The 107,700-nt window shown below is 45.8% G+C and overlaps 1 protein-coding gene across 10 annotated transcripts; it reads right to left on the reverse strand.

The window, feature by feature from the left end:
• Window positions 1-39,917: 39,917 nt before the first annotated feature.
• Window positions 39,918-96,263, reverse strand: MAGI3 (membrane associated guanylate kinase, WW and PDZ domain containing 3). 10 transcript variants are annotated; one of them, XR_010082899.1, is made up of 23 exons: window positions 95,828-96,263; window positions 70,888-71,004; window positions 69,316-69,435; window positions 67,595-67,804; window positions 66,139-66,313; window positions 65,233-65,312; window positions 63,777-63,834; window positions 62,621-62,715; window positions 61,830-62,018; window positions 59,854-60,453; window positions 58,806-58,837; window positions 56,825-56,969; window positions 56,225-56,316; window positions 53,934-54,126; window positions 53,047-53,232; window positions 51,130-51,315; window positions 47,640-47,733; window positions 47,435-47,555; window positions 46,251-46,394; window positions 45,451-45,589; window positions 42,873-43,855; window positions 40,423-40,558; window positions 39,998-40,162 (listed from the first exon to the last, which is right to left on the reverse strand). XR_010082899.1 is itself a non-coding variant. In XM_063418152.1 (22 exons), the coding sequence occupies exons 1-22, from the start codon at window positions 96,147-96,149 to the stop codon at window positions 40,056-40,058; spliced, it is 3,990 nt and encodes a 1,329-aa protein (XP_063274222.1). In that variant the 5' UTR covers window positions 96,150-96,263; the 3' UTR covers window positions 39,918-40,055. The 10 variants fall into 10 exon arrangements, 5 of the variants coding, with proteins under 5 accessions (XP_063274222.1, XP_063274219.1, XP_063274221.1 ...); XM_063418152.1 differs by lacking the exon at window positions 40,423-40,558 and having other exon boundaries at window positions 39,918-40,162; window positions 43,271-43,855; XR_010082898.1 differs by lacking the exon at window positions 40,423-40,558 and having other exon boundaries at window positions 41,619-43,855.
• Between the last annotated feature and the right edge of the window lie 11,437 nt (window positions 96,264-107,700).

Here is a 107,700-nt window from a genome sequence, read left to right on the forward strand (position 1 = left end):
CCATGGGAAACTAAACTCACCTGGCCATGTTCCTGGTGTCAGATTGTGGGAGACATTTGGCACTCCAAAAGCAGCCCGAGTTCCAAAATGTGGCATCTTGCATCTGGGAGAAATCTTGAATGTCACGGCATTTTTGCAGGGAAAAGCCGAAAGGGCAGGATGAGGGTGGTGGACACGAACGGTGGCCCTTTTCCATGGGAAACTAAACTCACCTGGCCATGTTCCTGGTGTCAGATTGTGGGAGACATTTGGCACTCCAAAAGCAGCCCAAGTTCCAAAATGTGGCATCTTGCATCTGGGAGAAATCTTGAATGCCACGGCATTTTTGCAGGCCGAAGCCGATAGGGCAGGATGGGGCAGGATGAGGGTGGTGGACACGAACGGTGGCCCTTTTCCATGGGAAACTAAACTCACCTGGCCATGTTCCTGGTGTCAGATTGTGGGAGACATTTGGCACTCCAAAAGCAGCCCGAGTTCCAAAATGTGGCATCTTACATCTGGGAGAAATCTTGAATGCCACGGCATTTTTGCAGCAAAAGCCGATAGGGCAGGATGAGGGTGGTGGACACGACCGGTGGCCCTTTTCCATGGGAAACTAAACTCACGTGGCCATGTTCCTGGTGTCAGATTGTGGGAGACATTTGGCACTCCAAAAGCAGCCCGAGTTCCAAAATGTGGCATCTTGCATGTGGGAGAAAATTTTGAATGTCACGGCATTTTTGCAGGCAGAAGCCGATAGGCAGGATGGGGCAGGATGAGGGTGGTGGACACGAACGGTGGCCCTTTTCCATGGGAAACTAAACTCACTTGGCCATGTTCCTGATGTCAGATTGTGGGAGACATTTGGCACTCCAAAAGCAGCCTGAGTTCGAAAATGTGGCATCTTGCATCTGGGAGAAATCTTGAATGTCACGGCATTTTTGCAGGCCGAAGCCGATAGGGCAGGATGGGGCAGGATGAGGGTGGTGGACATGAACGGTGGCCCTTTTCCATGGGAAACTAAACTCACCTGGTCATGTTCCTGGTGTCAGATTGTGGGAGACATTTGGCACTCCAAAAGCAGCCCGAGTTCCAAAATGTGGCATCTTGCATCTGGAGAAATCTTGAATGCCACGGCATTTTTGCAGGCCAAAGCCGATAGGGCAGGATGAGGGTGGTGGACACGAACGGTGGCCCTTTTCCATGGGAAACTAAACTCACTTGGCCATGTTCCTAATGTCAGATTGTGGGAGACATTTGGCACTCCAAAAGCAGCCCGAGTTCCAAAATGTGGCATCTTGCATCTGGGAGAAATCTTGAATGTCACGGCATTTTTGCAGGCCGAAGCCGATAGGGCAGGATGAGGGTGGTGGACACGAACGGTGGCCCTTTTCCATGGGAAACTAAACTCACTTGGCCATGTTCCTGGTGTCAGATTGTGGGAGACATTTGGCACTCCAAAAGCAGCCCGAGTTCCAAAATGTGGCATCTTGCATCTGGGAGAAATCTTGAATGTCACGGCATTTTTGCAGGCCGAAGCCGATAGGGCAGGATGGGGTAGGATGAGGGTGGTGAACATGAACAGTGGCCCTTTTCCATGGGAAACTAAACTCACCTGGCCATGTTCCTGGTGTCAGATTGTGGGAGACATTTGGCACTCCAAAAGCAGCCCGAGTTCCAAAATGTGGCATCTTGCATCTGGGAGAAATCTTGAATGTCACGGCATTTTTGCAGGCCGAAGCCGATGTGGCCGGATGAGGGTGGTGGACACGAACGGTGGCCCTTTTCCATGGGAAACTAAACTCACCTGGCCATGTTCCTGGTGTCAGATTGTGGGAGACATTTGGCACTCCAAAAGCAGCCCGAGTTCCAAAATGTGGCATCTTGCATCTGGGAGAAATCTTGAATGTCACGGCATTTTTGCAGGGAAAAGCCGAAAGGGCAGGATGAGGGTGGTGGACACGAACGGTGGCCCTTTTCCATGGGAAACTAAACTCACCTGGCCATGTTCCTGGTGTCAGATTGTGGGAGACATTTGGCACTCCAAAAGCAGCCCAAGTTCCAAAATGTGGCATCTTGCATCTGGGAGAAATCTTGGAATGCCACGGCATTTTTGCAGGCCGAAGCCGATAGGGGCAGGATGGGGCAGGATGAGGGTGGTGGACACGAACGGTGGCCCTTTTCCATGGGAAACTAAACTCACCTGGCCATGTTCCTGGTGTCAGATTGTGGGAGACATTTGGCACTCCAAAAGCAGCCCGAGTTCCAAAATGTGGCATCTTACATCTGGGAGAAATCTTGAATGCCACGGCATTTTTGCAGGCAAAAGCCGATAGGGCAGGATGAGGGTGGTGGACACGAACGGTGGCCCTTTTCCATGGGAAACTAAACTCACTTGGCCATGTTCCTAATGTCAGATAGTGGGAGACATTTGGCACTCCAAAAGCAGCCTGAGTTCCAAAATGTGGCATCTTGCATCTGGGAGAATACTTGAATGTCACGGCATTTTTGCAGGCCGAAGCCGATAGGGCAGGATGGGGCAGGATGAGGGTGGTGAACATGAACAGTGGCCCTTTTCCATGGGAAACTAAACTCACCTGGCCATGTTCCTGGTGTCACATTGTGGGAGACATTTGGCACTCTAAAAGCAGCCCGAGTTCCAAAATGTGGCATCTTGCATGTGGGAGAAATCTTGAATGTCACGGCATTTTTGCAGGCCGAAGCCGATGTGGCCGGATGAGGGTGGTGGACACGACCGGTGGCCCTTTTCCATGGGAAACTAAACTCACGTGGCCATGTTCCTGGTGTCAGATTGTGGGAGACATTTGGCACTCCAAAAGCAGCCCGAGTTCCAAAATGTGGCATCTTGCATGTGGGAGAAATTTTGAATGTCACGGCATTTTTGCAGGCAGAAGCCGATAGGGCAGGATGGGGCAGGGATGAGGGTGGTGGACACGAACGGTGGCCCTTTTCCATGGGAAACTAAACTCACTTGGCCATGTTCCTGATGTCAGATTGTGGGAGACATTTGGCACTCCAAAAGCAGCCTGAGTTCGAAAATGTGGCATCTTGCATCTGGGAGAAATCTTGAATGTCACGGCATTTTTGCAGGCCGAAGCCGATAGGGCAGGATGGGGCAGGATGAGGGTGGTGGACATGAACGGTGGCCCTTTTCCATGGGAAACTAAACTCACCTGGTCATGTTCCTGGTGTCAGATTGTGGGAGACATTTGGCACTCCAAAAGCAGCCCGAGTTCCAAAATGTGGCATCTTGCATCTGGGAGAAATCTTGAATGCCACGGCATTTTTGCAGGCCAAAGCCGATAGGGCAGGATGAGGGTGGTGGACACGAACGGTGGCCCTTTTCCATGGGAAACTAAACTCACTTGGCCATGTTCCTAATGTCAGATTGTGGGAGACATTTGGCACTCCAAAAGCAGCCCGAGTTCCAAAATGTGGCATCTTGCATCTGGGAGAAATCTTGAATGTCACGGCATTTTTGCAGGCCGAAGCCGATAGGGCAGGATGAGGGTGGTGGACACGAACGGTGGCCCTTTTCCATGGGAAACTAAACTCACTTGGCCATGTTCCTGGTGTCAGATTGTGGGAGACATTTGGCACTCCAAAAGCAGCCCGAGTTCCAAAATGTGGCATCTTGCATCTGGGAGAAATCTTGAATGTCACGGCATTTTTGCAGGCCGAAGCCGATAGGGCAGGATGGGGTAGGATGAGGGTGGTGAAAATGAAACAGTGGCCCTTTTCCATGGGAAACTAAACTCACCTGGCCATGTTCCTGGTGTCAGATTGTGGGAGACATTTGGCACTCCAAAAGCAGCCCGAGTTCCAAAATGTGGCATCTTGCATCTGGGAGAAATCTTGAATGTCACGGCATTTTGCAGGCCGAAGCCGATGTGGCCGGATGAGGGTGGTGGACACGAACGGTGGCCCTTTTCCATGGGAAACTAAACTCACTTGGCCATGTTCCTGATGTCAGATTGTGGGAGACATTTGGCACTCCAGAAGCAGCCTGAGTTCCAAAATGTGGCATCTTGCATCATGGAGAAATCTTGAATGTCACGGCATTTTTGCAGGCCGAAGCCGATAGGGCAGGATGGGGCAGGATGAGGGTGGTGGACATGAACAGTGGCCCTTTTCCATGGGAAACTAAACTCACCTGGCCATGTTCCTGATGTCAGATTGTGGGAGACATTTGGCACTCCAAAAGCAGCCCGAGTTCCAAAATGTGGCATCTTGCATCTGGGAGAAATCTTGAATGCCACGGCATTTTTGCAGGCAAAAGCTGATAGGGCAGGATGAGGGTGGTGGACACAAACGGTGGCCCTTTTCCATGGGAAACTAAACTCACTTGGCCATGTTCCTGATGTCAGATTGTGGGAGACATTTGGCACTCCAAAAGCAGCCCGAGTTTCCAAAATGTGGCATCTTGCATCTGGGAGAAATCTTGAATGTCACGGCATTTTTGCAGGCAGAAGCCGATAGGGCAGGATGAGGGTGGTGGACACGAACGGTGGCCCTTTTCCATGGGAAACTAAACTCACTTGGCCATGTTCCTAATGTCAGATTGTGGGAGACATTTGGCACTCCAAAAGCAGCCCGAGTTCCAAAATGTTGCATCTTGCATCTGGGAGAAATCTTGAATGTCACGGCATTTTTGCAGGCCGAAGCCGATAGGGCAGGATGGGGCAGGATGAGGGTGGTGGACATGAACAGTGTCCCTTTTCCATGGGAAACTGAACTCACCTGGCCATGTTCCTGGTGTCAGATTGTGGGAGACATTTGGCACTCCAAAAGCAGCCCGAGTTCCAAAATGTGGCATCTTGTATCTGGGACAAATCTTGAATGCCACGGCATTTTTGCAGGCCGAGCCGATAGGGGCAGGATGGGGCAGGATGAGGGTGGTGGACATGAACAGTGGCCCTTTTCCATGAAAAACTAAACTCACTTGGCCATGTTCCTGATGTCAGATTGTGGGAGACATTTGGCACTCCAAAAGCAGCCTGAGTTCCAAAATGTGGCATCTTGCATCTGGGAGAAATCTTGAATGTCACGGCATTTTTGCAGGCCGAAGCCGATAGGGCAGGATGGGGCAGGATGAGGGTGGTGGACATGAACAGTGTCCCTTTTCCATGGGAAACTAAACTCACCTGGCCATGTTCCTGATGTCAGATTGTGGGAGACATTTGGCACTCCAAAAGCAGCCCGAGTTCCAAAATGTGGCATCTTGCATCTGGGAGAAATCTTGAATGTCACGGCATTTTTGCAGGCCGAAGCCGATAGGGCAGGATGGGGTAGGATGAGGGTGGTGAACATGAACAGTGGCCCTTTTCCATGGGAAACGAAACTCACGTGGCCATGTTCCTGATGTCAGATTGTGGGAGACATTTGGCACTCCAAAAGCAGCCCGAGTTCAAAATGTGGCATCTTGCATGTGGGAGAAATCTTGATGTCACGGCTTTTTTGCAGGCCGAAGCCGATGTGGCCGGATGAGGGTGGTTGACACGAACAGTGGCTCTTTTCCATGGGAAACTAAACTCACCTGGCCATGTTCCTGATGTCAGATTGTGGGAGACATTTGGCACTCCAAAAGCAGCTTGAGTTCCAAAATGTGGCATCTTGCATGTGGGAGAAATCTTGAATGTCACGGCATTTTTGCAGGCCGAAGCCGATGTGGCCAGATGAGGGTGGTGGACACGAACGGTGGCCCTTTTCCATGGGAAACTAAACTCACCTGGCCATGTTCCTGATGTCAGATTGTGGGAGACATTTGGCACTCCAAAATCAGCCCGAGTTCCAAAATGTGGCATCTTGCATCTGGGAGAAATCTTGAATGCCACGGCATTTTTGCAGGCCGAAGCCGATAGGGCAGGATGGGGCAGGATGAGGGTGGTGGACATGAACAGTGGCCCTTTTCCATGGGAAACTAAACTCACCTGGCCATGTTCCTGGTGTCAGATTGTGGGAGACATTTGGCACTCCAAAAGCAGCCGAGTTCCAAAATGTGGCATCTTGCATCTGGGAGAAATCTTGAATGTCACGGCATTTTTGCAGGCAGAAGCCGATAGGGCAGGATGAGGGTGGTGGACACGAACGGTGGCCCTTTTCCATGGGAAACTAAACTCACCTGGCCATGTTCCTGGTGTCAGATTGTGGGAGACATTTGGCACTCCAAAAGCAGCCCGAGTTCCAAAATGTGGCATCTTGCATCTGGGAGAAATCTTGAATGCCACGGCATTTTTGCAGGCAAAAGCCGATAGGGCAGGATGAGGGTGGTGGACACGAACGGTGGCCCTTTTCCATGGGAAACTAAACTCACTTGGCCATGTTCCTGATGTCAGATTGTGGGAGACATTTGGCACTCCAAAAGCAGCCTGAGTTCCAAAATGTGGCATCTTGCATCTGGGAGAAATCTTGAATGTCACGGCATTTTTGGAGGCAAAAGCCGATAGGGCAGGATGAGTCAGGATGAGGGTGGTGGACACGAACGGTGGCCCTTTTCCATGGGAAACTAAACTCACCTGGCCATGTTCCTGGTGTCAGATTGTGGGAGACATTTGGCACTCCAAAAGCAGCCCGAGTTCCAAAATGTGGCATCTTGCATCTGGGAGAAATCTTGAATGTCACAGCATTTTTGCAGGCCGAAGCCGATAGGGCAGGATGGGGCAGGATGAGGGTGGTGAACATGAACAGTGGCCCTTTTCCATGGGAAACTAAACTCACCTGGCCATGTTCCTGGTGTCAGATTGTGGGAGACATTTGGCACTCCAAAAGCAGCCCGAGTTCCAAAATGTGGAATCTTGCATCTGGGAGAAATCTTGAATGTCACGGCATTTTTGCAGGCCGAAGCCGATGTGGCCGGATGAGGGTGGTGGACACGAACGATGGCCCTTTTCCATGGTAAACTAAACTCACTTGACCATGTTCCTGATGTCAGATTGTGGGAGACATTTGGCACTCCAAAAGCAGCCCGAGTTCCAAAATGTGGCATCTTGTATCTGGGAGAAATCTTGAATGCCATGGCATTTTTGCAGGCCGAAGCCGATAGGGCAGGATGGGGCAGGATGAGGGTGGTGGACACGAACGGTGGCCCTTTTCCATGGGAAACTAAACTCACCTGGCCATGTTCCTGGTGTCAGATTGTGGGAGACATTTGGCACTCCAAAAGCAGCCCGAGTTCCAAAATGTGGCATCTTGCATCTGGGAGAAATCTTGAATGCCACGGCATTTTTGCAGGCAAAAGCCGATAGGGCAGGATGAGGGTGGTGGACACGAACGGTGGCCCTTTTCCATGGGAAACTAAACTCACCTGGCCATGTTCCTGGTGTCAGATTGTGGGAGACATTTGGCACTCCAAAAGCAGCCCGAGTTCCAAAATGTGGCATCTTGCATCTGGGAGAAATCTTGAATGTCACGGCATTTTTGCAGGCCGAAGCCGATGTGGCCTGATGAGGGTGGTGGACACGAACGGTGGCCCTTTTCCATGGGAAACTAAACTCACCTGGCCATGTTCCTGGTGTCAGATTGTGGGAGACATTTGGCACTCCAAAAGCAGCCCGAGTTCCAAAATGTGGCATCTTGCATCTGGGAGAAATCTTGAATGTCACGGCATTTTTGCAGGCCGAAGCCGATAGGGCAGGATGGGGCAGGATGAGGGTGGTGGACATGAACAGTGTCCCTTTTCCATGGGAAACTGAACTCACCTGGCCATGTTCCTGGTGTCAGATTGTGGGAGACATTTGGCACTCCAAAAGCAGCCCGAGTTCCAAAATGTGGCATCTTGCATCTGGGAGAAATCTTGAATGTCACGGCATTTTTGCAGGCCGAAGCCGATAGGGCAGGATGGGGTAGGATGAGGGTGGTGAACATGAACAGTGGCCCTTTTCCATGGGAAACTAAACTCACCTGGCCATGTTCCTGGTGTCAGATTGTGGGAGACATTTGGCACTCCAAAAGCAGCCCGAGTTCCAAAATGTGGAATCTTGCATCTGGGAGAAATCTTGAATGCCACGGCATTTTTGCAGGCAAAAGCCGATGTGGCCGGATGAGGGTGGTGAACACGAACGGTGGCCCTTTTCCATGGGAAACTAAACTCACTTGGCCATGTTCCTAATGTCAGATTGTGGGAGACATTTGGCACTCCAAAAGCAGCCCGAGTTCCAAAATGTGGCATCTTGCATCTGGGAGAAATCTTGAATGTCACGGCATTTTTGCAGGCCGAAGCCGATAGGGCAGGATGGGGCAGGATGAGGGTGGTGGACACGAACGGTGGCCCTTTTCCATGGGAAACTAAACTCACCTGGCCATGTTCCTGGTGTCAGATTGTGGGAGACATTTGGCACTCCAAAAGCAGCCTGAGTTCCAAAATGTGGCATCTTGCATCTGGGAGAAATCTTGAATGTCACGGCATTTTTGCAGGCCGAAGCCGATAGGGCCGGATGAGAGTGGTGGACACGAACGGTGGACCTTTTCCATGGGAAACTAAACTCACCTGGCCATGTTCCTGATGTCAGATTGTGGGAGACATTTGGCACTCCAGAAGCAGCCTGAGTTCCAAAATGTGGCATCTTGCATGTGGGAGAGATCTTGAATGTCACGGCATTTTTGCAGGCCGAAGCCGATAGGGCAGGATGGGGCAGGATGAGGGTGGTGGACACGAACGGTGGCCCTTTTCCATGGGAAACTAAACTCACCTGGCCATGTTCCTGGTGTCAGATTGTGGGAGACATTTGGCACTCCAAAAGCAGCCCGAGTTCCAAAATGTGGCATCTTGCATCTGGGAGAAATCTTGAATGTCACGGCATTTTTGCAGGCCGAAGCCGATGTGGCCGGATGAGGGTGGTGGACACGAACGGTGGCCCTTTTCCATGGGAAACTAAACTCACTTGGCCATGTTCCTAATGTCAGATTGTGGGAGACATTTGGCACTCCAAAAGCAGCCTGAGTTCCAAAATGTGGCATCTTGCATCTGGGAGAAATCTTGAATGTCACGGCATTTTTGCAGGCCGAAGCCGATAGGGCAGGATGGGGCAGGATGAGGGTGGTGGACATGAACAGTGGCCCTTTTCCATGGGAAACTGAACTCACCTGGCCATGTTCCTGGTGTCAGATTGTGGGAGACATTTGGCACTCCAAAAGCAGCCCGAGTTCCAAAATGTGGCATCTTGCATCTGGGAGAAATCTTGAATGTCACGGCATTTTTGCAGGCCGAAGCCGATAGGGCAGGATGGGGTAGGATGAGGGTGGTGAACATGAACAGTGGCCCTTTTCCATGGGAAACTAAACTCACCTGGCCATGTTCCTGGTGTCCGATTGTGGGAGACATTTGGCACTCCAAAAGCAGCCCGAGTTCCAAAATGTGGAATCTTGCATCTGGGAGAAATCTTGAATGTCACGGCATTTTTGCAGGCCGAAGCCGATAGGGCCGGATGAGAGTGGTGGACACGAACGGTGGACCTTTTCCATGGGAAACTAAACTCACCTGGCCATGTTCCTGATGTCAGATTGTGGGAGACATTTGGCACTCCAAAAGCAGCCCGAGTTCCAAAATGTGGCATCTTGCATCTGGGAGAAATCTTGAATGTCACGGCATTTTTGCAGGCCGAAGCCGATAGGGCAGGATGGGGCAGGATGAGGGTGGTGGACACGAACGGTGGCCCTTTTCCATGGGAAACTAAACTCACCTGGCCATGTTCCTGGTGTCAGATTGTGGGAGACATTTGGCACTCCAAAAGCAGCCCCAGTTCCAAAATGTGGCATCTTGCATCTGGGAGAAATCTTGAATGTCACGGCATTTTTGCAGGCCGAAGCCGATGTAGCCGGATGAGGGTGGTGGACACGAACGGTGGCCCTTTTCCATGGGAAACTAAACTCACTTGGCCATGTTCCTGATATCAGATTGTGGGAGACATTTGGCACTCCAAAAGCAGCCTGAGTTCGAAAATGTGGCATCTTGCATCTGGGAGAAATCTTGAATGTCACGGCATTTTTGCAGGCCGAAGCCGATAGGGCAGGATGGGGCAGGATGAGGGTGGTGGACATGAACAGTGTCCCTTTTCCATGGGAAACTGAACTCACCTGGCCATGTTCCTGGTGTCAGATTGTGGGAGACATTTGGCACTCCAAAAGCAGCCTGAGTTCCAAAATGTGGCATCTTGCATCTGGGAGAAATCTTGAATGTCACGGCATTTTTGCAGGCCGAAGCCGATAGGGCAGGATGGGGTAGGATGAGGGTGGTGAACATGAACAGTGGCCCTTTTCCATGGGAAACTAAACTCACCTGGCCATGTTCCTGGTGTCAGATTGTGGGAGACATTTGGCACTCCAAAAGCAGCCCGAGTTCCAAAATGTGGAATCTTGCATCTGGGAGAAATCTTGAATGTCACGGCATTTTTGCAGGCCGAAGCCGATGTGGCCGGATGAGGGTGGTGGACACGAACGGTGGACCTTTTCCATGGGAAACTAAACTCACCTGGCCATGTTCCTGATGTCAGATTGTGGGAGACATTTGGCACTCCAGAAGCAGCCTGAGTTCCAAAATGTGGCATCTTGCATGTGGGAGAGATCTTGAATGTCACGGCATTTTTGCAGGCCGAAGCCGATAGGGCAGGATGGGGCAGGATGAGGGTGGTGGACACGAACGGTGGCCCTTTTCCATGGGAAACTAAACTCACCTGGCCATGTTCCTGGTGTCAGATTGTGGGAGACATTTGGCACTCCAAAAGCAGCCCGAGTTCCAAAATGTGGCATCTTGCATCTGGGAGAAATCTTGAATGTCACGGCATTTTTGCAGGCCGAAGCCGATGTGGCCGGATGAGGGTGGTGGACACGAACGGTGGCCCTTTTCCATGGGAAACTAAACTCACTTGGCCATGTTCCTAATGTCAGATTGTGGGAGACATTTGGCACTCCAAAAGCAGCCTGAGTTCCAAAATGTGGCATCTTGCATCTGGGAGAAATCTTGAATGTCACGGCATTTTTGCAGGCCGAAGCCGATAGGGCAGGATGGGGCAGGATGAGGGTGGTGGACATGAACAGTGGCCCTTTTCCATGGGAAACTGAACTCACCTGGCCATGTTCCTGGTGTCAGATTGTGGGAGACATTTGGCACTCCAAAAGCAGCCCGAGTTCCAAAATGTGGCATCTTGCATCTGGGAGAAATCTTGAATGTCACGGCATTTTTGCAGGCCGAAGCCGATAGGGCAGGATGGGGTAGGATGAGGGTGGTGAACATGAACAGTGGCCCTTTTCCATGGGAAACTAAACTCACCTGGCCATGTTCCTGGTGTCCGATTGTGGGAGACATTTGGCACTCCAAAAGCAGCCCGAGTTCCAAAATGTGGCATCTTGCATCTGGGAGAAATCTTGAATGTCACGGCATTTTTGCAGGCCGAAGCCGATGTGGCCGGATGAGGGTGGTGGACACGAAGAGTGGCCCTTTTCCATGGGAAACTAAACTCACCTGGCCATGTTCCTAATGTCAGATTGTGGGAGACATTTGGCACTCCAAAAGCAGCCCGAGTTCCAAAATGTGGCATCTTGCATCTGGGAGAAATCTTGAATGTCACGGCATTTTTGCAGGCCGAAGCCGATAGGGCAGGATGGGGTAGGGTGAGGGTGGTGGACATGAACAGTGGCCCTTTTCCATGGGAAACTAAACTCACCTGGCCATGTTCCTGGTGTCAGATTGTGGGAGACATTTGGCACTCCAAAAGCAGCCCGAGTTCCAAAATGTGGCATCTTGCATGTGGGAGAAATCTTGAATGTCACGGCATTTTTGCAGGCCGAAGCCGATGTGGCCGGATGAGGGTGGTGGACACGAACGGTGGCCCTTTTCCATGGGAAACTAAACTCACCTGGCCATGTTCCTGATGTCAGATTGTGGGAGACATTTGGCACTCCAAAAGCAGCCCGAGTTCCAAAATGTGGCATCTTGTATCTGGGAGAAATCTTGAATGCCACGGCATTTTTGCAGGCCGAAGCCGATAGGGCAGGATGGGGCAGGATGAGGGTGGTGGACACGAACGGTGGCCCTTTTCCATGGGAAACTAAACTCACGTGGCCATGTTCCTGGTGTCAGATTGTGGGAGACATTTGGCACTCCAAAAGCAGCCCGAGTTCCAAAATGTGGCATCTTGCATGTGGGAGAAATCTTGAATGTCACGGCATTTGTGCAGGCAAAAGCCGATAGGGCAGGATGAGGGTGGTGGACACGAACGGTGGCCCTTTTCCATGGGAAACTAAACTCACTTGGCCATGTTCCTGATGTCAGATTGTGGGAGACATTTGGCACTCCAAAAGCAGCCTGAGTTCCAAAATGTGGCATCTTGCATCTGGGAGAAATCTTGAATGTCACGGCATTTTTGCAGGCCGAAGCCGATAGGGCAGGATGTGGCCGGATGAGGGTGGTGGACATGAACAGTGGCCCTTTTCCATGGGAAACTAAACTCACCTGGCCATGTTCCTGGTGTCAGATTGTGGGAGACATTTGGCACTCTAAAAGCAGCCCGAGTTCCAAAATGTGGCATCTTGCATCTGGGAGAAATCTTGAATGTCACGGCATTTTTGCAGGCCGAAGCCAATGTGGCCGGATGGGGCAGGATGAGGGTGGTGGACATGAACAGTGGCCCTTTTCCATGGGAAACTAAACTCACCTGGCCATGTTCCTGGTGTCAGATTGTGGGAGACATTTGGCACTCCAAAAGCAGCCCGAGTTCCAAAATGTGGCATCTTGCATGTGGGAGAAATCTTGAATGTCACGGCATTTTTGCAGGCAGAAGACGATAGGGCAGGATGGGGCAGGATGAGGGTGGTAAACATAAACGGTGGCCCTTTTCCATGGGAAACTAAACTCACTTGGCCATGTTCCTGATGTCAGATTGTGGGAGACATTTGGCACTCCAAAAGCAGCCCGAGTTCCAAAATGTGGCATCTTGCATCTGGGAGAAATCTTGAATGTCACGGCCTTTTTGCAGGCCGAAGCCGATAGGGCAGGATGAGGGTGGTGGACATGAACAGTGGCCCTTTTCCATGGGAAACTAAACTCACCTGGCCATGTTCCTGGTGTCAGATTGTGGGAGACATTTGGCACTCTAAAAGCAGCCCGAGTTCCAAAATGTGGAATCTTGCATGTGGGAGAAATCTTGAATGTCACGGCATTTTTGCAGGCCGAAGCCGATGTGGCCGGATGAGGGTGGTGGACACGAACGGTGGCCCTTTTCCATGGGAAACTAAACTCACTTGGCCATGTTCCTAATGTCAGATTGTGGGAGACATTTGGCACTCCAAACGCAGCCCGAGTTCCAAAATGTGGCATCTTGCATCTGGGAGAAATCTTGAATGTCACGGCATTTTTGCAGGCCGAAGCCGATAGGGCAGGATGGGGTAGGATGAGGGTGGTGAACATGAACAGTGGCCCTTTTCCATGGGAAACTAAACTCACCTGGCCATGTTCCTGGTGTCAGATTGTGGGAGACATTTGGCACTCTAAAAGCAGCCCGAGTTCCAAAAAGTGGAATCTTGCATCTGGGAGAAATCTTGAATGTCACGGCATTTTTGCAGGCCGAAGCCGATGTGGCCGGATGAGGGTGGTGGACACGAACGGTGGCCCTTTTCCATGGGAAACTAAACTCACCTGGCCATGTTCCTGGTGTCAGATTGTGGGAGACATTTGGCACTCCAAAAGCAGCCCGAGTTCCAAAATGTGGCATCTTGCATGTGGGAGAAATCTTGAATGTCACGGCATTTTTGCAGGCCGAAGCCGATAGGGCAGGATGGGGCAGGATGAGGGTGGTGGACACGAACGGTGGCCCTTTTCCATGGGAAACTAAACTCACCTGGCCATGTTCCTGGTGTCAGATTGTGGGAGACATTTGGCACTCCAAAAGCAGCCCGAGTTCCAAAACGTGGCATCTTGCATCTGGGAGAAATCTTGAATGTCACGGCATTTTTGCAGGCAAAAGCCGATAGGGCAGGATGAGGGTGGTGGACACGAACGGTGGCCCTTTTCCATGGGAAACTAAACTCACTTGGCCATGTTCCTGATGTCAGATTGTGGGAGACATTTGGCACTCCAAAAGCAGCCCGAGTTCCAAAATGTGGCATCTTGCATCTGGGAGAAATCTTGAATGTCACGGCATTTTTGCAGGCAGAAGCCGATAGGGCAGGATGGGGCAGGATGAGGGTGGTGGACATGAACAGTGGCCCTTTTCCATGGGAAACTAAACTCACCTGGCCATGTTCCTGGTGTCAGATTGTGGGAGACATTTGGCACTCCAAAAGCAGCCCGAGTTCCAAAATGTGGCATCTTGCATCTGGGAGAAATCTTGAATGTCACGGCATTTTTGCAGGCCGAAGCCGATGTGGCCGGATGAGGGTGGTGGACACGAACGGTGGCCCTTTTCCATGGGAAACTAAACTCACTTGGCCATGTTCCTGGTGTCAGATTGTGGGAGACATTTGGCACTCCAAAAGCAGCCCGAGTTCCAAAATGTGGCATCTTGCATGTGGGAGAAATCTTGAATGTCACGGCATTTTTGCAGGCCGAAGCCGATAGGGCAGGATGGGGCAGGATGAGGGTGGTGGACACGAACGGTGGCCCTTTTCCATGGGAAACTAAACTCACTTGGCCATGTTCCTGATGTCAGATTGTGGGAGACATTTGGCACTCCAAAAGCAGCCTGAGTTCGAAAATGTGGCATCTTGCATCTGGGAGAAATCTTGAATGTCACGGCATTTTTGCAGGCCGAAGCCGATAGGGCAGGATGGGGCAGGATGAGGGTGGTGGACATGAACAGTGTCCCTTTTCCATGGGAAACTAAACTCACCTGGCCATGTTCCTGGTGTCAGATTGTGGGAGACATTTGGCACTCCAAAAGCAGCCCGAGTTCCAAAATGTGGCATCTTGCATCTGGGAGAAATCTTGAATGTCACGGCATTTTTGCAGGCCGAAGCCGATGTGGCCGGATGAGGGTGGTGGACACGAACGGTGGCACTTTTCCATGGGAAACAAAACTCATCTGGTCATTTTCCTGGTGTCAGATTGTGGGAGACATTTGGCACTCTAAAAGCAGCCCGAGTTCCAAAATGTGGCATCTTGCATCTGGGAGAAATCTTGAATGTCACGGCATTTTTGCAGGCCGAAGCCGATAGGGCAGGATGGGGCAGGATGAGGGTGGTGGACATGAACAGTGTCCCTTTTCCATGGGAAACTGAAGTCACCTGGCCATGTTCCTGGTGTCAGATTGTGGGAGACATTTGGCACTCCAAAAGCAGCCCGAGTTCCAAAATGTGGCATCTTGCATGTGGGAGAAATCTTGAATGTCACGGCATTTTTGCAGGCTGAAGCCGATAGGGCAGGATGGGGCAGGATGAGGGTGGTGGACACGAACGGTGGCCCTTTTCCATGGGAAACTAAACTCACCTGGCCATGTTCCTGGTGTCAGATTGTGGGAGACATTTGGCACTCCAAAAGCAGCCCGAGTTCTAAAATGTGGCATCTTACATCTGGGAGAAATCTTGAATGCCACGGCATTTTTGCAGGCCGAAGCCGATAGGGCAGGATGAGGGTGGTGGACACGAACGGTGGCCCTTTTCCATGGGAAACTAAACTCACCTTGCCATGTTCCTGGTGTCAGATTGTGGGAGACATTTGGCACTCCAAAAGCAGCCCGAGTTCCAAAATGTGGCATCTTGCATCTGGGAGAAATCTTGAATGTCACGGCATTTTTGCAGGCCGAAGCCGATAGGGCAGGATGGGGCAGGATGAGGGTGGTGGACATGAACAGTGGCCCTTTTCCATGGGAAACTAAACTCACCTGGCCATGTTCCTGATGTCAGATTGTGGGAGACATTTGGCACTCTAAAAGCAGCCCGAGTTCCAAAATGTGGCATCTTGCATCTGGGAGAAATCTTGAATGTCACGGCATTTTTGCAGGCCGAAGCCGATAGGGCAGGATGGGGCAGGATGAGGGTGGTGAACATGAACAGTGGCCCTTTTCCATGGGAAACTAAACTCACCTGGCCATGTTCCTGATGTCAGATTGTGGGAGACATTTGGCACTCCAAAAGCAGCCCGAGTTCCAAAATGTGGCATCTTGCATCTGGGAGAAATCTTGAATGTCACGGCATTTTTGCAGGCCGAAGCCGATGTGGCCGGATGAGGGTGGTGGACACGAACGGTGGCCCTTTTCCATGGGAAACTAAACTCACCTGGCCATGTTCCTGGTGTCAGATTGTGGGAGACATTTGGCACTCCAAAAGCAGCCCGAGTTCCAAAATGTGGCATCTTGCATGTGGGAGAAATCTTGAATGTCACGGCATTTTTGCAGGCCGAAGCCGATAGGGCAGGATGGGGCAGGATGAGGGTGGTGGACACGAACGGTGGCCCTTTTCCATGGGAAACTAAACTCACCTGGCCATGTTCCTGGTGTCAGATTGTGGGAGACATTTGGCACTCCAAAAGCAGCCCGAGTTCCAAAACGTGGCATCTTACATCTGGGAGAAATCTTGAATGCCACGGCATTTTTGCAGGCAAAAGCCGATGTGGCTGGATGAGGGTGGTGGACACGAACGGTGGCCCTTTTCCATGGGAAACTAAACTCACTTGGCCATGTTCCTGATGTCAGATTGTGGGAGACATTTGGCACTCCAAAAGCAGCCCGAGTTCCAAAATGTGGCATCTTGCATCTGGGAGAAATCTTGAATGTCACGGCATTTTTGCAGGCAGAAGCCGATAGGGCAGGATGGGGCAGGATGAGGGTGGTGGACATGAACAGTGGCCCTTTTCCATGGGAAACTAAACTCACCTGGCCATGTTCCTGGTGTCAGATTGTGGGAGACATTTGGCACTCTAAAAGCAGCCCGAGTTCCAAAATGTGGCATCTTGCATCTGGGAGAAATCTTGAATGTCACGGCATTTTTGCAGGCCGAAGCCGATGTGGCCGGATGAGGGTGGTGGACACGAACGGTGGCCCTTTTCCATGGGAAACTAAACTCACCTGGCCATGTTCCTGGTGTCAGATTGTGGGAGACATTTGGCACTCCAAAAGCAGCCCGAGTTCCAAAATGTGGCATCTTGCATGTGGGAGAAATCTTGAATGTCACGGCATTTTTGCAGGCCGAAGCCGATAGGGCAGGATGGGGCAGGATGAGGGTGGTGGACACGAACGGTGGCCCTTTTCCATGGGAAACTAAACTCACTTGGCCATGTTCCTGATGTCAGATTGTGGGAGACATTTGGCACTCCAAAAGCAGCCTGAGTTCGAAAATGTGGCATCTTGCATCTTGGAGAAATCTTGAATGTCACGGCATTTTTGCAGGCCGAAGCCTATAGGGCAGGATGGGGCAGGATGAGGGTGGTGGACATGAACAGTGTCCCTTTTCCATGGGAAACTAAACTCACCTGGCCATGTTCCTGGTGTCAGATTGTGGGAGACATTTGGCACTCCAAAAGCAGCCCGAGTTCCAAAATGTGGCATCTTGCATCTGGGAGAAATCTTGAATGTCACGGCATTTTTGCAGGCCGAAGCCGATGTGGCCGGATGAGGGTGGTGGACACGAACGGTGGCCCTTTTCCATGGGAAACAAAACTCATCTGGTCATTTTCCTGGTGTCAGATTGTGGGAGACATTTGGCACTCTAAAAGCAGCCCGAGTTCCAAAATGTGGCATCTTGCATCTGGGAGAAATCTTGAATGTCACGGCATTTTTGCAGGCCGAAGCCGATAGGGCAGGATGGGGCAGGATGAGGGTGGTGGACATGAACAGTGTCCCTTTTCCATGGGAAAGTGAACTCACCTGGCCATGTTCCTGGTGTCAGATTGTGGGAGACATTTGGCACTCCAAAAGCAGCCCGAGTTCCAAAATGTGGCATCTTGCATGTGGGAGAAATCTTGAATGTCACGGCATTTTTGCAGGCTGAAGCCGATAGGGCAGGATGGGGCAGGATGAGGGTGGTGGACACGAACGGTGGCCCTTTTCCATGGGAAACTAAACTCACCTGGCCATGTTCCTGGTGTCAGATTGTGGGAGACATTTGGCACTCCAAAAGCAGCCCGAGTTCTAAAATGTGGCATCTTACATCTGGGAGAAATCTTGAATGTCACGGCATTTTTGCAGGCCGAAGCCGATAGGGCAGGATGAGGGTGGTGGACACGAACGGTGGCCCTTTTCCATGGGAAACTAAACTCACGTGGCCATGTTCCTGGTGTCAGATTGTGGGAGACATTTGGCACTCCAAAAGCAGCCCGAGTTCCAAAATGTGGCATCTTGCATCTGGGAGAAATCTTGAATGTCACGGCATTTTTGCAGGCCGAAGCCGATAGGGCAGGATGGGGCAGGATGAGGGTGGTGGACATGAACAGTGTCCCTTTTCCATGGGAAACTAAACTCACCTGGCCATGTTCCTGGTGTCAGATTGTGGGAGACATTTGGCACTCCAAAAGCAGCCCGAGTTCCAAAATGTGGCATCTTGCATCTGGGAGAAATCTTGAATGTCACGGCATTTTTGCAGGCCGAAGCCGATGTGGCCGGATGAGGGTGGTGGACACGAACGGTGGCACTTTTCCATGGGAAACAAAACTCATCTGGTCATTTTCCTGGTGTCAGATTGTGGGAGACATTTGGCACTCTAAAAGCAGCCCGAGTTCCAAAATGTGGCATCTTGCATCTGGGAGAAATCTTGAATGTCACGGCATTTTTGCAGGCCGAAGCCGATAGGGCAGGATGGGGCAGGATGAGGGTGGTGGACATGAACAGTGTCCCTTTTCCATGGGAAACTGAAGTCACCTGGCCATGTTCCTGGTGTCAGATTGTGGGAGACATTTGGCACTCCAAAAGCAGCCCGAGTTCCAAAATGTGGCATCTTGCATGTGGGAGAAATCTTGAATGTCACGGCATTTTTGCAGGCTGAAGCCGATAGGGCAGGATGGGGCAGGATGAGGGTGGTGGACACGAACGGTGGCCCTTTTCCATGGGAAACTAAACTCACCTGGCCATGTTCCTGGTGTCAGATTGTGGGAGACATTTGGCACTCCAAAAGCAGCCCGAGTTCTAAAATGTGGCATCTTACATCTGGGAGAAATCTTGAATGCCACGGCATTTTTGCAGGCCGAAGCCGATAGGGCAGGATGAGGGTGGTGGACACGAACGGTGGCCCTTTTCCATGGGAAACTAAACTCACCTTGCCATGTTCCTGGTGTCAGATTGTGGGAGACATTTGGCACTCCAAAAGCAGCCCGAGTTCCAAAATGTGGCATCTTGCATCTGGGAGAAATCTTGAATGTCACGGCATTTTTGCAGGCCGAAGCCGATAGGGCAGGATGGGGCAGGATGAGGGTGGTGGACATGAACAGTGGCCCTTTTCCATGGGAAACTAAACTCACCTGGCCATGTTCCTGATGTCAGATTGTGGGAGACATTTGGCACTCTAAAAGCAGCCCGAGGTTCCAAAATGTGGCATCTTGCATCTGGGAGAAATCTTGAATGTCACGGCATTTTGCAGGCCGAAGCCGATAGGGCAGGATGGGGCAGGATGAGGGTGGTGAACATGAACAGTGGCCCTTTTCCATGGGAAACTAAACTCACCTGGCCATGTTCCTGATGTCAGATTGTGGGAGACATTTGGCACTCCAAAGCAGCCCGAGTTCCAAAATGTGGCATCTTGCATCTGGGAGAAATCTTGAATGTCACGGCATTTTTGCAGGCCGAAGCCGATGTGGCCGGATGAGGGTGGTGGACACGAACGGTGGCCCTTTTCCATGGGAAACTAAACTCACCTGGCCATGTTCCTGGTGTCAGATTGTGGGAGACATTTGGCACTCCAAAAGCAGCCTGAGTTCCAAAATGTGGCATCTTGCATGTGGGAGAAATCTTGAATGTCACGGCATTTTTGCAGGCCGAAGCCGATAGGGCAGGATGGGGCAGGATGAGGGTGGTGGACACGAACGGTGGCCCTTTTCCATGGGAAACTAAACTCACCTGGCCATGTTCCTGGTGTCAGATTGTGGGAGACATTTGGCACTCCAAAAGCAGCCCGAGTTCCAAAACGTGGCATCTTACATCTGGGAGAAATCTTGAATGCCACGGCATTTTTGCAGGCAAAAGCCGATGTGGCTGGATGAGGGTGGTGGACACGAACGGTGGCCCTTTTCCATGGGAAACTAAACTCACTTGGCCATGTTCCTGATGTCAGATTGTGGGGAGACATTTGGCACTCCAAAAGCAGCCCGAGTTCCAAAATGTGGCATCTTGCATCTGGGAGAAATCTTGAATGTCACGGCATTTTTGCAGGCAGAAGCCGATAGGGCAGGATGGGGCAGGATGAGGGTGGTGGACATGAACAGTGGCCCTTTTCCATGGGAAACTAAACTCACCTGGCCATGTTCCTGGTGTCAGATTGTGGGAGACATTTGGCACTCTAAAAGCAGCCCGAGTTCCAAAATGTGGCATCTTGCATCTGGGAGAAATCTTGAATGTCACGGCATTTTTGCAGGCCGAAGCCGATGTGGCCGGATGAGGGTGGTGGACACGAACGGTGGCCCTTTTCCATGGGAAACTAAACTCACCTGGCCATGTTCCTGGTGTCAGATTGTGGGAGACATTTGGCACTCCAAAAGCAGCCCGAGTTCCAAAATGTGGCATCTTGCATGTGGGAGAAATCTTGAATGTCACGGCATTTTTGCAGGCCGAAGCCGATAGGGCAGGATGGGGCAGGATGAGGGTGGTGGACACGAACGGTGGCCCTTTTCCATGGGAAACTAAACTCACTTGGCCATGTTCCTGATGTCAGATTGTGGGAGACATTTGGCACTCCAAAAGCAGCCTGAGTTCGAAAATGTGGCATCTTGCATCTGGGAGAAATCTTGAATGTCACGGCATTTTTGCAGGCCGAAGCCTATAGGGCAGGATGGGGCAGGATGAGGGTGGTGGACATGAACAGTGTCCCTTTTCCATGGGAAACTGAAGTCACCTGGCCATGTTCCTGGTGTCAGATTGTGGGAGACATTTGGCACTCCAAAAGCAGCCCGAGTTCCAAAATGTGGCATCTTGCATCTGGGAGAAATCTTGAATGTCACGGCATTTTGCAGGCCGAAGCCGATGTGGCCGGATGAGGGTGGTGGACACGAACGGTGGCCCTTTTCCATGGGAAACAAACTCATCTGGTCATTTTCCTGGTGTCAGATTGTGGGAGACATTTGGCACTCTAAAAGCAGCCCGAGTTCCAAAATGTGGCATCTTGCATCTGGGAGAAATCTTGAATGTCACGGCATTTTTGCAGGCCGAAGCCGATAGGGCAGGATGGGGCAGGATGAGGGTGGTGGACATGAACAGTGTCCCTTTTCCATGGGAAGTGAACTCACCTGGCCATGTTCCTGGTGTCAGATTGTGGGAGACATTTGGCACTCCAAAAGCAGCCCGAGTTCCAAAATGTGGCATCTTGCATGTGGGAGAAATCTTGAATGTCACGGCATTTTTGCAGGCTGAAGCCGATAGGGCAGGATGGGGCAGGATGAGGGTGGTGGACACGAACGGTGGCCCTTTTCCATGGGAAACTAAACTCACCTGGCCATGTTCCTGGTGTCAGATTGTGGGAGACATTTGGCACTCCAAAAGCAGCCCGAGTTCTAAAATGTGGCATCTTACATCTGGGAGAAATCTTGAATGTCACGGCATTTTTGCAGGCCGAAGCCGATAGGGCAGGATGAGGGTGGTGGACACGAACGGTGGCCCTTTTCCATGGGAAACTAAACTCACGTGGCCATGTTCCTGGTGTCAGATTGTGGGAGACATTTGGCACTCCAAAAGCAGCCCGAGTTCCAAAATGTGGCATCTTGCATCTGGGAGAAATCTTGAATGTCACGGCATTTTTGCAGGCCGAAGCCGATAGGGCAGGATGGGGCAGGATGAGGGTGGTGGACATGAACAGTGGCCCTTTTCCATGGGAAACTAAACTCACCTGGCCATGTTCCTGGTGTCAGATTGTGGGAGACATTTGGCACTCTAAAGCAGCCCGAGTTCCAAAATGTGGCATCTTGCATCTGGGAGAAATCTTGAATGTCACGGCATTTTTGCAGGCCGAAGCCGATAGGGCAGGATGGGGCAGGATGAGGGTGGTGAACATGAACAGTGGCCCTTTTCCATGGGAAACTAAACTCACCTGGCCATGTTCCTGATGTCAGATTGTGGGAGACATTTGGCACTCCAAAAGCAGCCCGAGTTCCAAAATGTGGCATCTTGCATCTGGGAGAAATCTTGAATGTCACGGCATTTTTGCAGGCCGAAGCCGATGTGGCCGGATGAGGGTGGTGGACACGAACGGTGGCCCTTTTCCATGGGAAACTAAACTCACCTGGCCATGTTCCTGGTGTCAGATTGTGGGAGACATTTGGCACTCCAAAAGCAGCCCGAGTTCCAAAATGTGGCATCTTGCATGTGGGAGAAATCTTGAATGCCACGGCATTTTTGCAGGCAAAAGCCGATAGGGCAGGATGAGGGTGGTGGACACGAACGGTGGCCCTTTTCCATGGGAAACTAAACTCACCTGGCCATGTTCCTGATGTCAGATTGTGGGAGACATTTGGCACTCCAAAAGCAGCACGAGTTCCAAAATGTGGCATCTTGCATCTGGGAGAAATCTTGAATGTCACGGCATTTTTGCAGGCCGAAGCCGATAGGGCAGGATGGGGCAGGATGAGGGTGGTGGACACGAACGGTGGCCCTTTTCCATGGGAAACTAAACTCACTTGGCCATGTTCCTGATGTCAGATTGTGGGAGACATTTGGCACTCCAAAAGCAGCCTGAGTTCGAAAATGTGGCATCTTGCATCTGGGAGAAATCTTGAATGTCACGGCATTTTTGCAGGCCGAAGCCGATGTGGCCGGATGAGGGTGGTGGACACGAACGGTGGTCCTTTTCCATGGGAAACAAAACTCATCTGGTCATTTTCCTGGTGTCAGATTGTGGGAGACATTTGGCACTCTAAAAGCAGCCCGAGTTCCAAAATGTGGCATCTTGCATCTGGGAGAAATCTTGAATGTCACGGCATTTTTGCAGGCCGAAGCCGATAGGGCAGGATGGGGCAGGATGAGGGTGGTGGACATGAACAGTGTCCCTTTTCCATGGGAAACTGAACTCACCTGGCCATGTTCCTGGTGTCAGATTGTGGGAGACATTTGGCACTCCAAAAGCAGCCCGAGTTCCAAAATGTGGCATCTTGCATGTGGGAGAAATCTTGAATGCCACGGCATTTTTGCAGGCAAAAGCCGATAGGGCAGGATGAGGGTGGTGGACACGAACGGTGGCCCTTTTCCATGGGAAACTAAACTCACCTGGCCATGTTCCTGATATCAGATTGTGGAGACATTTGGCACTCCAAAAGCAGCCCGAGCTCCAAAATGTGGCATCTTGCATCTGGGAGAAATCTTGAATGTCACGGCATTTTTGCAGGCCGAAGCCGATAGGGCAGGATGGGGCAGGATGAGGGTGGTGGACACGAACGGTGGCCCTTTTCCATGGGAAACTAAACTCACTTGGCCATGTTCCTGATGTCAGATGTGGGAGACATTTGGCACTCCAAAAGCAGCCTGAGTTCGAAAATGTGGCATCTTGCATCTGGGAGAAATCTTGAATGTCACGGCTTTTTGCAGGCCGAAGCCGATGTTGCCGGATGAGGGTGGTGGACACGAACGGTGGCCCTTTTCCATGGGAAACTAAACTCACCTGGCCATGTTCCTGGTGTCAGATTGTGGGAGACATTTGGCACTCCAAAAGCAGCCCGAGTTCCAAAATGTGGCATCTTGCATGTGGGAGAAATCTTGAATGTCACGGCATTTTTGCAGGCCGATGCCGATAGGGCAGGATGGGGCAGGATGAGGGTGGTGGACACGAACGGTGGCCCTTTTCCATGGGAAACTAAACTCACTTGGCCATGTTCCTGGTGTCAGATTGTGGGAGACATTTGGCACTCCAAAAGCAGCCTGAGTTCGAAAATGTGGCATCTTGCATCTGGGAGAAATCTTGAATGTCACGGCATTTTTGCAGGCCGAAGCCGATAGGGCAGGATGGGGCAGGATGAGGGTGGTGGACATGAACAGTGGCCCTTTTCCATGGGAAACTAAACTCACCTGGCCATGTTCCTGGTGTCAGATTGTGGGAGACATTTGGCACTCCAAAAGCAGCCCGAGTTCCAAAATGTGGCATCTTGCATCTGGGAGAAATCTTGAATGTCACGGCATTTTTGCAGGCCGAAGCCGATGAGGCCGGATGAGGGTGGTGGACACGACCGGTGGCCCTTTTCCATGGGAAACTAAACTCACCTGGCCATGTTCCTGGTGTCAGATTGTGGGAGACATTTGGCACTCTAAAAGCAGCCCGAGTTCCAAAATGTGGCATCTTGCATCTGGGAGAAATCTTGAATGTCACGGCATTTTTGCAGGCCGAAGCCGATAGGGCAGGATGGGCAGGATGAGGGTGGTGGACATGAACAGTGTCCCTTTTCCATGGGAAACTGAACTCACCTGGCCATGTTCCTGGTGTCAGATTGTGGGAGACATTTGGCACTCCAAAAGCAGCCCGAGTTCCAAAATGTGGCATCTTGCATGTGGGAGAAATCTTGAATGCCACGGCATTTTTGCAGGCAAAAGCCGATAGGGCAGGATGAGGGTGGTGGACACGAACGGTGGCCCTTTTCCATGGGAAACTAACTCACCTGGCCATGTTCCTGATGTCAGATTGTGGGAGACATTTGGCACTCCAAAAGCAGCCCGAGCTCCAAAATGTGGCATCTTGCATCTGGGAGAAATCTTGAATGTCACGGCATTTTGCAGGCCGACGCCGATAGGGCAGGATGAGGGTGGTGGACATGAACAGTGGCCCTTTTCCATGGGAAACTAAACTCACCTGGCCATGTTCCTGGTGTCAGATTGTGGGAGACATTTGGCACTCCAAAAGCAGCCCGAGTTCCAAAATGTGGCATCTTGCATCTGGAGAAATCTTGAATGTCACAGCATTTTTGCAGGCCGAAGCCGATGTGGCCGGATGAGGGTGGTGGACACGAACGGTGGACCTTTTCCATGGGAAACTAAACTCACTTGGCCATGTTCCTAATGTCAGATTGTGGAGACATTTGGCACTCCAAAAGCAGCCCGAGTTCCAAATGTGGCATCTTGCATCTGGGAGAAATCTTGAATGTCACGGCATTTTGGCCGAAGCCGATAGGGCAGGATGGGGCAGGATGAGGGTGGTGGACACGAACGGTGGCCCTTTTCCATGGGAAACTAAACTCACGTGGCCATGTTCCTGGTGTCAGATTGTGGGAGACATTTGGCACTCCAAAAGCAGCCCGAGTTCCAAAATGTGGCATCTTGCATCTGGGAGAAATCTTGAATGTCACGGCATTTTTGCAGGCCGAAGCCGATAGGGCAGGATGGGGTAGGATGAGGGTGGTGAACATGAACAGTGGCCCTTTTCCATGGGAAACTAAACTCACCTGGCCATGTTCCTGGTGTCAGATTGTGGGAGACATTTGGCACTCCAAAAGCAGCCCGAGTTCCAAAATGTGGCATCTTGCATGTGGGAGAAATCTTGAATGTCACGGCATTTTTGCAGGCCGAAGCCGATGTGGCCGGATGAGGGTGGTGGACACGAACGGTGGCCCTTTTCCATGGGAAACTAAACTCACCTGGCCATGTTCCTGATGTCAGATTGTGGGAGACATTTGGCACTCCAAAAGCAGCCCGAGTTCCAAAATGTGGCATCTTGCATGTATGAGAAATCTTGAATGTCACGGCATTTTTGCAGGCCAAAGCCGATAGGGCAGGATGAGGGTGGTGGACACGAACGGTGGCCCTTTTCCATGGGAAACTAAACTCACCTGGCCATGTTCCTGGTGTCAGATTGTGGGAGACATTTGGCACTCCAAAAGCAGCCCGAGTTCCAAAATGTGGCATCTTGCATCTGGGAGAAATCTTGAATGCCACGGCATTTTTGCAGGCCGAAGCCGATAGGGCAGGATGGGGCAGGATGAGGGTGGTGGACACGAACGGTGGCCCTTTTCCATGGGAAACTAAACTCACCTGGCCATGTTCCTGGTGTCAGATTGTGGGAGACATTTGGCACTCCAAAAGCAGCCCGAGTTCCAAAATGTGGCATCTTGCATCTGGGAGAAATCTTGAATGTCACGGCATTTTTGCAGGCAAAAGCCGATAGGGCAGGATGAGGGTGGTGGACACGAACGGTGGACCTTTTCCATGGGAAACTAAACTCACCTGGCCATGTTCCTGGTGTCAGATTGTGGGAGACATTTGGCACTCCAAAAGCAGCCCGAGTTCCAAAATGTGGCATCTTGCATCTGGGAGAAATCTTGAATGTCACGGCATTTTTGCAGGCTGAAGCCGATAGGGCAGGATGGGGCAGGATGAGGGTGGTGAACATGAACAGTGGCCCTTTTCCATGGGAAACTAAACTCACCTGGCCATGTTCCTGGTGTCAGATTGTGGGGGACATTTGGCACTCCAAAAGCAGCCCGAGTTCCAAAATGTGGCATCTTGCATCTGGGAGAAATCTTGAATGTCACGGCATGTTTGCAGGCCGAAGCCGATGTGGCCGGATGAGGGTGGTGGACACGAACGGTGGCCCTTTTCCATGGGAAACTAAACTCACCTGGCCATGTTCCTGATGTCAGATTGTGGGAGACATTTGGCACTCCAAAAGCAGCCCGAGTTCCAAAATGTGGCATCTTGCATCTGGGAGAAATCTTGAATGTCACGGCATTTTTGCAGGCCGAAGCCGATGTGGCCGGATGAGGGTGGTGGACACGAACGGTGGCCCTTTTCCATGGGAAACTAAACTCACCTGGCCATGTTCCTGATGTCAGATTGTGGGAGACATTTGGCACTCCAAAAGCAGCCCGAGTTCCAAAATGTGGCATCTTGTATCTGGGAGAAATCTTGAATGCCACGGCATTTTTGCAGGCAGAAGCCGATAGGGCAGGATGGGGCAGGATGAGGGTGGTGGACATGAACGGTGGCCCTTTTCCATGGGAAACTAAACTCACGTGGCCATGTTCCTGGTGTCAGATTGTGGGAGACATTTGGCACTCCAAAAGCAGCCCGAGTTCCAAAATGTGGCATCTTGCATCTGGGAGAAATCTTGAATGTCACGGCATTTTTGCAGGCCGAAGCCGATAGGGCAGGATGAGGGTGGTGGACACGAACGGTGGCCCTTTTCCATGGGAAACTAAACTCACTTGGCCATGTTCCTGATGTCAGATTGTGGGAGACATTTGGCACTCCAAAAGCAGCCTGAGTTCCAAATGTGGCATCTTGCATCTGGGAGAAATCTTGAATGTCACGGCATTTTTGCAGGCCGAAGCCGATAAGGCAGGATGGGGCAGGATGAGGGTGGTGGACACGAACGGTGGCCCTTTTCCATGGGAAACTAAACTCACCTGGCCATGTTCCTGGTGTCAGATTGTGGGAGACATTTGGCACTCTAAAAGCAGCCCGAGTTCCAAAATGTGGAATCTTGCATCTGGGAGAAATCTTGAATGTCACGGCATTTTTGCAGGCCGAAGCCGATGTGGCCGGATGAGGGTGGTGGACACGAACGGTGGTCCTTTTCCATGGGAAACTAAACTCACCTGGCCATGTTCCTGGTGTCAGATTGTGGGAGACATTTGGCACTCCAAAAGCAGCCCGAGTTCCAAAATGTGGCATCTTGCATCTGGGAGAAATCTTGAATGTCACGGCATTTTTGCAGGCAGAAGCCGATAGGGCAGGATGGGGCAGGATGAGGGTGGTGGACACGAACGGTGGCCCTTTTCCATGGGAAACTAAACTCACCTGGCCATGTTCCTGGTGTCAGATTGTGGGAGACATTTGGCACTCCAAAAGCAGCCCGAGTTCCAAAATGTGGCATCTTGCATCTGGGAGAAATCTTGAATGCCACGGCATTTTTGCAGGCAAAAGCCGATAGAGCAGGATGAGGGTGGTGGACACGAACGGTGGCCCTTTTCCATGGGAAACTAAACTCACTTGGCCATGTTCCTGATGTCAGATTGTGGGAGACATTTGGCACTCCAAAAGCAGCCTGAGTTCCAAAATGTGGCATCTTGCATCTGGGAGAAATCTTGAATGTCACGGCATTTTTGCAGGCCGAAGCCGATGTGGCCGGATGAGGGTGGTGGACACGAACGGTGGCCCTTTTCCATGGGAAACTAAACTCACCTGGCCATGTTCCTGATGTCAGATTGTGGGAGACATTTGGCACTCCAAAAGCAGCCCGAGTTCCAAAATGTGGCATCTTGCATCTGGGAGAAATCTTGAATGTCACGGCATTTTTGCAGGCCGAAGCCGATGTGGCCGGATGAGGGTGGTGGACACGAACGGTGGCCCTTTTCCATGGGAAACTAAACTCACCTGGCCATGTTCCTGGTGTCAGATTGTGGGAGACATTTGGCACTCCAAAAGCAGCCCGAGTTCCAAAATGTGGCATCTTGCATCTGGGAGAAATCTTGAATGTCACGGCATTTTTGCAGGCCGAAGCCGATAGGGCAGGATGGGGCAGGATGAGGGTGGTGGACACGAACGGTGGCCCTTTTCCATGGGAAACTAAACTCACCTTGCCATGTTCCTGGTGTCAGATTGTGGGAGACATTTGGCACTCCAAAAGCAGCCCGAGTTCCAAAATGTGGCATCTTGCATCTGGGAGAAATCTTGAATGCCACGGCATTTTTGCAGGCAAAAGCCGATAGAGCAGGATGAGGGTGGTGGACACGAACGGTGGCCCTTTTCCATGGGAAACTAAACTCACTTGGCCATGTTCCTGATGTCAGATTGTGGGAGACATTTGGCACTCCAAAAGCAGCCCGAGTTCCAAAATGTGGCATCTTGCATCTGGGAGAAATCTTGAATGTCACGGCATTTTTGCAGGCCGAAGCCGATGTGGCCGGATGAGGGTGGTGGACACGAACGGTGGCCCTTTTCCATGGGAAACTAAACTCACCTGGCCATGTTCCTGGTGTCAGATTGTGGGAGACATTTGGCACTCTAAAAGCAGCCCGAGTTCGAAAAGGTGGCATCTTGCATCTGGGAGAAATCTTGAATGTCACGGCATTTTTGCAGGCCGAAGCCGATAGGGCAGGATGGGGCAGGATGAGGGTGGTGGACATGAACGGTGGCCCTTTTCCATGGGAAACTAAACTCACCTGGCCATGTTCCTGGTGTCAGATTGTGAGAGACATTTGGCACTCTAAAAGCAGCCCGAGTTCCAAAATGTGGAATCTTGCATCTGGGAGAAATCTTGAATGTCACGGCATTTTTGCAGGCCGAAGCCGATGTGGCCGGATGAGGGTGGTGGACACGAACGGTGGACCTTTTCCATGGGAAACTAAACTCACCTGGCCATGTTCCTGGTGTCAGATTGTGAGAGACATTTGGCACTCCAAAAGCAGCCCGAGTTCCAAAATGTGGCATCTTGCATCTGGGAGAAATCTTGAATGTCACGGCATTTTTGCAGGCCGAAGCCGATGTGGCCGGATGAGGGTGGTGGACACAAACGGTGGCGCTTTTCCATGGGAAACTAAACTCACCTGGCCATGTTCCTGGTGTCAGATTGTGGGAGACATTTGGCACTCCAAAAGCAGCCCGAGTTCCAAAATGTGGCATCTTGCATCTGGGAGAAATCTTGAATGTCACGGCATTTTTGCAGGCAGAAGCCGATAGGGCAGGATGGGGCAGGATGAGGGTGGTGGACACGAACGGTGGCCCTTTTCCATGGGAAACTAAACTCACCTGGCCATGTTCCTGGTGTCAGATTGTGGGAGACATTTGGCACTCCAAAAGCAGCCCGAGTTCCAAAATGTGGCATCTTGCATCTGGGAGAAATCTTGAATGTCACGGCATTTTTGCAGGCAAAAGCCGATAGGGCAGGATGAGGGTGGTGGACACGAACGGTGGACCTTTTCCATGGGAAACTAAACTCACGTGGCCATGTTCCTGATGTCAGATTGTGGGAGACATTTGGCACTCCAAAAGCAGCCCGAGTTCCAAAATGTGGCATCTTGCATGTGGGAGAAATCTTGAATGTCACGGCATTTTTGCAGGCCGAAGCCGATAGTGCAGGATGGGGCAGGATGAGGGTGGTGGACATGAACAGTGGCCCTTTTCCATGGGAAACTGAACTCACCTGGCCATGTTCCTGGTGTCAGATTGTGGGAGACATTTGGCACTCTAAAAGCAGCCCGAGTTCCAAAATGTGGCATCTTGCATCTGGGAGAAATCTTGAATGTCACGGCATTTTTGCAGGCCGAAGCCGATGTGGCCGGATGAGGGTGGTGGACACGAACGGTGGCCCTTTTCCATGGGAAACTAAACTCACCTGGCCATGTTCCTGGTGTCAGATTGTGGGAGACATTTGACACTCCAAAAGCAGCCCGAGTTCCAAAATGTGGCATCTTGCATCTGGGAGAAATCTTGAATGTCACGGCATTTTTGCAGGCTGAAGCCGATAGGGCAGGATGGGGCAGGATGAGGGTGGTGAACATGAACAGTGGCCCTTTTCCATGGGAAACTAAACTCACCTGGCCATGTTCCTGGTGTCAGATTGTGGGGGACATTTGGCACTCCAAAAGCAGCCCGAGTTCCAAAATGTGGCATCTTGCATCTGGGAGAAATCTTGAATGTCACGGCATGTTTGCAGGCCGAAGCCGAGGTGGCCGGATGAGGGTGGTGGACACGAACGGTGGCCCTTTTCCATGGGAAACTAAACTCACCTGGCCATGTTCCTGATGTCAGATTGTGGGAGACATTTGGCACTCCAAAAGCAGCCCGAGTTCCAAAATGTGGCATCTTGCATCTGGGAGAAATCTTGAATGTCACGGCATTTTTGCAGGCCGAAGCCGATGTGGCCGGATGAGGGTGGTGGACACGAACGGTGGCCCTTTTCCATGGGAAACTAAACTCACCTGGCCATGTTCCTGATGTCAGATTGTGGGAGACATTTGGCACTCCAAAAGCAGCCCGAGTTCCAAAATGTGGCATCTTGTATCTGGGAGAAATCTTGAATGCCACGGCATTTTTGCAGGCAGAAGCCGATAGGGCAGGATGGGGCAGGATGAGGGTGGTGGACATGAACGGTGGCCCTTTTCCATGGGAAACTAAACTCACGTGGCCATGTTCCTGGTGTCAGATTGTGGGAGACATTTGGCACTCCAAAAGCAGCCCGAGTTCCAAAATGTGGCATCTTGCATCTGGGAGAAATCTTGAATGTCACGGCATTTTGCAGGCCGAAGCCGATAGGGCAGGATGAGGGTGGTGGACACGAACGGTGGCCCTTTTCCATGGGAAACTAAACTCACTTGGCCATGTTCCTGATGTCAGATTGTGGGAGACATTTGGCACTCCAAAAGCAGCCTGAGTTCCAAAATGTGGCATCTTGCATCTGGGAGAAATCTTGAATGTCACGGCATTTTTGCAGGCCGAAGCCGATAAGGCAGGATGGGGCAGGATGAGGGTGGTGGACACGAACGGTGGCCCTTTTCCATGGGAAACTAAACTCACCTGGCCATGTTCCTGGTGTCAGATTGTGGGAGACATTTGGCACTCTAAAAGCAGCCCGAGTTCCAAAATGTGGAATCTTGCATCTGGGAGAAATCTTGAATGTCACGGCATTTTTGCAGGCCGAAGCCGATGTGGCCGGATGAGGGTGGTGGACACGAACGGTGGTCCTTTTCCATGGGAAACTAAACTCACCTGGCCATGTTCCTGGTGTCAGATTGTGGGAGACATTTGGCACTCCAAAAGCAGCCCGAGTTCCAAAATGTGGCATCTTGCATCTGGGAGAAATCTTGAATGTCACGGCATTTTTGCAGGCCGAAGCCGATGTGGCCGGATGAGGGTGGTGGACACAAACGGTGGCGCTTTTCCATGGGAAACTAAACTCACCTGGCCATGTTCCTGGTGTCAGATTGTGGGAGACATTGGCACTCCAAAAGCAGCCCGAGTTCCAAAATGTGGCATCTTGCATCTGGGAGAAATCTTGAATGTCACGGCATTTTTGCAGGCAGAAGCCGATAGGGCAGGATGGGGCAGGATGAGGGTGGTGGACACGAACGGTGGCCCTTTTCCATGGGAAACTAAACTCACCTGGCCATGTTCCTGGTGTCAGATTGTGGGAGACATTTGGCACTCCAAAAGCAGCCCGAGTTCCAAAATGTGGCATCTTGCATCTGGGAGAAATCTTGAATGTCACGGCATTTTTGCAGGCAAAAGCCGATAGGGCAGGATGAGGGTGGTGGACACGAACGGTGGACCTTTTCCATGGGAAACTAAACTCACGTGGCCATGTTCCTGATGTCAGATTGTGGGAGACATTTGGCACTCCAAAAGCAGCCCGAGTTCCAAAATGTGGCATCTTGCATGTGGGAGAAATCTTGAATGTCACGGCATTTTTGCAGGCCGAAGCCGATAGTGCAGGATGGGCAGGATGAGGGTGGTGGACATGAACAGTGGCCCTTTTCCATGGGAAACTGAACTCACCTGGCCATGTTCCTGGTGTCAGATTGTGGGAGACATTTGGCACTCTAAAAGCAGCCCGAGTTCCAAAATGTGGCATCTTGCATCTGGGAGAAATCTTGAATGTCACGGCATTTTTGCAGGCCGAAGCCGATGTGGCCGGATGAGGGTGGTGGACACGAACGGTGGCCCTTTTCCATGGGAAACTAAACTCACCTGGCCATGTTCCTGGTGTCAGATTGTGGGAGACATTTGACACTCCAAAAGCAGCCCGAGTTCCAAAATGTGGCATCTTGCATCTGGGAGAAATCTTGAATGTCACGGCATTTTTGCAGGCTGAAGCCGATAGGGCAGGATGGGGCAGGATGAGGGTGGTGAACATGAACAGTGGCCCTTTTCCATGGGAAACTAAACTCACCTGGCCATGTTCCTGGTGTCAGATTGTGGGGGACATTTGGCACTCCAAAAGCAGCCCGAGTTCCAAAATGTGGCATCTTGCATCTGGGAGAAATCTTGAATGTCACGGCATGTTTGCAGGCCGAAGCCGAGGTGGCCGGATGAGGGTGGTGGACACGAACGGTGGCCCTTTTCCATGGGAAACTAAACTCACCTGGCCATGTTCCTGATGTCAGATTGTGGGAGACATTTGGCACTCCAAAAGCAGCCCGAGTTCCAAAATGTGGCATCTTGCATCTGGGAGAATCTTGAATGTCACGGCATTTTTGCAGGCCGAAGCCGATGTGGCCGGATGAGGGTGGTGGACACGAACGGTGGCCCTTTTCCATGGGAAACTAAACTCACCTGGCCATGTTCCTGATGTCAGATTGTGGGAGACATTTGGCACTCCAAAAGCAGCCCGAGTTCCAAAATGTGGCATCTTGTATCTGGGAGAAATCTTGAATGCCACGGCATTTTTGCAGGCAGAAGCCGATAGGGCAGGATGGGGCAGGATGAGGGTGGTGGACATGAACGGTGGCCCTTTTCCATGGGAAACTAAACTCACGTGGCCATGTTCCTGGTGTCAGATTGTGGGAGACATTTGGCACTCCAAAAGCAGCCCGAGTTCCAAAATGTGGCATCTTGCATCTGGGAGAAATCTTGAATGTCACGGCATTTTTGCAGGCCGAAGCCGATAGGGCAGGATGAGGGTGGTGGACACGAACGGTGGCCCTTTTCCATGGGAAACTAAACTCACTTGGCCATGTTCCTGATGTCAGATTGTGGGAGACATTTGGCACTCCAAAAGCAGCCTGAGTTCCAAAATGTGGCATCTTGCATCTGGGAGAAATCTTGAATGTCACGGCATTTTTGCAGGCCGAAGCCGATAAGGCAGGATGGGGCAGGATGAGGGTGGTGGACACGAACGGTGGCCCTTTTCCATGGGAAACTAAACTCACCTGGCCATGTTCCTGGTGTCAGATTGTGGGAGACATTTGGCACTCTAAAAGCAGCCCGAGTTCCAAAATGTGGAATCTTGCATCTGGGAGAAATCTTGAATGTCACGGCATTTTTGCAGGCCGAAGCCGATGTGGCCGGATGAGGGTGGTGGACACGAACGGTGGTCCTTTTCCATGGGAAACTAAACTCACCTGGCCATGTTCCTGGTGTCAGATTGTGGGAGACATTTGGCACTCCAAAAGCAGCCCGAGTTCCAAAATGTGGCATCTTGCATCTGGGAGAAATCTTGAATGTCACGGCATTTTTGCAGGCAGAAGCCGATAGGGCAGGATGGGGCAGGATGAGGGTGGTGGACACGAACGGTGGCCCTTTTCCATGGGAAACTAAACTCACCTGGCCATGTTCCTGGTGTCAGATTGTGGGAGACATTTGGCACTCCAAAAGCAGCCCGAGTTCCAAAATGTGGCATCTTGCATCTGGGAGAAATCTTGAATGCCACGGCATTTTTGCAGGCAAAAGCCGATAGAGCAGGATGAGGGTGGTGGACACGAACGGTGGCCCTTTTCCATGGGAAACTAAACTCACTTGGCCATGTTCCTGATGTCAGATTGTGGGAGACATTTGGCACTCCAAAAGCAGCCTGAGTTCCAAAATGTGGCATCTTGCATCTGGGAGAAATCTTGAATGTCACGGCATTTTTGCAGGCCGAAGCCGATGTGGCCGGATGAGGGTGGTGGACACGAACGGTGGCCCTTTTCCATGGGAAACTAAACTCACCTGGCCATGTTCCTGATGTCAGATTGTGGGAGACATTTGGCACTCCAAAAGCAGCCCGAGTTCCAAAATGTGGCATCTTGCATCTGGGAGAAATCTTGAATGTCACGGCATTTTTGCAGGCCGAAGCCGATGTGGCCGGATGAGGGTGGTGGACACGAACGGTGGCCCTTTTCCATGGGAAACTAAACTCACCTGGCCATGTTCCTGGTGTCAGATTGTGGGAGACATTTGGCACTCCAAAAGCAGCCCGAGTTCCAAAATGTGGCATCTTGCATCTGGGAGAAATCTTGAATGTCACGGCATTTTTGCAGGCCGAAGCCGATAGGGCAGGATGGGGCAGGATGAGGGTGGTGGACACGAACGGTGGCCCTTTTCCATGGGAAACTAAACTCACCTTGCCATGTTCCTGGTGTCAGATTGTGGGAGACATTTGGCACTCCAAAAGCAGCCCGAGTTCCAAAATGTGGCATCTTGCATCTGGGAGAAATCTTGAATGCCACGGCATTTTTGCAGGCAAAAGCCGATAGAGCAGGATGAGGGTGGTGGACACGAACGGTGGCCCTTTTCCATGGGAAACTAAACTCACTTGGCCATGTTCCTGATGTCAGATTGTGGGAGACATTTGGCACTCCAAAAGCAGCCCGAGTTCCAAAATGTGGCATCTTGCATCTGGAGAAATCTTGAATGTCACGGCATTTTTGCAGGCCGAAGCCGATGTGGCCGGATGAGGGTGGTGGACACGAACGGTGGCCCTTTTCCATGGGAAACTAAACTCACCTGGCCATGTTCCTGATGTCAGATTGTGGGAGACATTTGGCACTCCAAAAGCAGCCCGAGTTCCAAAATGTGGCATCTTGCATCTGGGAGAAATCTTGAATGTCACGGCATTTTTGCAGGCAGAAGCCGATAGGGCAGGATGGGGCAGGATGAGGGTGGTGGACACGAACGGTGGCCCTTTTCCATGGGAAACTAAACTCACCTGGCCATGTTCCTGGTGTCAGATTGTGAGAGACATTTGGCACTCCAAAAGCAGCCCGAGTTCCAAAATGTGGCATCTTGCATCTGGGAGAAATCTTGAATGTCACGGCATTTTTGCAGGCCGAAGCCGATGTGGCCGGATGAGGGTGGTGGACACAAACGGTGGCGCTTTTCCATGGGAAACTAAACTCACCTGGCCATGTTCCTGGTGTCAGATTGTGGGAGACATTTGGCACTCCAAAAGCAGCCCGAGTTCCAAAATGTGGCATCTTGCATCTGGGAGAAATCTTGAATGTCACGGCATTTTTGCAGGCAGAAGCCGATAGGGCAGGATGGGGGCAGGATGAGGGTGGTGGACACGAACGTGGCCCTTTTCCATGGGAAACTAAACTCACCTGCCATGTTCCTGATGTCAGATTGTGGGAGACATTTGGCACTCCAAAAGCAGCCCGAGTTCCAAAATGTGGAATCTTGCATCTGGGAGAAATCTTGAATGTCACGGCATTTTTGCAGGCCGATGCCGATAGGGCAGGATGGGGCAGGATGAGGGTGGTGGACATGAACAGTGGCCCTTTTCCATGGGAAACTAAACTCACCTGGCCATGTTCCTGGTGTCAGATTGTGGGAGACATTTGGCACTCCAAAAGCAGCCCGAGTTCCAAAATGTGGCATCTTGCATCTGGGAGAAATCTTGAATGTCACGGCATTTTTGCAGGCCGAAGCCGATGTGGCCGGATGAGGGTGGTGGACACAAACGGTGGCCCTTTTCCATGGGAAACTAAACTCACCTGGCCATGTTCCTGGTGTCAGATTGTGGGAGACATTTGGCACTCCAAAAGCAGCCCGAGTTCCAAAATGTGGCATCTTGCATCTGGGAGAAATCTTGAATGTCACGGCATTTTTGCAGGCAGAAGCCGATAGGGCAGGATGGGGCAGGATGAGGGTGGTGGACACGAACGGTGGCCCTTTTCCATGGGAAACTAAACTCACCTGGCCATGTTCCTGGTGTCAGATTGTGGGAGACCTTTGGCACTCCAAAAGCAGCCCGAGTTCCAAAATGTGGCATCTTGCATCTGGGAGAAATCTTGAATGTCACGGCATTTTTGCAGGCCGATGCCGATAGGGCAGGATGGGGCAGGATGAGGGTGGTGGACATGAACAGTGGCCCTTTTCCATGGGAAACTAAACTCACCTGGCCATGTTCCTGGTGTCAGATTGTGGGAGACATTTGGCACTCCAAAAGCAGCCCGAGTTCCAAAATGTGGCATCTTGCATGTATGAGAAATCTTGAATGTCACGGCATTTTTGCAGGCCGAAGCCGATAGGGCAGGATGAGGGTGGTGGACACGAACGGTGGCCCTTTTCCATGGGAAACTAAACTCACTTGGCCATGTTCCTGATGTCAGATTGTGGGAGACATTTGGCACTCCAAAAGCAGCCTGAGTTCCAAAATGTGGCATCTTGCATCTGGGAGAAATCTTGAATGTCACGGCATTTTTGCAGGCCGAAGCCGATAGGGCAGGATGGGGCAGGATGAGGGTGGTGGACATGAACAGTGTCCCTTTTCCATGGGAAACTAAACTCACCTGGCCATGTTCCTGGCCAGGGGGATGGATTTTAAGTTCAGTGGTCATAGGGGAGGAATGTCTTTGGCGTGAAGGAAAAAAGTTCCTTCATGAAGTAGGACAAAACCCCCTGTAAAAGATATAAGGTTAGTAATGGAACCTCTGTATGGTGGATCCCAGAAGAACCTACCATGTACTGGACCCAGAAAAAAGAAAAAAAAGGAAATTGTTAATATAATAATAAAATCAGGCTTTTTCAATGTAATGGTACAGGAAAAAATCCTTATGTTGGCATCCCAGAAATTTCTAAATTTTGGGAGAATATGAATGAGCAAAAATTAGACTATTGGAAAGCTCCAGACGGTTTGTTCTGGATATGTGGGAAGAAGGCGTATCCAAAACTCCCTCCCAAGTGGAAAGGGAGCTGTACTCTGGGTGTCATACAACCAGGATTTTTTCTTTTGCCCGGACCTGAAGGGGATCACTTAGGGATACCAGTTTATGAGGATCTAAAAAGAAGCAAGAGAAATGTAATTGGAGGATTCCAAAAATGGGGAGATGATGAGTGGCCCCCTGAACGCATACTGGCAACATATGGGCCAGCCACCTGGGCACAAGATGGGAGTTGGGGATATCGAACTCCTATTTATATGTTAAATCGTATCATAAGGCTTCAGGCAGTCGTAGAGATAATAACAAACAAAACTGGTAGGGCAATGGAATTAATATCCAGGCAACAAACTCAAATCAGAGCCGCTGTGTACCAAAATAGGTTGGCACTAGATTACCTGTTAGCTGAAGAAGGGGGCGTTTGTGGAAAATTCAATACATCAGATTGTTGTTTAAAAATAGATGATAATGGAGAAGCTGTCCTGGATATAGTCAATGATATTAGAAAAATCGCCCATGTACCAGTTCAGAAGTGGGAATCCATGTTAAGTACCAGCTGGTGGGATAATGTACTAGGAATAGAATTGTGGAAGAAACTAGGTTTTTTCCTCTTATGTGCCACAGCTGGTTTAATATTCCTCCCTTGTTTGATCCCTTGTTTCATTCGACTCATCACTAGTGTAGTTCAAGGAATGCAATTAGTGACCATGGATCAAAGGATGGATACAACAAAAACGGTGCAAAGGATTATGGTATTAAAGAAACAAGATAGAGTAGAAGATCCCCTCCAGGAAGCTAGACTGATTTATGAAGAAAATGAATGTAGAATGGATGCAGAAAAGCAGTAAATACTGCTCGAGCCAAAATTATTATAAAAAGTAAGAGGGGGGATTGTGAAAAAGGCTTGTTGTGTGTGTGGCTCTATGCAGATATTTACTATATACAATAATGCTAGGTAGAAAAGTTATGCTGTATTGACATTTGAATAATATAGTAAATGTAGTTTTTAGCATTAAGTTTTAGTAATAAAAGAATTGTGTGTAAGATATTTTCTTTAGCTCAAGAAGGAAAAAAAAAAAAAAAAAAAGGGAGAGGCCCAGAGGTGTTTCTCAACAGAGATAACAGTTACAACAAGGAGAACCCCCCCTTAGGACTTTCAGAAGACAAGAGGCATATCTCCCTGCATCCACAGAAGCCACCTGGTCAACCCAGACTGAATCCACACGAACCACCTGGTCAAGCCCAACTCCTGGACGCCCAGGATTAGAAGGGGGACTCTGGGCAAACGGGTCTGTCTTAAGATAAAGATTGCGTAATTTTGAAATTTTGGTCTTCAAAAAGGGGACATTCCTCCCGAAGGGGGCCCTTCTCCTTCACAGCCTTTGTCTGAGAGGGAGGGGGGACGGTAGACCCGGGCTACCTTCTTTGCTGTTATTTGTCTCATTATTTGTCCTGTCTCTGAAAACCTTTTTAAACTTTTATTATTGTATTATTTTCTTGTAACCAATTTTTATTCTTTATTAAATTCTCATAAATTTCAAAAAGCGAGTGATTGGCGTTTATCACAAAAGACAACCCCTGCCACCAAGCAAATTCAAACCAAAAAACCCTCTGTTTTAAGCTCTGTTCCATTATTTCTTTACATTTATTATTTTTATACTGATCATTACTATGTCTTTTTTCTATTCATATCTATGGATATAATATATAGAATATTGTAATAATATAAGTAACGAGTAATATTATAGACTGTATTTATGTATATTCATATTATTTTTCATATTTATAGTTCTATTTTTATTTTATATAAATTTTTTTATTTTTGTACTTATTTTTTAAAATTCATGTCTATTTCTGTATGTTTTAAACTCTATTAATTCATTAACCTAACACGTCAGCACCACAATTAAGCAGAATTACATTAGCCTGGTTTTCTAAGGGGGAAAGTGGTTTTAAATTAAAACAATATTGGTATATTTTCTCCTTCTGTTCTTTTGGGTGTTTTTTTTTTAATGTTGTTTGTTTTGTTTTAGATTTCTTTGTTACTAAACAATGAGGGTTACAAAATTAAAAGTCCACTTTGCTTTATTGCTACCTCTGAAATACTTCAAGTTACTGCTCCTGATCCTGCAAGTGGCTACAATGAGAACTGTCAGGGGGTAAAAAGGAAAAAAAAAAAGGCACCTTAGTCTTTAGAGCAATCCAAAGAAACTCGAGTCTTACTTGTGTTTGACATCTGAAACTCTCGGCAGAGTTGGAAAGTTTCAATGCAACAAAAGAGCCACAATTCCTGGAATAACAAAAGTCAACTTGGTAAAAGGAACTTTATTTACAAATCCACAGAGGAGGAGGAGGAGGAGGAAGACAACAGGAACACATTCCAGCTGAAAGTAACCATTTATTGGAAAAGGCAAGAAATCAAATGGACAGTCTCTGGTTCTGGTCAAGGAATTATCCAGGAGTCGGAGAGAAAAGTGGCAACCTTGAACCAGGATAGGGCCTTCCAGTGGCTTTTGCTTCCCAATGGCTCTCTCCATTTTTGCCAACTACCTGGAAAAGGAAAAACAACAGGAATTAAATGTCAAACCGAGGACATCTTTGGTACATGCCCCTTCCAGAGAGCGAGTCCAAGCTGGGCATTGGGGAGCTCCAGGAATCTGGGACTGCCCGTGGCATGAAAGGCCTGGAAAAGCAGCCCCAGCTGCCTGAGTTTGGTGCTGGGACACAGCAAGGTCTGGGCACAGGGACAGCAGTTGGAGCTGGGACTGCAGGAGAACAGCCCAAACCCAGGTTCAACACCCAGCTCTTACAGGCAGCAGTACAGGCAGCACGCCCCAGGAGAAACTCAGGGGGGAGAACCCCCTTGGATGCTCCCTGCATGCTCCATGTTCCTTGCCTTTGCCAGCTTTGCGAGGGCCTCACTCAGGACACCTCATCATGCAGCTCCTACAAAATAGGAGAACCTATGGAAATCATCCAGAAATCCATGGATTTCCAGTTATTAAGAACCAAAGCAGCAGCAAAATGTACAAATAAACTTAAAGGACGAGTAGTTCATCACTATACTGTTTCAACAGGACTATGATTTTTATACCATCTTTGCTAAACATTTGTTTTTTGAACAGGAGATCAAGGACTTCCAATAATAAATTGCATTTATTTTCCAGAAGAGCAGGATGTTTGTGGGTAAAATCCTGGATCACACCCCTGAAAGCCAACCAAGAACCTGGTTTAGATAGTGCAGAACCAACAGGCCATGAACTGGAGTTTGTTTTTAATATCTTTATAAAAAATAATGAACAATTTACAGGTCTCTCTCTCTAGTCAGAACCTCAGAAGTCTGTATAAAGGTGCTGTACAATATATAAACATTTACACCCAGTACATCCATACATTGCGTAGCATTCCAAGGCCACATGGCTAAGTCTGATACAGGAAGTACAGATACAAGATCTATGGAAGGAGAAATCACACACAGGTAGGACACTGTCAGGTCACATGAACATATAGAAAAATAGAGAGGAGTTGATGGCAGGGAGATCATTTCTGTGGGGCTAATTAATCTGAAATTAAAGGACTGAATTTGTCACTCTACTCGGTGGTCAGGCTGGGTGCACATAGCTCAACATAAAACAACCTCTAGGGAACAACACAGGGCAATATCTACACCGGCTACTTCAGAGTATTAAATATTTCACAGTCATATTCCACACAGGGAGTATTCATAAGTGTTATGCTACACAGCAGACCCGGTGTCAGTGGCTCACCTGGTGTTGAGCAGGTGAGTACAGTTCAGAGCTGCTTTAAAGCCTTCTGAATTCCCAAAGTCTTTGTTTAAAAGCTGTTTGAGCAGTCAGATGTACTTGTGAAGAATTCCATTCAGAACTGCCTCACCGTGCTTTGTTAGACTTTAAAAACATTTAACATTTCACAGCGAAAATGAGATATTCACTTGCAAAGAGTAAATCATGTTTGTACTTTAAATAAGTAAAGCTCAATCACTTACTCTTCTTTCTCCAGCAAACTGGATCAAGGACCTCCTTTTACCACTGTTCTGCAGTCATTGAAAATCTCAGATGTTGGGAAATAATCACTGAAACTGTGAATAAAGTAACACCCTTCCGTTTCTGTTGCTCTTACAGCCGTAGGAGTGATGTGTCAGTAGGTTCCAGTAGTAACATCCCTCTTTAAAGTATCTCTGCCAGCCCAAACCATAGAAGGTCTGTCTCCTGTATCCTGTTTGTCATCAATAGTCCATGATCATGTGTTCATCTAACTAGGGGAGAGTTCTAAATATACAGGCAAGAACTTCACTGAAAAACCTGCTATAGCAGTTGAGTCCATCCTACGGGCAGTTCTTAACACAGGAGAAAAGACCCGATTCCTAATAAGCATTAAATAATTAAAGATGGGACTTCAGTATCAGCTTCACACCGAGGCTGAGGGTGCCATGGAGTGAAACCAAAGGAATTGTGTTATTTAACAGAACCCACAATTTTCTTTCCTCTCATGGATGTTTGCAACCCAAAGCCCTGTGAATCAAGGAACTAAAGTGATTTTTGTTGTGTCAGAAAAAGCAAGCTTACAAAATTATGTCAAATATCACATTTAGCTACAGGGTTTTGTGTATGAACTGAGCAGCATCAGCAGCTCATTTGCTGCCCTGGAACTGACAGAACCACCTCGCCCGTGTTCACCCTGACCCAGAAAGAACGTGTGGGTTTCCTGATGTAAACATGCAACCTGCTCTAGAGAAAACACCCACCTCAGCTCAAACCTGCCTTATCTGTGACTGGAATCCATGTGGGAAGGGTTAGATTGACTGGCTACAGTGGATAGCTTGGCACAAGAACAGGAAGTGAGTGAGGATCACATTGGCAATAGAGGCATTAAATAACGTGCAACACTGGGAGCAGCAGACATGGCCTGCAAAGGGACACAGGGGGGAGAGCAGCTCATGGAAGGGTTTCACTGAAGCAATCTGAAAGGTCCTTCATGGAGCTTAGATAATTTAAAAACAGATCAAATACATCCCCCCCTCTAACCAGTTTCTGAGGAGGGAAAAAAAAAAGAAAAAAAAAAAAGACAACTGTCTGACCCAATGCTTTAAATTACCCTTACTGGAAAATTGATCAAACATGTTCTAAAAACAATGTCTGTCAGTCAGTCACACCCGTTTTCCAGGCACCCCTTCTGCTGGGGTGCCCTTACAGCCACTGGGGACCCTCCACGGCCCGGGAGTTATCAGTGTTTTCCTTACTGGAGAATTTCTCTCAGGTTGGGAAGTTCCATCTTTGGTTTCATTGAGCAGCTGTCTCTCTCCATGGTGTCTGTTCAGCGTAAGAGCTTCCTGTGTTTCCACCCTCCTTTGTTTCTCCATGGAAGGCAGAGGGATATTGGAAAGGCTGGAGGCTTTGAATCTGCTGAAAGCTGTGTCTCCAGAGCTGGACTTGGTTAATAAATCATCCTCAGAGGCATTTCTTCTGGAGTCCCTGAAGGGAAGGTTATGCCCACTAAACGCTGGGTAATGTGGGTCTGCAGAACACCCTTCTGTCTTTCCTGGGGTCTTCTGCTTTATCTCTTTCCTGGTGACTTCTGGTTTACCATTCCCACCTTTCAACTGCTCAACAGTTGCCTTATCACCATAGGCTGTCCTACCTTGGATCCTTCCCAGCGTTTCTGCGCTTCCTGGCTTGCCAAGATGCCTTTGGGGACTTGCTGACCTTCCTCGATTACCACTGGAAGACTCCTTCTTGTTACTATTTTTTATCCCTATTTCTGTGGTCTTACTCTCACTCCTGAAACTGTCAGATTTATGTGAGAAATTCTTTTTGTCAGGATCCTCTTTCCTGGGGCTGTGGAATCCCATGTGAGGGTATCCTTCAGCAGCCCCTGACTTTGCTGGACTGGTAGATCTGCCCCTTCTGGTCTCTGCTTCTGAACTACCTTTAGTGATTCCAAACCCAGGACTCGAGGGACATTCCCATCTGTTCTTTGTTCTCTGGGGAGAAGACTGAGGCTTCCTCTCACACCGCTTTTCAGTTAAAGTGCTTATCTTGTCAGGCACAGTGTTCTCTGCTTGTTCCAGTTCCTCAGACAGCTGAACTCTGGTTAAAGCTTCTCCTGGTACTGCTAAATAACACACTTCAGATGGGGAAGCAGAATAGGAAGATGAAGATGATAATGGTGACTGTTCTTCATATATTACATTTGATGAAGCAGGATTGCATCTATCCCAATCACCTGGAAGCAAATGGCAAGGGATTTGATTAAATACATAAAAAGTAATAATCAGCAAACTACTGAGTTCAATTCAAAAAACATTATGGAGTGGCATATTTTCAAAGCTTTATTTAGCCATATTTCTGTATTGTGTTGTTCTACAACAACCCTGAGGACGTGACTTTGGAAAAAAAAAATCTAGTGCTCAGAATGCTGGATCCCTGCAGGACTGACATGGTCTTGGATCAAAACAATTTTAGAGCCTACACAGCAAAATTTCAAATTAAGAAGTCCCTGACCTACACTAATTAATAAAACCAAACGAACTAGAACTGCTATGCCTAAAGAAATCTGAAACAGTGAAAAGTTGGGGTTATTCCTAGCTTTGCACTTTAAAAATAGGAAGAGATGAAACAAGACATGCAGATTTACCAAGTCTTTAAGGAAAAACCAAGAAAAGCACTGAAAGCCCTTAATGTTGCTCAGGTTTCACGTAGGGACACAGACTGGAAGGAGCCAAACCTGAAGGAGGAAGAGAAAAAGCCCAGAAGTACATACAAAAAAAAATTTACAGAGTACAGCAAGCAAGACTTCAATCAGAAATGTGGGATTAACAGCAAGGCAAGAAGCAATAAACCCACTCCCACTCCACCACTTTCTTCACCTCATCCCACGCCCCACTAGACAGTGGGCTGGCCTGGACATGCTCCAGAAGTTCTCCTCTGTCTGATTCTCTTTATCCCTCAAGCTCAGGGAAATTGTGGCCAGCAGGGCCAGGAGTGATGCTCAGGACCCTTTTCTAGCTCTTGGAAGGAAAGAAATTGAGACAGTTCTGAGCAGATTTTACCCACTGAGTGAATGCCAGTAAGTGACTGAACACACAAAGTATTTGCTAGCTCAAACTGTGTGTTTGGGATTTTGAAAGGATAAACTTGGGGTTGGTCACTGTGACTGAAAAACTCCTCATCAGAAGAAGTGACCCTACAATTTACAACAGCACCTTGGTGTCAGCATCAGGGGTTACAAAGACTATTATATATTTAGGAAATGAAATGTTCTTTGCTTTAAAATGCTGCCACTGCCACAAGTCTCTGATTTGAAGTCTTGGGACTGAGTCAGACCCAAAGTCATCAGTTCTGAACTCTGTGGCTCCTGCAAACAATTTCTCTGCTGTCCTTCCTGGTTTTGGTGGGGTTTATTTGGTTTTTTTGCTTTGGTTTTTTGGGTGTTTTTTTTTCCATCAAAGTTGTAGTTTCCTTTTGTAGATGCAGAAATCACCTTGAATCAAACTGAATCCCTTTGGAGAGTAAAGTTGTCCCTTTCCAGCTTTCTGAAGTTTTGGCTTTCAAGAATAAAGGATTTCATAATTTAGAAGGCTAAAACCAGAAGTAAATATGTACAGAAACAAAATTTTAACAATACTGTAGCACAGAGAAATTTCATTTAAATTAAAAGTCAATCAAGGTTAATCAGCATATTTTTATAAAAAAACTTGATTAGCTTGGACAGAGCTGAAAAACTGATTAGACATATGGAATAATTTCAAATTCTGCAATACTCCTACATACTTCTCTGCCTTGTGCCCTAAACACCAAACAGCTCTTGAGACAACGTACTGTGATCTGGTATCAATCCAGTCCCTGGTCTCAGCAGCAGCAAAACTTTATTCCCTCCAGCCTGAATCAGCTCAATGGCTCGTGTGTGAGTGATTCCTTGGGTAGGTTCTCCATTAATTTCCACAATTTGGTCACCAACCTGAGGAAAAAAGAGCAGCAGATTAGTCTTTGGAAATCTCTGACACTGTGAACTGGTTTTTAATTTAGAAAGAAAAAAATAATAGAGGCAGAGTTTCTGTTTTCCTTCTCGTGCTAAAATCCAGTGGGCATTAGTGATGCCATTCCATGGATTACAAACAGAATATGACCCCAGGGTCTGGGGGTTCAGAGATGCACAGAGGTTGGCTGCTCAGGAAAAGATTCCAGAGACCTTAACCACATCTTCTATTTATTTACAAGTGATGAGGCAGATACAGGATGTGCTGTAAAGAAAGGAGTTATTATTTCAGGTTGGAGAGATCAGTGATGAGGTCTTGGAGCTAGTAAATAAATCTCACAGGTACCAGGCAGGTAATTTCAGCTCATGCTAACTTCCCCAGCTGCTGGAAAGGCGCTGGAATAGCATATCCCAAAAAGAGTTCTCTATTAGGGGAAATTGGGAAGGGAAATTGGAAAAAAAGGGAGCAGAAGCCTATTTGGCACTGCACACAGCAGCCAACAGATGTCACTGGTGTGTAACATCAGCAGCTTAAAGAGGCTTCCTGGGTTTTGTTGAAGATACTGTGTCAAAGGAGGTCACCACTCTGGGTAAATTAATGTATCAACTGCATCAACAAATTGATTAGAAAAGACAAACTTACATGGACTCTCCCATCCTTGACTGCCGGCCCATCCTCAGCTAGACGGAGGATGAATAAGCCCATGTTGTATTCTTTTCCTCCCCGGAGGCTGAATCCAAACCCTCGAGGGCCCCTTTCCAACTCCACTGGGAAACAGCCAGGATTCTGTGCAGGAAGTCAGAGGGAAAGAGAGAAAAAAAAAAGAGGGAGGGAGAGGGAGGGGGAGGGAGGGGGAGGGAGGGGGAGGGAGGGGGAGGGAGGGGGAGGGAGGGGGAGGGAGGGGGAGGGAGGGGGAGGGAGGGGGAGGGAGGGGGAGGGAGGGGGAGGGAGGGGGAGGGAGGGGGAGGGAGGGGGAGGGAGGGGGAGGGAGGGGGAGGGAGGGGGAGGGAGGGAGAGGGAGGGAGAGGGAGGGAGAGGGAGGGAGAGGGAGGGAGAGGGAGGGAGAGGGAGGGAGAGGGAGGGAGGGAGAGGGAGGGAGGGAGAGGGAGGGAGGGAGAGGGAGGGAGAGGGAGGGAGAGGGAGGGAGAGGGAGGGAGAGGGAGGGAGAGGGAGGGAGAGGGAGGGAGAGGGAGGGAGAGGGAGGGAGAGGGAGGGAGAGGGAGGGAGAGGGAGGGAGAGGGAGGGAGAGGGAGGGAGAGGGAGGGAGAGGGAGGGAGAGGGAGGGAGAGGGAGGGAGAGGGAGGGAGAGGGAGGGAGAGGGAGGGAGAGGGAGGGAGAGGGAGGGAGAGGGAGGGAGATGAGGACCTGTAAGCAGATTTAACCTTCTGTTTTTCTAGAAAAACATTTCAATATTTCTGTATTTTGAGCATTTAAACAGCATTCATCTCAACTCTGGGGTAACTCAGGGTAATGGTTTTAATTGAAGTCTAAACATTCAGAACATCTTTCAAGTCCTTCCTTCTAAGGCACACAATTCTTGACGAAACTTTGCCAAAGGGTCTGTAGTCGCCCCGTTACAATTACTTTGTGTTTCTTTCATAACTATAATGACTGTTCAACTACCCTAAGGAGATAATCACAATTAAATCAAGAGCAAAATATTCTGTGAGACATTTAAGTATGTTTTTATACACAACTGTTGTACCCTTATCCGACGGGAAATGTTATAACGTTCTGCTTGTGAGAACTCTGTGACAACGCCACTGGAGTGCCCTAACAGATGAATACTCCTTATGTCTTCATACCTTCTGGACGGATTTTTGTACCTGGGAATGATGGCTGCCAACCCCTGAAGCAGCATCCAACTGCGCCATGTGCTTGTGCTCGGGCCAGGACAGCCGGTAACTACTAGAAACTTCTTTTCCAGCTTCACCTTCTGTAGCTCCCCTACGGTGAAAGGATGAGGATGTTACCTTCATGTTAATCCCTCTGGCCACGCTTTTCCCACCATTCCCAGCCCCTTTTCCCAACCTGTCGGAGTTGATTGGTGCCAATCCCAGTGGTCGGTGCTGTGGGGCCGGGCTCTGCCTGGCTGAGTTTGTTCCTGATGGAGGACCACGTTGCTCTAAAATCCAAACAAAATCAACAGTCACAACTTCACAAATCCACTGCCAGGACAGTGGTCACCACCGGTGTTGGGGCTACTGCTTCCAAGGAACCGCAGCTGTGACACCTTGGGCTGGGCTGGGCTGAGCCGAGCTCATGTGGACATAACAGAGAGAGGATTTTTCACGCCAGGAACACAAGTACAGCTCCTTAGTTCCATAGAATAAATTCTTAGGAATTTTACTCTTTTATTCTGCTTTTCCTCAGGAAATACCAACACAATTGTATGGATCCTGACATGAACAGAAGGGTTTTAGCCTGTTTGTAACTTGATAAATGCCAGAGAGGATCAGGGTTGATCAGATCTATGAAATTAGTTCAGAGACTCAGTATCATAATATTTTATAAAGAGATGAAGAACAGTGTCCTTTTGAGAAAAACCCCTCTGTAAAGGTAAGGGAATGAGGATCTGCAGGAGAAATGGGGATTTGGAGGTGAAGGCCCTATCAAATAAAGAGAAATTGCACAACAGAGTTTTCCACTGCCCAACTCCAGGCAAGGTGAGGAACTGGTCCCACAGCCACACTGGGGGGAGGAGTTCACTGGCAGGCAATCAAGAGGAATTTTAAAGTGTTTTGCCTTCTCCCTAAGTCAAAAATAAGGTTTTAATAAAACTATTTTAAATAACTTCCTATTATTTTCCCCTCCATGGAAAATACTGTTAGTGTGCATTTTACAATAAATCCAGTGCATTTCTGGAAAAAGCACCATGCTTCAGGATAAAAAAATTACACTCTCACTTAAGAATAAAGAACCACAGTCTATGCAAAAAGCTGCCTCTTAGCCAGAACCTGAATGGCAAGCAGTGGCTTGCCCAAGATGTCCCAAGAAGGACTTTTGTGCTCAAATATAAACTAATAAGTCCGTTTCCCTGAAATGGTTAAAAAAAAATATTCCCAGCACCAAAAACTAGAGATGTTCCAGCTCCATTAGCTGCAGCACATTACTGCATTTCTTAATTAAGAACAAACAAATTCCACTAAAATACAAAAAGGGCTCAAGAATGTTAAGGGAAGGGAATACACTGAATTTCTTAGGCATATGAGACCTCCCGAGCCCTCCACAGAACTGCTTGGTGCTGTTCCCATGATATGCCTTAAAGAGGTTTTTCTCTAGAGACAAAATGTCAACTTTTACTCCTGGTTTATCCTCAGATTTTTAATTTAGAAGCATAGGCGAGAAAAGTGCCATCTGTTTGTACAAATCCTGCAGCCCCCTCTGCAGCCTCTTCTTGTGTGTTCCCAGCTAATACATGACACAAGCTGACAGGCTCTTGCTTTTGTGAAAAATGTTTAAGAATCTCTTCTGGTGCATGAAGGGAATTCATTTATTCTCATGAAACACAAAGATCACAGATCTCTGAAAGCCAGAGGGGAGGGAAGGGGACCAGGCAGAGGTTTTGTTGCCACTCTCAAGAGGACAAAGCTGGGGAACAGTAAACTCTGTCAGGGTTCCTGCCTTGTAAGGCTCAACAGCTTCCAGCAAAAAGGGCACTTTGTGTCTTTGGAGCTGTATCCTGGGTGTGAACCAGTCCTGTGAGGCTCAGCTCTCCCCGAGTGCCTGAAGCCCTGACTTGCCCACATCCATGCTGGATTCCCCCACTACACAGGGTTCTACCGTGAGCTAAACTCTATTTCTTCAGCTACATCAAGGGGAATTCTAAAGTGGAGATATATTCCCATTCCAGTGGAACCAGTTCTGCTTCTTTCTCCTTCATTGTCACAAAATTCTTTACATCTGAAACACACCAACTCCAGCTCCTCTGAGCCACAGATTTTTTTCTGATCTTCACTCTGGTTTTACCACTTGCTACTAAGGGGTTCTTTCCTCTCTTTGTTGAGTATCCCCATGTTCTGGTTTTATCTCGGTATTTTGCACCAAGTCTGTAATCGAGACAGTGGGAAACGTTTTTACACTGAGTCCATGTAAGGTCATGCATAAATAATGGTTAGAAATACGACATTCAGAAAACTTATTTTGAAAACAAGTGGAAGGTGTCCACGGCAGGGAGTAGAATGAAATAAATGGGCTTTCAGGTCCTTCCAATCCAAACCAGTCTGGACTAAAAGCTGCAGAGAAAACAGATCTAATTCAACCAGCTCAAACTTCAATTCCTTTATAAACATCACGCACGGCAACTGCTTTGGAGTGTGTCCCTTCAAACTGTAATGAACTAGATTTGATAAAAAAAATCTTAACAGAAAAACAGCTTACAGAAGTCTCCCCACTTCAAGCATTAACAAAAAGGAACATTAAGTCTTTGAAATTCTGTGTTACAGGCCAAGCTGGCATGTTAAATATTTGCAATGAGCATGAAATTAGAGAATAATCTACTGGCTTTATTTACAGCCTGGCTCTAGGTATTTCTTATTTAAAAGATCAAGAAAGCCAACTTTCTGACAAAATAATGATAGGGAGTTAATTTACACCCATAAGCAGCATTCAAGAAAAACACAGGATGGGAAAACAGCTTTTCTCTCCAAATTCCTGGATTTTTGTTTAGAAACAATACCACAGTGCATGCAGTGTTATATGGGAGCTGTCATTAAGTTACAGTCTCTGAAGATGGGACTTTGCAGTCCCTAGGACTCACCTTGCTGCTCAGGTGACACAGCAGGTTTTGCAGGTGCAAGATTGGCAGAAAAACCCTGTCAAGGTTTTTTTTCCCATGTGGTGGGATGTGCCCCTTTTTCAACGCGAGCTTTGGCAGACAGAACTGCAGCATGTTTCTGCTCCAGGGATGTGGCATTAGGAAATTTGCGTGTTTTAACATGGGAGAAAGCAAAAACTCAGGGTTTAAATGGAGAGATTTGAAAAGCTGGAGTCCCTGTGGCATTAGAGCAGGGACAGAGCATCCTGGCAGCACCAGCCTCATTGAGAACAGAGCTCTGGCAGCACCTACAGCGTCAAGAGCCAGGCCCTGAGCCGGGGTGATAAGATTTTCTCACTAAGCATCCTTCTGTGGCTGCTGTAGCTCCTGAGGAGGGGTTACTTCTCTCTGGCTGGTGAATACAAGGTTTGGACAGGATGTTTCCATGTCAGCAGCACTTTCTCATACGTGAGTATTTCTGTCTTCATTGGATTGTTAATACTTCTAGCTTCTTCTTGGGTACAACCACCTTGTCGTGGCAGCTCCCTCTGTCCCACCTGCCTTCAGCTCTTCCAGAACAAACACATGAGGTTTGAACTTATTCAACTTCCAGGAGCTGATGATCCCCATGGGTCCCACACAGCTCAGAATATTCTAAGATTCACTCTCCTTAATTTCAAAACATCTTCAAATACTCCATTTAAGCCAATAGACTTCAGCAGTGATAAATACCCAACTTTGATAGTGTGGTAGCACCTTCCTTACCTTCCTCAGCCACCACCGTGAGGGTCACCACACTGCCTGCATCCTTGATGAGCTGCACGATGCTGTCATGAGAAAGCTCCACGATGGACTGGCTGTTCACCGCTGAGATTCTATCGCCCACCTTCAGCCTCCCACACTGGTCAGCCGGGCTTCCCTCGATTACCCGCCCAATCTTGTGAGGAATCACTAGGAAACAAGAACAGACACAGCAACACCGTAAGTATTCACAGAATTACGGAATATTCAGAGTGGGAAAGGATCCACAGGGATCAGAGTCCAACTCCTGGCCCTGCACAGGGCAACCTCAAGAATCCTACCATGTGCACATCAGATAAGCATCACATAGACTCAGAACTGCCAGTCACAGAATCAAAAAATATGCTGAGTTGGAGGGACCCATAAGCATCATCACCTCCTGGCACTGCAGATGACATCCCAAAATCCAAACAAATGCCACCCTGTGCCTGAAGAGCATTTTCCAAACACTCCTTAAGTTCTGGCAGCCTTGGACCTGTGACTACTTCGCTGAGAAGCCTGTTCAGTGTCCCACCACCTTGCGGGGGAAGAAGCTTTTCCTAATATTCAACCTAATTCTCCCCTGGCACAGCTCCAGCCATTCCCTTGGTCCTGTCACTGGCCATTACAGTGCAGAGATCAGTGTTCGTCCCTCCTCTCCTGCTCCAAAGCGTAGCATTGGTTGGACAGGACCAACCTGCAAATAATGAGGAATGCTTCACTGCGAGTGAATGGAGATGCCAACCCAACAGCATGGCCTTGTCACGTACAGGATGTTGTGCCTGAAGGAAAACATGGGAAGGAAATGGGTCACATCTGCAAAGGGATGAGTGAGAACATGTGGCCCTAGAGCGCAACAGAACAGTTGTTTTTACCGTGTATAATGTAGTTTTCTATTTCATGCATTGATCCTGACTAACAGTGTGGGCTCAGAGAGAGTTATGGCCATCCACTGTAACGCAGAGATTTGGATGCATAGGAAAACTCTTCCTACTTGCAAACAAAGATTAACCCTCAAACACACCTAAAAAATACATCAAACTTCTTCTGTCAGGGACTGATTCAGTCAGGTGAGGAGGACCTGAGCAAGGAGCCTGTGCAAGGCCAGTAAGGTGGTAGATCAGCTCTGACCACTTTTCCTGGTCTCTGAGATGAACATGCACTTGTAATAATTGTCTCAAATTTCTTCCAGCTCTCCTGGCTTGGCTCTCTCAGTTCACCCCAGAGTGACACCATGCCCTGCACAGACTCTTCTAGAAGCCAGAGCTATGGGGCCAGAACAGCCAGAATGGAGAAAAGAAGAAATGTTATGAGAAGTAAAAGGAAAAAAGACTGATTTCCATTCCTTTCCCAGAGATGAGCACAGACGCAGAACTAGAGACAACTATGCCTGAGCCATGTCCATATTTCACAACTGCCATACAGACCAGGCTACTTTTTCGTTTTGATGTTCTTTCTGGACAAACATACTCAATGATGGTAACAACTTCATTGCTTTCCACCAAATACTGTAGACTGTACTTCTTCAGATCCCCAAAATAAGAAATTGTACTGGATTAGGTAATATGAAGCCAAGGTTGAAACTATACTTCCACTGAAATGCCAGTGAATTAATGCAACATCACTATGGCCTCACAAATATCTACATCCCAAAAATGCTGCCCTGTGATAAGTGCTGGGTATGGGTTGTGCGGGATATAAATTCCCTGTTCCCCACTTATGTCACAGTTGGGTGAACAAGAGCATAAATATGAAGCAAGACAGACCAAGACTCAGCTGGGCAGTGCCAGTGTGACTGAAAGCTGACTATGAGGGAAGCACTAGCACTGCACGGAAGAGATATCCCTGGAGAAGCCCCAACGAGGCCAGGCCAGGGCAGAGCCACCAGGACATGGCACTCACCCCCAGGAGGAGGTTTGTTCTTGGAGGTAAGGATGACGAAGCCAAATCCTTCGTTCTCCTTCCGCTGCAGACGGACGTCGTAGACCTCCGGGCAAGGTTGGTTGGCAAAGCTGACACGGTTCAGCCGGGGAGAGCTGTTCTGTGTCAGGACAGGCTGTGGCTCCTCCACCTCCACCTGCTTTTCCCCTTGCAGGGAATGGACAAACAACAAATAAGGAACAACCACACCAAGCAACTTCAGCACAACCATGAAGCTCAGTTTTCAGTGCCAGCATGAGGTGGCACCAGCAGTTGCTAATCAGAGCAGAGAACCCTTGTAAGCTGTAAATCCCACCCCAGCTTTGTCATTCATGGAGTCATAGACTAATCTTCTCTAAACTGTTGATCTGGACACTGATCTAAAACTGCAGTATCTCAAGATCCTACCCTGAAACAGCTCTTGTTTGAATACTGTTAATCTTGCTACATACTGATACCAAAAGACTTGAGAATACAGCAGAAGGTGCCCCTGCCCATGGCAGGGCATGGGACAAGAAGAGCTTAGAGGCCCCTTCCAACCCAAACCATTCTGGGATGTCGAGAAAACAGACTGCATTATTATGCAATTTCTATTGCACTAATGGCTGTTCTAACCACTACCTGCAAAAAGGGTTGAAGAAATCACCCCTGCATCATAATTTTCAGAGCCTTACCTGTGCGAACAGTGCAAGCTAGTGAGCAACAGAATCCAAGCTTATTAAATTCTGCTTTTCTCCATTTAAGAGTTATAGCTGACCTTCCTCAATCTCAGCCCTGCTCAGCCCCAGTGCAGTAATTAAGTTCCAGAGCAGCTTCAGTGGATTTGATTACAAGCCCTAAGCGCTCTTTCTGGCCAAGCAGACACCTACCACTGAAGAAGATCTTTCTCCGGACAGTGAGCAGCACCTGCCCATTCCGTGCGGCGCTGGTCATTAAATCCAGAACTTGCTTGTGTGACTTCCCTTTCACAGGGACTCCATCAATGCACATCAGCTCATCCGCTGCACGCAGCCTCCCGTCCTTTTCTGCTGCTCCCAATGGGATTATGGCTCCAATATAAATCTGAGAGCAGAGGGCAGGGGTTTGAACGGGAACATGAATTCATCAGAACACACACTGGTTAGAATCCAGGTGAATCTGTGCAGATGAGGTCTTTTGGGAAGACTCTTTTAAAGATTACCTCACTGTCCAGCTCTAGCAGAAATGCAGCCACCAAGTGTACTCTGCATAAGCTGATCTAGTGGAGACAATCTGGGGTCTTAAAGCATTCACTGAATACTCCAAAAATCTTTAATGCGTATTCTTGTCAGTTCCGCTCTCCTGAGCATGTTTGTCAATTTATTAAAAAGCTCAGCTTTTGAAATGAGCACACGCCATGTACTTATTATATACACAATTTCCTAGACATAATGACGCAAAAGCTGCTGACATTCGTTCTACTTTATTTTTTTTAACAAGACTGAGGCAGAATTATTGGGGAAGAAATAAAAGCTTTTGAATTAATTCAAGTTTATTTCTGAAAAGTTGCTTATAGACAGTTCCACACTTCAAGTTGCTTCAGTTCTCAGCTTTTGGAAATTAGATAATGAATTTAAACATCATCAGTTCTGCCTACGCCCACCTCAAAAAGTGCTACTAAATATGACACAGAGAAGAACACCACACTCTATTTCATATGCTAGAATCACTTTCAGATTAAATGGAAGATTAAGGCCAACTATGGCTCGTCTTGCTGGAGGTTAAGCAATGGTGGGATGTTCATCAGTACACAGCACTCAAGACAATCAGCTCCACACTTCCTAACAGCTAAGGCTGTTATGGAAACCAAACACACAAATGCTATAAAGTGCAACAGAAGTAACATTCTCTGGGGTTTGCTCTTTACTTTAAGTGCCTGTTAGTGAGGGAGGAAGAAAAAAAAAAAAAAGCCCAAGACTACATCACAGCTGGGAATGGAAAAACTGAATTCCTTCACTGTAATTGGACAACAATCTATGCAGATCTATTCCAAAAATGTTTTCTCTCCACTTAACAGCTTAAAGAAAGATCCCTGATATATAGTGCAAGTCTTAGTGCTTCTTCCCAGAGAGAAAAGTACACATGATTGAAAATAGAGGGGAGTCTCCTAAAACCTGCCCCTAGAGAACAGACCATGCAGGGGTGTCTGTGCTGACATTTGCCCAGCTGTGTCCAATGCAAAGCATGCTTAAAAACCCAGGTGGAGAAGCAGGGAATAAAAGGGCTGTGTCACCATCTCAAACCTCATTCCACTGGGCTGCAAGAAAAGGAACAGCCTAATGAAGAACAGCATGAATTTTAATAAGTCTAAGTGTCGAGTTCTACATTTTGGTCACAAAAATCCCCTACAGCGTTACAGGCTGGGGACAGTGTGGCTGGACAGTGTTCAGGCGGAAAGGGACCTGGGGGTGCTGGTGACAGCCGGTTGGATATGAGCCAGCAATGTGCCTTGGCGGCCAAGAAGCCCAATGGCATCCTGGCCTGCATTAGGAATTGTGTGACCAGCAGGAGTAGGGAGGTCATTCTTCCCCTGTACTTGGCACTGGTGAGACCACATCTTGAGTACTGTGTCCAGTTCTGGGCCCCTCAGTTTAGGAAGGATATTGAGATGCTTGAGCGTGTCCAGAGGAGGGCAATGAGGCTGGTGAGGGGCTTGGAACACAAGCCCTATGAGGAACGTTTGAAGGAGCTGGGGTTGTTTAGCCTGGAGGAGGCTTAGAGGTGACCTTATTGCTCTCTACAACTACCTGAAGGGAGGTTGTAGATAGGTGGGGGTCGGTCTCTTCCACTGGGCAGCAACTGACAGAACAAGGGGACACAGTCTCAAGCTACGTCAGGGAAGGTACAGGTTAGATATTAGGAAAAAATTTTTCACTGAAAGAGTAATAAAACACTGGAATTGTCTTCCCAGGGAGGTGGTGGAGTCACCATCTCTGGATGTGTTTAAAAAAAGACTGGACATGGCACTTAGTGCTATAGTCTAGTTGAGGTGTTAAGGCATAGGTTGGACTTGATGATCTTAGAGGTCTCTTCCAACCTCATTATTCTGTGATTCTGTGAAATTTTGACAGGAAATGAGGATGACAGACTAGGATCATTTCAACAGCAATACTATGAGGTAAGTATGAGCAGTTTCACTTACAGGCTGATCCGGTCCGTCCCCTCCAAGCACCCGGAAACCAAAACCTGACTCTTGTTTTCTCAGGAAAACATCTAAATCTCTTGTGTTTGGAGCTAAGAAATAAAAAAATACACTATTTCAAAACATGTAAGAAGCTATCTTGGATTATTGAGGGATTATTAAAGGACTATGCTTTGGTGGTACACTCTGAGTTTCCTAGTGGCAAAACACAGAAACCGGAAATACTGTGATGTTCTCTTTTTAAAATGGTGTAATTAATTTTCAAAGCAGAAATCACAACTACATCTGTGCAGTAGACCAAGATAAAAGCCAGTCTGTGACACAACTCAGCTACTTTTATAAGCAGGTCTGCTCCAGTTTACTTGAGAACCATCCTAGAGATTGTTTCTGCAATTAACTGTTTTACTGAAAATATGGTTGAAACATGTTTTATCTTTTTCTCTTTCTAACTGCTGTTTGAATTATGCGTTACTTGAAATGTTTCATCTGCAGCAGATTAACAAACTTAGCAACAAAGTCTCCATAGTTTTACTGCATGGACACCAAAAGAAAAAAATTCTTCATAATTAAGTAATTTCAAATTGAAGATTATGTACTTACGTTTGTCCTCATAAATTGTCTTAGACTTCAGGTAGACTTCGGAAGGGTCCAGTTTAGGAGAGCTTGGTCGCACAGCAGAAGGCGGGAAGGGCATTGGCTGTGGAATGGTATCACTGATAGCTTCCAAACTGTCCTGCTTGTCCTTCTGAAACAGCCCACGGACATAAAATCCATATTAAATAAAGGCATGACTACGCTTGTGGGTGCAAAGACAATGAACACCATGCAGAAGAAAAACACAAGAAGAAAGGAACAAAATTACAGCTTTTCCAGTGGATGTGTCTGACCGGAGTACAGAGGTCTTCCTCACTGGTATATGAATTTCTAGTGGAGGCTAGGCTTGGAAAGGGTTTGAAGTGAGTGATGCCCAGGAAAGAGTGAAGCTGGGCAGATGCTGGTGGCTACCGACACATGGGAAGAAGTGGGGCATAAAGGACCATTTGGAGAAGACAATGAATCCTTGTCAGGCACCTGCCAGGTTCTGAACCACAGTCCAGCACTATGGGTGCATGCTGCTCCACAGGCACTGCCTTCTATCCTCTGCCAAGCTCCTCCCCACAAGCACCAGAGGTGCTCCCAGCATGAGCTGTTTGCTGGAGCAATATACATACAGGACAGGAGGACACACCTGGGTAGTGTGAGGTATTAACAACTCACTATTTGCCTTTTCATGATCTGATAGCTGCAACATGCCTGTTCATGAGGTAAGGACACCGAACACCCTTGTGGTCTCTCATCTAAACTCCCAATCAATTATGCACTAACATAATTTTAAATACTTTTCCTGGGCTGAAACCCAGCCTGGAAGACTGGCATGTGGCAGTGCATCCTGAACCACAGCAGGAGGAGAACTGATGCAGATCTGCCCTTTCACCAAGAGCAGAAGAAACTGCCAAGAGCCATTCGGCAGTTTGACACTTCTTGTATGTTTATAAACACAAGAACTTGCCATTTTTAAGTGAATTATTTTGCCACATTGCTTAATGCCACTGAGCATTGAGTGCTCTGTGGGCTGCTGCTCCTGTATGTGTGCTGGAATAGAATGCCAGTCCCCAAGTCTAAACTATTTTTAGCACATCACCATGGGATCTATGCTGACAGGGCCAGGGCGCTCCAACTGCAGGGATTTCTGCTCTGATTTATTCAGTGTGGGCAGCTGGATGCTTGCAAGGAACAGAATCTGAAGATCTTATTGAGCACAGTTGTCATTGAGCATGCTGAACATGTGTGCATGTGTCATCCCATTGCTGGGATACAACTACGGTTGCACTTAAACAGCAGGATAAAGAAGAAAGAGAAGTTACAGCTATGTTCTTGTAATAGGGTTTTACTAAATTGTCCTGATGTGCTCTGAATGGGGTTTTACTAAATTGCCCTGATATGCTCTGAATGGGGTTTTACTAAATTGCCCTGATGTGCTCTGTACAAGAAGCATTTTTAAAGAAGTATCTGTGTTCAACCAGCCTAGCTTACAACAGAAACCTTCATAATAAACATAAGCATTAACATCAACATTACTAAATCAGAGGTTTCTTTATTAAGAGCAAGGATTCTTTACTGAGCTATATATATATTAAATATGCCCCGACAGATAACTTCCAAGACCAACGCATATCAAGCTGGGAATGTACAGTTCCATAGAGACTTGCTGAAAATATGGATTCAAAGACAAGCATTTCCAGAAGTGAGTACTAACCAGTCCATTAATTCTATGCAAGGACTGAGATTAATCAAAGCATCATAAACTTCCTTTAGAAATCCAAATTCACTTTAATAATTAGCAATGAAAAAACAGATACTGTTTTTTGTTTCCCTTTTAATTGGTACTCTGACAGCAGCTACTTAGACACAGAATGTATGCCTACCAAGCAGATGTGGTTTTGCTAAGCTATCTTGAAGGTTATCACAGGCACTAAAGTCCAGAAGAAATGAGATTACAAAGCAGGGCAGAAAGCAATTTAAACACATCACCAATACTCACTCCTTTGGCAGCTTTAGTAGGTGAGGGTGGACCTGAAGAAAATAAAATGTAATTTTAATGGCAGGTTACAAGAAGTTTCAACAACATTACAGCAATTTAATCAGCTGCTCTGGGGTGAAAATAATACCAGCTGATTCACTGTGCTTTTAAATGGCAAAGTGACCAAAACCATCGGTTTAGAGAAGCCTCAATTAGAACTGAAAGCTATACAACAATGAAAAATATCTATTTCTCTTTCTGCTAGAAACTGGTCAGCCAAGTCATCTCTCAGTTGATGGGATAGGGAGACTTATGAATTTGTCTGAAGGCATTTCATTTGCCGCGAAGAAACCTAATTACTTCTTTAACTGATAAAGAAATAGTAGCATTTATACAGAAAAAGATCTGGAGATTTTTGCAAATGCCAGTTGCTCAAGTCAGTGTTACAATAAAGCCTGAAGGGACACTGAGCAGCCATAAGTTGCTTCATAATCCATTCAGATTCAGCTTCCCTTGAAAGACACACACTATCTACTACAGTTTTTTGGGGAGAAGATGCATTCTGGTCTGTGACTGACAATCAAGGAAGAGGTATGAATATGCAAAGGAAAAATCAAAATTTTTTCTGCTATTCCCAGTGATCAGCCCCACTTCTTTGCTAATGTTTCCTCCCATCTCCTGCAATCCCATGTTCATTACAGACACAGTTACTGGAATACATTTGGAGAACCTCACAAAACTCAGTCCATCATGTGCTTTGCATTACACTGGAGACCACATGTTTGCTTTAGCACTCCCCAGAGACTTGGAAGAGACAGTGCATAAACATATCACCATACAATTTTTGAGGAAAAAAAACCCGAAGAAAAACTTAACTAAAACCCCAAACAAAACCCCAGCAACATGTTCTCAGCCTAAATAGTTAGGGCTATAACTCAAACTTAGAACATAGTGGATCAGAAGCATGATTGCTGCTCAGCTGTCAAGACTGGACACAATTTAAGTATCACACTAAAACAGGACTTCAAATAGCTTATAACCAACATGACAACTGCAATTTTGTCTGTACCTCCTCTTAAGATAAGCAGGGGCACCTCTGCTCCTACTGGAAACTGCTTGAGCACCTCCACCACCTGCAAGTGGGTCAAGCTCTGCACATTCTGATGGCAAATCTCCTTGATGACATCCCCTTTCTGTAGTCCTTGGCACCACTGGCTGTCCAAAATCATCTTCACCTTCTGGCCTGTGGGACTGTCTGCAATGGCAAACCCAAAGCCTTTAGGCCCTTTGACCAGAGGGATGGTGACCAGCTCTGGCTGAGAGCCTCCTGAGGAGGCACAGGAGACCCTCTGCTCCACGGAATCCACGGAAGGGCCGTTCAGGCGACCGTTGACCAACATTTTCCCATTCTGGTCCAACACAACCGTTCCTGCTACTAAATCTTGGCTGGACACGGAAGCATCTCCCTTGGGCGCTGGCGGGCTGCTAATGACAGGCGTGGCTGTCACGATATCCACCATGGGGTCTTCATTGTCATCAGGAAGAGGGTACCCACGACATAAAGTCATGTTCACATACTGATTGATGGGAATGAGCTGAAACATCTGGACAACATCTGCATGGGTATGGCCAAGGACACAACTTCCATTTATGTCCACGATGACATCACCTGTTATAAAAGAAGGTTCAACAGTGTCAAAAACAGAAGCAAAACCTTCAACAAAAGCCTACCTTGAGGAAATCACAGTGCTGTCCTCAAACTAGTAACTAGTGTCTGGGATATTACCTCATGGCTAATATTGCCAAAAAGCATAAAGAATTTCCTCTTTGCATTTATTCTATTTCATCTCAGGACACAGTGTGCTAAATATATAAAGTTTAATCTGCAGCAGATTTAAAAAATGATACTGTACAGCTATGAGAGATGAAGCAGAGCATGCACACTACAGCAAGCAGATGTCTTCTATTTTAATTCATATTGCACAGCATCCTAAACCCAATGTAGAATAAATCGGATATTTTGGCCCTGTGTTTATTTTAGGGCTGGCTGAACTTAAGCTAGGACTGCATACACACACACACACTCCATACTCTTATGCTGCTGCCACACGTGGCTAAGAATACATTTTCAAAATGAAGCAATGTGGGCTTCAGATCCCCAAACCTCGTTTTGTGTTTTCATCATTTTGATGTGAAACTTTGCATGTGCAGTACAATATGCCCTGCAAACTGTCGTATCCCTTTAATGCCTTGGCATCAGTAAAACAGGATCTCTTATTCCATGAACTGCATTTGGAATAGCTGCACATCTTTTCATTCCAACAGTTCTGCAGGATAATTTTCATTTTTGCAGAGGTGGAAAATGAATCACATACAAACAAGTTTAAACAACACATCAGCAACAAAACAGGGAATTGTTCAATTTCATAAGTAAATAGTATTAATCATTCAAAGTATGAATTCTTTTACTCATTTGAAGAGTGACAGTTTATGTTATACATAAAGAAGCATTTTGCCCCTAATATGCAAACCAGATGTTATGATAAGGTTATAGGCAACCTAATTACACATGTAATAACCATAAAAAAATGTGCAAGTCTTCATGGATTACAGGAACCCTCATCCCTCTTCTCTCCTCACTTGTTCAGCTCACAGGACTTTGCTTCCTCATTCCTGCTGTGGGTTTTTTGCAGTTTTAATAATTGGTGTCATGGGTTTTGGCAGCGACAAGGTAAAACAGACCAGGATTCAAACACACTATTTTTACTTTACTTACAGAGAGGGAAACCATTCTATGAATAAACATGAAGACAAGTGTCTTTGCTAAAGCAGAAGTACTGAAACCTTCAGAAGTGCGCTTTAAGTTGATCTTTATCTAGAATGTTGCTTCTTTTCCTTTTCAGCCACTGCTCTGCACAGTTCTTTCACAAATCTGAAAATAATTAATTTACTGAGGGTGTGGATGGAGTCATCCAACCTCCTGCACCTCAGGTAGTGTTCTCAAAGTACCCCAGGAAATGGAACTTTACAGAAATAATACTTGACCTGGAGCAATTCTTCCATCTTGTGCAGCAGGTCCATCTTTTAACACATTCTTCACCTGGAGAAACTCGTCAGGCCTGTCCCCGCCGATGATTGTGAAGCCAAATCCCATGGTACTTTTTTTCAGGGATGTCCTTATAAGTGCTCCAGTAAGCTGGGATGGATCTTGAGTGAAGACAGACATCCCTGGTCCTTTGGAATTATGGAATACAGACACAGAAGGCAGGAAACCAGGGTTAGTTCTGGTGAGTTTTTTGTTTATTTTTAAGGTGTCACAAAGATTAATGATTTGTTTATTCTTGGTCATCTTCTGAAGCATTCTTAAGGGATAAACCAAACAGACAGGAAAGCGCTACACTGATTTTCCAGCTGAATTCAGTGAACAGAAAAGAGTTTTTTGACCAGATTGCAACAGAGCTGCATGCAAACCTCCCACCTCGAATTCCTAATTTTAATCCTTAAATACCAAGCTTAAAGTAGACCAAAAGCATAAAAACTCCAGGTGTGGTTTTACCTGCACTTCCAGATGACTTTTTTAACCCTCCATATATTCCAAAGATGTTTATGACAAACAGCTTCAGAACAACCAAAATGATTTTAAAGCAGTCTTAGTGCCTCGGTTCAATTTTAACATGAAAAAAATCTCTCAAAAAACCTTAAAGATCTCAGAGGGTAACACTAATGGCTAGCAAAAAGACAAGGCTGATGCCTTGAGGAATTCCAGAATTGAGTTTTTATAAAGCATATTTGCAGATAAAGATATATGTGACAAAAATCACAATATTCAGTGATACCTGATTTGGAAGGGCCAGCATCAGTCTGTCCTAGCTGTTTTTTCCTTTTGGCTTCCAATACTGGATTTTCAAACTGAGTTTTCTGGTTAATATGACTGCAGGCATACAAAAGGTAGGTCAGGATTTCAACAGAAAGCATTCTGACTATTTCCCAAAAAAGACAACCCCAAAAAGTACATCTACAAACACTATCTTTTATTATGTCAGATGAACGGTCAGGAGAAATAACCAAAAAACTCTCATAACCAATACTGAAAGTATGCTTTTTCTTTCAGCAGTTTTTTTACTTACTTTGAGGAAATTGAAGTTTTACTCCCTTTAATCACTAGGTAGAGTTGTAATAGTTTAGAAATGAGCAAACCTGCTTTTTCTCTTCACTCATCTACCTGTAGTGTTTACAAACTCAGGCATCACCTTTTTCCAGTAGATGCTAGAGAAGTACAGCAGAGGAGGGGAAAACCAACAGATTTGAGCATAATTCAAATACCTTGGCTTCGCAAAGTGAAAAACGTTTCTTTGTTCCCCAAAGCTACATTTTCAACTCTACCATTTTTCTTCTCCATGGTTAAGGAGAGATTTAATTTCCTCTGGTCTGAAGGAGATTCAAAAGAGCTCTTGCAGCAGTTTAGTGGTTATTGACTTGGCTCTTTGGACACAGCCAATGATCTACAAGTTATTTCTGCACTTTTAAAGTTATCAGGTGCCACTCTTAAGTCAAGTGACTCTGTTTTTGTTAAGCTAAGAAAAACGACAACAGCTCATTTCCATCTATAAATTATTTTGGTTGCAACTTGCTTTCCCTTCCCCAAACGAAAAACATTCCACTAAGTTTTTAAGGTCACACTGTGGATTTTCCTACATGCCAGTGCTACCAGAAGTTTGTGCCATGAGTTTGTGACCCTAGAACTGTTTTACCTGGATATATTTAACAGTTTCACAGAATCACAGAATGGTCTGGACTGGAAGAAAACTTCAAGCCCACCTAGTTCCAAACCCTATCATGAACCCCTACCCCAACCTTCCGCTAGACCAGGCTGCTCCAAGTCCTGTCCAGTCTGGCCTTTCACTGCATTACAACCTCTGCTTATTGGGTATCAAGCACTTCAGAATTTCATGCTCAATTTTTAAGTATGCCAAATCAATAATTAGCACTTACTCAACGTAGTATGTCCCATACTGAGGGTCTTCTATTTTCTCCCATCCATAAGGAAGTTCTGCAATCAGAAAGACCAAGTTTTCCATTACAAGGGAAAACTATCCACAAATATCCAAGTTTTCATTAAAGAATACCTAGACTCATGAAATATATGAGGAAAATACAGGTCTCATTTTCTTCCCTGATGAAAGGTTATCGGCCTGTTCCAGGGAATCTGAAGCCCTGTAACTTTTACTCTTCCTTCCACTAAATGATGAGCCTTTTATTCAATGAAATCACACCACTTTAAACATAAAGACCTGTTTATACTGAAAATTACATGCAAAAGGCTCCTTTTTATGGCAAATTCAGCATCTGGTAAGAGAATGCCAGCAGCTCATGACTGTCTGAAGGTAGTAAGCAGTTACCACAAAGGTCAGCTTATCAAATTTATTGTTCTAGTTATCTTCACCATGGAAATTTAAATATTAGAGTAATGGATATAGTTAGCCAGACATTTTAAGGATTCATTTTCCCTGTAATCTTGTTTGAGGCTGCCCTAAGTTTGACAATAACAGGAACTTTCCTAGCGTATTACAGCATGTTACCAATTACCCATACCATCATTGCTCCACAGGGTCTGACTAAAGACCCAGTGGGTCTATTAATTTAAGTATTGTTCATTTGGATATCCTGCATCTCTGTTTAAAGTGCTCTTTTAATCCTGTGGTGAGCAGCATGTATGCTTAATAAGCAGTAGTACGCAGCCATGGCTCCAGCTGGCTTCACTATGGATACATGACTGTAAGGCTGGACAATTTTGAGGGATGACAGGTCATTCTGAGCCTGCTTCATCTTTTGGAACATTTCGGGCATTCGCTGAAGACAGAGCTACATGATACTCTTTTCTAGCAGACTGAATTGCCCAATTGTGTAGGAAATGGTTGCAGGAATTGTCTGGAAGCTACTGACCTGAAAGTCTTGAAGGAATTTAAATCAGTCAGATTGTTCCCTTAGCTTCTGCAGTCAAATACTATGTTACAAGCAATAGTTATCACTAGCAAGATGTATTTTGCCATACCTTCTTTGTTATTTCTATATTCTGTTACTTACAGACCTTCTCCTTCTGCCATATACCACCTATACAACAGTTTCCAGTGAGATCATCACTCACATGCAGCTTTCTCTTTAAGAATGACACTTACTGGAACAAAACATCTCATATTATATTCAGGAATGCAGATAAACCTTCTATAGAGACAGATTGTACTATTCCAGGGAAAATACACCATGGACTTTCCTAGTGTTATGTAAATTCCTATTGCCACCAAACAGAGCACTCAGCACTACACTGCCAGCTCCACGGTCACATCTACCAGGGAGAAGCTTCTACCACGGAAATAATGGATTGTGTCCAGCTGGGATAAACTCATACCTTTATCAGTGACAAGTGACAAATGCATTGTGAACATCTCACCTCCATCTTCACAATCTTCAGGAGCTTTGGCCTTCTTACAGAGCCGGGGATCAAGCCATGTGGTTGTCTTGGTGTTGTGACTGTGAAGCAGAACACATGCCAGTGAGAACTCCCTCACACTGAAGAAACTTTGCTTCAAGCATTTACTATTGTAGGAAACTCCAGACTTCAGATAATACAACCTTTATTTGTGCCTCAGTCACATCATAAAATACTAAAACAGAAAAGGCACCAGCACACTGGAGACTCTCCAGGGTACATCACAAGTGTTAAGAGGTACAGATCCTCTCCCCAGCCCCCAAAAGCTCATGTGGGAACAGCAGCTGTTTCTACCTGATAGGAAAAAAAATATTTTTAGTCTCTTCATATGCTTAACTCTCAGGAAGGTTTCTCTCATGCTTAACTCTTAGGAAGGTTTCTGTTTCATTTTTGCCTTAGAACACATAAATGAGGTAGTTTTACATGTGCACACATGTGCTGCTTTCCTATCCTGGGCTTTCATCTGGGCTATTTGTATTTTGAAACATCCATTTCCAGCCAAGAAACACAAGCAGAGAATAAATTAAAAAAAAAAAAAACAACAAACAAGGCACCAAATTTCAGAGAAATTTGACATAGAGAAGGTTTTCATGTTATACTTCACTTAGCAATACTCAGCCAGCTTTGTGTTTGTGAGATACAAAACATAGAACAAACAAACTGAGTTTGCAGGTGGCACTGTAAGGTTTTCCTGCACGATGGCAATTGTACGGAGTGCGCAACATGGAGGACTACGAGTAAGGATTGTAACAGTAAGAATATATTAAATTTCATAAAGAAATAGAAGCAGCAAGAACAGAAGAGAGGTGAAAGAGCAGCTTTCCAGACTGCAGCCACCAGCACTTCTCCTGGGAGCAAGTTACTCACTCGATGAAGTAGATCATGCCAGTGTCCGTGTAGGCCATTTCCCAGTTCTTGGGTAGTGGTTCCAGGGTCTCATCCCTTGACAAATAATTTCTGAAGTCCATGTTGCTGCTTGTCTGGTTGTAGCTGGGAACAGGTTTCATCCAGTCAGGAGAATCTGAATGTTTTTCTTTGTTTTCTGCAGTTGTTCAGGGAAAGTGTTTGTCAGATGCTTATGTTGTTTCTCACAAAGAACCACCCTCTTAATCTGGCTACAAGTGGATGTCAAACACATCCTTGTATGTGATGTGCATTTTTTCACTTTTTTTTTCAGCTGTGAACTTTTAAAAACTGACATGAAAACACTGAACTCTGCTCTTCCCCTGCCAAACAGAATTAACCTTGTATTATGTGTCTGAGCCTACTCTGAAAAATCAACACTGGCAGAAATCCAGGTCGACTACACTCTGTTCTGCTTCTACAGAAAGAACAGTGTTTGCAATGCCATAAAACAACCCAAAAAATCCTACTAATACTCCTCAAAGAATCAGAAAGAAATGTAGAGAAGATCCAAACTGCCAGTAAAATAAACAACACCTTCCTACAAACCACAACTAGAAAAAGATCCCCGGAATTCCTGCAGAAAACTTTAAATAGAAGCCTCTACCCTTCAGAACCGAGGTTATGCTTGATATCCTCTGTGACATGATGATGTTCATGACCTTCACCCAACCACCAGCCTGACCACTGGCCCCTCTGTGGTGCTGCCAGCCCTGAAGATGACAAGATTAGGTCAGGTCTGGTCAGTATAACTCTGTCCTAAACACTCACACACAGGATCAGCTGCAAATGCAATGTGACAGTTCCCCTCCACCATCAATTTCCCCCCCTCCAGATAAGTAACCACAATAGCAAAAGGAAAAGGGCATCCTGCCAATCCCAGAAAGATCCTGCTGGACATCGCTTCAGCCTCAACACACTTGGCTCTGTTTCTCTCCACAAGCTCCCCCTCGGGTGGTTTCAGGTTGTGTGATAGTTCCCCTATGCAAAATAATCTGACAATTTCACAATATGAGCCAATGTTGCCCCTTCAACCAATCACTTCCCTAAAATCTCCTGTGTACAAATTCAATAATTGCCTCAAAATTCAAGAGTAATATTTGCAGGGTATAAATTTTACTCTGTGAAGGATTCTGCTATTTGAAGAGTGGACAAATTTTTCCTTCCCGCTCGTGTAACTGGCCCATATCCAGCACCACATGTTCTTGACCAAGCAGTGCATTTTATGATGCAACTGCACATCTGGCTGGGAGAACAGCTGGTTCTTTTCAGAAGGTCATCTAAAAATCAAGTAGAAGCACCAGCCTGAATAGAAACTGCCTTCACACTTCACCAAAAAGGAAGGAAGCACAAATGTTATTTGTATAGTCCTTATGCATTCATACAATACTCCATCCAATTTCTCCCCTTGTCAACCAACCTATCCCTCCGCTGCCATTAACTGCTTCCTTTTCCTCCTCTTCCTCCTCTTCAGGGAGAGAACTTTCCATCCTTTGCATTTTGCTGACCGACGTGGTTCTTTTCCTCTGTGATTCAGTATCAAAATCATTGTCAAAAAGAACTTGATCCACTGGATCAGGCTGAAAGGGGCTGGGCTCTGCTGGAGGCTTTGGAGTACCATAAAAATTACCTGAAAATGAGACAGAAATCCAGATCACTGAAGCACTGGTACTTGCTGAAGGCACTGGCAGTGGCTGTTACCAGTTTAGTGCCCACACAAACATATTTTGGTGAAAATGTAAAGCCTCAAAGAAGACATCAGCACTACCAAAACCCAATCAACAGTCCAAGCCTATTTATTCATACACCGACTTCTTGACAATGCAGCACTAGCATTGAAAACAAGAGGTTAACTGAAAACTTTTATCCTGCTGTAAGTTTTCTAAAGAAAAAGATGGCTTTGTTACTTTGCCTGTAATTCAGTAATACCCCATAAAGAGACTTAGGGAGCAACCACAGAGGAGTAAACAGTGAAAATCAATTATTCTTACTCTATACACTAATTAACAGTGCAACAGAAATACTGAAGTCAAAAAGCAAATTCATTTTGTGCAGAAACAAAGTATTTATTTCCATAAAAACAATTAACAAGTAATTGATTTTTACACTTGCAACTTTCTACTGACAACACACTTGCAGAACAAAGACACTGATAGGGTTTTATCTAAAACTTATTTTTACTTCAGAAAATGGAACAGATTTTTCCTTCAATATTTTAATCTAAAGCACACAGAAATCATCTGCTCTTTTCTGGAAAAGAATTTCAGCAATTGACCTCTCTCCTGACTGCTCATATCATTTTTATTAGGGAATTGAGCACAAAGCAAGGAAGCTTCCCAGAGTTCCTGCTGGAGCAACTTTTGGTGCCTGGATATGGTTTTGACCATGTAAATAAAGTAAGAAAGAAAACCCTTCTGCAAATATCAGTCAAGGGCAAGGCTCAGAGAGGCGAGATCCAGATAAAGTGCAGCTCAAGAATAAAAAAAAAAAGTACTAGTTCAGCCTAAACTTGCTTAGGAGATTTCCACAGACGGGACAATATTAACAGATAGTGTGGGATATGGCAAATAAGAGGCACAGAGACTTTAACAGGAATGTCTACTTTTTAGATGCTTTGGTTTTGCACCATCTTCATTACAATGTTTTTCCTCATCACATTTAACAAACCAAACTTTCCTACAGATTTGAACAATCTGGTCTAGAGCTGTTCAACTTCTCATTGAAAAATGCTTTTGTTTCCCTGCTGGGTCAGATTTTCCCTTGCCTTCTTTCCTTTTGATGCACACCTGAGAGGACAACATGGCTTTGTTCTCTGAGGTTTACACAAAATTGACTAAATTCTCTTAAATTTGTACCAGGCACACACAAACCTTTTCAGAATGCTTCCCAAAATGCAACAGTGAAAATAATCTGGTGGGATTAAGAGTGGTTGAAAGGACAATCTGTGGTTTATCAGAAAGCTTTAAAACAAGATCCTCCTCTTCACAGTAATCTAAAAACAGACTAACTATTGTCTCTCTACTACCGTCATGACCCTCAAGTGAGCAGGAATACTGGTACCACAAGGAGCTACACTTGGACTAAGATCCTGGACACAAGTACTGAGTCCTTATTCCATTCCATTAAACATCACCAACATACCATCATATGTTCCACTTTCTAGTAAGGCTCCACTTTCTTCCAGCGCTTTAAACTCCTCAACAGGAATGAAATTATAGTCTACCCCAGGGACCTCCCCATCTCTGGGAGCCCTTGTAGTGCCTGCAAAGACAGAGAAAACACTCTTGTAAGATACTTAAGTGCTGCCTGTTACCAGATGCTGCCTGCTGTACAGTTCAGTAAAAACAATGTATTTTCAAACGTTTATACAAAGATGATGCCACTCCAGTAAAAAACTAAAACAGCTGGTGAGCAAGTGAACAATAATGTATAAAAACTGAGCCAGTACATTACACAGGAACAACAATTCTGCTACTGGGGGAGGAGGAGAGAAGAAGCTGGGTGGGGTGGCAATTAAGAGAATTTTTTCTTATGGTCAATGAACCAAAAAAAACTTTTGTGGCAGCTGACGACACCTGGGCCAGGCAATCCCAGTCTGGGATTCTCGGAACAGCTGCGGTATTTTATTTTAACCCAGCTGTAAGGGAGCTGCATCTTTCCCTATTTCTACCAGCACCAACTCTCTAATTTGCAATGAGGTCATCATGACTAAGCACGTTTGATTTTTGGGCCACCAAATCCATAACTAGGCACAAAATTTATTTTTTAACCTACAATTCAGTATAACTCAGCCACACTCTAACCCTGGGCTGTAGGTAAACTTTATCAGTAAATTGCTGTGTTAATGCAGAGGTTCTCAAAGTGTTTTGTCTATGAAAATAGGCTTCCCATAGTTACAACAGCTTAATTAAAGCTCTCCTGAAAGGACTGAACTGATTCATTGTTATTCATTACTGCCTACAACCTAAGAGCATTTTAAAGACATGTATCATTTTTTTCAGGCAGCAGCGTTAACAAAAGCTAGTAAATAAAAGCTAGTAATAGTGAAATGCAGTTTAAGAAAGCCACAAACTCTCAAGTGTGCTCAGAGAGAAGAGAGCAGAATTCCTGTAGATACAAAAACATTACCTGACAAAGTAAGTTTTTAGTGCAATAAATATTTAAACAGTCAACGATGAGCCTTTTTAATCAGTCTTCTCAGGATGAGCAAATGGTTTGCCTGTACATTCTGTCACTGCAACCCCTTCTGCACCCAACCCCCCCTCACACACTCCTTCCATCCAGCTGTCCTGCTCTGCCTAATGCACTTGACACTCAAGGTCTCAGTTTGCTCTTCGTGAAGAAAAAAACCCCAACACACTGAAAAAAATCAGGATGCTTTTGCACTGCTTGATCATGATGTGAAAGGTTTATTTCTTGTGGTGGCTGGGGTCATTCTAACAACAACTACTGACAAACTTATAATGAGCAACAGAGAGATATTACTGAAACAATCTGAACTTTGAATTCTCAAGTTTTTGCTGGTTTTCAGTCCAGCATACTGGCTGTACCAATTCATGGCAACTTCAGGTGTAAAACTACTGTAGCAAAGCTGGAAGTCTCTGCTGCAAGGTAAAACTATAAATTGGATTAACAGAGAAGGCATTTCAAGCTCACAAATGATGTGGGAGTTGGCAGGAACATATCAAATGAGGCTGATCTTTACATACTTACAAGGGATGGTTCTCAAATAGAGATTGTCTCTGATCACTTGCTGGAGTTTGTGGTCTATCGAGCCCTTCTGGAACTGAAGGCTCAGGTAGTGGCGCAAGTCCTTGTTGATGACTTTTCCTTAAAAAGAAAAAAGAATAAATTAGAATAATTTGTAAAGCAGGATCTTACAAACAAGAATTGTGTTTCCCTGCTATAGAAGTTTCAGAAAAAGCAAGCAGATGGAAGAGTTGGGTTGTTTTAAATACAACAACCTTGATGAAAAATACCATTTTGTGCTGTCAAGTCGCAGAATGGATTGCGTCAGAAAGGAACCTTAAAGCTCATCTTGTTTCATGGCCTGCCATGGGCAGGGACACCTTCCACTCACCCAGGCTGCTCCAAGCCCCATCCAACCTGGCCTTGAATGCTGCCAGGGATGGGGCAGCCACAGCTCCTCTGGGCACCTGTGTCAGGGCCTCACCACCCTCACAGGGAAGAATTTCTTCTGGCACAGTGATTTTAAGCAGAGCTGACTAACAACCATCTTCCCTCATCTCTTGAACAAGACAGTGATAATATTTTAGAATTGTTTGAAAAGCAATATAAACTATTAAAATACAAAACCTATTACCAAAATTTGAAGTCTCTACAGACAACAAACGTTTTCACTGTATTTTGAAGTAGGTTCCATTCAATTTACACCTACTCGCTAGTCACCCGAGTTCAATATTTTGTCACATGGGAACTTGGACTCTTCAAATTATAAAACCAAAATATTTCCTTCTCAAAAACACTGCATAATAGAAGGGAGCTGGGTTTTTTTAAAATTACTCCTTTACAATAGTTCTGTCAGGTATCATTAGTGAATCTGTCACATCACTGGAGAACCACGGCCCCTTCAGCACACAAATAACTCAGATCTTGTATTACTGCCTCATCCTTCAGACAGGAGAGTACAAACCAATCTTTTTTATCCTGTCAGCCTCCCAGAAAGCACATTAAATAGGGTTCAGTGACCTTGGTAAATTTAAGTTATGTATTAAAGCAGAACACTCAGGGCTTTAGGGAAAAAGCTCAACCTTTGTCTCCAAACCTAGAGCATGAGATGGGCAGCAGCAGATGGATGCTGGTGTAGCACAACAGCAGAGAAAAAGGCTGGAACAGACAACTGCTCCTATTAAATTACACCACCAACAGGTTATGAAATGCATAAACCTGCCCCAGATGTGTTTCTGACAGGAGCCTTTGAAGCCTGTGAGCTGAAAGCTGCTAAGAAGACCACCTCAAACAGGCCACAGATTAGGGTGACATGCTTCTTTGACATTGTTTCACACAGGCTTTTAGGAAAACCTCACGTATCAGCCTCTCCAAAATGACCTGATAAACATTGGGATTTGTGTCTGTTGTGCTGCTGAGGCGCTTCTAAAGGATGACACAGGCAATATAGGGACCAGTCAAGAGGAATAATATACTTCATACCACTCAGGTTCTCCCAGATGAACAGGCACAAGCTGGTTCTTGTTTTCGGTCTTAATTTAAATTAACCAAAAATAACTGTTTAGATGCGGATATGCACACTGGAGTTGGGGAAGGAGAATTAAGTGACTGCAGAAAAAGAAAAAGGTTCAGGTGCCACTGCAGTAAAACACACAACATAAATATTATGTTATTATCCCCAATAAACACGAATTAACCAGCTACATTTATTACATTAATGAAATGTGGAAAGGCTGGAAAAGCCCAGTGGTGATGCATCTGCCAGTACCTGCTGTCCTTCAGATGCAGGAACTTCACTGTGACCTGCCAAATACACACCTATGCTCTCAGCACAAGGAGAAGGTGGGAGGCTCAAATTCTTACAACTAATATAGAAAAGAGACTAGATCATTTTGAGAATGCCTAACCCAGCCAGCAGACTGTGGGTTAGAAACATAGATTCCTGTGCAGAAGCCTGCTTTTCCCTCAGGACAGGGGGCTTACAGCCCTGGGATTTCTGAGGAGGAAGGCTCAGACTAGCAGCATTGCCTGGCAGCTCATGTCCCAGGCCACCAAGTGCTCCATGGCATGCTCACACTCAAAACCCCTCTGTCTCCTTTCCAGGTAATGAAGACAGGAATCCAAGTTGGGACTCTGCCTGTGAAAGAAAGGAGTTCCCTAAGAAAATCCAGGCCGCTTTGGGAGGTGAGATGACAACCATGCCTGGACTAGTGATCCATCTGGGAATACAGATCCTGGTCCTGTTCTGGAATCAGGGTAGCTTCTGCTCATTCCCTGAAAAACTGCAGCTTCTTCAAAATGCAGGCAAGGTCAATGTCAGGTGAAGCATTGTATCTCGAGGCTCTTCACAGCCACAATAATCCATTAAAACCAAACTCATCTACTACCTGAAAGCTGAGAAATACTAGACAGGGTGACGTTGAAAGGCTCATTTAGTCATAGTTTGTTACATGCCACCCAATAAATTCTTGGTAATATAGCCTGATTTACAGAAATTATGGTAGAGATAAGCCTTACAGTATTAATAAATCATTTACCAGAGTGCTCAAAATACTGACAGGGTGTTCACAGTACTAGTAAAAGAAATGAAAACCTGTTTATCCAGATTTAAGAAATAAGGTTACCACAAACTCCATTACAGAATGTACATCACAGTTGACTTTGGGAACTTTCTTACTTTTGTCAGTAACACAAAATCAACTCCAGAACCACCAATAACTATGAATTTTGACTTTTTAAGCCTCCAGATTTAGATCACTCATTACTAAAAACTAAGAGGTGTTCAACACCAGTCTTCAACACCAGGATAATGCCTTCAGATCCTCAGTCAAGGTGGTGATTGATTCAGAGACAAGGTTTCTCATTCCACATTCTTAAATATCCCAGCATTCTGTGCTGTGCTGTTTCCTTGAAATCTTTAAGGGTTGGCAAGATTCTCCCAACATACCAGGCTACTGTAAGTAAACCAGTGGAAAACTAATATGACTTTGTGTTTGCTCGTGAAATTCCATCATTAAAGCATTTCAAGTTCTGAAGACAACTAAAATATCCTTTGGAAGGCATATCCCCAAAATACTTTTGAGAAACACAAAAAGGACTGGCAAATTATGCATTGTTTATTTCAAAGAATACTTGGAGCTGAGAGGGACAACATGTGAAATGTAAAAAGTGGGAGCTTGGATGCAATCCTCCTGGATTTTAGTTTTGGCTGTATAGAAAACAGCAAACTCCACTGTAACAGAAGGCTCCACAGTGCGAGTATCTATGGCTACGTTCCTGATCTGCCATGAAAAAAAAAATCTAGCTAGAGTTGTCAGTGCCATTTGGGTGGTGTATGAAAATAACACTTGGTACCCAGTTAACAGTTGCCGTTGTTCACAGATGTACCAGAACCACTGAAGTTTGGAAGTGAAGAAAAAGCCTGGAAAGCAGGACAAAGGCAAATGGCTTCCCACTGCCAGAGGGAAGGAATTCTTCCCTGTGAGGGTACTGAGGCCCTGGCATGGGTTTTCCACAGAAGCTGTGGCTGCCCTGTCCCTAAAAGTGTTCAAGGCCAGGTTAGACTGGGCGTAGAGCAACCTGGTCCAGTGGAAGGTGTCCCTGCATATGTAATTAAACAATCCTTAAGGTCCCTTTCAACCTGACCACAGAATTCTGGGGTTCTGTGATCCAGCACTGTGAAACCAAGAGGTTTTTAACCTTTTGCCACCTACCCTGAGCTCACTTCCCTGCCAGCTCCAGATATCCATGGGCACAGTGGAGGGACACTCCCATGCATCCATGGAGGGCAGCTCTGGTCTAAGCACAACCAACACCAAAAAGCTTTATTTTAAAACCACCTAAAAGCACAAGCACTCAGCTCAAATGCCAGAACACATTCTGAGCAGGGAGAGCATCAGCAGAGCTCCAGGCAAATGTTTGGCCCTTCCCTTCCATCTGCTCCTGGGACATGGCCATAGCTCCACAGGGCATCTCCAGCCAGCACATGGGAGGGCAGGGTCATGCACCACTTCAGAACTAAGGAAAAAGCAGGAAATTGAGAACAGCTGCATTTGAAAACCTGTATGTAGGGCAGCAATACTACTCAGTTACACAGTTCCAGCACAGGTCTCTACTTTTCTTCTCTGTATTTTGTTACATCTGCAGACAATCTCCGCCTGTGCATGATTTCCACAGAAAGGCAGCATTTTAAGTCGGTTTTATGCCCTGCACTGGCAGCAAAAAAACTTGCATAGCCTAATGAATTGTCTACAACTTAAAGATTTTTAAAATGGAAATTCTTTTGAGTAGTTCCAACTTTCAGCCTCCAGCTTCACACACACCAGTATCAGATTTGACTACAGTAATACATTGCATGCACCCAATGCAAAAACCCATTAACCATGGGAATAGTCAGGAGAATTACCAGTGAGCAGGGTTTACTATGATAATACTAAAATACCAAGCATTTTAATACTCCATTATTAAACAGAACAGCAAGGCTCAAAGGTCTGTGCAGCTGTTTCTGATAGAAGATCAGACACTGAAGGAGATATAAGCAGAACTTGAGTAATTTAAAAGAATGAATGGATTTCAAATAAAACGCAAACATAGCCATTTCCTTCAATTTAACAGTGGGCAAGAAAAATGAGAAAGAACTTTACACAAGGTAAGTTTGTGCTTTTTTATTATATATATACATTATATTATTTATTCTATATCCTTTCTTCTCTTTAATTCGATATTTTCTTGAGAAGTGAAAAAACACTGAACAGATTAACAATATTTTGCCTAATTATAAAGATTTGCTGTATTTTCAAAAATGGGCTAAACTGGCCCATGATTTCCATTTCAAGTCAGATGTGTTGATAGTGATGGCAAAGAACAAGAATCCAGACAAACTGCACCTGTGAGCCTCTGCCACTGTCAGCTTTGAGACAGAGAAAAGGATTTACAGGGATGCCTGGAAAACTCAGTGAGCCCAGCCTGGGAGCTTGAAACACCTCACAAAAACCAAATGTGATTTGCAAGATCTAATTATGACTCTCAAAATGAGAAATGGAGATAAAGTGTAAGAGGAAACAGGCTTTTTGACACCACAACAGCAGATGAATCAAATATACTGAGCAGAATAGGATATGGAATTGTTAAGGCTGGAAAAGAACTCTAAGGTCATCAAATCCAACCATCAACCAGCACCCACTATGTTCACCACTAAACCATGTCCTCAAGTGCCACATCCACATGTTTCTTAGAACGCTTCCAGGGATAGTGACTCCACCACTGCCCTGGGCAGCCTGTTCCAAAGCTTTACAACGCCTCCCATGAAAAAAAAGTCCCAGCACCTAATCTAAACCCCGCCCCCAGTGTAACTTGAGGCCATTTCCTGATCATGATCTACTCAAACCACCAGGCAAGTGATGGAGCTGGTACGGGAACACACGACGTGTAAAAAGAATGTTATAAGACTCTAAAGGGTCAAAACAACAATCAGAACTTGAAATACACAAATACATTATAAAAAAATTAAGAACAAAATTGTTTTAATAATAGCACTTTGTTAAAACTTCTTAATTATGCACTCAAGGCCTTGCTGAGTTTTTATCACTGTGCAGCTCAGTGCACTACAGAGGCTATTCTGGGTAAGTAGTATCTGTCGCTGCAACACTTGTATTGTGAAGCTGAATGCAGATGCTTACAGCCATGAAATAAGAGTTCTCTGCAGCTGTCACAGGTTACAGTACTACATAAATCATTTAGTCTGCTCTTAACTGAAAAGTGGAGCACCAAAACAAAGACAAGTAACCTGAACAATGGAGATGATTTTCCTAGGGCTAACTAGGGCTTGTTTTTCCCAATTTATAAATAATCTTCCATTCATTCCCTGAAATTTACAATATGAGGTTTTAATTTATTCACACTAGAGAAAATGATTTACTGAGACAGCAAACAAACCCATTTGGTCCGGAAAGCACAATTAACATATGCAACTCAACAAAATGTTACTTGAGTCCCCACACTGTTCTAATATTAATGCTTCCCTTTGGAAATCTCCAGCTTATGTTGAATTATGTAAATTCAAACTTAATGGCATTTAATATTATTCTGTATCACACCGCAACAAGGGATGGCACGCAGGGCACCTGTGCAGGTTAACCTGTCATAGTGTTTGGCAGAAGCTGCCAATCCTTCTGTTCGGAAGCGAGTGCATCATGTTTCAGATGTGACGTATGTCTAACATGCCACATCTCATTGCCTAAGCAGTGTGCAGCTCCATAGAATGACACATTTTAATCACATCCCCAAAGAAAAACGTCCTTGCAGCTGCTCTCTGTTACACAAGCCATTTAATCTACTTGGGACTTGGCACCACTTTCCCAACAGAAGGGTATGTGTTCACATGCCAAGACTTTTTGTTTTGAGTGCTCAGGTTAGAATAGAATTTATTCTAATCACAGACAGGTTATAGGAAGCAAGATATGCAATTACACTCTGCATAATTTCTAGGCCCACTAACCTATTTCAGTCTGTAGTTTGGCAGGGCAAGAGTCTGACAAAGACACTCTATCGACAAAGATGCTGCATGCCTGTTCTCCTGGAACAGACAAACCTCTGGGGTGACCATCCACCATGGAAAACAGGAAATGTTGCCAGCAGAAGTGTCCTCTAGCTGTGTCACTAAGCAGCAGTGCGTGGACCTATAAACTGATTTACACAGCAGAAAACTGGGCTTTTAAATACCAGCCCCATCCTGAACATCCCTGCTTTGCACTGCCTGCAAGTATTACACCTCTTGTAACAGATCATTCTCATACAGAAATGTCACCCAAGGGTTTTTTAGTGGCTCCTCAATGCTACTTTGCCATGAGACCTCCCCCCTCCAAGGTCCCACCAGGACAGAGACCCCCTGAGAACAAGGGTAAAGGAGCAATTCCTGCTCTGACTATGCAACTTTTAGGAAGGAATTAGAGCTTCCTGAAACCGGCTTTTCAAAGAGCCTGGGAAATCCCAGCACTGCTGCAGGGTGGGCTGCAGCATTCCCAAAAGACAGCTGATGCTTCAGGCTGCAGATTGCACTGGTGTGACTCACCACACTCTGAAGGACTCCAAGGAACCTCGAATAACAAAGATCTACGTGCCAGGTCAGCACTCCTCTGATCAAACCCACAGAAGTGCTGTACCACAGTGGTATTGATTAGAGACATCTCACAGTTTAATTGGAAAAAAATCCCCCCACAGTGCTTACTGCACAACATGGGTAGTCAGTGAAATCACTCAACTCCAGATGTGCACCAGCCATGACTAATGTTAGTGCCTGACTCACACAGTTCACACGGCAATTCTACACCGAGGGATGCTTTACTCAGTCTGCTGCAACACCCAAAGACCAAGCGCACACCAGTGTGCAGCACAGTATCCCAGAAGGAGCAGAGATGCTGATCCACATTGATCCATCACACCCATGACTCCCTCTGGTGTCACTGCATGAACTCCAATTCCAATATAACCCAATTTTGCAGGGAAGCTTCTGTTTACATTTTTATCACAGGCTGTTGTTGAAGTAATCAAGTAAGGGAAGACCATTTCCTTATATGTTCAGTTAACCATCACATATTATTAAAAATGAAAGGCATTTCTCCTGCTTGCACAAGATATCCTATTATTTTATCACTATTCATTTAATAAGATTTATTTTTAGTTATGGAACCCAGGATTTTCAATTAACTATGAAAGAGTGCTTTCTCCAAAGAGTGTACATACGAGGAACTGGATGCCAGCAGAGAGGAACTGCTCAGTATCTGAGATCCAGCTGCTTTCTAGTGAAGTACAAGCATGCTGGATTTGCCCAGGCAGTGCTGGCACATCACAGCACAGCCCTTCCCTGCAGGAACCCAGGTCACAGCAGTCAACCTGGCACAAATGCACCAGAGGTGCTGACTGATGTGCACCAAAGTGTGTCTGGGAGTGGCACAGGATCCCACTGACAGCCACAGCTCATTCCAAGAGCTGCCAGAGGTGCTCACCTCAATATTTGGCACCGTGATTGGAATTTCTAACAAACCCAGCCAGCTGAGGCTGACAGACTCCTTCTCATTACTGGTGCAGCATATAAGTTGAAAATCCATGCATCTCCCCATCACCAGTTTGCAGGAAAACATGTCTAAAACCAGTTCTAAAATCAGCTCGACTGACCTTGGTGTGACTTAGCACAATACAGTCAGCTCTTCAGGAACACAGATGGTTGATGCTGCCCGTGTTTAATGTTCAGAAATTTCTCTATTTTATTCTAAATTAATATTATTATTTCCCCATGCTATGTTTACTGTTTTACCTATGGCTCTGTTTGCTAAGGAATTGTTAACTAATCACCATGAGATTCATTTTCTTAGCACACAGCTGGGTACTTGTTCTTGCAACATCTGCTTCTCAGCATTTCCTCTTTTTCTTACCTATCTGTACTTAGCAACAGAAGTGTCTCAACAGAGGACATCAGCATGTGGAAAAATAAGCTGGTAACAAACAGCTATTAAAACATAAACCTTCAGATTAATAACCAACTCACAGAATCATAAAATATCCAGAGCTGGACAGGACCAACAAAGTTCATGAAGTCCAACTCCTGGCCATTCACAGAACCACCCCAATATAACAGCAATATGATGATCTTCTTTCAAGAAATACTTCCGCAATAAAGTGTTCAGAACTCCCACATTCAAGAGACTGGCAGATTAAAAATGGGCAAATAACTTATTCATCAAAAGGATAAATCTGATTTTCATAATCACAATTTACTGAACATTAAAAGCAAACTTGCTCTTTCAGTGGTCAATTGTATAGCAGATTCAGTTCTAGCTGGCACGTATTAGTATTTCCTCACCTATGGAGTGCTTGTTCCACATGGGGAACACCATAGCTGTATTTCTTCATATTTTTAACTTCAGAGCAAACTTCTTCCACTACTCTATACAATGAACTAGAACTAGTCAACGCAAAGAGAAAGAACGTGGGCAACAAGTCCACAGTAACTTCATTTTCATTCTATGATTTCCAGCATAAACCATTTACAAACACACTTCCAAAACCTAAACCATCTGGTTTGAGAAAATCCTGCAGGGCCGTGGCTGTAGTCAGGGTACAAATGGCACAATTACTCATGGCCAGCTTCAAAGATACCTACTAGCCCTTCTCCAAGTACAATAAATGACAAAATAAACATTTCAGCAGTGAACAAGAATCAAAGTCTAGAGAACAAGGCAGCAAACAACTGCTCCCCAGCAGATGTCTGTGACGACTGTCTAGCTGATAAGCTATTAAATTCAGTGATTAACTTGCACTAGTTGCTTTCAGTTTCAATTAAGACTGCCCAGGGAACTGCTGGAGTCACCATCTCAGGAAGTGTTTAAAAAACATGTTGATTTAGCACTTGACATGGTTTAGTGGTGGTGGTTGATGGCTGGACTTGGTGCCCTTAAAGCTCTTTTCCAACCTTAACAATTCCGCAATTCTGTAACTTAATGTTTGCCCAACAAAGTTTGCTACAAGGTGAATGTTGTAAGCAAAATAATAATGCTGTCTAGGTCATCAGCCGGAAAGAGCCCTCAGTTACAATAACAAAGGTTTCACTGCATTCAGAGCTCTCCACTCAGGAAACTTGCCATCCAGCATCTATATGGAGCATCTCCAAAGGCTGGAGTCATTTATATTTGCTTAAAGAGCTCACTAAATTCAAGACTGACAGAGAAACTGAATCCTTGTATGAAAGCACTTCAAATAAAGAGACAGCTTCGAAGGCAAAGCCAAATCCAATTTCTGTTCACAACTCGCAATCAACCAGAAGGCAGCTATGGCTGTGCACCCAAACAGGAACACCCAAACTAACAGCACAGAGTTTGTTCCTGTATTTATTGCATCATTCCTTTTCTGTCATCCTTATCTGACCACATGGGTTCTGCAGTAATCTCTCTGAAATGCTCTACCATCACTAGAGCATGGAACTTGTTACCCACAGTAGATGGTTCTTATTAAAACACTCCCTTTTCTCCTCACTTCCAGGACACACACGAACCTGAAGGTAAGAGTTTTAAAGGGTTACATTTTTGTCTGAATACCAGTATATGAAATGTATCAATTGACCAATATAATAAAAACATTCAGCTAGGTGATGAAAACGCACTGTGCACCTATGAGCATAAGAATTACATTGAGCAAATCTGACAGCAGGCACCTGTCCTAACCATGTTCATCATCTCACAAAACTGTGATTGAAATGTAGTCAAAATCCTTCCCAATTTTACTTTTCATATCAAGTCAGAATCAGGCAGCAATCACACAGTGAGCACTTGACTGTTACTAAATAAATCCATTTAAATTCCCAAATTCATTGTTCAGTCCGCACTGGCAGCTCTATAGCAACAGCAAAAAAAAGGAACCAGACATCTTGCTGTTCAAATAAATCATGGGATGAAACAGAGATTAGCTTGTCTTTACCTGTCAGTTTAAATTCTTATTAAGAGACTAATGGGGCTTTCCCAGAGGCACTGTCAGAGCAATCAGGTAAGGCCAGGGCTGTGCTGTGTGCACAGCACATCCTCACCTGCCTAGCACAGTGGGCACTCAGGTTTACTGTGCCAGGAGGGTCTGACTCGAGAGGGCCAACTGCATCATTTGTTACTCTAAAAAATACCAGTGCAAGTCCAGCATGCAGGTTAAGAATAGTCTTTGCACAGCAAAATTACAAATATCCTCTGCTTCTCAACATAATTTGCTGCAGCACTGAGGTCCAGCTAAGTTTGCAGGCATTGCTCATATTTCCTGCGTTTGAACCAGATGCATATTATTACTTCAAAATGCAGATTTTATTTTTATGTCCACTTATTCATTAACTACAGAAAGCCTCACACTTTGCATTTAGAATTTGAGAAAAGCCTTACATTCTGCATTTAAAACTTGGACTGCCAGGTAACAACAAATGCTGAATCTTTTCAGATCTCCGCAGTGTGAAGTGAGCACCTAGTTCTCATGTCCCAGTTTCAAATTCTTTAGATAACACAGAAGGTTCTGTCAAAGAACTCTCTGTTTTTTGGAAAACACTGTTTTTCTCGTTGCCATTTCCTTAACATCCAACATCTCTGCAGCCCCACACCAGGAAGAGCAGCAGACCTCTTAACAGCATAGTTCAAATAGAAAAAAATCGTATGTATTTGCCAGAAGGCAATAAATAAGGATTTCAGAACAAATTTTATGCCACTCAAAGGTAATTCAATAAAGCAGAAAGTGATTCAAGTCTTTTTCTTTTTGCTACATTTCACCCACTGTAAGAAAAAGCTCACAGAAAGAACTTCCTCATGTAAAAGCTTTTTACTATTCCTACAGTATGACACTTCACATTACAGATTGGGTTTTGATGTCTGAATTGAAGAATATCCTATTTTTACTAGACTTTTCACTGAGAGAACAATTGGTAGTTCTGAATAGTTTGGAACTTGCCTGTGGACCCACTACCCGCACCTGTGTACAAATACAGACTGATGAAAGGGTTAATGAAGACCCGAAAGATGTCGTCCTCCACTGCCCCCAAACAGCTGCCAATGTCTGATAAAAGTAACTCCATTTTAAGCAGTGTCCAACACCACAGTTTAAACAGTAGCTCATCTACACAACAGTTCTCATGCTCATTCCAGGTTCCCTCCCTCTGCTAAGGCCAGAGAAAGTAAATAACCTCCTGCTTCCTACCAGACACACCTGTCTGGCCTGTATTTTGTTATAGAAATTTGTGCGAAAATTTGACTGTTGTAAAATCTATTAAAGCTATGCAAATCACAGCATGGTAACAGAGTTCTTCAGTATCCACAGAGTTCCAAATCTCAGTATTTCCGATAAGGAATTGCTGCAGTAACACAAATGCTTCTTTAGGAGGCAATTGCCAGCTCCAGTCAGACAGCTAACAGCTGGAAGTGAAGAGCTGTGCAAGTAGGTTTTAAAAAATGTGCTAAGAACATTGTGTCAACAATGAAAATGACTCTGATTTACAAATAGTTGTAGCTTCAGGTTTAAAACAGACCCTGAACCCACCAGATCTCACCAACATCCACCAATGGGGAGACACCAAAGGCCAACCTGAGCTGTGGCTGCAGGGCATCTCACCTGCTCTCTGAGTGGGAAGTTCAAGGTTATTTCCAACTCAAGACACCCAAACCTGCATGTTAGCTTACAGGTGATGTTATTTCTGCACTTCTGTTGGTACTCCAGAGGGGCCCTCGAGCACAAAACAAATTGTCACCATGCTCTCAACACCTTCTGCAAGATATTTACTATGGTAGAAAGATTAACATGAAATATTCAAATGAATAAGGCCATTCAGCCACCCAAACGAAGTGACAGTGAAGCATTTCCAGTGTGGTACCTTACAGCTGAGCACACGTATGTAACTTTCCTCCTAAATTCCTCAATTCTGTATTGACAAAGTGATGGGAGATTTAGAGATTTATGATATAAACCCAAACGTCATCTTGAATCTGGACACTTTAAAGGGGTTAAAAGACATCCTTGGCTGTGGAGGACCCACATATTCTGAAACATTTTGCAGAATAGAAAAATATACCACACAGTACAGTGTAAACATTCACTCCACTACATTTATTTGCTATTCTGATGAACATTGCAAGTCCTGTCCTAATGAATTCCTTTAGGTACTAGCAGCTTCTCCTAATGAGCATTAATTAAACTTTTCCAGCATCTCTACCTTCACCACAGAAAAGTAATTACTCACTGCTTCCCTACAGACAGGGAAATAAAATCCACAGGATTAGGTTTTTTTAGACTGAGTAAGTAGGGCAGAGAGGAAAGCCTGCAATTTAGAGTCAAGTGCAGTCCATAATTCCACAACATGACCGTACTTCAGGCCCTGGATTGAATAAAACTGTTTTCCTGCTGTTTATTTCCTGTAAATAAACCACTAAATAGGGTTTAATAATAGTATCCAAGTCTGTCAAGGACATAACTATTTGCCTTCTGCAAAATGTGTAAGAGGACACAGCACAAGTTATTACCTCAGCTGTTCTGCATGATTTAACCTCCAGCTGCACACATTCACAGTTCATACCTCATCTAGCAGGGAATACATTTAAAAATATTTTAGTTGTATATAGGTCATATTATTGCCATGTAAAACAAGAAGTACATGCATAAGCGGCATCTGAATATGTCAGATCTTAAGTCATAGAACCATTGAACCATCACAGAATAGTCTAGGTTACAACAATTTTTATTTTTAAAAATGTTTGGTTTTTTTTTTTAACAGGAACCAACACTCACTACGAAAGAAAACCACAGTAATTTTGTTGTCAAACTTATGCCATGAGTATTTTTTTATATGCCAAACACAATTCATTAAAGTTTATGTTCCAAACATCATCATCCAAGGAAGCCCTGTCAACTAGCCAAGGCAATACATCTCTCAATACATTCCTTAACACTGGAACACCACATTTGATTACTTACTGGTACTTCCTCTCAATGGCACCCACAGTACCAAGCAGTTTTCACAAACAGGTCCTCCCTGCACCAAAGCATTTCCAATCTAATCTCACTGCAAAGAAGATTAGTGAAATTACTGAGAGATAATAGTTGCAGCACCAGAAGTAAAAATACTTCCCTGGCACTTTTGGTCAGCTGATTTTTGAGGAATTCTTTAGACCAATACAGGATGAAACAAGCCATTAAACATAATTCCCTGGGATTAATACAGGGCTCTGCCTCTCTTTTACATAACAGGATTCTGAAATTCCTCCACTCTCCCCCCAAGTACATGCATTAGGAGGAAATCATTTCTACAAACTTAAAACTTTAGGGCTTAGTTATTTCCTGATAGTTCTGTGGTTTTAGAGGAAATAAACTGGATGTTAATCCTCTTGCATTTAATGAATAGTACCAGCACACTCTGCTGCTTTTTGCTGCAACAAGGTCATGGCAAATCTGGTGTATAACCAAAGCAAAGTTGTGTCTCCAGGCAATGAAACTTCAAAGTGGGGGGTGGCTTAAGTGGTTTGGGTGTTATTGTTGTCTATTTGGGGAAAAATTTGTGTCAAAATAATTTTTAAATCCATAGAATGAAAATCATAGAAAAATTCCAGATTTTTCATACAAAAGACTTAGTATAAGAGAGAATTACTTCATCAGCATATCAACTTGCACCAAGTTCAAATTATTTATCAATGGGTTTATGCTTTGGTTTTTAATAATGTCAGCAAAATAAGAAGTAAGTTACATATATGGACCTCTATACTCAGCTGCAGGACAAAGCTGGTAGGCAAAACCAGCTGCACAAACACCAGAAACGTGCCAGACCCAGCACATGGCCCTCACTTCTGCTTCAGTTACACTTTTGCTGTGATCTTCCAAAAACTCCTGCAGGGAAAAGGAAATCTTATACGAAAACAGGCACTTCTGCTTTGTGTTTCAGTTAGTTTTTAAGAGAGTGATTTTCCTGCCCAGACTGACTAAGTTTTATGCTGAACATCCCTCCCCTGCTGCATGTTGTGTGTCCAGAATCCACAGTGCACACCCAAGACACCATGTGTGCTTTTTCCTAAAGTTTGACTAAACTACAACTACTGAAGAGACACAATACTTTTAAAAGGATTACTAAACTAGACAGCAAACCACCCAGTTATCTAAAGATCACATCACAGAATCCCAACAGTGCTTGGGTTAGAAGGAACCTTAAAGTTCATCCAGCTCCACTCCTTGCCATGGCCAGGGACACCTTCCACTAGACCATACTCAAACACATATTTCATTTTTTTATCTTTAAGTTAACTTTGTTAAAAGCATAATACAAAGAAAAGCACAAAGTTGCCTATCAGCCTATCAGCTGCTTTGTCTATTTCTTTATAACTTTTACTAACAGCCACCCTAGGAATTTCATTCTCAATGACTTACAAGACTACATTCTTTATACCTAAAACCAAATCAAGTTTTTTTTTTCTTAGAATACCAAGAATTAAAGAATCTGGATTCACCCAGTTGCCTGATTTAATGAGCTAACACAGACATGTTTGCAAATACTCTAAAACCAACTCAAATACCTTAAACTCCATATTTAAATTTATTTCTGGGAACGTTTCTGGTCATTCACCAGAAGCTGCAGCACTCTCAGACATCCTGCAGCAGTGGGGCCCAGCTTGAGGCTGCTGAAGACTGAGATGCCTCAAGTGACTCCCATGGTGGTAGTGAAACATTTGCAAGGAGCAGACGGATTTCAAGACTTAAGTTTGCCACACAAAAGTTGGTGACATTGGATCATTCAGAAAAACAAGTGGAAAGTTACTGCTCCAGAGGAAAAAACTGTTCTATCCTAACAGTATATCCGCTAACAATTTGATAAATTATATCACTGTATCAAACAGTAATTCAGCAACCCCTTCGGTGAGAATTTTTTCTCTCATCTGTTCTTTAGTATGTTTCTTCTGGCTAAACACAACACTGGTGTTTAGGCCACTGTGCCCTGCTCCCACCTTGGATGGAGAACTGCTGAGAGGGTTCTGCTGGCATTCCAGACCATCAGTGTTCCTCTTCAGCAGCAGGAAGGATCAGGAAGGCACAGACAGCTCATTCTTACCCCACCATGAGCGGATACAGAATCCCTACATCGCAGTGCCACAGTCTCTTCCTTTCTGACCTGAAAACTAGTTGCAGAAACAGGTTGAGAAACCTTTGCCAAGCCAAGGGGGTATCCAAGAAGACACCCTGAATCCTGAAGAGAATTCAAAACGTGTGTGGATTTTTAGTGGAGTAGAAGGGAGCTGCTTCTTTCTTTCAAATGACTACAGTGTTTAATCTATGATTCATCTCAAGCCAAAAGCTTCTGAAAGTGTTTTTACATAAACCTGTAATGGTCTGTATTCAGCTACTGAGTGTTGTAAAACTACAAGAATCCAACATGGAGTAAACATCACACTGATCCACAGGACCAGCCTGTCTTCACACCCTGTCTCTGACTTCTACACTCCTCCCAAACAGAAATCTAAGTCTATATAGTCCAACAAAGGATGGGAGGACTGGAAGTGTTCCAGGCCATGTTGGGTGAGGCTGCGAGTGGTTTGGTCTATTGGAAGGTGTCCCTGGTCCCTTCCATCCCAAACCATTGTGATTCTAGGATTACCATGTTCCAACTTCACTGAAAAAGCCCAGGACACACTCCCCCCTCAGCTGGGCACACCTGGAGCACAAGGGGTGTCTGTAGGTACAAGGCCTCCATCAGCTCCTACTCAGCTGACAAAAAGAGAAAGCTGTAAATAACATCCAGCACAAGAGGGAAGCATTTCCATGTCTCCAGTTCGAAGGTATACTGGGATCAAACCAGAAAAGCCCTGAACATCTGTGCCTTCCTACACAGTTATTAATCAGCAAGTACAAGGCATTAGAATTGTAAGTGCTACAAGCAAATTCAAACAACAACTGAACCTTGCTGAGCCCAACTCCAGGGATGGTCTCTGCATGTCACATACCTGAGGACATTTCCTGCTATCAGGAATTGCCTGCTGTGGGTTATAGCCTAGTATTTCTGCTGTGAGAGCAGAGCAACAAACTCCTAATCCTTCTCTTTTGTGCTGTTCCTGCATACCCACCACTTATTTCCTTTGTATCGTAATTCCACCTCTGTCTCACCACACAGGAGTTTTTCCAGGCTGGTGACATCTTTCTTCGCTGGTGATACTTCTACTTCTGCCTCACTGACATAAGGTGAACAGTCATCCTCAACGTACTCCCTAATACTCATACACCTGTGCCACAGCAGAGACAGTGATGGTTGCAGCTTCTCCAACCAGAGCCAGAGACAGTCCTGGACAGTCCCAGCCTTAACCAAACCAACTCAGTTTTGTTCAACTACAGCTGTGGTTGTAGTCAGATTTTGTTAAGCTTTCAGATCAGGGCAAACCAGTCTGGATTTCATCTTCACTAGCTCTGAATGCAGTGGATGTAAGAAAAGAAATACTGACAGACAATTCACATGATCACATTAACCTTGTTAATTGCCTCCACCACCTTTTTGAAAGAATACTTCATAACATGCTGATGGAAAATGCATTTCCAGACTACAAAACCCAGAATACTTCTGATATTTATATAGCACCTCCAATCCATATTCATCAGTCACCAGCTGCCAGGCTGATTGTATTTATTACCAAAGGCAATAATGAAACAGCACCAAAATAGAACACAGTAAGAACTACCACTCATGATCTGATAGAGTTACTTTTTTTTTTTTAACAAGTAACTGAAGAGACATGGCAATTTAGAGCTTAAATGATTTCACTTTTTAACTGTATCTCAGGAAAATAATTTACAATGGATCAAGCCATATGAACTACACTATTAAGCAAGTGAAGAGCGATACAGGACGGACAGTAAACATAGTAGTGATTTTCAATTTGAAGAAGTTGCATTCAACTGAGAGCAATCACCAATCCATAAAAAATTACAGGCTTGAGAATCATACATATTGTAAAGTAGCTTTAAGCAAGCTTTTTAAACATAGCCCTGAGAACACATTTTAAAAGCTTGCTGTCAGTTACAACTAGCAACCTGGCTGTGCTTTGCAAACAGAATCACATTTCCACATAAAACCTTTACTTTAACAGGTTGCATAAGCACAGTGATACATGCCTGAACAAAAGATTCTGTGATTGTGTTTCATGTTGAAAGCCACACTAATGACTAATGACAGAACATGGCTATAATTACTTGCATCTGCACCTTAAACAACTGGGGACAGCTTTACACAGGTTTTACAACTCCCTTTGTCACCAATAGCGCCTTTACCGTCTCCTTGACAAACACCCTTCCCACCTGAAGTACTTGCTCCTGCTTTTGAAAGCTGATCAGATTGGAAGCCATCGTATCAAACTTCTGCTGAAATAGCACCTGGGAGTAGACATCATTCCCACCATGACCCACAGAGGGCCCAAAAAAAGATCAATTTAACACAAACATCAATTAACAGAGAGGACAAATTAGTAAGAATTCTGATTTTTGTGATGATGTAGCAGATCAACCCAAGTCTGCAATCTTCCTATTGCATGTTCCCCTTCACCTTCTGTTCAGCAGGACTACATAAGGAATTTACTCACAAATACAAAGAGCTCCAATTTTTCTGAATTCAAATCTGTATTCTCAAGAATACGGTTGCTTTGAAGAAGAAAATTGTTCCTGTTCGGGAAACAAGAAGCAATTTAACTAACAGCCCATGAATGCAACAAGATATTTCTTAAAAGGAAGCATGGCGAATTAAAAACAAGAACCAGAAGAATGAATTTAGAGATCTTAAAACACAGCAACAATGAAAACTAGAGGAATTTTTTTCACCTGTCAATTTGAATGTACAATCCTTGTCACATTTTAAGATTCATTTTTGTTAAGTTTTGCAGTTAAAAAATAACTTGAAGCAGATGCTTCAATAATAAATGAGCAAAGTCCATAGCAAGTTATATGAGCATCACTTGTTTACTTTAGGAAGCTTCCAAAAAGACAGTTTAGTTTCAAAGTGTCTTTGTTTTATCAAAGCAAAATGAAACCTCCTTTAAAAAATTAACAATATTGCATCTTCTGAGATAAAATACGACCATTTTCTACAATTCACTAGCATTTCATTAAAGCCAGCCAAGAATTGAAGTCATACCCACATAAAAATCATTGAGATGAAATCTGCTGTTGAAATCATTACTTCCAATAAAGGTTCATCTTTATTTCATTCTTGCCTTCATTCAAAGATAAAAAAACTCTCCTGCCGTTGCAGAGTAGCAGCAAAATTACTCTTCAGGGATTTTATGCAAGATCTCTGCTGGCATGAACACCTAAGGTTGGTGGGGGCTTAGTAAAAACCCAACATAAACATATATGGAAGATGTTCAATGAAAACTATCTACCTGAACAAGGAAAGTTCTTTCCTGGAATATCTGGAATACAAGTGTTTGATTGTACAGTCCCAGTGAAAATCTGATTCCCCTAAAACAGGGGATCCGAAGAGGTGGGTTTGGAGACCACAGATAGCACCACCTGCCCTGTCACACATTCCAGCTAAATGCAGTATCCTACAGGGTCTCTCCTGAGAGACACCAAGGATCGAAACAGGGAAGAAAACAGTTCTCCTGAAGGGCACAGAAAAGTACAAATTAGTCGCAAAAGCTACATGAGGCCTCCTTATCATCTGAAATGACCACATCAAGAAAGAGCAGAATCATTAGAGGGCATTTCTGGTGCAATCATTACCACAGCACTCATCACAGTCAAATTTTAACAAGGAAGTATGTGAAATGAAAGGCAATATGGTCTATGTCAAGAGTACACCTACATAAAGAAGAATATTAGAAGCAAAGTTATAAATTACGTGAACGTCCTAATACCCAGTGGTATTAGCACTTAATAGTCCTCTGCATCCATACATTTAAGATGGAAGCTTTTTGTGCAACGCAGTTCCTAAACTGCTACAGGATAGTTTTAGAGAAACAACAGCCTCCAGCAGAAAGCATTTCCCTTTCAGTTTTCTTTTTCAAGACAGCATCATTTGATGAAACTGGGATACCTCCATTCATTACAGCAGACCTGTATGCTCTGGGCTTTTTGTAGCGTGGTCAAATGACTCAAAGTTTCCTCTGCAGTCCAGAATGGGTCAGTTCCCCATTAACTCTCAAGCAAGGAAGGCAGTTTTCCACAGCAACACTCAGTAGACTCTACCCAACACCCACCAAGGGCTGTGGGACCTGAGCTTGATGCACAGCTTCTCAGGCTTCCTGAGTAACACATTCCTCTCTTCCACTGTGGAGCTGGACCACTGCCAGCTTCCACAGAAACACAGAATTATGGTAATGCCTTTCCTCTGAGAGGCAAAATTATCCTAGTGTATGTACTCTGGTCTCTGTTTCAACATGGCACCTTTAGAATTCATCTGATTTTGTGAAAGCCACCAGGGAGTGTGGCTCATCCTCCTCTCTGCCTTAATTGCTACATATGCAAATGTTTACCCCCACACAGAGGCTTTGTGCCTACCTCAAGCACAAGAAGAAATGTAAATGAACCTCAGATACTTGGCTTCGAATATTGTGTCCCAAGTGCTGAATCCTGCTCTGAGTCACTGGATTTGTCACCATTTTCATTCATTCTGCTTCAGCGAAAGGACCCCCCACCATGCACAAACCGAGTCATAACATTCCCATTAACTCCTGCTGGTAACAGAGGCATTAGGGATCCATCATAGTCATGTGAAAAAAGGGATCCAGCAATAAGTTGTCTTCTTGTAAGCTTATATTAGATTTTGATTGGGAAAGCTCTTTGGGAATATAAGGCCACAGACTCATAAAAAATCAGTTTGGTACGAGTACATCCACCTGTCAATCCTCTCATCCTCTGCACTAATGCTTTGAATATGCATGCAACCATAGATTTTACAAATCACAGAATCACAGACTGGTTTGGGTTGGAAGGGACCCTAAAGACCATCAAAGTTCTATGCCTCAACCACACTTCTCCAAGCTCTGTCCAACCTGGCCTTGAATGGAGCAGCCACAGCTTCTCTGGAGACTTGGTTTCAGTGCCTCACCAGCTTCACAGCAAATATTTTTTTCCTAATATCTAACCTAAACCTACTGTCTTCCAGTTTGAATCCTTTCCCTTTTGTCCTATCACTACTTATGCTTACAAAAATATCTATCTTTCTTGTTGGTTCCTTTCAGGTACCAGAAGGAAGGTACGTACCTATAGAGGATGAACTTAGCACTCAAATACCATGGTTATGACTAGAACATTCTATTTTACTAATGGAAATAGAAGACCCTGCAGCAGCACCAGCCAGTTACAAGGCTAATACCCTAATCCAAATAACACCAGACAGGGAAGGTCCCTGAGCACCCAGCAGCCGTTGTCTGAATGCATGTAAGCAGGCAACTAGCTGAAAACCAGTACTTCCCAAGCATGGCTAAAATACAAATGGACTCATTAGGACGAGCTGGCCCCGGGCAGATACATACAGATATCTCACTGCACAAGCTGCCCTAGCTCTCTGTATGGCTGCTTTGCTCATCTAATCAATATGATAATGATGATGATGAACAAACAGAGGTATGGTTACCATCTCAAAGTTCATCTAGAATTTAAGTTTTATTTAGACAGCTTCGATTCCAGTATCAGTCCCAAGTGCCACTTGGCAGAGTACTCAACACTGGCCTTCCACAGACTATGCTGAGTCAATGCCTACTGATACCGGACCCATGGATTTTCTGGCTAGTCTGCACACACTTGAGACCATCCTCGCCTGGGACACAATACTCAGCCCTAGCACACTGGTCTTGTTCTCCCTCCTCAGCTAATCAGGTTGGATTAAGAAGTTCTTCACAGAACAGGTGACTGGGCACTGGAATGGGCTGCCCAAGGAGGTGGTGGAGTCACCGTCCCTGGAGGTGTTTAAGAAAAGACTGTAAGTGGCACTTTGGGCCATGGCATTGGTTGACAAGACGGTGTTAGGTCACAGGTTAGACTTGATGATCTCAAAGGTCTCTTCCAATCTAGTTGGTTTTGTAATTCTGTAATAAAGACAGAACGAGAATGGGAAGGATAAATTTCTTCATCAACAAAGTGGTCCATCGTTTGTGATGTGCAGTTACCAGATGGTGTTCAAATTAACATTCATATCCTTCAAGTGTCTTACCAAACAAGCCTAAACAGCATCTTGAAATTTCCATTTCAAATCTTCTATGAGCCTGCAAGAAATATCACAGACAGATTTTACTGCTTTCAACTAAAGCTGTTATTGCCTTTAATGAAGGACTGACTATACTATGACTTGAACTAAAGCAGACCAGAATCTGTTCAAGGCCACTGGGTCATCTGCACAGACTTCACCTGGAAGATGGAGCAGCAAACTCACTCTTCTAAAATGCGGAGGCAGACTGTGAGCATCAAGATCATACAAACACCATACAATTCAAATTCAAGCGGACAAATTCCTCACTGTCAAACCCTGACACTGGATCCCCTCAGACTTCTGTCCCAATTAGCACCCAAGCCTGAAGAGCCATGGAGCACACAAAGGTCTGCTGGCAGAGCACTCCATGCCTTTCAAATGATGGTTTGAGTTTTGACTGGGGAAAATCACAAAACACAGGACCTTGAAATGCAGTAACACAATTACACATCTTTGAGAATTCAGACATATTATGAGCCTACCAGGGACCACCAGCTCCTGGTCCTCACTCCCTTCATGTCAACCACCCACATGGTCCCACACATCTTCCCAGATGCCTTCCAAAACTTGGCAGGTTTGGATGGCTCTGGATCAAAAGGGAAGTGAAATTCAAAGTCACAGGTCTTCACAGAGAATGCCTTGTCAACAACTTTCTCAATTACATATGCCCTGACTGGAAAACTGCCATTGAGCAGCTGTGGCAGCTTTGCAAAAAACAACCAAAAACAAGAATGTTTTAAAATACGATATTTAAGGACATTAAATCTAACAGAGAAGATGACTGCAAAAATTATCTGATGTGGTACATATGTTCCAGTATGGGAAAAATTCTGGATCTGAAGATTCAGTTCGATCTGCTCCAAAAGTTATATAAAATCAGCACTAAAATGCTACTTCTCTTTGTACAACTCACCAGCGATGGGTTTACAAGCTCTGGATGACTATGCTAAACAGCACAGGTCCCTGCAAGACTTCAGCAGTGGTTTTCTTCTGTTGAAAAAACCATTCCTCTGTTTTAACCAGTTATTAAGCCACAGGAGAATTCTGCTCTTGTATTTCTGCAGCTACACTGCCACACCATGCTCATTCAGCAAGGGCCTCATCCAAGTCAGAGATACCTTACTGAAAGCCTACTTGAAAATCCACCTCACCAAAATACTTGCATTTAATTAAAGCAGCCAGTGAAAGCAGCCCACCTCTCCTCATTAAGTGGCATTGGTTCACATGCCCAATATTCTCCCTCTTAACTCAAATTTTAACCAACTTGCTGGAATCACCAGGCAGCCTCTGTTGATCTTCTGGACCCTTTTCCCATCAGTAGTCTATATTCCCATGTGGGCCTGACATTGGTCTGAATTTAGGCTTCAGGCTCTGCCAGTGTCTGTGTGAAAGGCAGACGAGCAATTTTCTAATGTTAGCCTGAGAAATCTAAAGGAGGAATTCAAACAAACCTTGGGAAGTGAAAAACCCTCTGCAGGTGGTGTTTTTCCAACATGTTTACTGGAAAGAAATGTTTACTAAAGGGTGTAGACGCTGAATAACCAATCATGTTCTTTGTACCGAACTACTCTATAAAAGTAGAATTTAGAAGAATAAAGTTTGCTCTCATTTTTACCATCATGGAGAGTCATGTTGTTATTTCTGTGCCGTCCGAAAGCCGTAGCAACATTGCCCACTCCCAGCCCTTCCATACCACCCAGAATTTAATGAACAGGTAACACACTACTGTTAATACTTGAATACTGGAAGTCCTCAAGAACATCACCTGGCTCTTGCCATTTTCTACTGTTAATTGCAGAAACTTCTTCTAAATATTTTCTACCAGTTTTGACAGTTTGACATCTCCGTGACAGAAATTCCCAGCACAAGAATATCCCTATTTCTTGCCATAGTAAATACAAGAATTCCCTTTGAACTATAGTTTCTTCTTCCACAAGCTTTCTCTTTTAAAAAGAGATTTTCTATTTTAAACAATTTGTCCCTCTTTTTATTTTAAACAATTTTTAAACAAATTAATTTTCATTTTAAAAATTTTTAAACAATTTAAATTTTAAGCAAAATTAATTTTAAACAAAAATATTTTCTATTTTAAACAATTTGTCCCTCTTAGTTCACATCTGACTTGCAGCTGATTGTTCTTTTCTGTTCTCTTCCTTCAGAAAGAATTTTCGATTTTTAAAATTGAGACCTCTTTCAAAACCTACCAGCCTTCTTAATTTAGCAAGTTATATGAACGAAGACCATTAACAGGACAGTCTCTATATGGAAGATGACTTTCCATTAGTGGTCAAACAAGGAAAACCCGACTTAAAATATGTATTACATGAAGTCAAATAGCACCCAGCAGTTACAAAAGAAGAACAAGTGTTCAGCAAAGAAGCTCTATGAGAAATGTTATAGATCCCAGCCATGGAAATACTGATATCCATTGGGATTCAAAGAAAAATGTTTTTTCCCAAGACACCTTCTTAATAAGGCAGCACGCTCACATCTGGGTTGCCTGACCAAGAAAGCAGAGCTCAGGAATCAATTCATGCAGCTGTGTCACTATTCAGCATTAATTTGACATTTAACAGGCACATTGATAAGTATGATATTACCACAAGCATTAGTTAATTGAAGTGTACTGAAAAATAATACAAATACGTGGACAAAAAGAACAGCCAGAGTCTGTTCTCAGGGTTTTTGTCTTTGCCAAATGGGAAACAAACAGGATAGAGCGACGGCGCTCCGGTGCTCCATCCCGGCCATTCCCCACCCGCCCTCAACCTCTGCAAGCAGCGGATTATATAAACACCACGGAAAACACCTCCTGCACCTCTGAGAGGAGGACGCGGGCACCGGACCCTCCGGGGACCACTGAGTCACCCGGAGCCCCGCGAGGGTCACACCCGCACAAACACCGCATCGCAGCGGCGCGGAGCCGAGCATTCCGGGCGGGGAGCGGACCCTTGGGGGAGGCCACCGGGACTGGCCGGGGCAGCGAGTAACGTCCCGGGGCCGCACCGGGATTGTGGGACCGCCTCCCTCACCGCATCACTCCCCTCGGCAGTGGCGCCTTTCCCAAGCCGCGGAAACTTTCCCAGCGCAGCACCTGCGCCTCGCTTTCCCCCCGGTTCCCTCCGGGTACTGCTTCCCGCCGAGGCCCTCCCGTCGCCCCGCAGGGCGCCGGCGCGGCCGGGCCTACGCGCGGCCGGCTGGGCGGCGGCGAGAGGGCCTCGGTACAGATCGCCGGCGGAGGGTACTCACCTGGGCGCACGGTCTTGAGGCGCACGGGCTCCCTGAAGTGCCGCACCACGGCTAACGTGTCGCGGTGCGTGAGGCCGCTCACCGGGGTGCCGTTCACCTCCAGCAGCACGTCCCCCGGCGCCGGCGCCTTGCCTGAGAGCAGCGCAGGGCCCGGCGCGCCCTCGCCGCCCGTGGGCAGGCGGCCCGCCAGGTACGGAAACTCGCCGCGCTCGGCGCCGCCGCGCAGCAAATCGGGGTCGGGGCCCGCTGGGCCGCCCCAGGACACCACGCACTCCTGCACCTTGCTCAGCCAGTGCCGCTTCTTCCGCAGCGTCTTGGACATGCCGCACCACGGGGCGACGCTACCTACCCCGCGCCGCCGCCGCCGCTCCCGCCCCAGCTGCGGCTGCCGCCCGACTGCCGCCCCGGCCCCGCCTCGTCGGCCCCACCCCTCCAGGCCCCGCCCTTCCCGTCTCCACCGCCCGCTGCCTGCCTCACTGGCCGCGCCCCTCCTGTCCTGCCACGCCCCCGCTGCGTCCTGGACACACCCCTGGCGCGAGGCTGCCGGTCGTAGGGAGCGCGGCAGCTGGGCCGGGCTGAGGCGGGGCGTGGAGGGGGCTGGACGTGGTCTCGCCGGGACTCCCCTACGAGCCGCCGCCCGTTCCGGATGTGGCCCCCTCGCCCGGAAGGAGCCCCTCAGGCAATGCCCGCCCAGGCCGGTGTGTCCTCTAAGCCCGGAGCCCCCCAGCCAGCGCCCGTTGCAGCAGGGTCTCCTCCCTGCTTGCGTTGCGTAGGATCTCTCCTCAGACCGTAGCCGCTCTCAGCCAGGGCCTTCACTCAGCTAAGAGCCGTCAGTTAGCTTCTACCTGAGGAAGTGTTTACCCTTAGCCAGGATCACTCCTTAGCTGCCCCCTTGGCAGCTGGGTTTGAGGTGCGTGTGAGAGCTGAGGTGGGGTGTCTACGATCCACTCTCATGTTTGCGTTTAGTGCCTGCACAACCAGACAGGCAGACACACCATTCCTGTGTGTTCCCACCATTCCCACGGCTACTGCCACTGGAACCAGTTGGTTCAAAGTAGCTTGAGCACCTTTGGCCAAAGCAGAGCTCAGAACAGTGGGTACAATTTAGATGTAAACATGCAGATGCTTTTTCAACTGGAAAATACAAATCCAGTGGGTTTTCTCCTCACATGAGCCTGTTTATTTAGCTGTGATTCACAGATCTCAGCATAGCAATTAACTCATGCCAGGTGCAGATTACACACCAGGTATGTGCCGTGCACGTCTCAGCATTTGGGAGCAGCGCACACCTGCTAAACAAAGGAAACACAAAAAAGTATGAACCACAGAAAGTTAATTCAAAATCAATGTCACTGCCATAAAAGCTGGAAATTAATCCTTTGAAAGCTTTCTGGTCCAAATTGCAAATTTCACTGCCCAGTCCTCAATTTTTTTTTTCTCTTAATCAGAGGCTGAATTTCCACTGAAAATCTCTTGTGATGTCTGCAATGTTTTAGGAGTGTCTTGAAGGCTCCAGCTGTGCTCAGTGGGCTGAAGTCCTTAAGGAGCAGCAGGGCTGCAAAAAACCCTGAGTCCAGAGAAGGTATAACCTTGCCACTGTTTGCAAATAAAGAGGTGTGACTCAAATACTGCTTTCCTTTCTGTAGGAGGAAGTGAAGAAGCTAGTGCCTGCAGTGCCTAAAGAATGTTTGCTGAGTTGTAAAACAATGGATTTTTGTTCCCATTTGTGTGTCCTTGTGTTCACCTCAGTCTGGACAACGCGGTGTGTTAGAAGTATCAGATTTCAACACTGAATTTTGCAACGGTGAATAGCAGCAAGTGAAACCACTAAGAAACCTGCTCATAACAAAAAGCAGTAACTTCTGCAACCAGGAATTTTCCAGTTCTTAGAGACTTGTTTACCTTTAAGGCCTGTTAGTCAATGGCTTTTACCAAAAAAAACAAGAATGCTTGCAAAGAAGTCAGAAGAACACCAATCTTATAATAAAGCTATGCATGCTGGGGTAAAACAATGTAATCCAAACTTGTTTGGGGATATTAACCAAATGCTTCCAATACATCTGAGGTGTAGTGCCTCCGGGTTGCAAGAAGCATAGGTTCAGCTCATTGTATTCACTGCTGTTTGAGGCACTTTGGGCCGCCTACCAACTGGCAAGGAAAAAACTGCTAGAGATAAATTTTCTTTCACACTTGCAGAATGAAAGCAAGAAGGCTAAAAGCTTTATGGTGCTTGTGAACTGGACATTGAAAGGGACACTGTCACATTGTTCAAAACCAGCCTTCAGTTTTTCACATGGGAGTTGTGACATCAGGCATGAGCTGTAATTTATTAGCTTCTGACAGTAGCTTTGCCAGAAAATATTCCAGAGAATACAGAGTCCTGTGTATTGAGTGTGAACATCTCAAGGAAGAGATGAGTGTCCTTTTGGCTTCAGGGTTGGAAGTTTATCCATCCCCTTAAGCAGAAGGTTTGTCCACCCCTCACCTTAGGAAAATGCAACTCAGTCTTTTCACTGGCCAAGTCTTCAAACCTTGGATTGAAATGCCCAGTGCATTTACACACCTGAAATGGGGGACAGCTCCAAAAATGCTGAGATGTGCCAGTTAATAACACTGGTAAAAAAACCAAGTCATGAAACTGCTGTTCTGCAATGAAAATGCCATTGTCTTTAACAGCATGCTCCCATATAAACTTAAAGCCAAAACAAGCTGCCTAATTGTTGCAAATTTTATGATGCCAGTAAGTTGGGCAGGTTCATTGTACATCACATTAACCATAATCCTCTTCTGGAGCTGCACTTCTATTTGCCAGTCTCATGGTATTCTGAGAGAGAAAATAGACTTGCTGAATGTATTTTCTCTGCAGCACTTGCTGATCCCCCATCTCCTCTTCAGCACCTGGTATGTGGATGGTGTGGCACCACAGACTAATCTAGATGTGTGGCACTGCTCTCAGATAATGACCAAAGCCTGTGGGGCTCCTTGGAGCGCTGCCCCAGCAACCCCACTGTCACCTCTGCTGGGCTGAACACTGCTGGAGGTTGGGGCAGCCCCCCTAGGTCGCTGGGGGGGTTTGGGATAGCCCTACCCACACAGCATGTCACCCCATAGGACCTGCTCTACTGCTCTCCAGGAACAAACTTTGAAACATGTACAGGCTGCTTGGGAACTGGCTGACAATTTTAGTCCATTTGTCCTGCTCTCATTCCTTGTTCCAGATTACTCATCACCAATCCCAGAAACATGAAGTGGCTGCTGCAACAGCCTTGGATATGATCAGAAGGAAACATGCCCTGCATCCCCACCAGTGCCAGCCTACCGCGAGGGCTGAGGAATCATTTATGTTTGGAGCTCTCAGTGAGTTAAAAGGGGCCATCAAAGAAACGTCAGAGCTCCATCATCCCTGGTTCATCACCCATCACACTATGGCAGCTGCCATTCCACTCTGCTCTTGGCATCAGCACACGTAGAATACCACAAAAAGAGGGTGCTAATATCTGCCACATCAGAATGAAGGACATAAACTGCTTCAAGGCAGCACAACTTTTGGTAGGCAAGGCAGCAAAGTTTGTTTATCACACTGCGAAAGTTCAAAGGCAATCAAAACAGCAAAAACATGTCAAACCACTGTTTAATTAGAGCATGAAGACATACTTTCTCAGAGTGGTTAGAAAAGGAATTATGGTGGTGCATTGGGACTCCTCTGAAGTCCTTTCTCTCGTGCCCAATGCTTGCCATTCAAATCTTGGTGTGACGTGTAGGTCAGCGGTCTTGTGCTTACAGGTAAGAGACCCCCCACAGAGGCAAAATGCTCACACAACATGCACAAACACAAAATCTTCATCCTCAGCAAGGATGAAGCCAGTTGCATGAAAGCCTCAGAAGCATGAAAGCCAGTTGCACTGATACAGAGCAGGCATTTGTTTATGCAGAAGGGTGTTATTTCCTATTTTCCTGGTGACTGGGCACACAGGAGCTCTGACTATCTCACACCACTACCTGACCACAATGTTGTCACAGCTTTTGGGAGAACTAACAAAATGATGGTTAACTCCACTGCTTTAACTGAAAAAACAGTTGCCAGGAAGCAGCAGTGGGCACACTTCTTCCCTAACAGAGCCCTCATCTCAAACACAGGGTAACAAATTATTCAGGAAGCTCCATTCCTCTGAGAAAGCACAAACAAATCACAGTTGAATAAGAGTGGTTCAAAGCCAGCCACTTGCTGTTCTGTTGACAGACATATCCAGGACTGTCTATTTGAAAATTGTGTGACCCTAAGATACATTTATGTGAAGGCAGACTTTTAAACATGTCATAAATTAACTTGTACAGGAGCAGAAGCTGCCACAGAGCCAGACTTTACCTGGGAATTTTGTAAAGCTTAGAGAATAAACCCAAGCCTCAAGAGAAGTCCTTGTCACCCTGGGCTGACTAATCTCTGGTGTCTGTGCTCCTCACCTGGGAATGGAGAATGTATCAACACAGCAGGTTGTAGATGAGGATCAATGCATGCTTCACCGATGCAAAGCTGCACCATAAATATGCCTATATTTTATAAACACATCAGCACAGCAGACAAATGAGAGGCAGTACCAACAGGAACAGCATCCACACAATGGTATGTCCTTCTTTGCTCCTCTTTCACAAATAAATAACCATTCTTGAGCAATGCAGAGCTACTGGTCACTACATACAATAGAATCAAAGAATCATAGACTATGATCATCAAGTCCAACTCCTGGCCCTACACAGGACAACCCCAAAATTCTACCAATGTAGGATTGAGAGTGTTGTCCAAACACTCCTTGAGTTCTGGCAGCCTTGGGACCATGACAACTGCCCTGCCCTGGGGAGTCTTTTCAGTGCCCAACCACCCTCTGGGGAAAAGAACCATTTCCCAATATCCAGCTTAAATCTTCTCTGACACAGCTCCATGTTGTTCTCTCAGTATTACCACTGGTCACCAGAGAGCAGAGATCAGTGTTGAATGTCTCCTCAATAATCCTGTAAAAAGCAAGAGTGTTGAGCTGGGAATTTTAGATGTTTCAACCAAGATTTTACAGTATATCAGACAGTAAGTATGCTTCAATTTTCCAGCTGCATATTCAACAACATTTTGCACCTGAAACATCACAAATCCTTTTAAACTAACACTCATGAAATGAAAGACACCTCAACTGAAGGAAGCTCTGTAACCCTGTGACAGAGAATATAGGGGAAAACTGACACAAAATGGTTTGTTCGTTTGACACAAACAATTACCAACAGGTTAAAAGCTTGGGCAAGGGATGAGTCTGCTCCTGACTTGTGTTGTACTGCTTTGTACAATGACAGCAGTGTTCAGTTATCCTCAAGCAGGCCAAAAAAAGAGGAAAAAAAGAAAGGGGAGGAGAACAACAAACCAGGCACTTCTGAAACAGAGAAGAGAATAATTTCTGCGAGCAGGTGTCATGCAGGGATGTAAAGGACATACATACATACAGTAATATCCTCTCAAGCACTTTACATCTTCTTTGCTGTTTCCTCTGTGCCTCACCCACAGGAGTCAAAACTTCCAGAATAAATTAAAAAAAAAAAACAACTGTAGAGATTGCTCCACATGTGCCTGCTCCAAGTCTGGTTGGGTGCTGTGGTAGAGTTAATGAGATGAACTAAGAGGACTTGTCAATGTAAATAGAGAAGCAGCCTAAGCAAATACCCCTCCGCTACTCACTCTGGGACGCAGATGATGTGATCAAGAACCGTCAATGCCAATGAATGCAAAGAGGGGATAAAGGCCCACTCAAACACTGAGTGGAGGGTCACGTGGTTGTACAGAATTACAGCACGGGTTTGAAGTCTACATATTGGATTTAGAGCCTAAATGTAGTAACAGAATGTTTAAGTCTAGATCTAGAGCTTAATGCTTTGAAGACTAAGCAAGGCTGGAGAAAAGCAGTAAAATGCATGGCTGAGAGAAACAAGCAGGGCTGAGGTATTTGGGAAGCAGGGACTGAGCGTGACAGGACCAGGGGACTGTTGGCAGGGAGGTGCAGTGGCAGAGCCACTGCTACTGAATTACAGATCACAGAATGGGTTAGGTTGGAAGGGACCACAGTGGGTCATCTGGTCCTACCTCTCTGCTTCATTGGGGTCATACCAGATCACATGGCACTGGATTGTGTACAGACCATTCATTAACTCCAGTGAGAGAGAGACTCCACACACTCTCTGGGCAATCTGTTCCAGTGCTGTGTCACTTCCACACATATAAAATTCTTCTTCATATTCAGGTGGAACTTCCTGTGGATCAGTTTCTGCCCACTGCCTCTTGTCCTATTGCTGGGCACCACCAAGCAGAGCCTGGTCCATCTTCTTGGCAGCACTCCTTTAAACACTTATAGACATGGATGAGGTCCGTCTTTGTTGCTCCTTCTTGAGGATTAACAGGCCTAGCTCCCTCAGCCTTTCCTCATAAGAGAAATGCTCTTATCTCTTGACCAACTTTGTAGCTCTAAATTTATTGACTGGGAATGGTCTGTGCTGGGATAAAACCCTGGCTAATGGATGTCACAGGCCAAGGCTCCTCTGCATGTGGGACTGACTGGCAAAGTACGCTATTTATCCATTTATTAGGAATGGTAGAAGCTGTTGGTTTGGTGATGTTTTACCATTTCTACCATCCATTGAACCATTTCTCCTCACTTGGGTATGTTTCTGATCATCAACCACTAAAGTCCTTTACTTGACCTTCCCTTGCTGTCAGCCTCCTTCATCAGCAGTGAGCTAGCATCTGTAAGCAGTACACCTCTGTCAGTGGTTTTACATCTTTAATAGGATCTGAAATATCTGTAACAGCCTTGTCAAGTTTTATAACCCTGTTCACAGGGATTTGGGATAGCTGGCATAGTTCAAAAGCCTATCCCAGTCTCTGTCTCATAAAAGTAATCCCCAGATTGTCTCTGACTGCTGCTCCTTTTCACCAGTCACTTTCTCTCTCTTCACTGAATATCAGCTTCTTAAGCAGCTGGGGAAACAAGGAGGACCACTCAAAGCTTATGGAGTAACACTATCATCCCCCTGTGTCCGTGCACAATCTTCTCTGGAGAATGCAAAAGGAAAATCCATTGTCTTCCGAGCTAATGCCCACTCCTGTCAGTCATCACCTCCCAGCCTGAGTCCTGTACATGAGGTCCGAGCTTGTCCTTCATAGACACCTTGAAATATCTGAGTGGACTGGAACCAGTGACAGGGGACTGAGGCATTGTCTTATGCTTTCCAGTGCCACCAGCCCTACTGACAGAGGAAAGGGGGTCTGAACTGCAACAACACACTAACAATTCTCTTGACTTCTAGAAAAGGGGATGAGGGAGGAGCAGTGGAATGTTAGGAAGTGAAAACCAAGTCTCCCCCCGCCCCCTCCCCCGCCCCTTACATTTGGAGGGAGCACTAGGGTTACCTGGATCAGCCTTCTGGGATCGCCCCCTGGTGTTCCAGGTGTGATTTCAGACTGACGGAGCCAAGCTTTCTTTGACTGCTATTGACATCGCTGACTTTGTCACTTTGTCCGTCTTCTAACTGCTTGAACCTTGCAGAAAGCCTCATTTGAGCAGATCAGCTTTGCCCAGCTGAAGGACGACTGCCTTCGTTATTCTGAGCAACAGCTTGTGCGGATCTGATTACTTGTACAAATCTACATGATTAATACATTCCTCGTCTTTCCGTGATTCATATTTAAGTAGCAGCATGCAAGGGTTTACACAGACTTATTTAGAAAAGACTGTCCTCATTCTTCTTTTTGAATGTTTATAATGTAGCTAGAGTCTCAGTAGATCTGTCATTAAAAATATTATCAAAGGAACCAAGATAACTGCAGAATTATTTGCTGTTTGGAAAATCCAGACACATCACAGATAGCAATAATAACACAAAATAACTTTGATAAAAGTTTTACAGTGAGCATTTTTGCAGCCTCAGCTGTAATTATAGCTAATATTGAATAAGCTGCTTATGAAGGCTTTAAGTAAATTTACATTTTAGTACAAGAAGTAGAATAACACACTCTGACAGAAAAAAGTTCACCTCAGGGCAGAGGTCACCCAGCTGTGCCTACAGCAGAGGCAAAACTTTGGAAAAAATATATACTTGAGGTTCAGAATTACCTTGGGTTGGGGCTGCACATGGCAACTCACCCCGAGCTCCCCACGCTTGAGATGTAAAAGTGTCCTTATTTTCTGTAACTTCCACAACACTCTTGCTGAGAAGTGCCACAGCTGAGCATCCACTGAAAAATAAATTGTTGTCTTCCCACTGCACTGTGTCCAGTTCTGGATCGAGTTCCTCCCATTCACCATGGTTTTCAGCACATTGTGGAGACAGTCTCAGAACCATAGCCTACGTACCAATGTCACTGTTCCCCTGAAAACACTGCTGAGACACCTTTCTCTATGTTATTTGGTTTTTTTTTTCCCCTCCTGTATCAGCCAGACAAAAATCCTCCCACTATGTTATGACAACCATAATTCTGGGGCTCCTGTCCTATAATTCAGTTATTAAATTATTGCTCTAAACACAGAGAAAGAGTTTTTCTATGTCGATGTGCTCACTGAGAGCCGACGGGCTCTGTCACGGCTAGCCCAGAGCAGCGACAGGCGCCGTAGGGGGGTCAGTCTGCGAGCAGCGCAGGCAGTGCTGACTCCTGTGAGTTCTTTGCCTAGCAGAGGCCGTGTGAGCGATGGAGATTCGACAGGCAGTGGAAGGAAAGGAGGAAACAAATTCCAGACGAACAGAGGGTTTATTACAAACACCTCTCCAGCCCGGGACTGTTCGGGTGGAGGGGGGGGAGGGGGGGGGGGGGGTGCAGGGGTTTTTGTCCGAGGGAGTCGGAGGGGGGGGCAAAGGGGGTGGTCAGCCGCTGCCAGCCAACCAGGGCAAGTTGCTAAGGGATCCGGGGGTAGGGGAACATATTTTGGGCTAATCAGGAGACAGTGGGAGGGATTTTACAAAGGCGGGAGAAATGACAGGCAGCTAACCGTGTGCTGCGTAACAGGTGCAGGAGTCATGTGAGTTAAACAAAGGAACAATCGGGGGTGGGGTACAGAGAACCCAACGAGTACAAAATTATACAAAGCATAACTGATTAAATTAACACACTGCCACATTTCTAGATTCTTTTTTCTCCTGGCAGTGTTTGTACAGCAACACGTGTCATTGTTGCCAAAATCTGATTAATATTGCTGGGTTTTGTTAATAAGTTGTTAGCAAAGGACAGTTTGGGAGTAAGTAGGATCTAATAGAAACTTCATAGGTTTACCATTATACCATTATCATTTAGAGGTAGCTTCTTTTGTAGTCATTAATGAATAATGACAATATGATAATCTTCAAAGCTCACCATTCCAGCACCAACCTTTCGTCTGACTTAATAATTAAGATGTCAAAGTTAATTTCCCTCTCACAAAGCAGAGACTTTTCTTTCTTTGCTGATACGTCTGTTTTACAGATAGCACTTCTCAACTCCCACTGCTGGGCTCAATCTGTCTGAAGACTAAGGAAGGGAGTACATAGTGCTTCATCTTTCACTGTAAGCCCTCCAAACCAGTTTTGCAAAAAAAAGAAACAAAAAGCGTGTCCTGTTGCTAGATGGCTCCTGTGGGTTTGGTCACTACCTGTTATTGACATAAAGGTCAGGAATCATAAAATCATGAAATCATTTATGTCAGAAAAAACCTTTATGGCCATCAAGTCCAACCATTAACCCAGAACTGCCAAGGCCACAACTAATATTTGTCCTCAAGTGCCACATCTACACATCTTTTCAATTCCTCCAAGGATGGTTACTTCACCACTGCCCTGGGCAGCCTGTTCCAGTGATGGACAAACCTTCTGGTGAAGAAATTTTCCCTAGTATCTTGTGTAAACCTCCCCTGGTGCAACTTGAGGTCTTTTCGTCTCATCCTGCTGCTTTACTTTGAAGAAGAGAGGATCATTTACGCTGGAAAAGACTTTGAGTCCAATGTCAGGATCTTTCACTGGTCTCCAGAGTATGGTGTGATGCTTTTCATTTTTAGGTGAATGAAATAAGATCCCTGAGGCAAAGCTGTGCTCCCTGCATGTCAAACATGCTGAAATGTTTCCATACAGCAGCCTTTTGAAATGTCTGACACCCAGACTCATGCTGGGCTTGCCTAAGTGTCATCCTTGAGAATGCCCTCATCCCTTTAAACATTCATGTGCTGTTGCTTCTTCTCATGTATTTTTATTACTAGAAGGTTTCCCAGCTGATAATTCAGCAGTGAATACATTATTCAGCCTGGATTGCTGAATTTACTGTTGGCTGTCTCCATTACAGCAACATCCTCGAACACTTATGAGTGGGGATCCCAAGATTCATCTGAGTATCCTGGCAGAATGTGGCTGATGCTCCAGGGCTTAATGAGGAGAGGCAGTGGGATGGGACCAGAGCCAGGGATCTCTGTCGAGATTCAGCTAGCACCAGAGTGCACAAGCCCAGCTCCTCCAGTCCCCTGTGAGTCCCAGGAGATGCAGGGGAGGCAGGAGAAGCTTCTTGTGCTTCTTCTCTTACATTACAGAGCTGCTATCACAGTGCCACATCCCTTTCCCCCTTATCCCACATGAACTGAGCAGTTATCTCTGCATCACAAAGGGGGGCTGTGAACCTTAATTAATTTGTGGGTTTCAGTTCTTTGTGCTGTCCCAATGCAGTGTGTTTAATTCCTTCATTACTTCACAGTTAATGGCATTATTTATTTGAGTCAGGGTGCGATAGTGGGTTCCCAGATCCACATGATATGCTGGGCAGGCATAGACTCCCTGTGCTCCCTAACACTAACTAAAACAGGAAACAATTAGGTTAGGTATTAGGAAGTGGTTCTTCCCTGTGGAGGTGCTGAGGTCCTGGCACAGGTGGCCCAGAGAAATTGTGGCTACCCCATCCCTGGAAGTGTCCAAGGCCAGGTTGTACATGGCTTGGAAGAACCTGGGATAGTGGTACAGGTTCCTTCCCGTGGCAGAGGGTTTGGAATGAGATGAGCTTTTAGGTCCCTTCCAAACCAAACCATTCCAAGAGTCGGTGATCACCCACCAGTAGGCCTGTGGAGTCCAGCCCTGGATGGGTTTGTGTCTGTGCATAACTGTAGGTTGGGGAAAGGACACAGGAACATGGCCATATCTGCATGCACTGTCATCCATCTGGGAGAGGAATCTGTGTTCAATAAGTGGGGTGATACAAGAGGGAGCTGAATGGCAAGCAGCTTTCATGTCCAGCTGCTTCAGACCAAGCAAGATGAAAATTAAACAGGCCGTTAAGCAGCACTCCAATGGATTAACATTTGTCTGTCTTGCTTACACTGCAGGATTTCAAAATTCCTTTGAAGTTTGCATATTAGAAAATCATTTTCCAAGCCACATAACTTTGAGGAACAGCTGACTAATGCTTTAAGATTTAATGAGGTTAACTAACATGCACAGTTTTGTAGGGAGCTATCATTTGTATTTTGGTAGCAAACATGAAAAACATTGACAATAAATAATTTTCTGTAAAGAGCCATAATGGGAGCATGGAATCATTTTGGTAATTTTTGAAAAAGCTTCAGTTTTCTTCATAGAGCACAGGTTGGGCTTCTGATCTTGTTCAATTATAACAATTCATAGTTGACAGAACTATTTGCTTTTAACTCTCACTGAAGTCAATAGGATTACACTTTTCTGTTTGCCAGGTTAATTATAGTAGTTGTAGTAAATTGTAGTTGTAGTAAATTGTAGTAAATTGTAGTTTCTTCTCTGACTCTTCAGGAACCCCTTCCATGGACTGGCAGAACATCAGCAGTGTTTTCCAGCAGCTGGGGCCAATGGTAGGGGGCACCCCGCAC

This window comes from Prinia subflava, chromosome 23, assembly GCF_021018805.1.
Source record: "Prinia subflava isolate CZ2003 ecotype Zambia chromosome 23, Cam_Psub_1.2, whole genome shotgun sequence".
Classification (NCBI taxonomy): domain Eukaryota; kingdom Metazoa; phylum Chordata; class Aves; order Passeriformes; family Cisticolidae; genus Prinia; species Prinia subflava.

Excerpts from the sequence above, each read along its gene's own strand:
- MAGI3 (XM_063418149.1), bottom strand. The coding sequence starts at position 96,149 with ATGTCCAAGACGCTGCGGAAGAAGCGGCACTGGCTGAGCAAGGTGCAG. Across the intron at positions 71,005-95,827 it reads CCTCAAGACCGTGCGCCCAG|GAAAAGTCATCAACAAGGAC; the intron begins GTGAGTACCCTC and ends TTTCTTTTTAAG. Across the intron at positions 69,436-70,887 it reads CTATTTGAGAACCATCCCTT|GCACTACAAGGGCTCCCAGA; the intron begins GTAAGTATGTAA and ends CTGTCTTTGCAG.